Source organism: Leptopilina heterotoma, unplaced genomic scaffold (genome assembly GCF_015476425.1).
Source record: "Leptopilina heterotoma isolate Lh14 unplaced genomic scaffold, ASM1547642v1 Lhet_313, whole genome shotgun sequence".
Classification (NCBI taxonomy): Eukaryota; Metazoa; Arthropoda; class Insecta; order Hymenoptera; family Figitidae; genus Leptopilina; species Leptopilina heterotoma.
Window position 1 is genome coordinate 3,728 of NW_025111014.1, and position 136,021 is coordinate 139,748.

A 136,021-nucleotide genomic window follows, 5' to 3' on the forward strand; every position below is an offset into this window, starting at 1 on the left:
AAAATCGGAAAAAAATTCATAACTCGAATAATTTCAGACCAAATGCTTATTTCTTGGTCGGAAATTAAAGGGGGATTATTGCTCTTCAAAATGTGACAATTGAAAATATTTTTAATAAATTTTTGATAGCCAGCGTCCCCACCCGCCCGTATCAGAAAAACGAAAATTTTGAAAAAAATCGGAAAAAAATTCATAACTCGAATAATTTCAGACCAAATGCTTATTTCTTGGTCGGAAATTAAAGGGGGATTATTGCTCTTCAAAATGTGACAATTGAAAATATTTTTAATAAATTTTTGATAGCCAGCGTCCCCACCCGCCCGTATCAGAAAAACGAAAATTTTGAAAAAAATCGGAAAAAAATTCATAACTCGAATAATTTCAGACCAAATGCTTATTTCTTGGTCGGAAATTAAAGGGGGATTATTGCTCTTCAAAATGTGACAATTGAAAATATTTTAATAAATTTTTGATAGCCAGCGTCCCCACCCGCCCGTATCAGAAAAACGAAAATTTTGAAAAAAATCGGAAAAAAATTCATAACTCGAATAATTTCAGACCAAATGCTTATTTCTTGGTCGGAAATTAAAGGGGGATTATTGCTCTTCAAAATGTGACAAATTGAAAATATTTTAATAAATTTTTGATAGCCTAGCGTCCCCACCCGCCCGTATCAGAAAAACGAAAATTTTGAAAAAAATCGGAAAAAAAATTCATAACTCGAATAATTTCAGACCAAATGCTTATTTCTTGGTCGGAAATTAAAGGGGGATTATTGCTCTTCAAAATGTGACAATTGAAAATATTTTTAATAAATTTTTGATAGCCAGCGTCCCCACCCGCCCGTATCAGAAAAACGAAAATTTGAAAAAAATCGGAAAAAAATTCATAACTCGAATAATTTCAGACCAAATGCTTATTTCTTGGTCGGAAATTAAAGGGGGATTAATGGTCCTTAAAATGCGGCAAATAAGTATTTATTTAAAAAATTTTTGATAGCTAGCGTCCCCACCCGCCCGTATCAGAAAAACGAAAATTTTGAAAAAAATCGGAAAAAATTCATAACTCGAATAATTTCAGACCAAATGCTTCTTTCTTGGTCGGAAATTAAAGGGGGATTATTGCTCTTCAAAATGTGACAATTGAAAATATTTTTAATAAATTTTTGATAGCCAGCGTCCCCACCCGCCCGTATCAGAAAAACGAAAATTTTGAAAAAAATCGGAAAAAAATTCATAACTCGAATAATTTCAGACCAAATGCTTATTTCTTGGTCGGAAATTAAAGGGGGATTATTGCTCTTCAAAATGTGACAATTGAAAAGTATTTTTAATAAATTTTTGATAGCCAGCGTCCCCACCCGCCCGTATCAGAAAAACGAAAATTTTGAAAAAAATCGGAAAAAAATTCATAACTCGAATAATTTCAGACCAAATGCTTATTTCTTGGTCGGAAATTAAAGGGGGATTATTGCTCTTCAAAATGTGACAATTGAAAATATTTTTAATAAATTTTTGATAGCCAGCGTCCCCACCCGCCCGTATCAGAAAAACGAAAATTTTGAAAAAAATCGGAAAAAAATTCATAACTCGAATAATTTCAGACCAAATGCTTATTTCTTGGTCGGAAATTAAAGGGGGATTATTGCTCTTCAAAATGTGACAATTGAAAATATTTTTAATAAATTTTGATAGCCAGCGTCCCCCACCCGCCCGTATCAGAAAAACGAAAATTTTGAAAAAAATCGGAAAAAAATTCATAACTCGAATAATTTCAGACCAAATGCTTATTTCTTGGTCGGAAATTAAAGGGGGATTATTGCTCTTCAAAATGTGACAATTGAAAATATTTTTAATAAATTTTTGATAGCCAGCGTCCCCACCCGCCCGTATCAGAAAAACGAAAATTTTGAAAAAATCGGAAAAAAATTCATAACTCGAATAATTTCAGACCAAATGCTTATTTCTTGGTCGGAAATTAAAGGGGGATTATTGCTCTTCAAAATGTGACAATTGAAAATATTTTTAATAAATTTTTGATAGCCAGCGTCTACCCGCCCGTATCAGAAAAACGAAAATTTTGAAAAAAATCGGAAAAAAATTCATAACTCGAATAATTTCAGACCAATGCTTATTTCTTGGTCGGAAATTAAAGGGGGATTATTGCTCTTCAAAATGTGACAATTGAAAATATTTTTAATAAATTTTTGATAGCCAGCGTCCCCACCCGCCCGTATCAGAAAAACGAAAATTTTGAAAAAAATCGGAAAAAAATTCATAACTCGAATAATTTCAGACCAAATGCTTATTTCTTGGTCGGAAATTAAAGGGGGATTATTGCTCTTCAAAATGTGACAATTGAAAATATTTTTAATAAATTTTTGATAGCCAGCGTCCCCACCCGCCCGTATCAGAAAAACGAAAATTTTGAAAAAAATCGGAAAAAAATTCATAACTCGAATAATTTCAGACCAAATGCTTATTTCTTGGTCGGAAATTAAAGGGGGATTATTGCTCTTCAAAATGTGACAATTGAAATATTTTAATAAATTTTGATAGCCAGCGTCCCCACCCGCCCGTATCAGAAAACGAAAATTTTGAAAAAAATCGGAAAAAATTCATAACTCGAATAATTTCAGACCAATGCTTATTTCTTGGTCGGAAATTAAAGGGGGATTATTGCTCTTCAAAATGTGACAATTGAAATATTTTTAATAAATTTTTGATAGCCAGCGTCCCCACCCGCCCGTATCAGAAAAACGAAAATTTGAAAAAAATCGGAAAAAAAATTCATAACTCGAATAATTTCAGACCAAATGCTTATTTCTTGGTCGGAAATTAAAGGGGGATTACTGGTCCTTAAAATGCGGCAAATAAGTATTTATTTAAAAAATTTTTTGATAGCTAGCGTCCCCACCCGCCCGTATCAGAAAAACGAAAAATTTTGAAAAAATCGGAAAAAAATACATAACTCGAATAATTTCAGACCAAATGCTTTCTTTCTTGGTCGGAAATTAAAGGGGGATTATTGCTCTTCAAAATGTGACAATTGAAAATATTTTTAATAAATTTTTGATAGCCAGCGTCCCCACCCGCCCGTATCAGAAAAACGAAAATTTTGAAAAAAATCGGAAAAAAATTCATAACTCGAATAATTTCAGACCAAATGCTTATTTCTTGGTAGGAAATTAAAGGGGGATTATTGCTCTTCAAAATGTGACAATTGAAAATATTTTTAATAAATTTTTGATAGCCAGCGTCCCCACCCGCCCGTATCAGAAAAACGAAAATTTTGAAAAAAATCGGAAAAAAATTCATAACTCGAATAATTTCAGACCAAATGCTTATTTCTTGGTCGGAAATTAAAGGGGGATTATTGCTCTTCAAAATGTGACAATTGAAAATATTTTTAATAAATTTTTGATAGCCAGCGTCCCCACCCGCCCGTATCAGAAAAACGAAAATTTGAAAAAAATCGGAAAAAAATTCATAACTCGAATAATTTCAGACCAAATGCTTATTTCTTGGTCGGAAATTAAAGGGGGATTAATGGTCCTTAAAATGCGGCAAATAAGTATTTATTTAAAAAATTTTTGATAGCTAGCGTCCCCACCCGCCCGTATCAGAAAAACGAAAATTTTGAAAAAAATCGGAAAAAAATACATAACTCGAATAATTTCAGACCAAATGCTTCTTTCTTGGTCGGAAATTAAAGGGGGATTATTGCTCTTCAAAATGTGACAATTGAAAATATTTTTAATAAATTTTTGATAGCCAGCGCCCCCACCCGCCCGTATCAGAAAAACGAAAATTTTGAAAAAAATCGGAAAAAAATTCATAACTCGAATAATTTTAGACCAAATGCTTATTTCTTGGTCGGCAATTAAAGGGGGATTATTGCTCTTCAAAATGTGACAATTGAAAATATTTTTAATAAATTTTGGATAGCCAGCGTCCCCACCCGCCCGTATCAGAAAAACGAAAATTTTGAAAAAAATCGGAAAAAAATTTATAACTCGAATAATTTCAGACCAAATGCTTATTTCTTGGTCGGCAATTAAAGGGGGATTATTGCTCTTCAAAATGTGACAATTGAAAATATTTTTAATAAATTTTTGATAGCCAGCGTCCCCACCCGCCCGTATCAGAAAAACGAAAATTTTGAAAAAATTCGGAAAAAAATTCATAACTCGAATAATTTCAGACCAAATGCTTATTTCTTGGTCGGAAATTAAAAGGGGATTATTGCTCTTCAAAATGTGAAAATTGAAAATATTTTTAATAAATTCTTGATAGCCAGCGTCCCCACCCGCCCGTATCAGAAAAACGAAAATTTTGAAAAAAATCGGAAAAAAATTCATAACTCGAATAATTTCAGACCAAATGCTTATTTCTTGGTCGGAAATTAAAGGGGGATTAATGGTCCTTAAAATGCGGCAAATAAGTATTTATTTAAAAAATTTTTGATAGCTAGCGTCTCCACCCGCCCGTATCAGAAAAACGAAAATTTTGAAAAAAATCGGAAAAAAATTCATAACTCGAATAATTTCAGACCAAATGCTTATTTCTTGGTCGGAAATTAAAGGGGGATTAATGGTCCTTAAAATGCGGCAAATAAGTATTTATTTAAAAAATTTTTGATAGCTAGCGTCCCCACCCGCCCGTATCAGAAAAACGAAAATTTTGAAAAAAATCGGAAAAAAATTCATAACTCGAATAATTTCAGACCAAATGCTTATTTCTTGGTCGGAAATTAAAGGGGGATTATTGCTCTTCAAAATGTGACAATTGAAAATATTTTTTATAAATTTTTGATAGCCAGCGTCCCCACCCGCCCGTATCAGAAAAACGAAAATTTTGAAAAAAATCGGAAAAAAATTCATAACTCGAATAATTTCAGACCCAATGCTTATTTCTTGGTCGGAAATTAAAGAGGGATTATTGCTCTTCAAAATGTGACAATTGAAAATATTTTTAATAACTTTTTGATAGCCAGCGTCCCCACCCGCCCGTATCAGAAAAACGAAAATTTTGAAAAAAATCGGAAAAAAATTCATAACTCGAATAATTTCAGACCAAATGCTTATTTCTTGGTCGGAAATTAAAGGGGGATTATTGCTCTTCAAAATGTGACAATTGAAAATATTTTTAATAAATTTTTGATAGCCAGCGCCCCCACCCGCCCGTATCAGAAAAACGAAAATTTTGAAAAAAATCGGAAAAAAATTCATAACTCGAATAATTTCAGACCAAATGCTTATTTCTTGGTCGGCAATTAAAGGGGGATTATTGCTCTTCAAAATGTGACAATTGAAAATATTTTTAATAAATTTTTGATAGCCAGCGTCCCCACCCGCCCGTATCAGAAAAACGAAAATTTTGAAAAAATTCGGAAAAAAATTCATAACTCGAATAATTTCAGACCAAATTCTTATTTCTTGGTCGGAAATAAAAGGGGGATTATTGCTCTTCAAAATGTGGCAATTGAAAATAATTTTAATAAATTTTTGATAGCCAGCGTCCCCACCCGCCCGTATCAGAAAAACGAAAATTTTGAAAAAAATCGGAAAAAAATTCATAACTCGAATAATTTCAGACCACACCCAGAGAAATGGTATATTTGTCTCAGAACCAACTAGACTTTTTATTTGTTTGAAATAAATTTTATTTGGTTAAAATAAAATTTTATTTATCTCAAATATATGTTTTATTCGTGTCGAATAAAATTTTTATTTAAAAGAAATAAAAAGTCTAGTTGGTTCTGAGACAAATATACGTTTATTTAACTCAAATAAAATATATTTGGTTTAAATAATATTTTTCTCTGGGTGCAAATGCTTATTTCTTGGTCGGAAATTAAAGGGGGATTATTGCTCTTCAAAATGTGACAATTGAAAATATTTTTAATAAATTTTTGATAGCCAGCGCCCCCACCCGCCCGTATCAGAAAAACGAAAATTTTGAAAAAAATCGGAAAAAAATTCATAACTCGAATAATTTCAGACCAAATGCTTATTTCTTGGTCGGAAATTAAAGGGGGATTATTGCTCTTCAAAATGTGACAATTGAAAATATTTTTAATAAATTTTTGATAGCCAGCGTCCCCACCCGCCCGTATCAGAAAAACGAAAAATTTGAAAAAAATCGGAAAAAAATTCATAACTCGAATAATTTCAGACCAAATGCTTATTTCTTGGTCGGAAATTAAAGGGGGATTAATGGTCCTTAAAATGCGGCAAATAAGTATTTATTTAAAAATTTTTGATAGCTAGCGTCCCCACCCGCCCGTATCAGAAAAACGAAAATTTTGAAAAAAATCGGAAAAAAATACATAACTCGAATAATTTCAGACCAAATGCTTCTTTCTTGGTCGGAAATTAAAGGGGGATTATTGCTCTTCAAAATGTGACAATTGAAAATATTTTTAATAAATTTTTGATAGCCAGCGTCCCCACCCGCCCGTATCAGAAAAACGAAAATTTTGAAAAAATTCGGAAAAAAATTCATAACTCGAATAATTTCAGACCAAATGCTTATTTCTTGGTCGGAAATTAAAGGGGGATTATTGCTCTTCAAAATGTGACAATTGAAAATATTTTTAATAAATTTTTGATAGCCAGCGTCCCCACCCGCCCGTATCAGAAAAACGAAAATTTTGAAAAAATTCGGAAAAAAATTCATAACTCGAATAATTTCAGACCAAATGCTTATTTCTTGGTCGGAAATTAAAGGGGGATTATTGCTCTTCAAAATGTGACAATTGAAAATATTTTTAATAAATTTTTGATAGCCAGCGTCCCCACCCGCCCGTATCAGAAAAACGAAAATTTTGAAAAAATTCGGAAAAAAATTCATAACTCGAATAATTTCAGACCAAATGCTTATTTCTTGGTCGGAAATTAAAGGGGGATTATTGCTCTTCAAAATGTGACAATTGAAAATATTTTTAATAAATTTTTGATAGCCAGCGTCCCCACCCGCCCGTATCAGAAAAACGAAAATTTTGAAAAAAATCGGAAAAAAATTCATAACTCGAATAATTTCAGACCAAATGCTTATTTCTTGGTCGGAAATTAAAGGGGGATTATTGCTCTTCAAAATGTGACAATTGAAAATATTTTTAATAAATTTTTGATGGCCAGCGTCCCCACCCGCCCGTATCAGAAAAACGAAAATTTTGAAAAAAATCGGAAAAAAATTCATAACTCGAATAATTTCAGACCCAATGCTTATTTCTTGGTCGGAAATTAAAGAGGGATTATTGCTCTTCAAAATGTGACAATTGAAAATATTTTTTATAAATTTTTGATAGCCAGCGTCCCCACCCGCCCGTATCAGAAAAACGAAAATTTTGAAAAAAATCGGAAAAAAATTCATAACTCGAATAATTTCAGACTAAATGCTTATTTCTTGGTCGGAAATTAAAAGGGGATTATTGCTCTTCAAAATGTGAAAATTGAAAATATTTTTAATAAATTCTTGATAGCCAGCGTCCCCACCCGCCCGTATCAGAAAAACGAAAATTTTGAAAAAAATCGGAAAAAAATTCATAACTCGAATAATTTCAGACCAAATGCTTATTTCTTGGTCGGAAATTAAAGGGGGATTAATGGTCCTTAAAATGCGGCAAATAAGTATTTATTTAAAAAATTTTTGATAGCTAGCGTCTTCACCCGCCCGTATCAGAAAAACGAAAATTTTGAAAAAAATCGGAAAAAAATTCATAACTCGAATAATTTCAGACCAAATGCTTATTTCTTGGTCGGAAATTAAAGGGGGATTAATGGTCCTTAAAATGCGGCAAATAAGTATTTATTTAAAAAATTTTTGATAGCTAGCGTCCCCACCCGCCCGTATCAGAAAAACGAAAATTTTGAAAAAAATCGGAAAAAAATTCATAACTCGAATAATTTCAGACCAAATGCTTATTTCTTGGTCGGAAATTAAAGGGGGATTATTGCTCTTCAAAATGTGACAATTGAAAATATTTTTTATAAATTTTTGATAGCCAGCGTCCCCACCCGCCCGTATCAGAAAAACGAAAATTTTGAAAAAAATCGGAAAAAAATTCATAAATCGAATAATTTTCGACCAAATTTTTATTTCTTGGTGACAAATTAAAGGGGGATTATTGCTCTTTAATAAAATGTGACTATTGCAATTTTTTTCTATAAACTGTATTAGTTAGCGTACGTTTTTTTTGCGTTGATTGAACCGTATAGGGCCACCGCGCTACTATGTGTGTCGGCGCCTATGGATTCTTCTGATGGGTGGCGGCCGGCGGGTCGCTAGTTTCACCGAGCCCTTCTTTTGAGATTCAACATTATTCTCTTTGAGAATAATTAAATAAAAAGAATTTTATGTTAAATGACATTTATATTAAAACAAATTTTATGTCAAATGGCATTTACGTTCATCAAATTTTACGTCAAATAAATTTTATGTCAAATGAAATTTATGTCAAGTGATTATTGTGTTTAATAAAATTTATGTCGAATAAATTTTATGTCGAATGAGAATTGTGTTAAATGACTTTTGTCAAATGAACCAAATTATGTGAAATGAATTTTACGTCAAGTAAAATCTCATTTGTCAAATGAGAATCACGCTAAATGTATTTTATGTCAAATGAATTTTATGTCAAATAAAATGTATGCTAAATAAATTTTATGTTAAATCAAATTTATGTCAAATAAAATGTATGCTAAATGAATTTTATGTTAAATAATTTTTATATCAGATGAAGTTTATGTTAAATAAATTTTATGTCAAATGACATTTATGCCAAATAAATTTTATATTCAATTAAATTTATGTCAAATGAATATTATACACTGAGAAAACTGGAGAGTCAAATTCAGAGGTTCAAAAAGTGTATGTTTCCTTTGCTTATGAAGAGAGTTAAATAGTCCTTCTAAAATAAATTTTGAATTGATAATGGAAATCTACTTGTATATTCTCTCCCATTATATATGATGGTTAAAAGTTGCGCAGAAAATGTGTACGATCTGATGCGCGCGAAATTATTTTTCTGACATTTTATGTATTTAATTTAGAGGTTAGGTTGCCATATTTATTCATTTCGCGCCGGATAAGGAAGGGATTTCTCAAGATGGTTAATTTGTCCCTCTGTTATAAACTCATTTTCCCTCCAAGAGAAATGGCACGAATATCTGTCAATGGTGTATTTGAACATTTAGATTGTTATCCAATAGCTAACTCTCAAATATCAACGATTTGTCCCTCTAGATGTTTAGTCCAATACTCCAGTTTTCTCAGTGTATCAAATTATATTTGTGTCAAATGAATTTTGTCAAATGAAATTTATGTTAAATGGTTTTATGTCAAATGAAATTTTGAGAATATTTATGCGCCCCGAATGAATTAGTTCTATGGAAAAATATTTACTCTTAACATTTTTATTATCCCCTCCCCCCTCTCGCCCTTATAAAAACGTAAATTTTTTTTCTACTTAAATTGAGAAGTTTTTTTATAATACACGTCAAGTTGAAAAGCCGCCAACATTAAATTTCTTTCATTAATTAGCGAAAATTAATTTCATAATCTGATATTCCATAATATGTCAGAAACGAAACTATTTTAAAACTTGCATAATGAAGATAATTGACATTTGAAATGTTTGAATTTTACATAATAAGAAAGAACTCACTTTTATTAACCAAGAAAAATAAAAATATTGTTTTACATATAAATTTTCTTATATAAAAACTTTTCAGTATATTATTATTATTTTTGATAAAATGTGTATGTATATACAGTATGAGACGCGAGAACACTATCGCTATTGCTACATGAAGGAGTGTGTAATCGATTAAGCAAAGGGATTTAGATACTCGGTTTAATCCTTTACTTCCATATGGTGTGAGGTATATCTTTCTAATCTTAAGTCTGCGAGGGAGAATTTCAGTTTTCAAAAGTGGAATTTCATTATACTCAATTTGTTCGATAAATATAATCTATTTTAATTTTGGGAAAAAATTCATTTCCCCTCCAAAAAGTAAACTATTAATTAAAGATCAATTTTTGACAAAAAAAATGGTTTTTCTTATTTTTATTTTATTACCAGAATTTCCCCTGTGGTCTACTGACAAATTTCCTTTTTTTTCTCTAAAATGAAAATTATACTATTTTTACAAAGCAAAAATAAAAAAAAAATTTTAAATAAAAAAATTACTTCCAAAAAAAGTAAAAATTATAATTCAGAAATGCGCCGAAATTACCGACAGTTTAGATTTTACTACGAAAGTAATAAAAGTTACTTTATTCTTTCCATGCAGACACTTAATTTTTCATTAAAAGAAAATTTTTTAAATTAAAATGAAAAAAAATTAGTTGCCCTATTTTAAATATAGGGCAAAGTGAGGCATTTGCTACAGTATAAATTTTTAAAAAATTAAATTGTTACGAAGATAAAATTAAAAATCAGAGATTAATTATTTTTGTTTTCGATAAAGCGAGCCGGGAAATAAAGTTTTTTTTTATGACACTTTGCGATCAAAATGTGGAGCAAACTTTTTAACACTATTTAAAAGTTTCTAAATTAATTCACTGACCTTTTACTTTGAAAGCTGGGAAGGAATTTTTGTAGTAGTAATTGGCACCTCTTTGAATCCGTATCTGAAACAAATAATAAAAATAAATATTAATCAAACAAAAAAAATTCCCCAATTGTTTATTAATAAAAAGGAATAAAAGGGAATAAATATATTATTATTACATTTTTACTATAACTTTAAATTTAATTTTTGAACTTTATTTTAAAAATTAATTTTTTTAAATTTGTTTTAAATTAATTTTTTTAAATGTGTTAATTTAAATAAAATACATAAGTATTTGGTTCAAAAAAATAATTAAAAAAACTAATTATATTTATTTTTATACTGTAACTTAGTTTCCAAAAGTTTGTTTTCAAACAAGTGCTTTGCTATCGCGTCTAAATAAGTTCGATGAGTTAGGGGCAACCTTATTTGTATATGTATATATGTTTACTAAAACATTTGATTTGAAAGGTTAATTCCGACAAATGCTTAACCCCTTATAGTGATTATTATATCGCACCCTTGTGAACCGACAATAGAATTCACCCTAAACATTCACCGTGATGAATTCATTTAGGGCTTGATCTAAACACTGGTCAGTGATTTCACAACAGATTTATGTATATGATTAGCTATACATTAAATTCAAATGAATTTACTCCTTTCTTTTCCTGGAAAATTCCTTTAAATTTTTATTTTCACTTTTTTATTCATTTCATTTGTTATGCGAGTAACAATTTATCCCTTTAATCACTAAATTTTAATTTGTAAAAATATTTACTAATTTGAATTAGTAAATTTTACTAATAAATAGTAATTTCTACCAATAAATAGTAATTTCTACTAATAAATAGTCATTTCTGCTAATAAATAGTAATTTCTATTAATAAATGGTAATTTCTACTAATTTATTAGTAAAATTCACTAATTCAAAAGCAAAAAGTCTGTCTATTAAAATTTAATAGCATTCAATATTCAACGGTGAAAAGTATTTGCAAAATTTGTTTTTGTCCGAAAATTCTAATTTTTGATCTAATTTTCAATCGTTGTTTAGTGTAAGTGCAAACTTAAGGATAATTAGAAAACTTTCTATATTTGCTACCAACAGTGGACAATTTTAATTGAATTTCCAATAATAATTATATTGGAGTGTTTTAACTAATTTTTAATTAGAAATATAGATTTTTAATTAAATTTTATAATTTAAAATCAATTACTCTTACAAATATTTATCATAGTTCTTTTTTTAATTCATTTAACCATTACAATATAGCCTTGAAATTTTACGAATGAAATTAGAATCTTTCTTTAACCGACATTTTACTTTTTAAATCAAAATTAGTAGTTTTCTACTCTCTACTATAGTAAACATTTTTACTAATTTTAATTTAATCTCTTAATTTGAATTCGTAAAAATGTTTACTAATTTTAATTAGTGACAGAAATTTTGCTTTTAAATTAGTAAATTTTACTAATAAATAGTAATCTCTAACTAATACATTAGTAAAATTTACTAATTCAAAAACAAAAAGTCACTAATTGAAATTAAGTTAAAAATTTTACTAATTCAGATTTAGAGAGATTCTAATGTAATTTCTGCTAATTTATTAGTCAAATTTACTAATTACAAAGCAAAAAGTCAGTCACTAATTCCAATTTCGAAAGTAGTTCTAGTAGTGAAATAGTTTTACTAAATATTTGACTATCAAATTAGTAGTTTTCTTTACTATCGACTAAAATTAGTAAAATCTTTACTATTTAATTGGTAAACGAATCCCTATTGTTTAATTAGTAGAAAATTACTAATTCCGATTTAGAGAGTATAGAATAGAAAATCTCTTATCCGAAAATCTGTTATCAGAATAAAAAAATCTAGCTATCTTTTTTTTTAGTAACCAGTGGTAACTTTATTACACTGTAAAGAGTGAAACAAGTATTTTTTAATTCGTATCCCATGAGACAAAATTCGTGGCCGAGTGCCAAATAAATACCACCAACTTATCCCACTTTTATTCCATTTCATTTCCGCACTTTTATGATGTCTCTACTTTCTTAACGTGTATTTTAAATAGTACATATTATAAACGCAAAGTATTTTCACATTATAAACAATTTGCACATTATAAACAATTTATATATTAAAAACAATTTATATATTATACATACAATATATAATTCAAAAAATTTTAATAAACTTCTTAAAAACGATTCAATTATTTTTAATATCTACAATTTTAATAAAATTTCTCAAAAGAATTCAATTGTTTACAAATTTATTAAAACATTCAATTATTTTCATAAATAATAAAATTTTCATATGAATTCAGTTATTTAAAACATTTTTTTTACAAAATTCTTCGCAAGAATTCAATTATTTTTAAAAAAATAATAAAATTGTTTACGGGAATTTAATTGTTTTTAAAAATTTTAATAAAATTAAAATTAAAAATTAGAGTGATTATACATAGTGATTAAATAAGTCTCCGTACTTTCAGATAACGAAAAATAAAACTATCATGAAAATAAGTTACATTCTTTTGGTACTTTGATAATTTTCTTCAGAACGTGTCACATTTATTTTTGTTCAAAAAAAAAATAAAGAAAGGTAAAAAGCAGAAAACATGAAATATAACAAATCCTCTTAGTTTAAAAATTGCAAGAGTTCCTTTAAAGCAAGTATGTCTTATGGTATTAAATTTGATAATGTCCAATATAAGTGCCGTCGTTGCTTTTTTCACTTTTTAACTATAAATATATACGTATACACATTCTTTGTCACTTTTTATCGGGCAACTTTTTTTTTTCTTTTTCTCTGTCTTGAACTTTCATGCTTATAGAGGACAATTCATCCCAGCGTGATATTTTATCGATGAAATCTTTTCATAGCTTTAAAGTGACTTGACGAACATTGTGCAACTACTTAAAGTAAGTTTTTCTTAGTAAGAAAAAAATGAAAGAAAGATTCTTACTTATTCAAAAAAAGGAAGCAGGTATTTTGCAAGAACATGGAAAAAAATGATAAATTCCAATTTAATGTACATTTTTAAATCTGAACTAGTAAAATTCTTCTAATAACATATTTAACTTACAATTAATATAATTCTCACTAATTGTAAGTTAAATTCTACTAACAATTAGTAAAATTTCAGTGATTGCTTGTAAAATTATTACTAAATTATTTGGTGGTCGACTTTTCGTAATTTCATTAATGAATGTCTACATAAGAAAAGAGCAAAGTAATTTTTACTATTTTCAAAGTAAATCTTACACTGCCAAGAACTTTTGCGCATTTTTTGTCAATTTTGACTATTTTTGTAGTAAAAATTAGAGTAAAAAATGTAAAAGTATATTTAAAAATACGGACTTTACAGACCAAAAATGAAAAATTACGACCAATTACTGATAAAAATATAACCAGTCCCAGTCAAATAAGACAACATTTTACCTAAAACTATAAATTAAATTTTTCATAACTATAAAACATGAAGACAATTTTCAAATCCATTTGTTTACAATATTCAATTTTACGAAATTTCAATTATTCGTAAATTCTTCAATTTCTTTAATTTCTTTAATTTTTCACATAAAAACTTAAAATATAATAAAAAAAATTCAATAAAACTTTTTTAAAAAAATTAATTTCAAAATTCAATTATTTATAAAAATTCACGCCACATTGTTTTTAATATTCATTCATTATCTAAAATTTTAACTGAAATTCATTTTTAAATCAATTTTTATTAGAAAATTCTACTAGAATTTAATTATTTAATTACAAAAAAAACTAATTTATTGAATAATTGAATGTTTCTTAGAATTCAATTCACATAAAGAATTTTATCAACCAATTTTTAAATAATTGAACACTTTCGACGAATTTTAATAAAATTTTTAAGAATAATTACATTTTTCGAGCAATTTCATTAAAAGTATTAAAAATAATTGAAATTCTGCAATGAGTTTTATTTTTTATGAAAATAATTGCATCCCAAAGAAGAATTTTATTATTTTTCAACAAGATTTTTTGCGAAGAATATTATTATTCTTGAAAATAATTGAATTTCTACAAAATTTGTAACTTTTTCCAAATTTAAATTTGTTTTCGTGTTTTCAACTAAAATTCTTCTAGAAATTAAAATTTATTGAATAATTGCATATTTCTTAAAATTGAATTCTCATAAAGAATTTTATCAAAACATTTTTAAATAATTGAATTCTTTTGACGAATTTTAATAAAATTTTAAAAAAAAATTACATTTTTCGAGGAATTTGATTAAAATAAATAATTGAAAGTCTGCAATAAGTTTTATTATTTATGAAAATAATTGAATTCCTAAAAAGAATTATTTTATTATTTACGAAAATAATTGAATCCCTGTAAAAATTTTATCATTTATGAAAATAATTGAATAATTGCCAAGATTATTTATGAAAATAATTGAATTCCTAAAAAGAATTTTATTATTTATGGAAATAATTGAATGATTGCCAAGATTATTTATGAAAATAATTGAATTCCTAAAAAGAATTTTATTATTTATGAAAATAATTGAATGATTGCCAAGATTATTTATGAAAATAATTGAATTCCTAAAAAGAATTTTATTATTTATGAAAATAATTGAATCCCTATAAAAATTTTATTATTTATGAAAATAATTGAATGATTGCGAAGAAATTTATAAAAAACTTGTAAATAATTGAAATCATAAGAAATTTTTATTATTTTATGAAAATAATTAAAGGTTTGCGTATCATTGAATTGAGGAAAATTTTTATGAAAATAATTGAAATTTTGACAAGAATTTTAATTAAAATTTTTGAAAATAATTGAATTTTGGAGACGAATTTAATTATTTATAAAGATAATTGAAATTTTGACGAGAATTTAATTATTTATAAATATAATTGAAATTTTGACGAGAATTTAATTATTTATAAAAATAATTGAAATTTTGACGAGAATTTTTAAAAATTTGTGTACATAATTGAATTTTTGAGAAAAATTCTATTATTTGGTTCTTTCGAAAAAAGTGTTCTCTTCTTAAATCTAAATAAATTCCTTCACTCAGTCATGATTTTAAAAACGATTTTTTTCACAATAATTATTATGTAACACAATAATAAGTAATGGTCTCAATCGTCTATATATCAAAATAATAATGAAGGGACTATTCGTAAATTACGTATCGGCTTTTAGGGGATTGAAAGTAAACCGATTTCGTTATACGATGTGTTACAAAGGGAGATGAAAGGATCTAAAATTTTTCCCCCTTCAGACGTGTATGTGCGTGCGGGTGTCTGCGTGTTTAATTCGATAAAAAAAAAGAAAAAAAATTAACACACACACACACACTCTTACCAAAAAGAGAGAGAAAGAGAGAAAAATCCAGTAACTTTGAAAAAAAAGTACCATTTACGATTGTATTTACAAGAGATGAATATGAGAAGAAACCTAACAGAGTGGAAGGGAGATTGGTTCGTTAGTTTCAGAGGTTAGAATTGTACCTGTTTCCCATTCCGACTGATGGTACTAATTGACGCCACCCCTCTAGTCTGCACTCCACTGTTTACACACTCATTCTATTCTATTCTCCTCCTTCATCTGCTACTATAGAATCAACGGTTACAGTTCTCAAACAGAATTCGCGAAAAGTCGAGTTTTCCAAAGTTCACAGACAATTTTTCTACTTATTAATTAACAAAAGTGTCATAGAAACTTTCAAAATGTTGATTCTATGTGGGACAAAATGGTGGAGATTTTTTTTTTACTTTTGTCTATTCTTCACGTTCATCTTTAAATCTATGAAACGTTTAGAAAGTTTCATTTTTTATTTTTTATTTATATTAAATTATTTTGAAATCTATCGCGGTCTTCATGAAATTTTTTGGCTTTCAAGTTTGCCAAAAATATTATATTTTACAGTTTTGGACATTTTTTATACCCTGACTTTTCCCTGATATCCAGAAAAAATTTTGACTTTTTTCCTGACCCTAAAGAATATTCTGATTCATTCTTAAAATATGATCCTAAAGTTCTGAACGTTCAAATGAAGAAAATTGATTTTTTTCTTCTTCAAATTAAATTTTTATTACAATATTTTGTGTCACTATAATTAATTATAAAATTTCTCAATATAAAATTTTTATTTTTTAAGAAAATAATTAAATGTTTGAGTAGAATTTTATTAAAATATATTTTTATATAATTGAAATCTTTTGGAAAACTTTATTTAAATAGTAGATATTGAAAATCATTGAATTAAGGAAAATTTTTTAAAATACTTGAAATTTTGCCAAAAATTTTATTAAAATGTTCGAAAATAATTGAATTTTGGAGAACAATTTTATCACTTTATAAATAATTGAAATTTTGCCGAGAATTTTTAAAAATTTTTCAACATAATTGAATTTTTACGAAGAATTTTATTACCTTTGAAAATAATTGAATTTCAGCAATTTAAGAAAAGAAGAATTGTCAAACAAAAAATTTTCTTTTCCGACCATTAAAAACATTTTTTTTCCTTCAATCGTTGTTCATAAACATTGTGATCTTCCCTTCGACGTAAATCAGACACTAATCAGTCTAAATTTCCGTGGATTTTTCAACAAATTGGAAATCCAGAGAGTCACGTAAAATTTTATGACGACATATATAAATATTAGATTGAATATAATTCAGATAAAACAATTTCATATTCGAACGAGTTTTCCTTCAAGTTATAAAACTTTTTCCAAGGATGAAAGAAGAAGAAGAAGAAGAAGTTGAGGAATCGCATGTAAAATTTAGAGCATTTTCTATATAATAAAGCTATAAAATTTGAATGCGTTTGAAAATTAACACAATCGAAGGAAGTTATAAAGATAAATGTGCCTTTCTAAATTTGAATTCACAATTTTCCTAAGGATATCAAATTGAGACAAAAAACGTATCAAAAGTGTTGCGAGGCAACACTTTTAATACGTCTTTGTCTCAATTTGATATCCTTAGGAAAACTTTCTTAGTATAAAAATGTTTACTAATTTGAATTTATAAAAGTAATTGAATCCTTCCAAAGAATGTTATTACATATTTATGAAAATAATTAAATGTTTGCGTAGAATTTTATAAAAATTTTTGAAAATAATTGAATTGTGGAAAACAATTAAATTATTTATAAAGATAATTGAAATTTTGAGAATTTAAAAAATTTTTAAACATAATTGAATTTCTACGAAGAATTTTAATTCTTTTAAAAATAATTGAATTGTATTTAGAATTTTATGGAAATTTATGAAATTAATTGAATTCTTGTAAAGACTATTTTTTAAAAATAATATTAAAAAAGAATTTACTAAATCTGAAGAATTTTGATATTTATGGAAATAATTGAATTCTCGAGAAGAATTTTTTTACAGTTTCTAGAAATAATTGAATTCTTTCGACAAATTTTAATAAAAATTTTAAGAATAATTACATTTTTCGAGGAATTCGATTGAAATTGTATTAAAAATAATTGAAATTCTGCAATGAGTTTTACTATTTATAAAAATAATTGAATATATTGCGAAGAAATTTTTAAAAATAAATTTATAATTACGGTGACTAACTTCTCTTGATTATTTTCGAAAAATTTAAATAAAATTCTTTAAAAGAATTTAATTATTTTTAATAGAATGTAAAGAAATTTCAATTATTTCAGAAATTTTTCAATTATTTGTTTATGAAAATTCAATTATTTTGAAACAACAGAATTGAAAAATTTCAAAAATCTTATTTTTCAGAATTTTCAAAAAAACTTTGCGAAAATTCAATTTTATTAAAAAATTTGAAGTGTGTATCTTTTTTTAAATTAACTAATAAAAATTGTAATTATTAATCTTCGCACAAAGAAACACGAATACATTAGAATGTGACTTTATGGCTGCGTCTACAATAGAAAAAAATAATGTATAATTTGTAGTGTAATGTGTATTGTTTTTGGCATTGACAACTGTCAGGGGCAATTACACTAGATATATTACACAATTTTCTACACATTATTTTTTCTGTTGTAGACGCAGCCTATAAAATTCAATTATTTATCAATTATTAAATTAAAATACTTTGAAAATTCGATTTGTTAAAAAGTTTTTAATGAAATTCTTTAACAAATTTCATTATTTTCAATTGAATTTCACAAAATTTCTATTAATTCGATAATTTTTTTTAATATATTTACATACTATATTTGAATCAGTGACTGATTTTTTACTATCAAATTAATTATTTTTAACTAATTCAAATTTAGAGAACAGTATAAATATCTATAAAAATTGAAATAAAAAGCGATTTTTTCAAAACAAATTAAAATAATTAAACTTTTTTTAATTTGGTGAAAAAATTCCTGGTTTGGCATAAAATTTCTGGCTTATTTCCGATTTTTCCCGGTCAAATTAAATTCCTGGCTATTTCCCGGGTTTTCCGGATTTCTTGGTTAGTAAACACTTTGTAATAGTCATTTCTACTATAAATTAGTAAAATTAATCAACTCAAAAGCAAAAATAAGTTATAGTCACTAATTCAAATTAGTAAACAGTTTTACCAATTTAAATTCAGAGAGTGTATTTTTTATATAATAATATAATAAAAAACAATTCACTTTTTACTTTTGTTAATGACAGTTACAGAAATTTTTTTACTTTTTTTTTTGTTTTTCAGTATGAATGGTTTTAATTTATGGTTCCATGAATTCATTAATTCTTTCTGACTAGACTTCTCGGAACAAGGCGATACCCTTTTTGTGTTATGTGGCCCGTATTTACGGTTTAACGTTGAGCACAGTTTCGATTTGCATGTTAGTTTGACTGATCGAGTGGAAAGCACATTCTAAAGCTCATTCTACCCGAAGACTACTCAATTCCTAACCAATAGAGACAGAAATGGTGCATTGGCAAGCAAAAAGAATTCTTCAAGAAATAAAAATGAAATATTCTATAGCATTACTGACTCTCTCAGTAATATAATATCATCATCAAATTGGAATTTTCTCCTCATTTTATTCGAAAAATTCGTTTCGTTGCAATTTTTCAAATTCTATCATCTCTAAAAACATAATTATACGAAAATTGTTCTAAAAATCAGTCCATAAAAGAATTGGAAAAATTTTATTTGTCGACAAATCGAAAATGTAAATAATATTTATAAAGAATTGCTTACACTGTGTTTACAATGTGACAGAAATAGTCAAGTATATACGTGTTTAACCAGGTAACTTAGTAACATCAAAGTTACCTCCCTCATACACATGAACGATCGAGCTCTGACGTAAAGGATTATTTTTAGTTCAATTTGTCGCTTCAATAAAATCATAAAGCTTTTTCATGCATATACATATCTGAGAAAATTTGTTCACTTGGAAATATTATCATCTTCTATTGTATAAATTGCGTATTTATTTTATTTTATCTTTAAAGACAACTTTTACTCCCTTTAATGATTCAAAAATCCTAATGTCGGATTTTAAAATCAAAACATAACTCTCTAAAGATAAATCAGTGAAATTTGACTGATTTTCAGTGATTCTATTCAGAACTCTAAAATTAAAAAAAATTGAAAAATCTACACTCAATCAAGAAAGTTTAATTAGAAATCAGAAACAAAATTTTTATTGAATCGACTTTAAGACACAAAAACATGAAGATATCAATCACTCCGAGTCGAAGACTATAGGAGTGATCGCTTTCTTCATGTTTTATAATAATTAAAACTTGCTACTTTGTTACTGTAACTTCTTCAAAAATTATTTTCATCATTACGATTATTTATTTCTAGAATTTTCAACTAAAATTCTTTTTTAAGTGAATTTTTTAAAATAATTTTTGAGAAAGTTCTTTGTGAATTTTCAAATTCATTTGTTTATAACTTAATTTTACTAAATTTCATTTATTCTGACATTCTTCAATGAAATATATTAGAGATAAAAAACTTCAAATAATTTAAAAAAAATTCCATTAAACATATTGAGAAAAATTAATTCTATAGAATTATTAATTAAAAGTATGAAAAGTTCAAATTTTCAAAGATTTTAATTTTAAATTCATTTTTAAATCAATATTTATTAGAAAATTCTACGAGAATACAATTATTTAACTATAAACATAAATATTTTATTAAACAATTGAATGTTTCTTAAAATTGAATTTTCATAAAGAATTTCATCAACAGATTTTTAAAAAATTGAATTTTCTTGACAAATTTTAATAAAATTTTTAAGAATAATAATTGCATTTTTGGAGAAATTTGATGAAAATTGTATTTAAAATAATTGAAATTCTGCCAAGAATTTTATTAAAATTTTTGAAAATAATTGAATTTTGGAAAAAAATTGTTTATTTATAACGATAATTAAAATTTTGACGATAATTTTTGTAAAATTTTAAACATAATTGAATTTTTGCGAAGAATTATATTACTTTTGAAAATAATTGAATTCTTGGGACGAATTTTATTAAACTTTCTTTGTAAATAATTGAATTTTTTTGTGAAGTTTTATTGAAATAGTAAACAGTAAAAATAATTGAATTTTAACAAATTTTCGAAATTAATTAAATTTCTACAAAGAATTTTTTAAAAATTATTTTTAAAAAAATTGAATTGTTACGCAAAGAGTTTCATTAAAATATTTGAAAATAATTTAATTCTTTGAAGAATTTAAATTAAAAATGTATTAAAAATAATACTTCAATTCTAATAAATAAATTGTAGCAAAGATTTTTAAAATAATTGAATTTCTTTCGTAAATTTTAATAAAATTTTTAAGAATAATTACATTTTTCGAGAAATTCCATTAAAATTGTATTAAATATAATTGAAATTCAGCATTGAGTTTTATTATTTATGAAAATAATTGAATCCCTGTAAAAAATGTTATTATTTATGAAAATAATTTGTAAATAATTGAAATCCTGTGAAATTATTATTATTTATGAAAAAGAAAGTTTTTGAAAATAATTAAAATTTTGCCAAGAATTTTATGAAATTTTTTGAAAATAAATGAATTTCTGAGAAGAATTTTACTGCTTTTGAAAATAATTGAATTTCTGCAATCATTTGTAATTGCTTCAAAAATTCAATTTGTTTTAGTACAAAATTCTAAATCAAAATCTTTTGAAGTTCATCTATACTTATGAAAATTGTAAACGCAACTCTTTTAAAATTGAATTAATTTTGAAATATTTAAGTGAAATTAGATTTTAAGAATAAACACAATAACTTTAGAACAACAATTTTCCAGGATTTCGATCAAAATTCCCTGACTTTTCCAGGTTTTTTCAAGATTTATAAAATTCCCTGACATTTTCAGATTGTGTAAAGCCCAGTCCTACTAAAAATCAGGTGATTTACCAATGACAGAAATATTAAAAATTCGAAGAAATTAATTTGTAATGTCTTTTTTCAATGAATGATTGTCTGCTAGAAAACGGATGAACCTCCTACTTCTCAAAAGTCAAAATAAAATATTCTATCCTTTAAGATTGGGTAAGGCTCAGTCCCTATTATATAACTCAGGTGACTTTCCGATGACAAAAATATTTAAAATTAGAAGAAATTAATTTTTTATGTCTTTTTACCCAAATTTTGATTTTTGTGAACCTGCTACTACTTTAAAGTTACAATAAAATATTGTATCCTTCCGGATGTTGTTCAGCGACAAATTTAGAGAGGATTTAGTCAATAAAAAAAATGTAAATGCATCTAAAGAAGGAAGTAAAAATACTTCCAACAGAAAATAATTCCTGTTAATTTGAGATTACATTAAATATTTATACGAAACAAATTCATATTCATTTCTAAAAATAAACTATCAAAAATCAAGTGTAAATTTGATTAAAACATCTAATAAAACACAATACCTAATGTATACACTGTTCTATTTGCCCATTGTGAAAATAACATTTATCGCTTTCTATTGGTAAATGAATGCTTTGTGACATTTGCTAAATTACAAAAGCCTCATCAGCAAAATCATCAGAGTAATTCGACGTTGATTGTTTCGCTTGACCATTAAGTTATATTACGCTAAAATTTCTATATTATTATACACTAACAGAAATTGGGAATTTTGCCTATAATGAAATAGCTAGAGGGGGATGAGAAATACAATAAAAAGAAAAAAAAATAATAACAGTATACATATTTAAATTAAACAACATATTTCATTGTGCATATGATACTTAAGTCTAAACGAATTGAAATCAATAAGCCGATTATTGGCCGGTCGTATAAACGGAGATTACATTGCTTTGAATTGACACTCTGACGTGGCTTCATAGCGATTGAATCCCACAAACTTTCCAGACGAACGGACATCCGTCCTAGTTCCTTTTTCACTTTGACAGCAACAGAAAATACTTATAGAAGGCCACAAAATAAATCATTTAGAAAAAATAATCCCCAAGTTAAAATTTCCCTACGTGAAAATTGAAATAGGAAAAGAATTATTATATTTTTGCATAAAAGCAGATTTCGCAAATTCTCTAAATTAATTAATTTTTTTAACTTCTTGTCAATTTTTACAAATTATTAATACTGTACTAAATTGAAAATTAATCCCACCATTCAAACCTGTCACTAATTTCTAAATGTCATTATAGGCTTTTTATGAATTAAAAAAATTAATTACGACAAATATCGAAATAATTCATGGACTTTATACAGTGGCAAAGTTTTAAAAATGGAAGGTAAAATTTTGAAAGCGAAGAAGAAAACTACAATATCGATTCAGAAGTTCGGGGTAATTGGAAATATTAACACTTGAGGGCGACACGAATCAGAGCGTCCTCAATGCTTTTATAGAAATCTTTCTCTAATATCAAAAAAATTATAAAAATTTTAGTTGAAAAAGAGAGCAAATGACAAGAAAGTTTATAAAAAATATAGAAACGTTAAGAAAAATTCCATTTCGTCTAGTAAAATTATTTTTATAAATTTAAATCTTCTTTAAAATTCTTCAAAATAATTTTTTTTGTAATAAATATTTTAATTATAAAAGAAATTTCTTCGTTTTATAAATTATTTTATTTCCTAGTAAATGTTTTCACAAATTCCAAATAAAAGTATTCAGTACAAAAATGAATAAAATTTTAATGAAAGTCGAGTTATGCGTTCATAAGTTCGGAGAAAAATGGAAACAATTGATTCTAAATTCCCGCAAAGTTACAAAATTCGATTTACTTTTAAGTTGAAAAATTACTGTATTTAAAAGATTTAATTATGTTTTTTAAAAAAAGAACTGATTTACTCTATCCGTAATAAATTGTTTATATTATTTTTTATTTTTCATGTTTGAATTGTTAATTTTTTCGATATGTGAATTGTTAATTTTTTCTACATGTAAATTAGTAATAGTTTTTTTGTGCGTTAATTATTAAATTTTTTGTTTCTATGTGTAAATTATTAATAGTTTATTGCCTCTATGTGTGAATTATTAATAAATTGTTGCTTCTATGTGTGAAGTGTATATATAGATATATAGATCATATAAATGAGTCATTGCAGTGCAATCGACTTTTTGTCAAAAAATTTTATATCCTTCGTTAGCCGTGATCGTCTAGTGGTTAGGACCCTACGTTGTGGCCGTAGTAACCCAGGTTCGAATCCTGGTCACGGCAATGCTTCAAGCATTGTCACGGTGAAGGATTTTTTTTTATTTGGAAACGTTTTTATTAATTTTTTTTTCAATCTTATTTATCAAAATATTAGTTACAATTTTTATTTCTAGCCATTTTTACCAGTTTTTTTATTTATTTTAATTTTATTTGGTTAATATTAACTTTATGGCTTCTTTTTTATTTTTTAATATTAATTTTAGTCTCTTTTCTGAATATGTTTAATATTATAAAATATTATATTTCGAATATTTTAATGATATTAATTTCTTTCATTTAAGAATTGAAAATAAATTAAAACCATGAAAAAATGGGAGACTAACACTTTCTTTACTTATTTATTTATTATTATTATTATTATTATATTTACTTATTTACTTACATTTATTTTCTTTAATTTACCATTTCCTATCTACATTTAATATTAATTTTAAATTTCTTTTTTATTCTTTTACTTTTTAAAAATAAACTTATTTGTATTTTATAAAAACAAATGTTGAAGTTTTTTCCAATTTTCTCAGTAACTTATTCTCTCAAGAAAAAAAAGTCATTATTATATTCGCAGGTTAAATTACGTAAGGAATAACTAATAAATTTCAGCACATCTTAAATAAATAAGCATTAATAATGTCAGCAGATTCTTGACAGAAAGTATAAATAATGGATCATTTTTATTTATTGTCAGTGAGAGATTGAGTGCACAAGCTTCAAAAATTGGATTATCAAAAATGAAAATGTATGTGCGATTTTTAATTTTTGTGTCAGTGATGTGTTTTTTGTATCGAGGTAAACTTTTTTATTTCAATAAAAATGTTTAATTTAGTTTTTATTTCTACAACTTTCTTGACATTTATTTAAAATTAAAAAATTTTAAAAAGTATTTAAATTTAAAAAATAGTGTTTTTTTTAATAATTGTCGAAGAAAATTAACTTTCCTTTTTTTGCTATTGTATGATTCTATAGGTACAGAATCCATAAAATTAATAAAAGATGAGGGAAAAATTGATACGAATTTAAAAATATCGAATAGTCAAGAAAAAGGAAGAAGATCTACTCGTTCTTTGATAAATTTACAAAACGAAGAAGCATTAGGTAAACAATTTAAAAATTATCAACTTCAACAACGTAATTTTCTTTTCAAAACATAGATGTTTTGATTTCATAAAAGGATTTGTGGTTTTTATAAAAAGATTTTACAAAAACAATTTTTTCTCCTACTTTCAGAGCATATTAAAAGAATAGCAGAATATTTCGAAAACGACGGACCCAATAGAGATGTAATTCTAAAAGAACCTTGCAAACAAGCAAAATGTGGAGAATGTTGTAATTCACGGCAATCAAATAAACCACCACCAAGTGAACCAAAAGATAGTATTGTTGGTGCTGCAATGGGAGATAATTGGTGCCCTGCTGAACTACTCGGAATCACTCATCACGTGAAAAATTCTCCGTCCCCTAAAAATGAAATAGTTGGAAGTGCACGACAACCTTTAAATTCGAATAACTGTCCAAAACAAGTAATAACACAACCAACTGTTCCTCAACAAAGGAGTTACATTGAACCAAATCTAAATATTGAAACCATACTGCCAACAACATATTACAATCCTCAACCATTACCACCACTACCAGCACCGAGAGAAGTAAACCTTAAATATTCTTAAACAAAAAATACTTGTTTAAAATTTTAAACTGTGCTCAATAATTTCTGATTTCTCAGAAGTACTTTCTCATTATTGATAAGAATCTTTGATCCGAGTTGATTATTTTCTATAAAAACGCAATTTTTCTAAGGATATCAAATTGAGACAAAAAACGATAAAAATTGTTGCGATGCAACAGTGTTGCATCGCAACAATTTTTATCGTTTTTTGTCTCAATTTGATATCCTTAAACTGTGAAATAAACTCGGACGTTGAAGATTTACAAAAAATGTTCTTAAAAAAAAAATTCAAAAATCAAACTTTATTTTACAGATCGCTGTTCCTCAACCGATAATTTTACAAGCGCCTCAAAATCAACCAGTGGAACAATTACAGATGCCAGAAGAAAGAACCCTATTCGGCCTGCATAAACCTCACTTCGGAATTCCGTTAAATAATTTTATTCATCCTCCAATATGGTTTGGATTACCTCCACTTTTTCCAAAAAGACCATTAATAAGCCCAACTCTACCAATAGGATTGTTCGCACCTAAACTACCCTTCAAATTATTCCACAGAAAACCACATTCCTGCACCAGTATTGCTATGCCACATAGTTTGTCCACCAATGATTTGGAAGCATCTCCATCGGATTTAAATCCAATAGTTAATTTAGCATTACCTCGACAAAATGTTATGACACCAGAAATTAATTATCCTGAGGTTAATATCGAAACACCTGTGATGGCTCCAAGGATTATTAAAAAGAGACTACCTTTACTGAATTTAGGTTTGAAATCTCTTAAATTTCATCTTGGATCACATCTCAAGGATCTTTATCCAACAACATACATTTATGACGCACCCATTCATCCACCATTATTAAATACTTTTCCAATTTTCACAAAAAATCCACATTGCGATGAATCGAAAATTGAATTTGATACGTTTGATGAACTTGAAAACGCAAATCAGTCGGGATTTAATGAAACATTTAGATAAATAGGAGGCCCTAGGAACTTGTTTAAATTAAATAAATAAATAATACACGAGAAAAATAAATAATAAATAGAACGAAAATTTGTCCCTAAAGTTAGCGTCGATGCTCAGCGACGAAAACTATTATTTGGAGTTTTTAGAGATAGCAAATATCACTAATTACTCTTTCTTAATTCACTTAGAGATAACAAGAAATGCTAAGGACAATTTTTTAATTTAAAAACTTTGAAATAATTATTTTATTCTTTCGGACTTCGGAAAATTTATTAACGCTCAGCGTCGATGCTAATTTCCAGGATCTAAAAAAATTGTACTGAATCGGAGAATTCAAAACCATTTAGATTAGAAAAATTTATCTTCGAATTCAAATTTTATTGTATAATAACATCGAGTCACGTATTAAAAAACAATTTATAGTTTCAAAATTTTTAATGTCTTTTTTATTATTATTTCAGTGAGTAATTTATGAAAACATTTGTATCGAAAAACATATTTCACAATTTTTTGAAAGTTAATTTTCAATGCTTCTAAAGTTCTGAACGTTCAAGTGACCAAAATTTATTTATTTATTTATTTTCCTTTTTCCCCCAAGTCCATAGTATTTTTGAACAATCGTCATTTAAGTAACAATTTCTTAAAAATTTATGCACATGAAAATTAAATTATCTTGAAAAAAATTCCTTTCTTTGCTTTTTTGTTTTTAAAAGCACTGCGGACTTTCAGCTTCATCAATTTTGAACGTTCAAGAAAATACATTTTTTCTGTTTAAACATTTTCGAAAATTGTTACATTGATGCAAAAAAATAAATAACTTAAATATTTACTTCGTTAATTGATTTGTTTTAATTACAAAAAAATAATTTCTAATAAAATCCAAATTTAAAAATAGTATCAAAACAATAATCGTCCATTTGAACGTCAAAACTTTAGAGCCATTTTGACTCGAATGAAATAATTTAAAAAATAAATGAAAAATAATAAAAAAAATATTTTTCTAAGCAAATATTTATAATTTTTCGCAATTTTTATTATTATTATTATTATTATTATTATTATTATTATTTATTGTTTATTATTATTTAGAAGAGAAAATTTTTTTTAAAAAAATTTGTATTGTTCTTCGTATAAATAACTTTGTTTTCCATTAATCGTCAACTATTAACATTGTCACCGACGACTTAGAATTAAATTTCGATATATACTTAATAATTTATAGAAAAAATAATTTTTCAATATAAATTGTACTTTGTAATAATTTAAAATGTAAATCGAAATAATTTATAGTAATAATAATTCATAAAACATCATTAAAAGATGATCCACAAGTTCTAAACCTTCAAATGAACGAAAATTTTACCCAGTATAACAAAATTACAAATTTAGAAACTTTATAATTTATTTCTTCAATATTTGATAAATTTTAATTAGTAAAATTTTAATAATTAATTAATTTTTTAAATTAAAATAAAATTTTAATTTAAAGAAGAAATATATAAATTGTGTTTTCGCAACGCAAGTTTTTTGTTACATAAGTTTCGTTGTTCAAAAAACATTGAAATCCAAATTCATCCAAATTGAAGAAAATATCTTTTAAATTATAAGATCTGAATAAATTTCCAAAATTATAATTCAATAATCTTCATTATTATTTCGAAAAAAAACAGTAAATATGTATATAGATTATTTATTGATTACTTTATACACATAGGTATATGAATGTAATAACAATTATTAAAGTAAAAACTGTTTCATTATAAATCATCAAACAATGCTGAAAACTATTTACCCCTTTCGATTCATGAACTTTTATACAATAATTCTCATTCAACAAATCATTTATAATTATATGAATTATAATTACAAAATATAATTATATAATACATTTAAAATGTCGAAAATAAGATGAACGATGAAAACGTAAAAATGTTCTTATTGAGAAGTATGATATTTTCAATATTATTAAAGTTCTATTAAAAAAAGAATTGAAATTGACTCTTGAAATTCCCTTTTTCTTATCAAATTTATTTCAAGTCTATTTATTTCACCATTTCCTTGAAAAAATTATTACCTACGCCCCTTTCCTTTTCCCTTCTTAGCAACTGCTTGTGGCTGTGATGTTTGTTCAGTGGATGATTGTTTATTTTGTCGAGTTTTTAATTTTGGAATTGATGAGCCAATGTACAATAGAACCGAATCTCTCGTTGGAAATTCAGAATTAAATGGTGTTCCATCGTCATTTTTTAATTGTACTCGAATTCTACCACGATACAATAATTCCTTGCTACGTTCCTTTGGATGAAGTTTATTTTCAACACCAACTTTTAAACCAACTGCCAATAAAACGTCACGAATTTCCTGATGAGTTGGATTTTCGACACATTTTTCCTTTGGTAATTTTCTACCTTCTGCTCTTGTTTTTTTACTATTTAAATATAGAGGATAAATGCATATCCATCTGAAAAACGAGGAAAATAATGCATTCCATTTCCTAATTTACTAAAAGAATTCTTTTTTCGAAACAAAATATTGTACGTTCTTTATTCACTAAATTTCTAGTTCCATATGTTACTGTTGTTGTGATGCAATTTATATTACGAGTATAGTAAATTTACAAAAACAAACTGGCAAATAAACATTAATTTACTCTATTATTTGTATTATTTACACTATTTAAATATTTAACAAATTTTCCATTGCAAAATTCATTAGATAAACACTGATGACGTATACTTTTTGAGGTTATATTACTAAAAGAGTTAGAGAAATAAAACAATTGTTTTTTAAATTTTTTATGGATTAAATAATCCCTATTAACAATAATAACAATAAAAAGTAAATTTCGAATCACTTTTTTTCACTTTTTCGTTTGTTTAACCACTAAAACAAAAAGAAAATAAACTTTCATGTCAACAGAAAAATTGTCACAAGACTTTTATGAATACCGTACTTTTTCAAAACAGAAATATAACAAAAATGATAAAATTTAAAGGAAACAATTAAAATAATTTAATAAATTAATTAATACATTTAATAAATTATTATATTTTAGTGTTTTCTTTTTCATTTGTTTGAATTGACATTCTTTTGAGGTTAGGTACGAACAAGAACGTACAATATTTCGATCAATACGAGAAAAATAATCAACTTTGTCACAATATTAATATTTGCGAACCCTCAGAAAACAGTAATACTACTAACTATTGTAATTTTATTCACCTTTCTTTACTACTATGAGTTTTTGACGAATCCCATCCTAGAGAAACAGCCATGATCAACTCTCTTGTTTACAACTTCTCAAAGGAATGAATTGAATGAATAAAAAAAATCAATTTCTCACTCGCAGTAAAAAATTTTGAGACACAAATATCAAAAGATAAAAAACTTTCCGAGAGTGTTTTGAAATACAAATTTAATAAATAATACAAATTAATCATAAGGAAAATTGTTTACGACAGTAAAAAATTTAAGAATTGGGCTCGTCCGGGATTTGAACCCGGGACCTCTCGCACCCGAAGCGAGAATCATACCCCTAGACCAACGAGCCGGTTGAAAAAGTTTTCGAAACAGACCCAGAAAAGCAGAATTTTCGAAAAACGCCTATATCAACAATGTATATAATTTATTTTCTTGAAATTCGACTAACATCACTTTTAACAATTGGAAAATTACTCCAATTGTTATTTTTCTAGCGTTAAATTGAAATATAAATCGGACCAATCCTAATAAAGTATACATGGGAAAGTACCAATTGAGTATGATAGCACTTATCACAATTATGCAAAATTCACACCTTTTTCAATAAATATATTTGCAAAATAATACCAATGTGTATAAAGTAATCAAGAAAATCGACAAGAAAAAACAAAATTTACTCACCAGAATGTAGACTTAAGTTGCCGACTTTCCTTTCTTTTTTTCTGACTTTATCGCCAACTTGCAGGGAATTCCAACCTCCAAATGTAAACAATCGTCAGAATGGCGAAAATATTCCTTCTTGAACACTATTTTGCACTTCACTTTCAACACTCACATAACCTCTTTTTTTCGTCACTTTTATACTTGTACTTTTCATCAAAAATCAATCCAACTTTCTATCTTAATATCAATTTAATTTACAATAATAAAAACACGATCGGCATTTTCAAGCTGTAAAAACCTAACATCTTCTGAGTTTGATCACGTGATCAATCTGATTCTACTTTAAAGAGAAGTAATGCCCGCGAATATGCTGAATCTTTTTCTATCACATAACCTAACAATTCGCGATGCAAAAATGAAAATTAATGTTAAAAAATAAAAAGAAACGTAAAATTACTGAGAAAATATGATTAAAAATACTGGAATTATGAAACAAAATATCAATTTTTATCAATTTTCACAATTTTACCTCGTGGGGAAAAGCAATCGATGTCACGAAAATTTTGATCAAAAGATTTTCCATCTAATTTGGGGTCAATATCAAAAATAATACTGTATATTATAGATTCGAATATAGGGAATACGATGAAACAAGTATTAAAACTGGATTAATTACATAAACTAATGAAAAAATGTTAAAAAGTGGACCGACAAGAAGTAAACTACTTGCTGAGACCTAACCCTCACTGAGTTTGATCACGTGACCAATCAGAATCGACTTTCAAGAAAAGCAATTCCCGCGCAATTGTTAACTTTCATTTAACATACAAATCTAACAATTTATTATGAAAATACCGTAATTAACGATCCAAATAAACAAATTTAGTAAAATTCACTAGAAAATATGACTAAAGGTTTCAGAATTGGAAAATTAAATGTAGTTTTTAATCAATTTTTACGATTGCGTACCATGGGGGAAGCAAACGACACGCGACGCCAATTTTGATTATGACTTTATCGATTTAATTTACGATCAATATTGAAAATAATACTTTATATTATATATCTGAATGTAAAAAACACGATTTTACTATTATTAGCACTGGATTAATTAGATAAACTAATAAAAATATGATAAAAAGTTGGACGACAAAGAACTACGATCCAGACGCCATCACTGTCCTGGGCGGAAATGACTACGTGCGTCAATGGTGTTAACTTGCTTGTTACAAATTTGTCAGAATTGTCACAATTTTTTAAGTTTCCGTTAATAATAATTGCAATTTTTTAATTAAAACAGCACTTTTGGATTGTTTAGAATTGTATACTATTGAAAGCTTTATAATAAATTTGTAATAAATGTCAATTGAAACTTGATATTGACTACAGTAGTAATGGCTTAATGGCGCCAAATTTGAAATTTACATTTACAAATTCGAAAATAAAAGGTATTTTATTCAAATAAGAGTTAATAAAAAAAATAAATTAATAAACAAATAAAGATAATAAATAATAGACTAAATAATAATAATAATAATAAAAAAAATACTATATATAATTATACAAGTTAACTATATTTTTAAATAATAATTATTAATTTTTAAATATAATTCAAAAAATCAAATTAAACATATTATTTAATTAATATTTACTCCTAAATTAATTGTTAAAATTAATATTATATAATTGTAATTATAATATAAAGTTATATAATAGAATAATAATAATAATAATAAATAATTAAATTCCATTTAATTTTTATTTTTTTGCAATGAATCACATTTAAAGAATAGTTTATAAATACAAAAAATATAAATTTTCATTGAATATTATTTGGTTTATTAAAGAATCTTAATTTCAGTAAACTTTAATAATCATTTTGTTTACTGTTTTACATTAAAGTGCCGCATATTCGTTAATTTAAAACATTTACATTTCAAAAGTAAGTCCATCTGTTTCATAGGTTTTAAAAATTTTTGAAATTGCATAACAATATGCAGCTTGTCTAATATCCAAGCACAAATTAAGATCTTCAGCCTGTTTCATGATACACTAAAAGAGAAAAAGATTATTAATTTCAAAAATTTTTATTTAAAATTAATTTAAACAAACTTAAAATAAAAGAAATGAAAATAAGTAAATAAAAATAAAATACAGTTAAGTAAAACAAAACAAAAAATATAAAGAAAAACAAAATAAAATGAAGTAAAACAAAAATAAAAAAAAATGTTCAAACAAGTTTACAAAAACTAGTTATTACAAATAAATGAATAAAAATTATAGTTTACAAATATTTACTAATTACATATGCAGTAAGTTCCATTGAATGATCCAAACCACTATAAACAATATCTTTTTCAGTGGCTCCAATTATTCTTTTCTCCAGTCCTTCAGTTGGCTTAATTTTTATATCTCCTAATTTCTCCCTCAATGATTTCTCAATTGAATCTAAATTAAAAGAAAAAAACAAAATTAAATTCTCATTCCAATTGGAATTTGTTTAATTAAATCAATATTCTGCAAAATAATTTTTATAATTTTTAAATAAAATAATCCTCACCTAGAATATAGAAACTTGATTCCCGTTCATACTTGAAATGAAGTCTTCCAAATGAAACGTGACTTATATTTTTCAACCATTCGAAATATGATACTGTGACACCTCCTGCACTCATATATAAGTCTGGAATGACTAAAATATTCCTCTCTTGAAAAACTTTATCTGCAGCCGGTGTGCAAGGTCCATTTGCTCCCTCAGCGATAATCTTAAAATGAAAAGTAAATTTCTGTTTTATTTAAATTTTATTATAAATTTTATTTAAATAAATTTTAAATTTAAATTTAAGAAAATATGAAACAAATGCAAAAAAATTACAAAAAGTGACTATTTACAAATTATTTACAAAATTGCTTACATCTGGTCAATTTAATTTATAAATTTTCACCACTTTATATTAAAATTCGAAAATTATTTAAATATTATAGATTTTACTTTAGCTTGAATGTGTTCAGCGTCTTTTTTCTTGACCAATTTCTCAGCAGCAGCCGGAACAAAAATATCACATTTCTCATACATCAAATTGCCCTTCTTGTATATTTCCGCACCACCGAAATTCTCAGCATTTTTTTTTCCATTCATGTGTTTACTTAATGCCTAAACAATTTTAGACACATTCTCAACAAAATTGTAACAAGAACAAAATCATTATTTTTCAATTGCAAATAAATTGTACAAATCTACTTCTGGATCGATGCCTTTTGAATTGTAAAGCGATAAATTACGAAGAATAACTCCAATTAATATTGCTCCGGCCTTTACAAAATAGCGAGCTGCAAATTGTCCCACATTTCCAAAACCCTGTAAATAATCGAAAATTAATTAAATTAATTTACAAATTTCACTTTTTACCTTAAATATTATTTTACATATTATTTTATATTATTTATATTATTTATATTTACATTTTTAAAATGTGTAATTAAATACTTTTTTATTTTTCGAAAGAAAACGAGATGAGAATATAAAAAGAAGAAAAATTAGTTTCAAGTTTGTTTTAGGTGGAAAAATTGAACAGAACCTGAAGGATGAAGGTTTTGCCCTTAAATCCCGTGCTGAGGCCAATTTTAGACATCCACTTCTCTTCGGATATAAAATTTAGCACTGCAAAGTAAATACCGAAACCTGTCGCTTCCGTTCTTCCTTGCACTCCACCTTGATTGATTGGCTTTCCAGTACAGACAGCGCGAGCGTTTATATTGTTTGTTTCTGAAAAATGGAGCAAATAAAAATAAGTAAAATAAACCGACAAATATATATTGATTGATAAAAATTTAATTTCTAATAATTAAATAACTTTCTATTATTATTGATAATTTAATTAAGAAATTTTTGACATAAGTTTAAATTTAGATTATAATCTATAGATATAATAAAAATATAAAAATAAACCGTCAAATATACTAATTTATAAAAATTGAAATTAAAATAGTTAAATAATTTACCATAGATAATTAAGAAATAATTTAAATTAAGAAATTTTAGGCTCTAAATTCTGATTATAAAAAATAGATAATAAAAATGTAGAGAGTTAAAAATTCGGTTTCGATAATTAAATTTTTAATTAAAAATTAAAATTAATTTTACCAAAGAATTTTGCGTAGGTGTCAGCCATCCAGGACATTTCTCGAGATCCGGTATTAACATCGGGAGCCGGAACATCAATCGCTGGACCAATCATATTTTTCTTCGCCAATTCCAAAGTAAATCGCCTCGTTATTTTTTCCAATTCTTGTCTAGAATATTTTTTTGGATCAATTACAATACCAGCTTTCGCCCCTCCGAACGGAATATTGTTACACGCGCATTTGAACGTCATTAACGATGCCAAAGCTTTGACTTCATCTATCGTTACATCCGCTGCAAATCGCATACCTCCTTTCATCGGCAACCTGAAACATATTTACAAATGCTTTACAACAAATAAAATAATTGAACTGAATAATAAATTAAAAAAACTAAACTTCTGTAAAATTTCCAAAAAAACTTCTAAAAATGAAAATTAAAAATAAACAATAAATAAATAATAAAGTAAAAAACTAAAATGCTATAAAATTCAAATGAAAAATTTAATTTAATTAAAATTAAAATTGCTATAAAATAAAATAAATAATAAATTAAAAAAACGAAAATTGTGTAAAATTTCCAAAAAAATTTCTCACCAGTGTGAATTGTGATGAGCTCGAAATCCAGTAATAATCTCATACTCTCCATTATCCCTTCGAATTGGAAAATTAAGTTCAATGACTGTTTGACAATTGGACATTATATTGATAATCCCCTTGAAATGCTTTTGTCTCTCTTCGTTTGTTGTATCAGAATTTTTCGCCAGCTCTCTTAAGAAGGAATCTTCCATTTTTTCCACCGCCTTATGAAAATGATATTCAATCATATGGGAAAAATTTGGATCATTCGATTCACCGACGTCTTTTAATCGTTCCGGTATTTTATGAATACCGTATAACTTCGCACGAACGCTGAAATTCCTTCGGCGAACAATCACTGAATTTGTTAGTATTACTCGTTCCCATATTTTGAGAATTCTCATTTTTATTCACTCATTTCATTTTTTTTTTCAATTATAATCCCTATTCTTCAATAGTCACTAAAGTTTTACGCTTCCACATAGCCAAATTTAACTCAAAATAAATATAAGAATGTTTATAATAAATTTACCAAATAAATGACAGTCGTTTGTCAAAATTAAAAGTTTAAAAAAGTTAACGAAAAGTTAACATGAGTTAATAAAAAGCTTTTTAGCTTTTTGTTAACTCATGTTAACTTTTCGTTAGCGAAAAATCACGAAAAATTAACGAAAAGTCAACTAAATTTTAACGAAAAAAAAAAGATTCGCTAATATAAAAACCATCTTGTAACGTGGTAATGTTATCAATATTTATTAACATAAACTTTTGTTGTATAACAATTTCATTTACCGTATATAATACACTGTTTCTGTAAATTCGTAGAAATAAGTTACTTTCATAAATATTTGGAAATATGGATGGTTACAATTATTAGGCAGCACCGTTGTCACCAGTCAATTAAAAAAATGTACAAACATTAGGTCAACAATTACAGATAATCTTAAAATTATGTGTCAAGAATAAAAATTGAAATATAAAAATGCACTGCCTCATCTCCGTCACAAAATCACACAACAATTATTCAAGGAAAACGGCGCTGAATTAATCTTATTTTAAAGCTTAACAAACGAAAAAAAAATATATTTTTTGTAAATAAAAATAAACTGGCTCTGGGGATGCGTTGGATATTTAAAAGATTAAGTATTTGTCAGGCTATGTACTATTTTGCGTGATATAGAGCGAATATCGCCACTATAAATATATATTATGTATAATTGTCCATGTAATTTGCTAAAGAATTCTTTTTTTTTTTCTTGTAAATGTCTGGACTTTCAACAATACTGTTGTCATTTAGTTTGATTTGAACCTATTGTTTCATCGTACATCATCACGTGTAAAAAGATTCACTTGTTTTCACTTTTTTTTTCTTATTTCTTTTTTTGAAATAGTTTTAATTTTAATTAATCTAGAAAGCAAGACCTGCTTCGGAATAAGTAGTGAAAATTTTTTCAATTGAATTTATATACGCTGCTGTCCTGAGATCGAGACCTAGATCGAATCTCCTTGATGTTTTCATTATAGCCTAAATTAAAAGGAAGAAAATTATCATAAACAAGATGAATTTTTCATTATTTTTCAGAAACGAACGTAAATAATCAATAAAAATTATTTTTGACTTGAAAAATATATTGTTTTCAGGCACCAGAAAAATTATTTTTGACTTGTAGAAATTATTTCCAAAAATAAAAATACTTGAAAAGTGAATTGTTTTTAGGTACCAGTAAAATTACGAAATAACGATAGACGATAAAATATTAGTTAATAAATTTTGTTTACCCTTGCTGATCGCTCCATCGTGTAATCCAAACCGGAATGAACAATGTCTTTCTCGGAAGCACCAGAAATACGCTTTTGGAAAGACTCCGACGGAGTTACGGGAATGCGACCTCCTACACGACCAAATCTACGTTCGAGAGATTCTTGGACAGATTCTGTAATGCAAAAAAAAAAACAATTTGTTAATATTAAAGCAAAAAAATAAAAATATTTTGCTGAACTATTAATAACATATTTTACAAAATAAGATTGTAAACAAACGAACAAAATTCATGTAAACAGAAAAAGAAACAACACATAAAGATTAAAATGTCAGTGAATAAATTAAATATCTCACCGAGAAGATGATAATTAGATTCTCGTTCATATTTAAATGTGAGACGTCCGTACGAGACATGATTTAAATTTTTAAGCCATTCGAAGAATGAAACTGTGACACCACCGGCATTTATGTACAAATCTGGTATGACGAGAATATTTCTGTCGATTAAAATCTTATCAGCGGCAGGTGTCGTCGGTCCATTTGCAGCCTCGGCAATAATTTTCGCCTAGAAGATAAAAATACACGTTATACAAGAACGAATTTTACCTTTAAATTTAAAACGAGATTAATTTTGTTATGATAGTTTGCAAAAAATGATTTAAAAACAATTAATTTTAAAAAAATTAACAAAAAATATTTAAAAATAGAAAAAATATTTAACAATAGAAATAAAACTTAACGAATAACTAAAATAGAAAAAATATTTAAAATATATTCTTCTTTTTATATAAAAAAATATTTTCAAAAATATTTCCAAATAGAAATAAAATTTACCAAATAACTAGAATAGATAAGAAATAAAAATAATCATACAAAAAAGCGAAGAAAATACCTGAATTCGTCCGGCATTTTCCGTTGTAATTACTTTCTCAACAGCGGCAGGAATAAAAATATCACAAGGTTCATACATGAGATTTTCCCCTTCATAAGGTTTAGCACCTGGGAATCCGACAATTGTTCCATGCTCGTTACGATAATCCTCCAAATGCTGTGCAATAATTAAAATTTAGTTTATTAATAAACACGTAATATTGTATGGATACTGTCTGTCTCAACTCGAGGGGATTGTAAAGTTCAAAATTTTCCATTCTATTATTGTATTTTATTCGCTTATTTACTTACTTTGGGATCAATGCCTTCTGGATTGTAGATAGATCCATCATGTTCGATAATACCAGTGCAAACGGCTCCAGCTCGATGCAAATATCTCATTGAATGCAGACCAACGTTACCGAAACCTTGCAAAATGAAGGTTTTACCACCCCATCCAGGTGTCGTCCCTGCAATCATCGAAAAGGGAAGAAAAAATTATTACTTTCAGAATAATACTAAAATTCAGAGTAATACTAAAATACTCTAAAAATTGGACTAATATTTATCAAATTGAAGTTTTAAATGTTCATTAATGATATTTTGAAAATAGTAAAAAATCATTTAGTAAAATAAATAAATAAATAAATAAATTGACGAATAATCCGACAGAAAGCAGTTAAATAAACAAAAGGAATAATTATTATACTTAAATACTAATTTGAAAGAAACTGATGATCCACAAATTTTGAACGTGCAAATGAAGAAATTATTTTTCTTTAAAAATATTTTCATTTTCATAAATTACTGAATTGCAATAAAAATTAAAATCGTTGATTTAATATTTAAAAATATAGTTAATTTTTTTGATACTTGACCCAAAATTATTGTAATAAAATTTTAGTTTGAGAAAAAAAGAAATTTCGTTAATTTGAAAGTTCAGAACTTTAGGAACATAAAAATTTAAACTGTGAAAAAATTCTTAAAAAATTTTCATTAAAAGTATTTTCAAAAATTACTATTTGCAGTACAAATTAGAAAAATGTAATATTTAGAAACTATAATTTATTATTTTTACACTTGTCGCAATATTATGGAACTAAATTTGAATTTAAGGAAGAAATAAATAAATTTCGTTCATTTAAAACTCAAGAACTTTACAAACATAGAAATTGTGGAAAAATTCGTAATTGCAAAAATTACTGCACTTATGAAAAAAATTCCATGATTTAAAAAATTTACAGTTGGAAATAATATAAATAGATGGCAATTCTCTGTCATCGAGTGACATAAATATAAAAAAAAATCAATACTTAATTGATGAACAGAGACAATTAGTGTAAAATTGAAAAGTTGGAAAAGAGATTTTAATTGATGAACGTACCAATTGTTCCCATGTAATCTGCTTCATTAATAAAGTTTTCTAGACCGTGGAAAACACCGCGACCGGTTGCAGAAATACGTCCGTGAATTCCTCCCTGATTGATGGGTTTGCCAGTGACACAGGCATGAGCATTAATGTCTAAATGGCCAATAGTCTTGGCATAAGTGTCTGCAATCCAGGACATTTCACGTTCGCCAGTTCCCATATCAGGCGCAGGAACATCAACACCCGGTCCTAAAAAATAATCCAAACAATATTAAAATTTAGATAAGAATTATTCAAATTTAGATAACAAAATTAAAATCTACATAACGATATTAAAATTTAAACAATATTAAAATTTAGATAAATCAAAATAATATCCTAAATTGTAAATTGAAACAATATCAAAGTTCAAATAAATCGAAACAATATCAAAATCGAATTTTCAAATCACCACCGGATTATTATTTTGCAAATTAAAAAAAAAATCCACAAAACTTATTTCCCGTTATTAATTAAAAACAACAACAAATTTTCTTTATTTGAACAAGAAAAATATTTTTTCAAGAAAGTAAAATTTTAATTCAAAATTCAAGTGAATCGAAACAATATCAAAATTTAAATAAATTGAAGAATCGAATTCTCAAATCGTCACCGGTTTACTATTTTGCAAATAAAAAAATCTACAAAACTTATTTTCCATAATTCTTAAATGCGGAAGCAAGACGATAAATTTTCTTTTTTTTTAACAAGATAATTTCCCCAAAAAAAAAAAAAAAAAACCAGAATAATTGCGTGAATTAAACACATTGAATGAGTGTAAAAAAATTATTACCGATGAATCCCTTCTTGGCCAATTCGAGGGTAAACCTTCTGGTAATTTTTTCCAACTCGTGTTCAGAATAATTCTTTGGATTGATCTTGATGCCGGCCTTAGCACCACCGAATGGCACATCAACACAAGCGCATTTGAAGGTCATCAAGGCGGATAAGGCCTTGACCTCATCTCGACAGACGTCCATCGAAAAACGTATACCTGAAAAAAAACAAGGAAAGAATAAGAAAAAAACTATTATTTCAAATAACTATTTTAGTTGGTAGTACTAATTACTTGGAATTCATTTTCTGTCTCTGACGAGACACCTCAACAAATTCAGAGCATAGATCAAATTGTCGATCTTTGACGTCAACAACTGCTCCAAAGTAGTGACAGCTGAATGCAAAACACTTCAAGCACAGCACGTGGTTCATATTACTATTTTTATCCATATAATAAATTCTCCATTTTTTAAAATTTTTTTGTAATTTCGTGAACGAAAAATAAATTCCTTTTCTGTGTAAATTAATTTCATCAAACTTAATATGACGATTTTTGTCTTTATTCTCTATAGACGTTTGAAACTAATTTCTACAATTTCTACAATTTTTACAATTTTTAAAATTAAAAAATAAATTAAATTAAAAATTTTTTGTTCAATTTATAAATTAGTAATAATTTTTTGTATTTTCGATCCCATGAAAATTTACAACACTTTTTGTATTAATTTTAATTTTTTAATTCATTTCTTCTTTATACTCATTATTTTATATTTTGTTTCTTCACTGAAATATAAATCATAATCTTGTCTAAAATAATTGTCTCTGAAGTTAAGTAATTCGCATTTGCGCGTATTAAAGATTTAATCAATTATACAAAATTACTTGTAGACTTTAGGACCTTCACCCATTTTACAAAGTATTTTCGAAACTAAATTGTTCTCAATTTGCGATAATGTTGGAAAAAAAGAATCGTAGAGAAAATTTAGAAACGCAAAATAATTGTCCAAAAAAGAGTCAAATAAACAAAATAAAGAAAATAAACAAAGTAACAAAATAAGCAAAATTAAGAAAATGAATAAAATAAATAATCAAAATAAAGAAAATGAATCAACAAAATTAGGAAAAATAAAGAAAATAAAGCAAATAAAGAAAAAAAAATGAAGAAAATAAACAAAATGAATAAAAAAAGTAAAATAAATAAACATAATAAATAAATAAAATGAAGAAACAAAAAAAGAAAAATATAAATAAAATTCTCAGATTTCCAAATTTTTGTTAAATAATTGCGTCTACTTTTATATTCATTCGGCTTGTTTAGAAACTAAAAAGATATAATCTGAATCAAAAAGAAAAACAATTTGTAAAGAAAGTCTATTTGTCTATAAAGTGTTGATTACGCTGAGAGCTAATTAAGATATGAGTCATCAATTTTCTGAAGGATGATAGAAAAAGATCTAGTTTGAGTGCTCTGAGCTCATCATCCATCTTTTAATTCCATCAACCCCTAATTACATTAGAATGTAATTAACTCATCAATTGGCAGAGGGTTTCACTAATCCTAGGATCGTTTGGCAACATTAAAGACAGACTTTTCTAATTCCTCCCCCTAATCATCAACCTATTTAAAAATTAATATTTATATATTTTTTTCTAAATAATTTCTTCCACATTTTTTTTTCTTTTTGATATTATTATCAAAATTAAATATCTCAGTTACAATCTTTGAATGCTGCAAAGCGCAAAGTGTCATGTGAGTCACTATCCTAAAGAAATGTATCACAATTGATACAATACATCCACGTGATTGTGGAAAAAATAATTTTCTGTCTGTCTCTCTCTCTCTCTCTCTCTCTCTTCTTTTTTTTTGATTAAATAATTTTGTAGATTTATCAATTGCGATAACAAAATGTGACAAAAGTCTTTCACTCTCTTGAGTACTTGTTTACTCGATTAAAGCAGAGTCGAGGTTTGTTCGATTTACGAAGACGAGCCTCCAAGTTATTTTTAACGAAGAACTAATATGCTTTCCAAGAAGCAAATTACATCAAGGTTCTAACATTCATTGCCTTGAGATTTAAAACATTACATTGATAATTTAGAAACATCAAAATACGTATCGTAATGTGTTGATACACATTAACGAGAACAATATAGAAAGAACAATCGAGGAAAAAGTTATCAAGACCAGAAAAAAACTCCTATATAGTCAAGAATTTCAAAAAACACACTACTGTTAACAAATAACAACAATTTTTAGCGCATAATTACAAATGGAAATCATTCTAATTATTCCTCGGGAAAATTGAATTTCAAATCTTATTTGTAGTTCCAACTCCACTTTATTATTAATTTCGAGGGAAAAAATTTTAATTTGCTACAATCTAACGATAAACATAAATTATCATTTTAAAATGTAACAAATTTTTCCTTTTTTAACTCTTTACAAAGTTTTATTAATTTTTTTTTCAATTATTCAAATTTATAAATGAAAATAAAAAAAAAAATACTTTTACAAATTACATAAATAAATAAGAATTTTATTTTAGATTTATAATTTATGTACAGTAGAACCTCGGTTATCCGAGCCTCGATTATCCGAGATTCCGGATTATCCGAGGCACAAAACATGCTCGGATAATGCGGAATAACTCGGATAAAACGGATCGAGCGACTAAATTTGGAAAATAAATTTTACAAAACCACTATTTGTGATCATTGCATTTAAAATTTCGTCCATTTTTGTCATTTAATATTATTCTAACACTTTAAACACATGAAAAATAATTTAAAATTTTGAAATTTTCATTGGTTCCGTGTTATCCGAGTTTTCGATTATCCGAGGTACCTCTTCCCCACATTACCTCGGATAATCGAGGTTCTACTGTATATAGTTACAAACAAAATAAAAACTGAATTTGAAATTACGTTTCAAAAAAATTGAGAACAAAAAAAAGAGTGAAGACAAGAGAAAAAATTGGAACGATAAATTATAAAAATGACCTTAAACTTGTAATTTCTAGGGTGAAAGTGGAATCTAAAAGAAGTTACACCATCGTCATCGATCTATGTAGACCTACATTCAGGAAAAATGAAACGATCGTTTTGTTGCATAACACGAACACTGCGAAAATAGCACTCTTCAAATTCAATGACTTATTCCTCACAGACGAGAAAATTTTCTACGGATCATAAAAAACTATTTAAAAAGTCATTTTCTAGACCGCGAAACCACAAATTTACAGTGGAAATTAAAAAAAATATATCCGGAAATTATACAATAGAAAAATTAAACTGAAATAACATAAATTAAAATACTATTAGTTTTAATAATAAATTTATGATATATTTTTTTCATATCTAACTTCTACCATAAAAAAAATATTCTTTTTTACTTTTTCGGACATAATTTTTTATATTATTTCATTTTGAAAATGTTTTTTAAATAAAAAAATACTATTATTACGTTTAATTAAATTTTTCATACAATATTTTTTAAGTATTCAACTTTTACGATAGACAAAAATAAATATTCTCATTTTTTTATTATTTACTTTTTCTATTCTATAATTTTTTGCATTATTTAATTTTTAGAACAGAAAAAATTAATTACTCTAATTTTTTATAATTTACAAGTTTTGAGCTTTTAAAGAAACGAAATATTTTCTATTAAAAATGTTTTGTAAATTACCGATTGCAGTAAAAATTAAAAATTTAATTGTAACGTTTAGAAACTTTGGAATTAATTTTTTTTTGACACATGTCGCAAAATTATTGTAATAAAATTTTAATTTCAGGAAGAAACAAATAAATTTTGTTCAGAACTTTAGAACTATAATTTTTTTTAATATTATTTACTTTTTCTGTCCTATAATTTTGATGGAATTTTTTATATTATTTAATTTTTACAATAGAAAAAATCAAATATAGATATTACTTTTAATGTTCCTAAAATTCTAAACGTTCAAAGTAATGAAATTTATTTTCTTTATTTTTTAAATTCAAATTTATTTCAAAAATATTGCGACAAGTGGCAAAATAATAAATTATAGTTTCTAAATATTAAATTTTTCTAATTCTTACTGCGATTAGTAATTTTTTAAAATATTGTCAGTGAAAATTATTTCGTTCAATTGAACGTTCAAAATAGTTGAAAAACTCCTGGATTATTTAATTTCGAGTAATATATATTTTTACTAATATTTTTTCCCATTCTATACAATTTTCTGACATAATTTTCTTTTTATTCTCACTGTAATTTTGTGGGTTTTTTTTGTATCTGAAAATTAGTTTCTTTTTCTAGAAACGAAAAATTTATTTCGAATCTGTAAGATTTTTTCCCGGCTCTTTCTCTCTCACAATCTTGGAGGAATAATAAAAATTTTTCAAAGAATGATGGCCGTTCAGAAAGTACAAAAGAATCCAGCAACTTCATTATATTTTTAGGGAGAAAGTGGACACGTTTTCACAGGATAATCTGTTCCATGTGCCTTTTCTCATCTCCTCTATTGGAATCTAACCGACGAAAATTCACCTAAGCTAAACAAAAAAAAATAAAATGAGTTTTCAATTTCAATAAATAAATTTCAATTTACTTTTTTCCTTAAATAATTTTTTCACATTTCTTTACAGGTAGAAAAAGGAAAATTTTTTTTCCAAAGAATTCTTCGGATTCAAATTGAATGAATTGGAATGAATTGAATGATTTGAATGAATTGAATTAATTCAATACAGAATTAAAAAACCCGAAATAATTGAAAAAGAATTTAAAAATCCGCAAGTTAAAAATGTTGATAATAAAAAATTGAGAGAAAATGTTACACAATGAGTAATTATAGGCACTTACTAATTACTAAAACTTGGCGATAAATAAAGGTCAAAAAAATTCCTAATTATTGATGGCGAGACACAAAGAAACACTATCGCTGCTGCCTTGTTAATTCATCTTTGTTATGACCTCTGATAACATAATTTTACTTCTTAACTCCCTTGTAAAGAAATTACAGTCTTTATATCTGCAAATTCAAAGTAGAACACACGTGTGTCTATTCATATTCACGTGCTCTTATAATAATCATTGATTATGTAAAAAATCATAAAGATACAGAAAATGAATTTATTTATAAAAACAGAAAAAATGTAGAAATAAATTGTAAAAATATAATTAATAAAAATACAATAAATAAAAATATAAAAAATAAAAGTACAATAAATAAAAATATAATTGTTACGGTAAAAAAAATTAAAAAATACAATAAAAATAGAATCGAATTTACTAGAAAAATAGGAAAATATTTTCAGAGAATATAGAACTATTTAAACTTATATAATTCTTTTATATTTAAAATTTTTTTATTTACCTCAACTTTGCGGGAAATATTGTGAAAATAAAACTTGAATATTTGTATTCATAATAATGCTAAATTGACAAGTTTTCTAGATTTACGTCACCAAAAGTGGCTGTTTATCAGTCAAGTAAAGTGTAAAACGTTCTGAATAAACAAACTAGAAATAACACAGTTGTTTTTTTTTTAAATAAGGTGCGATTTTCTTCTCCATGTTAACAAAGTTATAAGGATTATTTTTAGAAACACTGTTAGAAAAAAAGTACAATAAAAAAATGTTTCGCTTTTACGAAAAAAAAAAATGCAAATTTCTACTATTTAATTGAATTTTTCATTTAAATTTGAATTGAATTCGAATAAAACTAAAATTCTATAGAAACAATAGTTTATAATTAAAATTTGCAATTATAACTTTAGTGAGAGTGTTACGTGTCGTTTTCATAACGTCATTGAAACACAAGATGAGTTCGTATAATCGCTTTAATCAAGGAAACCCGAGACTCATGAGATCATTTTAGTCAATGAATTTATAATTCCAATGAATTTCTATAATTAAGAATATTTTAGAAACTTGCTTTAACAAACGTTTAGTCTAAACTTCTTTTTTTAAATTCCATTCTATTTTTAAAATGTTCTCTTTTTTTTCGTTCTTGAATATTTCTTTTAACTTTTCAATTTTTGAAACGTTTTAGGTTTTACTCTCTGAATATTTTAAAAACTGATAAAGTTATACAAATTGTGGTTTGTAGGTTTTCATCGATAGATTTAAAAAGAAAAAAACACTTTACGTGATTGATTTAGATGTATTATGTTAAAGTGTATCAGGGGCTTCTTAAACTGAAAGAAATTAGTTTAACCCCAATTTTCGAAGGACAACCTAGTTTATTTCCTATATTTCAATAATAAAAATAATCAACAAAAGTAAATATTGACAGAAATTGAAAAATCCATTAAAACTACTTTATAGACAAATATTTGAAAAGACAATTCGAGAAAAATGTACTACTGTCTTTTGATTTCTTGAAAAGAAAAAAATTCTTTTTTTTTCACGTTCAGTATTCGAACAATGTGACTTGACATTGTTTTTTCCCCCTCGAAGAATGTGGTTGAAAATTCCAGCTATGCAAATAAAAAAAAAAGTATAAAAACAGAAAAAATACTGACCTCCCTTGCAAGGTGTTCGATGAGTTGAATGTTGAGCTCTATAGCCAGTAATCATTTCATAATCACCAGAGTCACGTCTCAATGGAAATGTTGTTTCCAAAATATGATCACAAGGCTCCATCATCATCAGGATACCCTTGACTTTTTTCTTTCTCTCCTCAAGCGTAATTCTCGATGCTTTACCAACATCCTCGACGAGCTTGTCCTCGACAATTTGACAGCCCCGATGAAAGAAATATTCCACCATATCGAAGAATTTTGGATTTTCTGCATTTGGAACTTCCTTTAAACGTTCAGGAATCTGATGATCGGCATAACCTCGACACTGAATACTTCCAGCCGCCGGTATTGCGCGTGCTAAGGCACTTTGAATGACATCCGATCCAGGAACTTGCTTTAAAGCAGCTCTAGATCTTGCTATTTTATTCAAATGAAACATTTTTTCAATGAAAACAATAGGATTGCTCGGGATCAAATTATTATTGAAAATCGAGAAAAATTTTTAATTCTCCTTTCTCCAACGGTCTCCTCGGACGACTTTTCTGTCGAAGAACACCGAAGAGAGACACACAAATTATACACCCTGTCCGGGCAGCAAACAATAAGCAAAGTGCTGATGTGTTAAAAGAGACCCGCGGAGATAAACTTCTTAAAAGTCGGTAAACATAACCTCTGCGTTCCATGGACTTACCATCAGAGTGGCACCACCTGTCAAAGACTTTCCGTCGGCAAAGTTGCGTCGACGTAGAATAATTTCTGTTGGTCCACCAATAGAATCATGGCGGGAATTTTGAAAGGACCAATTATTTAAACGGAGCTGATTAGTCAGCAACGCATGCGCAGTGAGAAATTAGCAGACGACAATCAACACGAAGCAAGAAATTCAATAATTTGTTTGAAAAAATGTTTATCTCTACGGAAAATAGTGCAAAAATAAAACTAAAATAATAAGAAAACATGATTTTAGAGAAGAATTACGAATTTTACAATATTTTGAAATAGTGTGAAAGAAAACATGGCTTTGGATCAAAAGAATAGTGATGTATTCGGTCTTGTTACTCAATTATGTGAGCATTTAATTGAAAAACAATGTTTATTAAAGGATCAACGTTATTTAACAGAAAAAAATTCTCTTTGCCTTTTAAAGAGAATGAGATCGAAAGCTTTCGAGATTCTTCTCAATAAAACTAATTACTGTAAGTTTACCTATTTTACAATTAAATAATGTTATTTTGTTCTTTGTTATTATTTTCTTCTTCTTCTTTATTATTTCTTTGAAATTTTTTGAATTCTTATTAATTTTTGTAATACTTAATTCGATATAACGATAGTTTTCTAAATATTTATTATTTTTCAGCTTTGGATAGTGACAGAAGGTACGATCCGATTGCAGAGCTTTTAAAACATTCCTTTAAACTTAAAGTTGAACTTGGTCGTCGATCACAGGCTAAAAAATTGGAGAATTTGCTCGATGAATTTCTTTTAAATACACCTGAGGAATCAAGTTCTTTTGTTCCTTCAATTTTTGTTTTTTTAAATGAATTAAAAAATTCACAAGTTGAGGACGAGGAAAGTTTGGTAAGTTGTTTATGAATTCTCGTTATCATTCATATCAATTTCGCTAATAATTTAATTTCTAATAATTAAAAATATTCAGAACATTTTCAATTGCGGCAAAGCAAATCCACTTTTACCTGAAGAAATTGGCAATGATAATGAGGTGTCATTTCAAATTTATCCCTTGGAAGCCTGCAAATTACCGAATAAATTTGAAACAGTTCTTGGAGTAAATCGAGAGAGTATTATTCGAGACAGTGCCGCAGATCCTGGAAGCAATCTTTTACTTTTAAATCAGTTTACATCAAACTGTTCGGTTGATATTCAATCGATTGGGTAAATAAAATTAATTATTTTCGTTAAATTTATCATTGTAGGTAAAAAAAAAGAAAATAATTTTTATATTTACAGTTATCAAAGTAAACGAGGATCAGTAATATCAACACCAGGATGTGTTTCAACTTTTTCTCGAGTCATGAGCTACTCGATGGGTTCACATTTTCTACCGCAGATAAATGTATAATTCAATAATTTATTTACTATTTAATTTACTATAATTTTCTATTACTATTATTTATTTGGGAGCTTTCACAAATGATGTCACGCAATTTTTGGAGATTTTCGACCCCCTCCCTCCCCCCTGTCCCGCAATTTTTGCAATTTCACATGAGAAAAATACATTGTGTCACGTTTAGTAGAGACCCCCCCTACCCCTAAAAGCGTGACATCATTTGTGAACGCTCCCTTTATTAATTTATTTTAATTTTTTATTCATTCAGGGTTGCCATAAATTAGGGAATTCAGGGAAAAGTCAGAGAAAGTAGAATCGATTAGAGAAATTAGGGAAAAATCAGAGATTTTTATTAAAAGTACTGGACAAATTTTGATTTTTAGAATTCATAAGAAAGTTCTGAAATTTCGTGTCTTTTTAAATATTTCAAAATTAGTTCAATTTTATTTTAAAAGAGTTGCGTTTATAATTTCTATAAATAAATAAACTTCAAACGATTTTAATTTCAAATTTTAAATGTATTTAATTAACAATTTTAAAGAAAATAAGTTTTTGAAAAATTTTAATAATTCAAATTCTTCTGAAATTAGTTAAACTTTTTAATATATATTTTATTAATTATTAAAGATAATTGATTTATAGAACAATTTTAGTTAAAACAACTAAAGAAAAATTGAATTTCGGAGAAGTTACAAATGATTGCCGAAATTCAATTATTTTCAAAAGTAATAAAATTCATCGCAAAAATTCAATTATGTTCAAAAAATTTTTTAAATCCTCGTTGAAATTTCAATAATTTTTATAAATTTTGATAAAATTCAACGCAATCTTTTAATTATTTTCATAAATATTAAAAATTTCACAGGAATTCAATTATTTACAAATTTTTTGCCAATTTCTACGCAATAATTAAATTATTTTCGTGAATAATAAAATTTATTTACAGGGATGCAATAATTTTTATAAATACTAAAATTCTTTTTAGGAAATCAATTATTTTCATAATTAATAAAACTCATCGAAGAATTTCAATTATTTTTAATATAGTTTTAAATGAATTCTTTAAATAAATTTAATTATTCTTAAAAATTTTATTGAAATTCATCAAAAGAATTCAATTATTTCAATAATTTAGTAAATGATAAAAAAAATTCAACTATTTTCATAAGTAATAAAATTTTTTACAGAGATTCAATTATTTTCTGAAATAATTTGTCTGGAAATCAAGGAAAAACAAAATAAAATTTTTGTGGCAACCTTGTTATTGCTTCCCCAAAGAAAAAAAAATTTATTTAATTATTTATTATTACAGGAGGATGGAGGATTTTTAGAAGGTATTCAATCAGTGGAGGGAATAGTAACAGAACCTGAATCACCATGGCCACCTCACAATGACAATCAAAGTGCTTCAGACATTTGGGAGGAACAAATATCAAATCATTCTCTCAACAATGAAGATGAAAATTCAAAAAGTTTGATTATTTGGGAGGATATTCATAAGATTCCTCCAGAGAAAAATGCTCGCACTTGGGAGAATTTGGGAATTGAAGAATCGATCAAGGAACCATCATTTCTCTCAGAATCAAATGAAGCTGTTTTGCATTTGGCTAAATTGAAACAAGCTGCTATTTTACCTCTACTTTCTGAAGAAGCTCTTCTGTCCACGCCATTAATTACCGAGATTTCATCACTAACTTTTATCAAGGATATTAAATTGTTACTCCTTGGTGTTGAATCAAATTCTTTCTGTTACGATCCTGTGGTAAGAGATTAAATCTATTTTTACACTTTACATTTTTGTATATTGTATTTTATGTTTATGTTTTGTTTATTTTTTCAGGAGGGTTTTAGTTTAAAGAAGAATTTAGCTATTTGTGGCATTAGTCCCGAGTCACTAGAAAATATTTCCTATGAAATTATTCGATGGGGTACGTGCTTTATGGCTTTAACTAATTTAGTAACGCCTGATCCGAATTCGGGGAAATTACAAGTCGGGGGCCTAATTTTCAAGGTGAATAAAAGATTATTATTCAAGGTCTATTTTAAGAAAAATATATTTTTTTAACAACATATATTTTATAATAATTACTATTTTGTCAATTTCAGGCTATGTGTGATAGTGTAAAAGAATTTCTGCTTTTTTATCAAGCAGCCGTTCTTCAAATTCCCATTACCGAAGACGAGAAAATGGGACTTTTGAATTTACTTAACTCAGCGAGACCGTTAGGGTTTTTAATTGTTGAAGTTGCTGAACTTTGTCAGTGCAATGGATTAGAGAAAACTTCATTGGGCGAAGGTTTAGGAATACTCACTCATATTTACGAACAAGTTACAAAGGTTACTAAACCAAATGTGGCCTTTATATTTTATTCTATTTTAAAATCATGCTGCGAAGTATATTTTCGGTAATTATATTTCTTATATTTGCTTCTTCTTAATTCCTACTTTTTTTCTATTTTACTGAATTTTTCCTAAATTTATAATACTAGATTCTTGAGAAAATGGATATTTGAAGGTATATGCGAAGATGTTTATGGAGAATTTATGATTAAAGTAAAACCCCATTATGTAAGATTGAAAGATCGTAAATTCTGGACCAGAGCCTTCACGATAAATAATCAATCGGTGCCGGGATTTCTTCGAAGTTTCACGGACTCGATTTTAGAATGTGGCAAAACTGTACGACTATTAAAAATTTGCGATCCAAAGGTAAATATTACCAAATTTTTATCCGAGGATAAAAAATCGAATTTAAAAAAAATTGTTTGCTGATTTTAAATTAAATCATCATTCTTAGAATGCCGTTTGTATCGTGTCATCAACTTGTCAACCGTCTGTGAGAGTTTGTCTGAGCACAAAAATGCTACAAGAGCAATTTAAATTTTGCAATACATACAGAAAACGAGGCGAGGAAGCATTAGGTTCAATTGTTTCCTTGCATTCTGCTTTTAAAGAACGGATCGAAAAGGAAAAGAGAAGAGCACAACTTGTTATGGAGGCTCAGCAAGGAACTCTTCAAAGACTAAAAAGTAATATTTATTCAAAATTCAATTTTTCTTTGTAAATAATTATAATAATTTAATAATTAATAATTCATTATTTTCGTCTTCATTTAATAACAGAGGAAAAAGAGGATCGCTTGAAAAGGATCGAAAAAGAAAAGTGCGAGTATCTCCAAAAATTAAAAAGCCAAGCAGAGGAAGCCGCTTTGCGAAAAGAAAAAGATAAGAATGCCGAATTGTTAGCAGATAAAATCTTTCTTGAAAATCTAACTAGAGAAGAGGAGGAAGCCAAAAATCTTCAAAAAGAGGAAAAGTAAGATTAAAAAGCATAAAATAATTGTTTATTCGCTATCTCTTTATTCTTATTTTAAGTTTATTTCAAATTTATTTTAAATCTATTTAAAATTTATTTTTATTTTCCAGGGCAAAAACTTTAAAATATTATAACGAGTTGGCAGTCGAAGCTAAAAAGCAACGATCCCGAACCGAATGGCGTCTAAAGAGAATGAATTTATTTGATGAAAGAGTTGAATTTGTCTTAAATTTAGAAAAAGAAATGTGCTCAACAATCGATTATATGAATTCTTCTCCGACTGTTGAAGAAGAGAAAAAGGAAGTTGAAAATTCAGAAAATATTGAAACCCCCACTGAAGGTGAAATTTTAAGCGAAGATTTGAAATCCATAGAAGAAAATGTAACAAAATTAGTGAAAGAAGAAAAAGCACAAGAAGAAGAAAAAGAAATCGAAATAGAAAAAGAAGAAACTGATGCTAATGATGATAAAAAAGAAACAAAAAAGGAAGAAGAAGAAAAAGAAGAAGTACACAAAGATGAAAATTGCAACGTTAACGAAACTGAATCGTCAATTTCGTCAGAAATTAAAAATGCAAATTTAACCCAAAATAATGAATCAATAAATACGGAAGAATGTGTAGAAAAAAAGAAAGCAATTCGACCCACGGTTCTGGATATAAAATCAAAAACTATAAATGACCGGAAAACTGACGAAATTGTCAGCCTATTAAATCCACAGCATCTCACAAATTCCGACTACACGACAAAAGAACTTACGTCAAAAATAACCGACTCCAAAGTCAAATCAAATTATTTAGAATTAAGAGAAATCACCATGTCTGAAGCTCAAAGAAATAAAGTGCGCGTAATGCAACACGAATTCGGCTTAATAACACCAAATAATAACGAAGCAATAATTGATTTCTCAGTTGAAGAGACAATAAACGCCAATTTTATTCCCTCATTAACTGAACTGCAAATCAATCGTCTGAGAAATACTCGACATCAAGTCGATAATTCGGATCTCCTACAAATAACCAAAGTACCGGAAACCACCACCGACAATATGACCGAATTTCAAAAAAATCGTTTGAGAAATACAATTCACAGAACGGAACAGGGAAATATTGAGAAGCCAAAAAAAACCGTCACCTTAACGGATCATGAGGAAGTAATTGAAGAAATCAAAGAATTAGGCTTTCAAACACCAATGTCATCGGCAACGGATTATTTCACATCTTCAATGAACAGTAGTTCGATACAAATGCAAAGTTGTGAAAATACACCCTTCTCGGAAATTGGCAGCGATATTCAAATTCCCACGGCGTCTGATGAAATTATTGAAAATTCGAAATTAACACTCGAATCGAGATTCGAACATATTCAGGGTAAAATAAAGCATCCGGATTTTATTGGCTTTAGTACGGATGCAACAACACCGACATTTGAATCATCATTGACTGTTGTTGATGTCGAAATGCTTGACGCCACTTCATTGTCGGTTTATCTTGAAAAATCTGTCGCAGTTCCACTTCAAATACAATGTAAACTTGTTAATAATGCAATGATTAAATATCTTCTTGAAGAACACAATATCATCTCACATCTACACAGTCTAAGGGATTATTTCTTTTTACTGAATGGAGAATTTGCAAAAAGTTTAACACACTCTTTGTTTACGAAATTATACGATGCCTCAAATCCATTTGAACTTTTTAATTCGGCAACATTGAAAAATATTTTGGATAGGGCAATTGTAAGCTCGTTGAGTAATACTTATGCGAATTCGGAACTTTTGAGTCTTTCGGCAACTGGATTGCCAAAAGTTCTTCAGGTATTGAATAAAAAATATTTACTTACTGAATTTTTTTGAAAAAATGAAATTAAAAATTGAAATTGTTTTTTAGGTATCAAATCCGGAGGCGTTAGATTGTCTTTTATTGAATTATAAAACTTCCTGGCCATTAAATATCATTTTTGATAATGTTGTTATGCTTCAATATACCAAGGTTTTCAAATTTTTGCTTATGGTTGGAAGAGTTCTATGGGTTTTAGAGGAGGATTTTCATATTTTAAAAACTGAAAGTCAAGCCGCTACTTCGGAACAATATCATAAGGTAATTTAATGACATCATGTCATTTAACATTATAATATCGAATTAATTTCAATATCTAGTATTTTAATGAAACTCAAAAGAATTGAATTATTTAAAAAAATGTTTAATAAAATTCATTAAAACATTCAATTATTTTCATGAATAATAACATTTTTATAGGATTTCAATTATTTTTCAGCGTCAAAAAAATTCTTGGCAGGAATTCAATAATTTTTTTAAACAATACATTTTTTCACGTAAATTTACTTATTTATAAAAATTTTTAATAAAGTTCTTTTCAAGAATTCAATTATTTTTGTAAATAATAGAAATCTTCTCAAAAAATTCAATTATTTTCTTACATAGTAAAATTCTTCGCAAGAATTCAATTAAGTATTTTCATAAATAACAAAATTCTTCTCAGAAATTCCATTATTTTTAAAAAATAATACAATTTTTTACTGGAATTTAAATATTTAAAAAATTGTTAATAAAATTCTTCTCAAGAATTTAATTATTCTCTTAAATAGTGAAATTCTAAATTCTTCGCAACAATGCAATTATCTTTGTAAATAATATAAAATTCTTCTCTGAAATTCAACTATTTTTATAGAATTTTAATAAAATTTGTAGCAAGAATTCAATTATCTTAAAAAATTTTCATAAAATTCTTTATAAAAATTCAATAAATTATTTATATTTGTATTTAAATAATTAAATTCTCCTCTTTTTGTTTTCAAAAATAATTCAATTTCAAAAGATTCTTAAATTGGAATGTTTTGAATGTTTTAATTGTTGTGAAACTATAATAACATTTTATTTTTTATTTAATAAATTATTAATTTATTATTTTCTTAAAAAATGATTAAAGTCTTGTATGATTTCATTTTTAAATTTTAACAAAAAGAATGATTGAATTTTGGGAGAATTACAGTTGCAATTTTTAGAAATAATTAAATTTGAAGAAGGTTTTACATTGAAAACCTTTGGAATAATTTAATTCCTGTGCAAAAATAAATTAGTACTTAAATATTTTTATTTAACAAAAATTATTCAAGTTTTTAATAAAATACTTAATTTAAAAATTACGAAATTTACAAAAATTTAAAACTGAAGTTATTATCATAATAAGAAAAAGAAGTAAATGATTTGGTTGAAAATTAGAAAAAAGTCAGGGAAATAAAATACAGAATCAAATTATTCTGATTTTTGTGAATTGTCTAAAACGAGCTTTTTTTGTCGTTAAATTAAAATTTTAGATATATGTAGCTACTTTTTTACTGCTTTTTTTCAATTTTAAAGCTTATTTTTAGCTACTATTTTAAAATTAATTTTCGATTAAAAATTGGGTAAATAATGGAATTTTTCTTTTCAGATTCATCTTTACAGACATTCCATGATGCAATTTATAAACGCTTTACACACTTATTTAACGTGCAGTGTTTTGCACGCGAGTTGGGCTGAATTTGAAAAAGATTTGGAGCACGCAACAACAGTTGATGAGGTTTATTCATCTCATGTTGTCTACATAAAGAAAATCCTATCGAGGCAAGTAAATTAATTCTTTTCACTATATTAAGAAAATGTTCCAATTTTTTTTTTAGAAAATATAAATTTTCAAACCAAATAATAACAAATATTATTAAATCAATACCTTCTCATTATTTTCTGACGAGAATGTAAAAAATGAAAATAAGAATTTAAATCTAGGTAAGAATACTACAAAAATTAATTAAATTTTTCTTTTTAGATGTATGTTGTACAAGAAAGATCAAAGAATGCAGGAGTGTCTGCGTAATGTCTTCATTGTTGTATTAAAGTTTCACAATCAAATTCGCTCGCAAAAATGGATTCTGAATGCAACTGGTTACGTTCATCCTAATTATTCTAAACTTGAGAATATGTACAAGTCATTTTGCAAATTAAGAACATACATGACACACGTGGCGAATAAATTGGCTAACAGTGGATATCAACCACATCTTACTCATTTTTTGCTTGCACTCAATATTAATTCTCTTTACGATATAACATAATTAAATAATGAGTAAACACATTTCGTTTTTAATTGAAACAAAATGAGTGAACATGTTTCGTTTCTAATGAAAACAAAATGAGTAAACATTAAAAAGGAAATGAGTAAATACATGTTTCGTTTTTAATTGAAACAAAATGAGTAAACATATATGTTTCGCTTTCAATTAAAAGAAAAGAAAAAATTATATGTTTCGTTTTTAATGAAGACAAAATGAAATTCAGGCTGTGTAAAATGTATATTATAAAAATATGGATAGAGACCACTGTCAGCAGTAGCATTATTATTATATAAAATTTTTATGAAACAAACATTAGTTTCTTAATGTTAACTATACACAATACAAATGAATCGCATAAATTTATCTTTAGAGAAGAAATAAAAAATGTCTTTAAATCGTTTCACCTCGAAAAGATACACTAAATACTCGTATTTTGTTAAATATTTTTATTTTAATTAATGCCCATTAATTCTTATATAACTGTAAATTAATTTATTGTCTATTAAATAATTATTCTTGATTTCACAATCATCGTTAATCAAGAAAACAAATAATTTTATGAATAAATATTTTATTTCTATATATTGTGTTTTTATTGTAAATATTTTTACTGAATTTACTTTTATTCTAAACATTTTTACTGTATTTATGTTTATTTTAAATTTTAGCGGCAATTGTAAACGCACCTAAAGCAAGTTTTCAATTTTTTTGCTTCTAATTATCAATACGCATGTGCGTTAATAATAAACCTTTTTTCGTCTGCTAAATGAATGTAAATAATAATAAATCTTAAATTGGAGCCAATTGTTGCTGTCAACTTGCCAATTCTTCACATAATCGAAATTCTTTATATAAGTTTTGTACCAAATCGCGTAATTTTGTTAATTTGGTAAAAAAAATTTAGAGGAACTATAAAATTTTAATGAGAGTGCAAAGAATTTTATAACCTCAACTATGCTCTCTGAGGTTGATGTTTTTGTCAGTAATTACACTCTAATTGATCCAGAAGTTTATCAACTCTGGGTCGATGGTTACCCATGTAAGTATCCTTAATTCTATTAATAATAAATCATACATACCTTATTTGATCATCGTTTTACCTATTATTTTAACTACAACGAAACCCATCCCACCAATTTTTTTTTTGGTAAAAACTATAAACTTCGTAGTTTTGTAAACATTGTCTTGTAATTTTACTCTTTTATCAAATATTTCGTTCAATATTTCTATTTTTACGAAAATTTGGGTAAATTTAATTAACATTTTTTTTTTAATGTATCAACAGCCAGCGATGCCGTTAATGTTTTGCAACAACGGGGAGTGTGTCAACAAACAAATGCTACAATTGAACTGCTTGCTTCCGATGTTTTGGATCATTATCGCACTTATTCACTTTTAGAGAGATTACTTCAAGCACCAACTAAACTACCGAGTGAACAACTTGCATTTCAAATTGAACCTCAAACTAGTCAAATGCTCGTGGAGATGTAAGAGAAATTCTTCTAAAATTTTTAAACTAAATCTTAAGACAAATGTAACTTTTGCAATCAATACAGAGCTCGAATCAGTGAAAGTATTTAAAAATACGGACTTTTCGGACCAAAAATTAAAAATTATGGACTAATTACTGACAAAAAATCCTATAACCAGTTCGAGTCAAATAAGAGAACATTTTACTATTTTTAGTATAAGAATATTGTTACTGTAACTTCTTCAAAATTAATTTCATTATTTCGATTCAATTCCTACTATTTTCCAGAATTTTTCACTAAAATTCTTCTTTAAAACAATTACTTTTAATAATTTTTCAAAAAGTTCTTTGAGAATTTTCAAATCGATTTGTTTACAAATCAATTCAATTTTACATTTTTTCAATTTTCCATTATTCGGAAATTCTTCAATTAAATATGCTTTTTATATTCAATTATTATCTAAAATTTTAACTGAAATTTAAATCTTTTTAAAAAATTGAATTCTGATAAAGAATTTTATCAACGAATTTTAATAAAATTTTTAAGAATATATAATTACATTTTTCGTGGAACTCGATTAAAATTGTACTAAAAATAATTGAAATTTTGCAAAGAATTTTATTAAAATTTTTGAAAATAATTAAATTTTGGAGAAGAATTTTATTATTTAAAAAGATAATTGAAATTTTGGGGAGGATTTAAAAAAAATTTTAAATATAATTCAATTTTTGAGAAGAATTTTATTACTTTTGAAAATAATTGAATTTCTAGAATCATTTGTAACTTCTTAAAAATTCATTTTTTTTTTGTGTTTCTAACTATAATTCTTCTATAAATCCATTATTTTTAATAATTAAATATGTATTTAAAAAATCAACTAATTTCAAAAGAATTATAATTGAAATTTTCCAATAAAATTTGTTCTACAGAATTTTTAATTAAAAAGTATGAAAAATTCAGATTTTTAAATATTTTAGTCTGAAACCTTTTCAAAATTCAATTATTTATAAAAATTTACTCGAGAATGTTTTTAATATTCAATTATTATCTAAAATTTTAACAAAAATTCATTTCTGCGAAGAATTTTATTACTTTTGAAAATAATTGAATTTCAAATCAATTTCAATTTCAATTTTTTAAGAATAATCACATTTTTCGAAGGATTCGATTAAAGTATTAAAAATAATTGAAAGCTTTATTATTTATGAAAATAATGAAATTATTGCGAAGAAATGTAAAAAAAAATTGGTAAATAATTGAATTCCTGTTCAATTTGTATTATTTATAAAAAATAATTAAATGTTTGCGTAGAATTCTATAAAAACTTTTTTAAATAATGGAATTCTTTCGGAAAATTTCATTAAAATAGTAGATATTGAAAATCATTGAATTAAGGAAAATTTTTGAAAATAATTGAAATTTTTCGATGAATTTTATTATAATTTTTGAAAATAATTCAATTTCTGCAATTATTTGTAATGTACACGAATTAAAATTGATTTTAATACTTTTCAGGTATTACGAATTTAACGACAGTGTGATTAGAGAACTTTTAGGGAAAAAATTAACGTCTAAAAGTAGAAAAGAAATGGATGAAGTGGCCGAGAAAACGGGTATTTCAATAAAAAGTTGTCGCCGACAATATGATAATGTAAAACGTGTCTTTAAAGCAGTCGAAGATATGTCAGGATCTCTAGTTGCGAATATTAAACAACATTTTCTCCTTCCCGACGAACTTGCGAAGTGAGCAAAATATTCTCCCTTTTTGCAAATAAAAATTTAATTTGACGAATAAATTTTTTTTCTCTTAATATAGACGATATGCAGTCGTCGTGTTTATCGCGTGTCTTCGATTCGAAATGAATAAAAGAAAATTACAATTTCTCACGTTTGCCGATGTTTATCATTGTGCCTACAGTATGATGACTTCCTGGACCTACAGAATTACCGGTTCCGAATATTTCGATACCGATTTAGACAGAGAATTCCTTTTGGAATTGCCTGAATGTCGGGTATTGTTGGAAAATGAAAAACACCATAAACAGTAAGTGTCGTCAATAGAAAAATAGTTATTTTTTTGGTTAAAAAAATTGAATAAAACAATTTCTATAAATGATTTTCAATAATTTGTCAATTTACAGTTTAGTGTGTATCAAATTAAAGCCAATTTTACTGGAACGTTCCTATCAAGAATTAGAAGCAAATTTTCGTTCTTACTCGAGAGCGATTCTCGGCATTGGATGTAATTTACATCGATCCAGAGAACTTCGATTTTTCTTTATGGAATTAATTGAACGATGCGTGGAGCCTTGGCGACAAGTTAACTGGACACACTCGGATCTACGGAATTTTTTATCAGCTTACACGCAATGTGCCCTTGACATGGATGTTTTGAGGTAAAAAGCAAAGATTTTGTTCGAAAATAAGTACAAAAAAAGTACGAAAAGAGTAAGAAAAAAGCACTAAAAAAAATAATTATTATTTTTCAGAGAAAGTGAACTTCGAGACGCATTCGATCGTTTTATGAAAGTAGTCAGCTGTTGTTTATTACGTATGTATCATGCCTGACTATCATTATCAGAAGAAATGCAAAATGAATTAAAATAACACAACATCATATTGTATGTTACAATTTATTATTTTTTTTTTTCTGTAATAATAAATAATTTACGAACAAATGCAAACACAAATTAAGTGTCTGCATTATATGCCAATTCTTCATAAAACTGATTCTTTGACACTGTCAAATCAAATGTCTAGTCGTTTTCTTCCTTAACAATTGGACAATTTTCAAAAATAGGGATTTTTAATTTGTCAAGAATTTTGCGAACCAAACGAGTGCGAGAACGAAAGAGAGAGAGAGAGAGAGAATGAAAGACAGAAAATGTAAAATCGAAATAAATAAATTATAACAATTTACATTCAATGAGATTCATTTCTTAAATCTTTTTTTTCCAGAGGAAAATATTAACATCCCATTTGCACTTCATTATAAAACTCATCAATTTTTCGTGAAACGTACAATTGGATTATCTACAGAAAACAAAAAATAACATTTAAGACGCAATTTCACGAAAAATAAATGATTTTTAAAGTTGGGAAAAAAATTGTGGCAGTGATTTTGAATACTTTCTTTGTTTATAACCGAAAATTAATATAGTTAATAAACAAAAAAAGTGCATTTGAATTTTAAAAAAAAACCAATATTGGAAGAAATATGATAAACTATTGAAATTGTAACTAATATTTCACTTTGTACTAACTTTCAATAAATAGAAAGCATAATAAGGAGGAAAGTTTCGACGATTCGAAAATAAAGGAGGAAATGTATCTAAAAATTTTGCACAATTTACTACTTAGCTACTCCAAGAACTTTCTTCACTGCAAATACTACATCATCTTTTCGACAAATTGATGTCTCTTCCAATGATTTTGCATATGGCATGGGAATATCAACACCTGTTACTCGAATTACTGGTGCGTCAAGATGATAGAACGCCTCACCTAAAAATTTTAATTGTTTTCAATGGTTTTTCCTATTAAAAAAAAGATCATCTACTCCATCTTCTAATAAATATTGCTCCACAAAATTTACCACTATTTATCTTCATTTCCATCGAATTCTTAATTTTCTAATTATGAATTTGTCAAAATCGTTTCTTTTCGCTTTTGCAGGCCTCGGAGCAAAAAACTCGCTTTAGTGGATTAAAAATAGAAAAAAAAGTCGAAAAAGTCGTTTATTTAATTCATATGCATGTCACAAGAATTTTATTTTGTATTCTTCTGATTATCCCCTTTCACTGATTTCTAAATTCAATTTTTCGAAACTTTAATAATTTTGTTAAATAAATATTATTTTATATAATTTATATAAAATAAAATGTTTGTTTTTCCATGGGAAATAAAATTAGAAAAATTTCAAATTAAAACCTTCTGAAATTTAATAATTTCTTTAAATTACAATATTATAACCCATCAAAAATTAAATTTTTTTTACAATTTTTAAATAAACTTCATTTCCAAATAAATTATTTAAAATTTTTCTTCCAATTATTTAAAAATTAAATTAAAAACAAAAAATAAATTTTCCATAATTATTGTAACTGTAACTGTTTATGGTTCTTTTCAATAAAAATTATTAAGATGAATTTCTGAAAATATTTAAACAAAAATGTTGAAAGTAACTGATTTTTAAAAAAATATAGTAAAGAAATTCTTAAAATTAATCTTTAAAATATATTTTTAAATAATTTTTAAAAGTGTATAGGTTTTTAATTTATGTAATTGAAAAATTTTCAAATAATTGAAATTTGGTAAAATCTTTTAAGAATAATTGAATTTTCGAAAAATATAAAAAGAAATAATCAAATTTTTATGAAGAATTTTAATTTTAAAAATGAACATAAATTCTCCAAAATTTTAAAAAGTCTAAAAAGTAAATTTTAAAAAATTTTAATTTATTTTGTTCGAAGATAATTATTTTCGAACAAAAATAAATTTAATAAAAATGAATTTTAAAAAATTATAATGAAACAATTATAAGACTCATTTTTTTTAAAATATTGCAATGTAATTTTACGAAAATAATTGAATTTCTTTAAAGAATTTTTGTACAATTTAAAAGAAACTAATTTTCTGTTGAATTTTAATAAAAAATGTTGAACAATGATTGTTTTTTGCAAAGTGTTAAAAATAATTCTAAAAAATTTTAATGCTATTATTTTTTGTACGTATTTGTAAAATTCAAATTTTCGGAAATATGTAATTCAAATTATTGAAAATAATTGAATTTTACAAAATTAAAAGGAAAAAATTCTATAAGTATTACCTTCTTCAAAAATATTTTAATATAATTTTTAGAGGCTAATTTTCATTAATTTTCATATAATTATAAATTTACACTTGAAGATTTTTCATTGAAATTTTTGAGAATTCAATTATTTTCAAAATTTGCAATTAAGCTCCTCAAAAGTTGTTTTTCAAAAATTGTAATAAAATACTTGATAAAATCAATTATTTTCAGTTAAATTTTATAAAATTTCAATTATTGAAAATTTTTTTAATTGTATATTTCAAAAATTTAATTAGAAAAATCATTCAACAATAATTTTTAAAAGATTTGTCTATAGTTACACTTTTTACACTATAAAAATCGAAATAAATTGCATTTTATACCAAAAAATTGTAGTTTTTGTGGCAAAACTTGGAAGAAAAGTCGAAAAAGTCGCCTTTTTTTGAAAATAGTCGAAAAAGTCATAAAATCCGAGGCCTGCTTTTGCATTTGAATTTTGTAAATAAATTAAAATTTCTAATAATTCAACTACTTAATAATTGAGCCTCCGGAAAGTATAACCACACATAAAATTCTGACGCCCATTGAATTAGCATGGCGGTCAGAATTTTATGTGTGGTTATACTTTCCGGAGGCTCAATTATAAACGATTGAATTTTATTCATAATTTCCTTCAGATAAAGAGTAAATAATTAAATAGAATAATTTAATAAAGACTTACTCTCCATAATTCTGGCTGAGATTTCAGCGCCAATACCACAATGAGGCCATCCATGCTCCACAGTGATGCAATGATTCGTTTTGGCTACAGACTTCATTATCGTATTGATATCTAAAGGCCTAAGTGAACGTAAATTAATCATTTCGCATTCAATTCCTTGTCCAGCGAGTTCCTCACTTGCTTGAAGTGCCGTTTCACAAGCTTTGGAATGTGCAACGAGTGTGATGTGCTTTCCTGGACGTTCAATTTTCGCCTTTCCAATTGGGACTAGAAAATCTTTGGACATTGCTTCGTCAGACATATTAAATTGGTAACCATACATGAGTTCATTCTCGAGTACAACAACAGGATCAGGATCGCGAATAGCCGATTTTAAAAGTCCTTTAGCATCTTCACATGAGTAAGGTGAAACGACTTTTAATCCTGGACAATGACTGTACCATGCACCGAAACATTGTGAATGTTGTGCTCCAACGCCAGCTGAAGCGCCATTAGGACCACGGAATACAATTGGTACATTAACAAGACCAGCGGACATGTACAATGTCTTTGCCGCTGAATTTATAACCTGATCAATTGCCTGCATTGAAAAATTGAAGGTCATGAATTCACAAACTGGCCGCAGTCCTGCCTGTAAAAATATAATTGTTTTTTTTATTTTACTACACTTGTAACTTGTAAATTAAATAAATAAATACCACTTGTAAATAAATGAAAATTGTGATTTAAAATTTTGTGATTTAAATTTGAATTTAACAACAGGTTTGCCACAAAAAATTTTGTTTTTTCTTGTTCTTTAAAATTTCTAATTAAATTCATTCAAATTTAAAATTTTGTAAAATTTCAAATTAAAACCGTTTGAAGTTTATTTATTTGTGAAAATTGTAAACGCAACTCTTTTAAAATTCAATTAATTTTGAAATATTTAAAATTATTCATTAAATAATTTATAATTAATAATTTTTATGATAGTTTTTCAAGATTTAAATAATTTAAAAGAAATTACTGACAGAAATAAAAAAATTGAAGGTTTTGGATTACAATTTACGATAATTTCGTAGTTTATAAGACAAACAAAAAAGACACAAAAATTCAGAATTTTCTCATGAATTTTAAAAATTAAATTTTTTCCACTACTTTCAATAAAAATACCTTATTTTACCCAGATTAATTCTACTTTCCCTGACCTGTGGCAACCCTGAACATTTAATTTATCTCTTTTTGGAATTTTACCATTGCAGCGCCGACTGCGAGACCTGCGAATCCAGATTCTGTTATGGGAGTGTCATAAATACGAGCGTCACCATATTTTTTCCAAAGACCCCTGGAAACTTTGTAGGCTCCGTCATAAAGAGCTACCTCTTCTCCAAGAAGGAATACTCGATCATCACGTGCAATTTCCTCGTCTAAGGCTGCATTTAAAGCTTCTCGAACTGTTACCTACAAAAAAAATTTGCTTTTAATACAAAAAAATATCAAAACTCTACTAAAAAAAAATTAACATTTTAATAAACAACTTATTTGACGGTTAGTTCAAAATAATTTTACATAAAATGTTATTTATTAATTTAACAGGAAATTGATAAATAACTTTTTACTATTAATTAATAGCTGTCGACAATCATTAGTAAACAAAAGAGCATAATTTAAACTCTTATTTCAGCTTCGAACTATAACTATTTGCAGCTATTGAAAACATCAAAACAGTTGCATGTTCAATTTATTTAACAATCGAATTGTCAATATAATTTTATCAATAAAGCATTTCTAAAATGTTACATTATTACGAAATAGTAGCAAAAAGACCTTGATATTAAAATTAACAATTCACAATCAACAAGTATGTATAAATTAACTGTATAAAATTGATAAAAAAACGAATGTATTATTGACCTTCGTTGTCCTTCAAAGTAGTTTTGAATTCTACAATTCTCATCGTTTTAAAATTCAAAAATACTTAATTAACGAACAATATAGTCGCTTAGTCTATTAGATAATATAATCAACAAGAAAATCTTCCTTATCTAACACAGACGTCAGAGTCAGACGTAGAACGAGATATTTAGAAAAGTGAGGTTATGTTCACCTTACAAAATATTTTCCAGACATTTTAACAATAATGCAACCAACTTTTATGAATAATTTTACCCCTATCACTCATTCATTTAGTACTACTATCAAAATAACATAAAAAATATAAACACTTTTGCTTTTTAGGATGTAAAATTAGATAAACTTACTGTCTGTGCAGCTGCACATTTCGATGTTGAGAACGATCGTCGAGCAAGAGTCCTGATTGTTGACTATAAATGAAAAAATTCGTTAATTAGGAATAATTGAAATATTTCGGAATATTCCACTTAAGGTGAATTGTTATTAAAGTTATTAAATTATTAAAATAAATGAAATAGAGATGTACCGTGAGCATGGTTTGAGTGATTGTTGATATGCACGTTTGAGGAAAAAAACAGGTTAAAACAATGTCAGGTATTTAATTAATTACTCTAAACACACAAGATCTTGATTTTGTATTTAGTTTCCAGGGTCTTTGATTCAAGAACTTCTTTTTGGCAACTAAAAAAATGTAATAACGGAGCCAAGGACACGACACTTGACACTACTTGTCTCTACGAAGTTCCGATAATCGTCAATAATAGCGCTGTCAATCATTTGATTCAAATAATAACCGCCAGACGTCCAAACTGTCAAAACAAAACAAACGTTTATTGCAAATATTTTGCAAATCTTGAAAATTTAGTGGTTTATTTAATAATAAATATCTATTTTTTACTCATTGGAAGCTGAATTTAATTTATGAGAAGTGTGGATTATAATGGGACTGGAAAATCCTCTCGTTGAGAGATAATTATATGCTGTAAGACTATATAACAAAAATTTGCAAATTTTGAGGTTAGTTGAAAAGTATTTTTTATGCAATTTTGTTTTTTGAATTTTTGATTATTTCTATATGTTTTTCGAAAATAGTTGAACTGAAAAATATTTAAAGAAACATTGACACAACAGAAACAATTTAAAATGGATGATTTTTCATTCGCTCATTTCTTTTTCTCTCTCGAAAAAATTATGTATTTTTGGGAAAAAATTGTGAGATAAATGTTTTTACATTATTTATTTAACACAAATTTATCACTTTCAGTTTTTCTTTGCACAATAATTACTGATGTTATGAAAATGATCAATTAGGACATGTCAGACATTCGTTAATTTTTTTTTGTCTTGCGGAGATTTCATTTTATATTAATTTTTTTTTTTTTAAACTAAAAAATGAATGATGCTTTCGCATTACTTTCTTGATATAGATAATTATATTATACAACAACAACAGTCTCTCTCGTGACAACAATAACAGACATTCTCGAATGATTTCAGAATGCTTTACACATCAATTAATATTTCTATTTGAGAATAGGAAAGAAAATTTAGAATTTTAGAGTCATTGTGTTTTTTTTTGACAGATTTTTATTAACGAGAGAACAACATTTGAAAGAGAAGAAAATTCTGCTAGAACAATGTCTAGAGTAAAAAGTCGGGCATTTTTTTAAATATAATATCGAATAAGAAATAATGAACGTAAATATAAGAAGAAGAATAAATCGTTTCTTTTTTTAAAGGTAGATAATTCGTTTTTTTAGTGCAGAAATGTTGTACAATCGGAGCAGAAAAATAGTATTATTGCATTAGTCGCCCTATTTTAGTCTAATCTAAATGTAGATTATAAGAGAGTTTTTTTTTGTTACTCATAGTAAGAATATAGTAATAACGATAATCATAACATTTTGTTTTTTTTTCTAAATTTACCAGCATCGTTATAGGTACGGTACAATAATTTAGCTTTTTTTTCTTGCCTTTTTTTTATAGCAGGTAATACGCTATAAATAGTACTTTAACTTTCGCATTTATCGTTTTCTTTTATATATCAAGTTTTTTCTCACATTCTAACTCGCACATTTTCATTTCGCCTTGCGCTAAAAAGAAATTCTTTTATTTTATTTCGCACATCAATATAGTCTCGTAAAATAGTACTTAGGCGTTATAGGCGCTAAAGACCAATTTTTTTTCTTTTTTATTATGCTCTGATTATTTCGAGGTGACAAAAATATATCGAGGATAGGAAACCACCTCTTTTTGAGTGTCTTTTATAACAACCTTTTTCACAGACTCATTTTCTTTTTTTGAGTCTTGATCCACATTTAATCACTGCTACGTTTACTTGAACGTTGAGGCAAAAAGAAAATGAAATTAGCAATTATAATGAAAATGAAAAGAAGCACGACACTGGATTTTATTTTTTTTTCTGATTTATCGAAATAGTGCAGAATACGAAATACGACAAAACTGTTTTTTCTATGATGATGATTATTAATAATTAATAATAATTATAAAACTATAATATTCTCGTTAAATTCGAGAATTTAAAATTATCCTAGAATTATTTTTTTATTCTATTAAAAAAATTCGATAAACTAATTCGATATATCCGTCGTACTTCGTAGAAGCATTTTATGTACATATTCGTCAAAGGTAGCAAAAATTCAGTGTCTTCAACGTTCCGGACGCCGTAGCACAACATGATTATACGAAAGGCAATTTTTTTTTTCTTTTTTTTTAAAAGGAAAAAAGATCGAGCAAAAAGAAAAATGCCACAAAGTACTTTTTTCAGCAAACTCGAGCGTGCAATTTATATCATATAAAATTTATCCTCGCTCTCGTCTCGTTTCTGCTAAATTCCAAGTACAAGTGGAGAATTAAACTTTTCTTTTAAATATATATGTATAGTATCAACAGAAGGAATTTGTTTAGATTGTTTTCGTTTTTTTGTATAGCACAGGCAACAATATCTTTGAAAAGAAATTTTTTTTCAATTTTAAAACTGAATATATAATATATACTTTAGATGACAACATTTTCAATTAAATGAGAGGAGTGAACAATGTTTCTATAGTTTCCTTTTTCAAAAAACTATTTCGATGTCTTTGAATTAATCTTTCTTTCTTAATTAATTAATTAATTTCTCTTAATTAATCTATTCCAATTTGGAGGCATTTTTCAGATTTTAAAAAATTTTTTACCCTATTAGAAATTTTTTTTCTTAAATCACTTAACTATAACGTTATTTGTCGCATAAAGTAAAGTCAAAATTCTTCGTTCGTAGTTTTTCAATTATTGTGTGTATAAATTACTTTTCAAAAAAAGTAATATTCGATTTTACTACGAAACCAATTGTCTATTACAATTCTTATTTTATAAAATTAATTCCGTATAAGTTTTAAATTCTTTTCAAAAATTTATTTTCTAAAATCAAGTGCGAAACTTTTAAATTTATTATATTTTATATAAAATTAAGTATAAAATTAATTTTATGTTTTAAAAAACTTATGTTGAAAAAGAAGAATTAGAAATTTTTATACAACTATTTCAATAAAGTGCCATGTAGAAAAAATTGAGATAACAAATTTTTAATTATTATTTACTCCTTTCATTTGAATTGTTTTAAAGTACATATATATACCTATCTACTGATCGACTAGATCAAACAAATACTAACGTACATTCACTTTAATTTTGGAAAATACACATGTATTTGGCCGTTCATAAATAATTTTATTTTTCGCAATATAAATTTATATAACACTTTTTTCCTATGGTTTTTTTCATAAAATCACAAATAAAAATATTTCAGCTCGCTCGAATGTGTGACTAAGACCGTAAAATCGAAAAAATACAGTGTGAATTTAGTAAATTTTATAATAAATTCCAATGTAATTTAATTCAATTTCAATTCAATTTTAATTTAACTTTGTTTTCATTTTTATTCAATTTTAATTTAATTTTCATTCAATTTTATTTAATTTCAATTCAGTTTGAATTCAATTTTAATTCAGTTTAAATTCAATTTTAATTCCATTTTAATTTAATTCTGAGCCAATTTTCATTCAGTTTTAATTCAGTTTGAATTCAATTTTTATTCAATTTTAATTTAATTCTAAGTCAATTTTAATTTCTTTCTTTTTTTTTTTTGGTTTCGATGGCCTTTGGTTTCAATATTTAATTTCTAAATTAATTTTGCAGTAAATTAGAGTTCAGATAAGTAAAATTAAAAGTAAACTCACATGTTTTATTCTTTTCAATTCCGTATTACTCAAAGACACCGCCAATTTTCGATTTTAAAGTCTTCATTCGATACGCGTTGACTATTCTAAACATAAAATATTCTTCAGTTTAGAACATTTTCTCATATTTTTTCTTCATAACATTTGAAAAATTTCCTAGATTAAAAAATTTTTCATAAATATTCTCCACTCAAAATTCACTGTAAAATTGTAATTATAAATTTTTTAATATTAATATTAATTAATAATAATATAATTTACATTTACTATTTAAATAATACACTTACATTTTTAAATCAAATAAAAGAGAAATAAATAGAGAAATAGAAATAAAATGAAAAATAAAATTAGAAATAAAAATAAAAATAAAAATTATCAGTTTGAAATAAACTATTTTAAGAAAAATTGTCTAATTTGAAGAATATTTAGTATATCGATTAAAGATCTCTGGAGCATTGATTGAATTTTCTTTATAGTCCAGTTTTTTTAAAATAACAAAAAAATAATTGCAATAAAATTAAAAATTAGCTAAATAATAACGAGGCAATTTTACCTTTGACGTCTTATACATTGTTTAAATTTACGAATATTAGATACTGTCGCTGACTCGAATTACAGCATATATAATTGCGCATATATGCTAAATGGGAAATTTTTAAATTTGCGACAATTTCTCTAATTAGATATATCAACGGTGTATCTGGTGTGTACAGACAATAATTGTCCATAAATGATAAATACACGTTACACTTTTAATATATATATATATACGTATGTGTGTGTATATACATACTTTTTTCTCTCTCTATTTCTTACTTATACTCTCATATATCGGTCCTTCATTTTACGGTGCATATCGTATATACAAAATTTCAGGTGAGACGTGTTTTTTTTTGCTACGTGACACGTCGTTTTTCATTTTAAAATGACATCACATTCTTCCATAACTCTCTCGATTCCTTCTTCTATTTTGTTTCTATCTTAATTTTTTTTTTATTACTATCTCAATTTTTTATTTTTTCATCTATCTTATTGCTTTCTGCTATTCTTAGTTTTTTTCCAACTATATTTGTATTCTATCGTTATTGGCATCGTGATATTAAGAGCGTTGTGGCCGATAGTAAAGATATAGACTTTTAAAGTCAAAAAATTAGAATCAAATTCTTTTTTGTTTAAAGAGAAGAAAATACTTTCAAATGTATTTATTATTAGCATTGCTCTTGAGAAATTTGATAAAAAATAAAATGATATTTAGTATTTTGAGGACTTATTTATTGAATCAATAATTGTGATTCAATTTAAAAAATTTATGTCCAACTCTGTTGGCGATAATTTGATTTTTTTGTTTAATAATAATAATAATCAATTATTAATAAGTAGTGAATGAGTGAGTTGAAGGAACATTTCTAGGCAAATATAGCTTAGAGTTTAGGAGACTACAAAATAACTAGAACCAACTGGTGGCTCCGCCGAATTTCGTAGAAAGGCCACCGATGCCCTTGCCGAACATATTTCCAACTTTTCCAACAACATTCGATGTCACATTGCTGATATTGGCAAAATTTCCATCGTCACCTGTCATTGTCTCGACGATTGTCACTTTCGTTTTTGGCCTCTCCACATCGTCGTCATTGCCATTTTCCGAAAGCCCTCTGAAAATATTCGAACAGTTTTAATTAATTAATCAAAGAAAATTGGGGGAAAAATAGTTTTCTTTCAACTGACTCTTCATTCTGAGCGCTCATGGTTAAGGCACAAGTTGCTTCCTCTGTCTGCATTCTCTGAGATATCGTCTGATATGTCTTCGAGTTAAGTTTGTTCTCTGCAATCGCCTGAAGTTCAAAGTCAGAATAAATCTTTTTCACGATATGAGCGAGGCATGTGCATTGGTACAAATGTAAACTGTGATCCAATCTCTCCGAAAGCCAGGTACAAAGCATCTCTATTTGGGCAGTATACCATTGCTGAAAAATTTCAATTTCTGTTAATTCGCCATTTTCAAAAAGTTAAATATCAAAAGTTATAACTAAATTTATAAAAATCACTGGTAAATTTTTTTTTCTTACCTCGAAAAAGGTCATAATCCACAACTCGTCGATAACCTTACCACGAATTTGGTCCACGCAGTTTCTTGCGAAATTAACATAAGCTTGGCCCATTTCTTTTCCGCTCCCTGAAACTTTCTGTAACATTGAATTTTTTCAATTAAACAATTTCAAACATTAGTCACTTTAATCTAAAGTAAATACAACTTGAGACTTTATTTACATTTCCTTAAAATAAAAAAGAAAAAAAGTAATTTTTCTATTACTGGGTTGCCACGCAATCTAAAACCTGGATATGTCAGGGAATTTTATAAACTTTGAAAAAACCTGAAAAAGTCAGGGATTTTTGATCGAAATCTTGGAAAATTGTTGTTTTCTAAAGTTATTGTGATTATTTTTAAAATCTAATTTTACTTAAATATTTCAAAATTAATTCAATTTTAAAAGAGTTGCGTTTACAAGTTTCATAAGTAGATAAACTTCAAAAGATTTTAATTGGAAATTAAATTAATTTGGTAAAATTTCAATTTTAAATGAATTTAATTAGGAATTTTAAAAAACGTAGATTTTTAAATTAGTAAATTTTTGAATATATATTTAATTGATTATTAAAAATAATGGATTTATAGAAGAATTTTAGATAAAAACACTAAAAAAAAATGAATTTTGAAGCAATAACAAATGATTGCAGAAATTCAATTATTTTCAAAAATTTTAATAAAATTCTTGGCAAAATTTTAATCCAAAATTTTCCTCAATTCGATGATTTTTAATTTCTACTACTCTAATAAAAATTCCCAAAATAATTTAATTAGATAAAAAAAATATAATAAAATTCTATTCAAACATTTCATTATTTTCAAAAATAATAAAAATTTCGCAGGAATTCAATTATTTAAAAATTATTTTCATAAATTATTCTTCAATTATTTTTATAAATAATAACGTTTTTTACAGGTATTCAATTATTTTCAAAAACTTTAATAAAATTCTTCGGAGTAAGTCAATTATTTCACAAATTTTAATAATATTTCTCTAAAGAATTCAATAATTAAAAAAAATTTAATTAACATTTTTCGAAATAATTCAATTATTTTCGAAAATATTTTGAAAAAATTCTTAATGAGAATTCAATTATTTTTAATACAATTTTAATTGAATTCCTTGAAAAGATTTTAGTACTTTCAAAAATTTAAATAAAATTCTTCAAAAAATTTCAATTATTTTCATAAACTTTAATAAAATTCTTCGGAGTAAGTCAATTATTTTTCTTCGCAAAAATTCAATTATGATCTAAAATTTACAAAAATTATCATCATAATTTCAATTATCTTTATAAAACAAAAATTTTTCTCCTAAATTCAATTATTTTTAAAAATTTTAATAAAATTCTTTGCAGAATTTTAATTATTTTTAATACAATTTTCATAAACTTTCTCGAAAAATGAAATTATTCTTAAAAATTTTATTAAAATTTGTCAGGAGAATTCAATTATTTAAAAAACTGTTGATTAAATTCTTTATGAAAATTCAATTTTAAAGAACATTCAATTATTTAATAAAATATTTATTACTGTTGTTAAATAATTGAATTCTTGTAGAATTTTCTAATAAATATTGATTCAAAAATGAATTTTAGTTAAAAATTTTGGTAATAATTAAATATTAAAAGTATTATAGCGTGGCGTGAGGTGAATTTTTAGAAATAATTGAGTTTTCAAAAAGTTTCAAATTAACATCTTTGAAAATTTGAACTTTTCATACTTTTAATTAAGAATTCTGTAGAATTAATTTTTTTCAAAAAGTTTAATGGAATTTTTGTTTAATTATTTGAAGTTTTTAATTTATAATATTTGAACAATGTCAGAATAATCGAAATTTCGTTAAATTAAATTGCAAACAAAAGAATTTGAAAATTCTCAAACAACTTTTTCAAAAATTATTAAAAAAATATTGACTTAAAGAAGAATTTTAGTTGAAAATTCTGGAAATGAATAATCGAAATGATGAATATAATTTTTGAAGAACTTACAGTAATAAAGTAGCAAGTTTTAATTTCTTCATGTTTTATATTAATATTCTTATATGTTATTGAATTTCAAATTGTTGAAAATCTGAATTTATGAAAAAATAATCATTAAATATTTATTTAAAAATGATGTTTTCGAATAATTTATCAATTAAAGAAATTCCTAAATAAATGTAATAGAACATTTTTTTGTGTTTTTAATCATTTTGCGAGTGAATCAGAATATTTTTTAGAATCAGGGAAAATTCAAAGTTTTGTCTGGAAATCAGGGAGTTATTTAATTTGGTAAAATATAAATGTATTTTTAAAATTCTGGAAAAGTCAGGAAATTTGAAAAGAGCAAAAGCGCGGCAACCCTGTTATTATTTCTCACAAATTAAAACATTGGGAGAATAAACAAATTTTTTCACGAACCGTAAAACTAAGAATAGATCCAATAAACGATCCCTCATCATATCGTGACAATTTGGATAACGTGGTTTCCAGGACGGTAACCAATTTATTAATAATTCCTTGGGACATTGAAGCTGATGTTCTTTCAATGAGATCATCGATTTTACCATGGCACTGATGCTAAAAATAAGAAATAAAATAACAATTATATAAAATATAATATATTGTCTATTTCTCATTTTAAAGAAACAAAGAAATACTCACAACGTCAACACCATCGACAGCGCAGAGTTTAAAACTTTGATTCTTCGCGTCAAGAATAACGTTCACCATGGCACACATCTCAGACGGAATAATATAATCGGTTGAAATAAATGTTACGCCTTTTTTGAGCCATTGCATAAAGGCCGTGTCTGTCCTCTGTATACAAGATTCAATCATATCACTTGCCATCAATTTTAATCGTTGCTCTAAATGACTACGAAATTCTTGATCAGGCCAATGTAAACCGCCGATAAACGATTGTAATGCATCCAATTTCCAAAAGAGATCCTCCGATGTTGCACAGCCATTCCCCTTTATTTCCCATCTCTCCTTCTCGAAACCCTTATGAATCGATTGCGCAATTGATGTTTCCATGAGATCCACGTAGCGCACCACCAATGGAGCAAATGTGTCCCGAAGATGTTGATGGAATTTTCCGTTCTTCAAATTGTCTGCACAATGGATCAGAAAAAATTTAATATTAGAAGAAAATTTCAATAATAATTAGATTTTGTTAATGATAATCAAAATCAACAAATTCTCTTTTTTAGAAATTTCAAAACAAAATAAAAAAACTTCGAAGATTTAAATAATTTAAAAAAAAATTTTAAAGATTATGATAAAATTATGATTTGAAATTAGAAAAATAAATCAATGAATATCCAAGTAAAAAATTGAACAGAACAATAGTACTTTTTTTTAGCATTTTCAACCTAAAAAAAACAATTTTCCGAAAAAATACTTCAAAAGTAGTAAAAATCAATTTTTTCAATCGGCAATTTTTTTCCAAAAGTAAATTATTCTTTAGAATTTTTCAATATAATTATTTAAAACTTTAATAATTTTTGAAGGAAAATAATATATTAGAATAATTTTAATTAGAATTCTTGAAAAAATCCAATAATATTAAAAAATAATTATTTCAATTGAGAAAATTAAATTCTTTCAAATATACAATTTATTTTAATAAAATTTGTAAAAATTGCCTATTTTTTCAATTTTTTAAAATTGTTGTCGGGAATTCAATTATTTCCAAATTATTTTAATTACATTTTTTCAAAAAACTAATTTTTTTTTAGAAATTTAAAAAAAATTTCCATTAATTTTTATTTAAGAAATTTTTGAATACTTATTTTTATTTATTTGTTCACCAGGAATTAAATTTTTAAAATACTTTCAATGTAAAATCTTTTGAAATTTAATTATTTCTCAAAATTAGAACTGTCAATTCTTTCAATAAATTCATAAAAAATTTTCTAAAATTTTAACTGAAATTCTCTTTGAAATCAATTCTTATCAAAAAGTTTCACGGTAATTCAATTAAATAATAAATAATTTTAATAGAATGATTAAGTATTTCTTAAAATTGAATTCTTCTTATAAAGAATTTTATAAACATTTTTGAAAAAATAATTGAATTTTTTATGGAATTTAATTAAAACTGTAATAAAAATACATATAATTTAAATCCTGCGAAAAATTTATATTATTTTTGAAAATAATCGAATTATTTCGAAGAATTTAATAAAATTTTGAAAATAATTGAATTCTCCCGAATATTTTTTTTTGACTATGGAAGTAATTGAATTCTTGCCAAGAATTTTATGAAAAATTTTTTACAATAATTGAATTATTTCGAAGAATTTTAAATAATTACATTTTTTCAAGGAATTAAAAAAATTTATACTGAAAATATTTGAATTCTTTTGAATTTGAATTTTATTAGAATTTTTGAAAATAATTGAATTCTGTCAAGAAATTTTATTAAAATTCTACTTATATTAATTGAATTTCTCAGAAGAATTTTATTAAAATTTTTTTATATAATTGTATTTATTTCAAGAATTTTATTAATATTTGTTAAAATAAATTTATTTTTTCCAAAAAATTCTATTAAAATTGTACTACCTACAAATAATTGTAATTCTCAGATAATTTTGTTATTTATAAAAATTCTTTTAAATTTCAATTAAAATAAATAACAGTAAATTTTTGAATATTTGTTTACCAAAAAATATTGAATTTTTGGGCAATTTAATTTTGAAATTCTAAAAAAATTACATTTTTGAAAAATTGTAGATAATTAACATTTTTTTGAATTAATTGAATTTTTGAAAATAATTTTAAAAGTTGGAAGAGTTTAATTTTTGTCAGATTTTATTGAAATAAATTTTATATTCAAAAGAATTTAATTTTATTACTTTCGAAAATTGTTTTGAGAAATATCGTATTTTTGAAGAATTCTAATTATATTTTTGAAGAAACAATAAATTTTCATTCAATTTGAAAAAGATTATTTTTGTAATCAACAACTGGTGGTAAAATTTAATTAATATTTAAAGTTAAGCTAGTTTTAATTAAAAAGAAATAAATACTAAATGAATAAAATTCGAAGACTTTAATATTTTTGGCAGAGAAATAGAAAAGGCACACACCGTCCGTTCTTAAATAGTCGTTCAAAATTTGGAAGAGCGGAAAACTATCCCACGTGTCTGGTGGCTGCTCGCTGAGGACCTTGTTCATATCCTTGGCGAAGAGGGACCAGAAGATCTCGGCGTGTTCCACCAGGAGGTCGCTAAACCAGGCGAACGCCTGCGGTGCGGTGTAGTAGGAGCGAAACGTGAAAATATTGGACGAGAAACATATACGGCGGGCAATGATTTCTTATGACACAAGGTGGTAGGGGCGCCACCCAGGCCGAGGAGTCCTCGAGTACCCAGAAGACTCTATGATTTCTAATGCTCTCTTTGTTCTAAGAAAACTTTTGTCATGATGTCAAATAAAAAGCTTATGACATTCTAAATGGCAACGTTTTTCCATTTTCTTTAAATTATTCAAATTATTCAATTTATTCAATTTATTCAGTTGATTCAAATAGTGAGGCTTCTGTTTTTTTTTCTTAAAAAACAACGATCCTCTTTTTCAAAACATTTAATTTTTAGTTTCTAATTTTTATTTCTAATTTTTAATTTCATTAATTTCAATTTTCTAATTTTTCACTAATTTTATTGTCTTTTATGTTTTATACATAATTCAAGAATGAAAAGCGAATTACTAAAATTGAATGATTGTTGTTCTATTTTTGAAAACTACAAGAATGACAAAAGTAAAAGTGAAAAAGCTAGTCTTCTGAGGAGGTGGCGGACTCTTACCTAGTCCGTATTTGTTTGCATGCTGTCCTCTCTCTCGAGAACTCCAGACAATGAACACTCAGTTCTAAAAACCTAACTAATACCTCCGAATAATGTTCCTCATTTTGCTGCAACAGGTCGACGCAAATTTCAGCCAAACGTATCAGGTCCTCGAGTTTCTTACTGGGCTGAACTTCGCCATTAAAGTCATCCTCAATTTTTGCCTCTGACGATAAACGTTCATAATTCACATGAGCTGCTGTCTCCAAACATGATTTGATCATTCCCCTGACCTCCTCCTGTGGCACTGGTGTCACAATGTCCTTCATCAAAACCCGTTCAAGCAGTGATAAAGAAGCTTTCAACGCTCCCTCAGGTCTTCCGAATGGAAAACTGTACCTGAAAAAGCGAAATATATAATTAATACAATTATTATTTTAGCCAAATAAACAAAATTCAGGCTGCGCACTTATCTACCAAATCTTCTTTCTAAATTTTGAATTTGGTCCATTCCTAAAAATTTACTGTTTCGCACTCATCTACTAAAACCTACTATTTACTACTATTTTTACATTATGCTACTATTTCAGTACTTTTGTTAGATTTCAGCCAATAAAAGCTACTATTTCTGTTTTGAGAATTTCTACTAGTTTAAATTCGCTAATATACTAGAAATCAAAAAACTACTCTCAAAAATTATAATCAAATTCTTTAAAACGAGTCAATTATTTACAAAAAAATATTTGAAATTCAATTATTTTCAATATCTCGTATTTTTCTAAAATTTAGCAAAAGAATTCAATTATTTAAAAAAATATTGATAGAATCATGCAAAATTCAATTATTTTCATAAATAATAAAATTCCATTAATTTAGAATAGCATTTTCAAAAAAAAAAATTCCGAAAAAATAAATTATTTAACAAAATTTTTATACAATTCTTCACAATAATTCATTACTTTCACTAACAATAACATTTTTCATGGAAATTCAATTTAAAAAAAAAAAGTTTTGATACAATTCTAGGCAAGAATTCAATTATTTTCATAAATAATAAAACTCATCGAAGAATTTCAATTATTTTTAATACAATTTTTAATTAATTAATCGAAAAATTCAATTATTTTCACAAATAAAATTTTCCACAAGAATTCAATTATTTAAAGTAAAATGTTCATAATATTTATTATATTTCGAAAAAATTAATTATTTAAAACAATGTTTATAAAATGTTTTATGAAGAATTCAATTATTTAAAAAAATTTTAATAAAATTCGTAGCAAAAATTTAATTATTTTCATAAATAATAAAATTCTTTTCAGGAATTCAATTATTTTTGAAAACTTTAATAAAATTTCTAGCCACTATTCAATTATTTTCAAAAATATTAGAATTTTTCACAGTAATTCAATTATTTTCAAAAATAACAAAATTTTTTACAGAAATTTAATTCTTTTTAAACATTTTAGTGAAATTTTTCACAATAATTCAATTATTTTCATAAATAATAAAATTCTCAGGAATTCAATTATTTTCAAAAATATCAAAAAAAAAAATAACAAAATTTGTCGAAAGAAATCAATTATTTAAAAAGTTCTATAAAATTCTTCGCAAAAATTAAATTATTTTGTATAAATATTTAAATTCTTTCATGAATAATAAAATTCGTTGCAGGAATTCAATTTACTAGCAGGATAAGAAAGAAGTAAATATTTTTGATGAAAATTAGGAAGAAGTCAGAAAAATAAAATATAGAATGGAATTTTTGTCAGTTTTGTGAAGTTTATAAAACGAGTTTTTTTTGTTGTCAAGGTAAATCTTTCGATAGCTGATTTTTTACTACATTTTTTTAGTCTGAAAGCTACTTTTTTAAAAATTAATTATCGAGTGTGAAATCTGCAAAATTAAATCAAAAAAGAATTTATTTCTTATTATCATATACTTATAGTTATAATAGTTGAATAGACTAACCTAAAGTTTGTAATTTGTTTCTCTAAAAGTTGACGAAGTCGTTCTTTAATTTCTTGAAATTTATCTTTTTCTTCATGTGTCACAGATCCAGCGCCATCGGGCCTGTTGCCAACAACATGACTCGCACAAAATGCAAAACTATAATGAATTAACGTTGGATCAATCATTATTCCTCGCTCCGCTCTGTCCAGAAGATCACTGAGATAACACAAATGTCGGAAACATCCACGAACACCGTATCTAGACGTAAAGAAAAAATTACAAGTCTCAAACAAAAAAAAATAACAGCAAAATTACGTAAGTAAAAAATTTTCTTTAAATTTTAAACTATTGAAAAAAACAATCCCACCTTGCACAATATTCATCAAGAACGAAAACTTGTCCGGGTGAGAACCAACCCAGACAACAATAAGGATCGTTCAGTCGATAATCCAATGTTAAACTTTGAAGAAAATTGAAAAGATTCGCGTGATCAAATTTGCATGGATCAGCACTGATAAAATCTTCCATTCCATGTTTTCTCGCCCTGTCAGCGTCACCTTGAATTTTGCTGATTGTCGAATTTTTATCAGCTATTGTCACGGGCGGCGTTGGTTTATGAGACTGGCCAGTTGCCCTGTACATTGCCATCACCCACAAATGACACTCGTTCTCATCCTCCGATGCAAAAACAATATTGTCACCTTCACGTACAGCGTTGAAGAAGTACCTGTTTTAAAGTTAACTCTTTTTGCCATCTACTCTAATATCTACGTCATTCACAATCTTATTGCAACCATTAACTGGTGTACTCATCTCTCAAAAAGCATCGACATTAAACTAATTTATAGATACTAAATAAATAATACTAAATAAATACTAAAGAAATAAAAAATACTAAAACTAGTTGTAAAAAAAAATTATATGACGCACTTTGGAAGCACTTTTTGACAACAGCAATGAAGCTTAAAGAAGACTAGGATTTGATTTTGAATATACCAGTTAGTAGTTGTATTAAAGAAGTGTATCGTGACAAATCGTTTGGAACGAGAAGACACACCTTCCACCCTGTAAATCCATGCCAGCCATAAGATTAGCAGAAACGGCTTCGATATAGTCCACTGTGTAGCCATCCAGCTGCATCATTTCCGACGGCTCGCTTTTTTTTTCTTTATACGAGCACATCGCAAACGTGTACTGCGAGACTTGGACCAGTACATAGTACCGATTCTTCCACTTTTTCCAGACGGATTTTCCCAGGGCGTAAAGGTGACCACAGTGCTTCATGTTCAACGGCTTGTCCATGCGACAGGCAATCTTTATCCTGAGATCCTGATCCGGACAATTTCTTGGGACGGTCATACGATGCCACTCTGGATTTTTACTCGACATTGGCGTTGGCTTTAGAATTACTTTTCCCAATTCCTTGTCCTCGAGTGCCAGCATTCCTGGATTCTCCGTATAAAGTCGTACCTTCACTATCGGCAATGGATGTGTTGTGGAAAAATCTCCCTGAGTGTCCCACCTGTTAATTTTTTTTTCTTTTTATTCCGTCATCAAAAAAAAGGGAAGAAGGGAAAATCGAAAATAGGAAAAAAAAGAAAAAAAGAAGGAAATGAAAAAAGAAGGGAAGGAAAAAACAGAGTTGCCACAAGTCAAGAAATTCAAAAAAAGTCAGGGAAATCAGGAAAACGTTAGGGATTTTTATTAAAAGTACTGGAAACAATTCAATTTTAAGAATTCATAAGAAAATTCTGAATTTTCGTGTCTTTTATGTTTGCCTCATAAATTTTGAAATTACCACCAATTCTAATAAGAAACCTTCAATTTTTCGTTTTTCTGACAATAATTTCTTTTTAAATAACTTAATTCTCGAAGAACTATCATAAAATTATTACTTAGAAATTATTTAATGAATAATTTTAATTAATTAAAAATTCTTGTCAAAACCTCATTTATCTTTATGAATAATAAAATTCTTTTTCAAAATTATTCTCCGAAATTATTTTCAAAAATTTTAATAAAATTTTTGGCAAAATTTCAATCTTTTTCAAAAATTTCCCTCAATTCAATGATTTTCAATATTAACTATTTTAATAAAATTTTCCAAAAGAATTCAATTATTTAAAGAAATTTTGATAAAATTCTGCGCAAACATTCAATTATTTACAAACTGGCCAAACTATCCGCGCGGGAATGTTGTATGGGGCTGCTTATTTTAAACAATTTAAAAAATTTTAAAGAAATAATTATTATAACCTAACAAAGAGATTTAACTAACTAAAATTCAAATAATTTCACTCAATGGTCTCAATTTAAATAGAATTTACATTACTAGACTTAAACTATGGCTAGAACAATTACAATTAGTATCTGGGTCATCTTTTGCATTGCTTATTTTATAAAGCCATTTTAAATTAAATACTTTTTAAAGAAATAATAATTAGTACACACTGAAAAAAGTTTTACTTGAAATAGCGATAAGTTTCTCTAGAATAACAAAAGTATTAATTGAAGCACTGAAAAATTTCGCTACTAAAGTGAAATCTGTAGTTCATCCAGCTAAATATTTTTTGCCGTGCATAACGAAAAAAGAATTAAATTAACATCAGATTTTCTACATTCAAAAAAAACGAATTCAAATAGAAATTAATCATTTTACAACTTAACCAAATTCACCCCAGAAATCACTGAATTCGATAATTTAGAAGAAAGTCAGACAAAAGCAGGGTTCCTACAGAATCTGGAAATCATGGAAATGGTATGGAATTTTTAAAAGGCTTCTGGAAATCAGGGAAATCATGGAAAAGGCCTGGAATTTTAAAAAGTTTCTAAATTTTTTCAGTCTTCCATTTTTTCTATTGAATACAAATTCAAATAATAATAAAGCTAAATGGCATAAAAGAAAAGAAAAAATGTTCAATTTTAAGAAAATAGGATTTTTGAATTTTTGATAATTTTCAATAATTTTAGATTTTTTACCAAAGAGTCGAGACAATTTAACAAGTAAAGTATTTTCCAAAAGCATAAAAATAATTAAGCTAAATCCCATAAAAGAGGGGAAAAAATGTTGAATTTTAAGAAATTCGGATTTTTGAATTTTTGATAATTTTCGATAATTTTAGATTTTTTACCAAAGAGTCGAGACAATTTAATAAGTAAAGTATTTTCCAAAAGCACAAAAATAATTAAGCTAAATCCCATAAAAGAGAAGAAAAAATGTTGAATTTTAAGAAATTCGGATTTTTGAATTCTTTCGAATTTTTGATAATTTTAGATTTTTTACCAATGAGTCAAGACAATTTAATAATTAAAGTATTTTCCAAAAGCACAAAAATAATGAAGCTAAATCCAATAAAAGAGAGGAAAAAATGTTGAATTTTAAGAAAATCGGATTTTTGAATTTTTTCGAATTTTTGATAATTTTAGATTTTTTACCAAAGAGTCGAGACAATTTAATAAGTAAAGTATTTTCCAAAAGCACAAAAATAATGAAGCTTAATCCCATAAAAGAGAAGAAAAAATGTTAAATTTTAAGAAAATCGGATTTTTGAATTTTTTCGAATTTTTGATAATTTTAGATTTTTTACCAAAGAGTCGAGACAATTTAATAAGTAAAGTATTTTCCAAAAGCACAAAAATAATAAAGCTAAATCCCATAAAAGAGAGGAAAAAATGTTGAATTTTAAGAAATTCGGATTTTTGAATTTTTTCGAATTTTCGATAATTTTAGATTTTTTACCAAAGAGTCGAGACAATTTAATAAGTAAAGTATTTTCCAAAAGCACAAAAATAATGAAGCCTAATCCCATAAAAGAGAAGAAAAAATGTTGAATTTTAAGAAATTCGGATTTTTTAATTTTTTCGAATTTTCGATAATTTTAGATTTTTTACCAAAGAGTCGAGACAATTTAATAAGTAAAGTATTTTCCAAAAGCACAAAAATAATGAAGCCTAATCCCATAAAAGAGAAGAAAAAATGTTGAATTTTAAGAAAATCGGATTTTTGAATTTTTTCGAATTTTTGATAATTTTAGATTTTTTACCAAAGAGTCGAGACAATTTAATAAGTAAAGTATTTTCCAAAAGCACAAAAATAATGAAGCTTAATCCCATAAAAGAGAAGAAAAAATGTTGAATTTTAAGAAAATCGGATTTTTAAATTTTTTCGAATTTTCGATAATTTTAGATTTTTTACCAAAGAGTCGAGACAATTTAATAAGTAAAGTATTTTCCAAAAGCACAAAAATAATGAAGCTTAATCCCATAAAAGAGAAGAAAAAATGTTGAATTTTAAGAAAATCGGATTTTTGAATTTTTTCGAATTTTCGATAATTTTAGATTTTTTACCAAAGAGTCGAGACAATTTAATAAGTAAAGTATTTTCCAAAAGCACAAAAATAATGAAGCTTAATCCCATAAAAGAGAAGAAAAAATGTTGAATTTTAAGAAAATCGGATTTTTGAATTTCTTCGAATTTTCGATAATTTTAGATTTTTTACCAAAGAGTCGAGACAATTTAATAAGTAAAGTATTTTCCAAAAGCACAAAAATAATGAAGCTTAATCCCATAAAAGAGAAGAAAAAATGTTGAATTTTAAGAAAATCGGATTTTTGAATTTTTTCGAATTTTTGATAATTTTAGATTTTTTACCAAAGAGTCGAGACAATTTAATAAGTAAAGTATTTTCCAAAAGCACAAAAATAATGAAGCCTAATCCCATAAAAGAGAAGAAAAAATGTTGAATTTTAAGAAAATCGGATTTTTGAATTTTTTCGAATTTTTGATAATTTTAGATTTTTTACCAAAGAGTCGAGACAATTTAATAAGTAAAGTATTTTCCAAAAGCATAAAAATAATGAAGCTAAATCCCATAAAAGAGGGGAAAAAATGTTAAATTTTAAGAAATTCGGATTTTTGAATTTTTGATAATTTTCGATAATTTTAGATTTTTTACCAAAGAGTCGAGACAATTTAACAAGTAAAGTATTTTCCAAAAGCACAAAAATAATTAAGCTAAATCCCATAAAAGAGAAGAAAAAATGTTGAATTTTAAGAAATTCGGATTTTTGAATTTTTTCGAATTTTCGATAATTTTGGATTTTTTACCAAAGAGTCGAGACAATTTAATAAGTAAAGTATTTTCCAAAAGCACAAAAATAATAAAGCTAAATCCCATAAAAGAGAGGAAAAAATGTTGAATTTTAAGAAATTCGGATTTTTGAATTTTTTCGAATTTTCGATAATTTTAGATTTTTTACCAAAGAGTCGAGACAATTTAATAAGTAAAATATTTTCCAAAAGCACAAAAATAATGAAGCCTAATCCCATAAAAGAGAAGAAAAAATGTTGAATTTTAAGAAATTCGGATTTTTTAATTTTTTCGAATTTTCGATAATTTTAGATTTTTTACCAAAGAGTCGAGACAATTTAATAAGTAAAGTATTTTCCAAAAGCACAAAAATAATGAAGCCTTATCCCATAAAAGAGAAGAAAAAATGTTGAATTTTAAGAAAATCGGATTTTTGAATTTTTTCGAATTTTTGATAATTTTAGATTTTTTACCAAAGAGTCGAGACAATTTAATAAGTAAAGTATTTTCCAAAAGCACAAAAATAATGAAGCTTAATCCCATAAAAGAGAAGAAAAAATGTTGAATTTTAAGAAAATCGGATTTTTGAATTTTTTCGAATTTTCGATAATTTTAGATTTTTTACCAAAGAGTCGAGACAATTTAATAAGTAAAGTATTTTCTAAAAGCACAAAAATAATGAAGCCTAATCCCATAAAAGAGAAGAAAAAATGTTGAATTTTAAGAAAATCGGATTTTTGAATTTTTTCGAATTTTTGATAATTTTAGATTTTTTGCCAAAGAGTCGAGACAATTTAATAAGTAAAGTATTTTCCAAAAGCACAAAAATAATGAAGCTTAATCCCATAAAAGAGAAGAAAAAATGTTGAATTTTAAGAAAATCGCATTTTTCAATTTTTTCGAATTTTTGATAATTTTAGATTTTTTACCAAAGAGTCGAGACAATTGAATAAGTAAAGTATTTTCCAAAAGCACAAAAATAATTAAGCTAAATCCCATAAAAGAGGGGAAAAAATGTTGAATTTTAAGAAATTCGGATTTTTGAATTTTTGATAATTTTCGATAATTTTAGATTTTTTACCAAAGAGTCGAGACAATTTAATAAGTAAAGTATTTTCCAAAAGCACAAAAATAATTAAGCTAAATCCCATAAAAGAGAAGAAAAAATGTTGAATTTTAAGAAATTCGGATTTTTGAATTCTTTCGAATTTTTGATAATTTTAGATTTTTTACCAATGAGTCAAGACAATTTAATAATTAAAGTATTTTCCAAAAGCACAAAAATAATGAAGCTAAATCCAATAAAAGAGAGGAAAAAATGTTGAATTTTAAGAAAATCGGATTTTTGAATTTTTTCGAATTTTTGATAATTTTAGATTTTTTACCAAAGAGTCGAGACAATTTAATAAGTAAAGTATTTTCCAAAAGCACAAAAATAATGAAGCTTAATCCCATAAAAGAGAAGAAAAAATGTTAAATTTTAAGAAAATCGGATTTTTGAATTTTTTCGAATTTTTGATAATTTTAGATTTTTTACCAAAGAGTCGAGACAATTTAATAAGTAAAGTATTTTCCAAAAGCACAAAAATAATAAAGCTAAATCCCATAAAAGAGAGGAAAAAATGTTGAATTTTAAGAAATTCGGATTTTTGAATTTTTTCGAATTTTCGATAATTTTAGATTTTTTACCAAAGAGTCGAGACAATTTAATAAGTAAAGTATTTTCCAAAAGCACAAAAATAATGAAGCCTAATCCCATAAAAGAGAAGAAAAAATGTTGAATTTTAAGAAATTCGGATTTTTTAATTTTTTCGAATTTTCGATAATTTTAGATTTTTTACCAAAGAGTCGAGACAATTTAATAAGTAAAGTATTTTCCAAAAGCACAAAAATAATGAAGCCTAATCCCATAAAAGAGAAGAAAAAATGTTGAATTTTAAGAAAATCGGATTTTTGAATTTTTTCGAATTTTTGATAATTTTAGATTTTTTACCAAAGAGTCGAGACAATTTAATAAGTAAAGTATTTTCCAAAAGCACAAAAATAATGAAGCTTAATCCCATAAAAGAGAAGAAAAAATGTTGAATTTTAAGAAAATCGGATTTTTAAATTTTTTCGAATTTTCGATAATTTTAGATTTTTTACCAAAGAGTCGAGACAATTTAATAAGTAAAGTATTTTCCAAAAGCACAAAAATAATGAAGCTTAATCCCATAAAAGAGAAGAAAAAATGTTGAATTTTAAGAAAATCGGATTTTTGAATTTTTTCGAATTTTCGATAATTTTAGATTTTTTACCAAAGAGTCGAGACAATTTAATAAGTAAAGTATTTTCCAAAAGCACAAAAATAATGAAGCTTAATCCCATAAAAGAGAAGAAAAAATGTTGAATTTTAAGAAAATCGGATTTTTGAATTTCTTCGAATTTTCGATAATTTTAGATTTTTTACCAAAGAGTCGAGACAATTTAATAAGTAAAGTATTTTCCAAAAGCACAAAAATAATGAAGCTTAATCCCATAAAAGAGAAGAAAAAATGTTGAATTTTAAGAAAATCGGATTTTTGAATTTTTTCGAATTTTTGATAATTTTAGATTTTTTACCAAAGAGTCGAGACAATTTAATAAGTAAAGTATTTTCCAAAAGCACAAAAATAATGAAGCCTAATCCCATAAAAGAGAAGAAAAAATGTTGAATTTTAAGAAAATCGGATTTTTGAATTTTTTCGAATTTTTGATAATTTTAGATTTTTTACCAAAGAGTCGAGACAATTTAATAAGTAAAGTATTTTCCAAAAGCATAAAAATAATGAAGCTAAATCCCATAAAAGAGGGGAAAAAATGTTAAATTTTAAGAAATTCGGATTTTTGAATTTTTGATAATTTTCGATAATTTTAGATTTTTTACCAAAGAGTCGAGACAATTTAACAAGTAAAGTATTTTCCAAAAGCACAAAAATAATTAAGCTAAATCCCATAAAAGAGAAGAAAAAATGTTGAATTTTAAGAAATTCGGATTTTTGAATTTTTTCGAATTTTCGATAATTTTGGATTTTTTACCAAAGAGTCGAGACAATTTAATAAGTAAAGTATTTTCCAAAAGCACAAAAATAATAAAGCTAAATCCCATAAAAGAGAGGAAAAAATGTTGAATTTTAAGAAATTCGGATTTTTGAATTTTTTCGAATTTTCGATAATTTTAGATTTTTTACCAAAGATTCGAGACAATTTAATAAGTAAAATATTTTCCAAAAGCACAAAAATAATGAAGCCTAATCCCATAAAAGAGAAGAAAAAATGTTGAATTTTAAGAAATTCGGATTTTTTAATTTTTTCGAATTTTCGATAATTTTAGATTTTTTACCAAAGAGTCGAGACAATTTAATAAGTAAAGTATTTTCCAAAAGCACAAAAATAATGAAGCCTTATCCCATAAAAGAGAAGAAAAAATGTTGAATTTTAAGAAAATCGGATTTTTGAATTTTTTCGAATTTTTGATAATTTTAGATTTTTTACCAAAGAGTCGAGACAATTTAATAAGTAAAGTATTTTCCAAAAGCACAAAAATAATGAAGCTTAATCCCATAAAAGAGAAGAAAAAATGTTGAATTTTAAGAAAATCGGATTTTTGAATTTTTTCGAATTTTCGATAATTTTAGATTTTTTACCAAAGAGTCGAGACAATTTAATAAGTAAAGTATTTTCTAAAAGCACAAAAATAATGAAGCCTAATCCCATAAAAGAGAAGAAAAAATGTTGAATTTTAAGAAAATCGGATTTTTGAATTTTTTCGAATTTTTGATAATTTTAGATTTTTTGCCAAAGAGTCGAGACAATTTAATAAGTAAAGTATTTTCCAAAAGCACAAAAATAATGAAGCTTAATCCCATAAAAGAGAAGAAAAAATGTTGAATTTTAAGAAAATCGCATTTTTCAATTTTTTCGAATTTTTGATAATTTTAGATTTTTTACCAAAGAGTCGAGACAATTTAATAAGTAAAGTATTTTCCAAAAGCACAAAAATAATGAAGCTAAATCCAATAAAAGAGAGGAAAAAATGTTGAATTTTAAGAAATTCGGATTTTTGAATTTTTGATTATTTTCGATAATTTTAGATTTTTTACCAAAGAGTCGAGACAATTTAATAAGTAAAGTATTTTCCACATTAAAAAGTTTGACATTAAAAAATAAAAAATGCCAATACTTAACCCACAAAATTTAATTTTTAAAACAAACAAATGAATGCAGATAATTTGCTAACGGAAAGGAAACTTACGTTTATTATAATGTATTTTTTATAAATTTCTTCGCAGAAATTCAATTATGTTAAAAAAATTTTTTAAATCTTTGCAAATATTCAATTATATTAATAAGTAATAAAATTTTCTCAGGAATTCAGTTATTTAAAACACAATTTTCATAAAATTATTCGTAAAAAATCAATTATTTAAAAAGATTCTTCGCAAGAATTTAAGTATTTTTATAAATTATAAAATTCTTCTCAGGAATTCAATTTTTTTTTAAATATTTAAATAAAATTCGTTTCTAAAATGCAATTATTTTCATAATTAATAAAACTCGTAGCGCAAGATTTCCATTTATTATTTTCATAAATATTAAAATTTTTTACAGGAATTCAATTATTTTTATAAATAATAAAAATCTTTTTAGAAATTTAATTATTTTCAGAAATAATAAAATTCATGGTATAGAATTTGAATTATTTTTAATATAAAATTGATTTAAATATGAATTACACTTAAAATTTTATATAATAATTCAATATTAAAAGCATTAAAGCGTGAATTTTTAGAAAGAATTGATTTTTGAAACGGTTTGAAATTAAAATCTTTGAAAATATGAATTTTTTCATACTTTTCATTAATAATTCTGTAGAATTAATTTTTTCTGAAAAAGTTTAATTGAATTTTTTTAAAAATTATTTCAAGTTTTTATTTTCTAATATACAATCGAAGAATTTTCGAATAATCGAAATTTCACTTAAAATTGAATTGTAAACATTTGTTTACAATTCAAATTCGAAAACTCTTATAAAGAACTGTTTCAAAAAGTATTGAAAATAATTGATTTGGAGAAGAATTTTAGTGAAAAATTCTGGAAAATAATAATTGAATTGAAATGATGAAAATAATTTTCAAGAAGTTACAATAACAATATTTTTATAATATAAAATAATGATTCTATTACTCGGTCATCTTTATTTATTATAAGTCGTTGAATTTCAAAAAGGATTGAATTTTAATGTTCTAAAAATTTTTAATTCCCACTAAAAGATAATATTTAAATATTTATTTAAAACAGAAGTTATTGATGTTTTCGAATAATTTTACAATTGAAGATATTCATAAATAAATGTAATATTCTTTAGGCTCAGGGAGAAAGTGAAAATTTTATCTGGAAATCAGGGGGAAAGTCAAGGAAAAAAATTAATTTTTTGTGGAAAAGAAAAAAACAGAGAAAAAAAGAAAGAAAAAAAGGAAACTCACATAGGCTTCGAGGCTTCGGCTTGATCAGTCTGCAGTTTTTCGCCGCCTTCCACTTCCATTGTACAATAAACAATTCGATTTTGCGCGAGACTTTTAAGGCCTTTGACTTCCATAACAATAACTTCCAATTGAAAAGTCAAGCCCACGTCCATTTTTGTGAGTTGGGGGTCGGAATCAGCGGAGTCGCCCTCCAATTTAACGAGAGAACTCTGACTGCGGGGGCGGGAGCGCTCACGCCGATGGTTGTAGCGCTTCAGCTTCTGCAGCCCGTATTTGCTGTCTATCGAACCCTTGGAGACTGGCAATGACTCCAAATTGGCCATTAGCAGGTTGATAGACGACTTGAGTTCCTCAATGTAGAGCGACTCCATTTCTTTCAAGAGAAACCTTGGCATGAGCTTACGGTTCTGAAAAACGAAATTATCAAATTAAATTTTAAATTTATATCAAAATATAATTCACTGGATTTTTTTCTAAAATAATGTTTTATTTTTTTTTTAGAAACGTTGCGAATTTGAATCTCATGGAAAAAATAAAGAGGAATAATACCTTTTCCATTTCGTTGACTCGTTGAATGCGACCGTCCAGCTCCCTCCGGATGGCAGCAGCCTGTTCGTCGGCTGAGTCCAACAAGAGGGCGTTGAACAGAAGCTGATGCTCGAACTTTTTAACGCCGAGGACCTGCTGAAACATATCGTACAGCTGTTCCTTCGACAATATCAGTTCTGAATTTAAGGACTGCTGTTGCATCCTGGAAGGCCTCTTGGTGTCCTCGTCACCTGTGCCTTTAAATATACAATCGAATTTAGCCAACCAGGACGTAAGAACAGTCTCTTTGCTCAAACCGTCGATTTCCGGGAGGCTGCGAACACGTTTTTCGATATTGTTCTTGAACACCTCGCGGAAGTCGTGCTGTGAGCATGCACCGCTCTGAACCATTCTGACCACCCTCTCGGATTTTAAAAATACATCGAAATAATTTTGAATGGCATTGTGGAAGGCTTCGTCTGCAATTATCTGCGTTTCTCCTTTCAAAAAAGCCTGAAAACAAAAATATTATATTAAAATAATAATCGACATGTTCAATCGTTGAGTGAGAATTTAGGGCTTTTTCATTCCAAATTCAGGGAAAAGTCAGGGAAAGTAGAATATTGGTCAGTGAAGTCAGGGAAAAGTTTTTCAATATCAACTATTTTAATAAAATTTTCCAAAAGAATTCAATTATTTAAAACAAATTCTGATAAAATTCTACGAAAACATTTATTTATTTTCATAAATAATAAAAATATTATAGCGATTCAATTATTTTCGTAAATAAAATTTTTTTAGGAATTCAATTATTTTCATAAATAATAAATCTCATAGCAAAATTTCAATTATTTTTAATTCAATTTTTATTGAATTCCTCGAAAAAATGTAATTATTCTTAAAAATTTGTCAAAAGAATTTTAAAAAAAATCTCAGTTAAAACTTCTAAAAAATAATAATTGAATTGAATTGATGAAAATAACTTTGAAGAAGTTACAGTAATTATATTCTTTTATAATATAAAATAATGATTTTATTACTCGGCCATGTCTTCATGTTTTGTAATAATATTCTTAAAATATATTTAATTTTAAAATGTTCAAATTTTTAATTTTTAAAAATCTTAATTCCTATGGAAAAATAATAATGATTAAAAATTTATTTAAAAAAGAAGTTATATTGTCATTTTCGAAATAATTTTACAATTAGAGAAATTCATAAATAAATGTAATAGAACATTTTTTTGAGTATCTAATAATTTTTAGAATTTTTGGGTCAGGGAAAAAGACAAAATTTTTTGTCTGGAAATCAGGGAAAAGTCAGGGAAATACAACATTAAATTTTTGTAGCAACCCTGAAATTGTTTTACATCTAAAATTCTCATGTCAAAAGTTTGGCAATTAATATATATATTTTTTAAAAAATAATAAATTTACATTAAATTTTTGTAACTAACAAGGGGCAATGAAAATTGAATGTTTTTTCTTTGTAATCAATAAAAAATTGTATTTATCAAATTTAGAATCTATGACTCCAAGGCGAAGGTTAGACACACGGAACACTTTTATAAGACGATATCGTGTGGCTTCGGAAAATTGCAACTTTCCCTTGCAGGGTTTCTCAGACCAATGATATTCTAAATATATCCGACAGTTATCAAGACCGATCAACGACATCAAAGACTTCCTAACAAATAAATAGTTTCGAATATGAAAATATGTTTTCATATCGAAAAAAATTTCCATATTCAAAATACAATTTTTACTATACAATTTCCCTACCCCAAAAAATGATGAAATTTCAGCTATTTCAAAAGAAACAATTTTTCATTCCTTTTGAGAATAAAAAAGCAGGAAATAAAATTTCCAGAAGGAAAATTAATTTAATTTTGAAAATGATGACGTTTCCTAATTCTGGAAATGTGAAAAAGATCTAATTACCTGGAAGCGGGAACACAGTGTCTCCAATTGCTGTTTCGTGATCTTCATTTGTCTCCGTGTCATGTCTGTGGGTTGTTTGGCATTGAATGGATAAGCTACACATCTCGAAATGAACACGTAAAGTTGTATTCGTGTTTTTCTCTCCTCCTCTTCTCTCTCCTGTTTGTCCTACGGCATAATAACCAAATTAGAGAACTGAGGATTTGCCCACTTGGATATTCATGTACTGTATTAAGGATTTTCTATTCTAAGACCACGGTCGTTCTTCTAATGATTTCTTTTTTGGTTGCATTCTTAAATTTTCCACTTTTCTTCATCTCTCGTTGGGAAAAAAAAATTTGCTATTAATTTCTATTGTTACAGACTTTGCACTTATCTACTAACAACTACTATTTACTACTTTTCTTTCGATTTTTTATTATATTTGAATACTTTTTTTTATTTTTACCACTACAAATTACTTTTTCTTGTTTTCTCTTGAGAATTTTCACTACTCAGTCCGCTAATAGTTGAAATAAAATTAATATTTATTTTCTACAAAATAATGGTTAATTAGCAACAATACAAATTCTTCTGAAATTAGCAAAAAAAATTTAATTTACATATCATTATATAATAATAAATAAATAAATCTTTAATTAGTAAAAATAATGAATTTATATAGAAGAATTTTAGTTAAAAACACTAAAAAAAATTGAATTTTGGAGAAGTTACAAACGATTACAGAAATTCAATTATTTTCAAAAGTAATAAAATTCATCGCGAAAATTGAATTATATTCAAAAATTTTATTAAAAATTCTCGTCAAGATTTCAATTATCTTCATAAATAGCAAAATTTTTCTTCAGAAATTCAATTATTTTCATAAATAACAATATTCATAACAAAAATTCAATTATTTTCAAAAGTAATAAAATTCTTCGCAGAAATTTAATTATTTTCACAAATTTTTGAAAATAATAAATACATAGCGAAATTCTTCTCAGAAATTCAATTATTTTTACAAATTTTTTAAAATAATAAATGCATAGTAATATTCTTCTCAGAAATTCAATTATGTTCAAAAATTAAAAAAAAATTCTTGTCAAAATTTCAATTACATATCTAGATAAATAATAATAATTACTCTCTGAAATTCAATTATTTTCAAAAATTTGAATAAAATTCTTGGTAAAATTTCAATTATTTTCAAAAATTTCCCTCCATTCAATGTTTTTTAATATCTAATATATTAAATTTTTAATGAAATTCTCTCTTATAAATTTCTTCGCAATAATTGAATTATTTTCAAAAGTAATAAAATTCTTCGCAGAAATTCAATTATTCTCAAAAATTTTATTAAAATTCTTTAAAAGAAATCAATTATTTTAACAAATAATAAAATTTTTCCTAGGAATTCAATTAGGTATTTAAAAAAAAATAATACAATTCGTTGCAAAAATTTAATTATTATCATAACTGATCAAACTCATAGAAGAATTTCAATTATTTTTAATATAATTTTAAATGAATTCTTAAAAAAAATGTATTTATTCTTAAAAATGTTATAATTCTTGACAAAATTTCAGTTATTTTCAAAAATTTCCCTCAATTAAATGATTATTAATGTTTATTATTTTAATAAAATTCTCCGAAAAAAATTAAATTATTAAAAAAAATTTTTGATAAAATTCTACTAACGCAAGAATTTAATTATTTTCATAAATAGTAAAAATTTCACAGGAAATTCAATTATTTTCAAATTTTTTATATATTTCTTTGCAAAAATTCAATTATTTTCATAAATATTAAAATTCATCGTAGAATTTCAATTATTTTTAATACAATTTTAATCAAATTCCTCGAAAAATGTGATTATTCTTAAAAATTTTATTAAAATTCGTCGAAAGAATTCAATTATTTAAAAATTTGTTGAAAAATTTCTTTATTAAAATTCAATTCTGAGAAATATTCAATTATTTAATAAATTATCTATTTTTGTATTTAAATAATTGAATCCTCGTAGAATTTCCTAATAAAAATTTATTTAAAAATGAATTTCAGTTAAAATTTTATGTAATAATTGAATATTAAAAAAATTAAGAGGCTTAATTTTTAGAAATAATTGATTTTTGAAAAATTTTCAAATTAAAATCTTAGAAAATCTGAATTTTTTAAATACTTTTAACTAACAATTCTGTATAATTAATTTTTTTTAAAAAAGTTTCATTGAATTTTTTTGAAATTATTTTAAGTTTTTATTTTCTAATATATACTTAATTGGAGAATTTCCGAATAATCAATGAAATTTCGTAAAATCGAATATTAATATTAATATTATTAAAATTTAATATAGATAATTGATTTAGAGATGGATTTTAGTTAAAAATTCTAGAAAATAATAATTGAATTGAAGTGATGAAAATAATTCTGAAGAAGTTAGAGTAAAAATATTTTTATAATGTAAAATAATGATTTTATCACTCGGTCATTTTTAATTATTACAAAACATGAAGAAATCGATCACTTCGAGTCGAAGACTCGGAGTGATCGATTTCTTCTTGTTTTATATATTTCAATAGTAATAATAAATGTTATTTAATTCAATTGTTAAATTCTATCAATTTGTTTTTACGAATGAAATATGGAAAGTTTAATATTTCAATAATTATAATAACGTTATTTAAATAAATGACTAATTGAATGAATTCGCTTTTAGGAATGACGCATAATTTATGGAAGGATTACCAGTAATTCGGCCTCGGTCTTTTCACTGGCGACCGATGGAGAGGGACTTGTGGGTCTTTGGGCGGATTTCACGTAATTAGCAGCATCCTGAGCAGCACTCATTGAAGGTGATAGGGAACTTCTGGCGCTTGATAAATTTGGCACGTCCAATCCAGCGGCAACGGCTTCTTGTTGAATTTGCGACGATGTTGGACCGCCGCTGGATCTTCCATGAGCGCCAGCAGAACCTGCATGGCCACCAAGACTCGAGCCGCCAGGCGATGCGGTGAGCCCCGAGCTAGCCGAACCAACACTTCCGGCTAGCCCGGAACCGGGGCCCATGCCTCTACTACCAGCATGGTGGCGGGAACCGTGTGAGCTACCACTTCCGCCACGGCCCCCGCCGCCACCCCCGTGGTGAAGGCTTTGGTCCTCCTCACTCTCCTCTTCTGAGGAGCTTGGATCTATCATAGTCTGGCTGCTGCTGCTGCCGTCGCCGTCGCCGGCCTCGACCTCGGAGGACCGGCTTTCCTTTTACGAGTTCCTGCCGTCTCCACGTGGTCACGGAATCACCGTGATAATTCGGTTCCTCTCTTTCTGAAAATTTTAATCATTATTTTAATTAATTCATTATTTTAATTCAATTAATTTTATTTTAATTATTTTGTAAACAATTTCTTTCAAAACATTCAATTAATTTTAAAAATTCTTCAAAACAATTCTATTATTCTCAAAAATAATAACATTCTTTGGAAGAATTCATTTATTTGCCTAAAACATAAAACTCCTCGGAGGAGTTCAATTATTTTAAATACAATTTTAATAAAATTTCTAAAAAAAAATACAATTACTTTTAAAAAATATTGATTGAATTCGATTATTTTCAACAGTTTTTATAAAATTCTTAAGAAAAATTAATTATTTTTATACGTTTTAATAACATATTTCGATTTAATTCAATTTATTTTCAAAATTTTTAAAAAAATTCTTTCAAAACATTCAATTATTTAAAAAAATTTTTCAAAACAATTCAATTATTGTAAAAATAATAACATTCTTTGGAAGAATTCATTTATTTTCATAAAACATAAAATTCCTTGGAGGAATTCAATTATTTTCAACAGTTCTTATAAAATTATTAAGAAAAATTAATTACTGTTATTATACGTTTTAATAAAACTATGAGATGAAATTCAATTTATTTTCAAAATTTTTAATAAAATTTCTAGAAAAAATACAATTATTTTTAAAAATATTAATTAAATTCGATTATTTTCAAAAGTTTTTATAAAATTCTAAAGAACAATTAATTATTTTAATACGTTTTAATAAAATTATTAGATGAAATTCAATTATTTTCAAAATTTTTAATAAAATTTTTCCAAAAAAATTGAATTATTTTCAAAAATTCTGATAAAATTCTTTGGAGGAATTCAATTATTTTCTTAGATAATAAAATACTTCACAGGAATTAAATTATTTTTAATACAACTTTTAATACAATTTTTCGAAAGAATGAAATTATTTTTAAAAATATTACAATTATTTTCAACAGGTTTTATAAAATTCTTAAGAAAAAAAAAATTCGAGTAAATTTTTCAAAAATTGTCAAATGTTTCCCGGAAATTCAATTATTCTCATAAATATTCTTTGGAAGAATTCAATTATTTTTATAAATACATAGTAAAATTCTTCGCGGAAATTCAATTATTTTCAAAACAATTTTAATAAAATTTCACTAAATAATTTAATTATTTTCAAAACTTTTGATAATATAATTCCTTCTTCTTGCAGAGGAATTCAATTGTTTTCAAATTTTTTGATAGATAGTTCGCAATAATTTAATAATTTTAAAATTCAAAACGTTTAAAAAGAAACCGTAACTTTTCCAAAATTATTTTCAAGATTTCAATTCAATTACCTATTTTCTAGAATTTGTAACTGAAATTCTTTTCTAAATCAATTATTTTTAATTTTTTTTTTTTTGAAAAAGTTCTGTCAGAATTCAATTATTCAAAGAAAAAAAGAAAGCAACAAAAATAATTCTGAATAAAATAATTTTCAATTACAAATCATAATTTAATTTTGCATCTGAAATAAATTAATTGTTGCATAGAATTTAATTGTAATTTTTCAAAATAATTTAATTCTTTCGAGGAATTTAATTAAAATTGTAAAGAAAATAATTCAATTTGTATAAAGAATTTCATCAAAACATTTTACAATAACTAAATTGTTTCGAAGAAATGTATTAACATTTTTAAAAATAATTTAATGGTTTCGAAGAAAATGTAAATTCTCTCTCGAAACTTTATTAAAATTTTTAAAAAGAATTGAACTCTATCAAGAAATTTTATTGAAATCGTTTTGAAAATAAATAATTTTAATTCTTTCGAGGAATTTAATTAAAACTGCATTGAAAATAATTGAATTCTTGCGAGGAATTTTATTAAAATTCATAGAAATAATTGAATTCCTTCAAAGAATTTTATAAAAAGTTTTTAAAATAATTGAAATCTTTCGAAGAATTAATTAAAAATTTTTGAAAATACAAAAATCTTTTCGAGGAATTCAATTCAAATTCTATTAATAAAAATAATTCAATTCTTATATAAAGGATTTTTTAAAAATATTTTCGAAAATAATTGAATTGTTTCGATAAATGTTAATTAAATTTTTTTTAATTATTGAATTCTTTAGAAAAATTTTATTAAAATTTGTGAAAATAATTGACTCACTGCGAAGAATTTTATTAAAGTTTTTGAAAATAATTGAATTCTGTCGATGAATTTTATTAAAATTTAAAAAAAAAATTGAATTTCTGTCAAGAATTTGATTATTTTTGAAAACAATTGAAATCCTATGAAAGATTTTATGATTTTTTTATAAAAATAATTCAATTCTTGCGAAGAATTTTACCTGACCTGTGGCAACCTTTTTTTAAATATAATTAATTTGATTTCATTATATTTTTTTAAAATTACTCTTTTTTATTTTTTATTTAAACTAGTTTATAAATTTTAAATTCTTCTTTCTATTTTCATTTCTTGGGGTTGATTTTTCAAATTAATTTTTCTATCAATAAGCAGAGAAAAAAAGAAAACGAACTGAAATTCAAAATTTAAGAGAAGCACTGATTTAATTTTGCTCTTATTTTTAGATTTGAAATCAAATATTTCGCCTGCATATCGGTCACGTATTAACCCTGTCTAATTCTATTTAATGCCAGTTATGAAATTAATCTATGCTCTCCTAATTACGTAATCACTAATAAATTATGAAACTGAAATACATAATCAGTTTCAGTTATTACGTATCAAATATAAATTTTATCGAAATCTTCAAACATGAGTAACATTACATTTTCAATTAAAAACGATTCATATTTATATTTTGCGCTTTCATTAGTAAAGCATTTTTATTTATTTAATTTATTTCCTTTATTTTATTTACTTCCCATATTTTATTTGTTTACCTCACTTTATTTATTTATTTTACTTTATTTACTTTACTAATTTATTTTACATTTATGAAGAAAAAAAGTTATTCAATTTTTTACAAGAAAAATTAATATATTCATTTTTTTGTTTATACTTGTAGGAAAAAAACGAAAAAAATGAATTTGAAAAATCAACAGAACAATGTTTCTAATTAATATAGAAATCAGATATCAAGTATACAAAAGGGTTTCATTGCATTGAAATTGTGTCGTTAGACGTAGAAAATAAATCAGGTAGAAACGACACGGCAGTTATCGGAGATAAACGCCTGTGACGTTCAAAGTTTAGTATCCGGTGCTAAATTAGGAAAATCAATGTTGAATTTCTCCTGACCTGTGAACAGCTAAATATGATCAATTCGCTGAGTTGACATTTTATTTTATCAGATTAACTGAAATAAGAAAATTTCAAAATGAGCAAAGAACAATATCTTCTTCACGAATTTTTTTTTAAATCTCAAACATATCATTTCGTCTCATTTATAGAGTTTCATTTTATTTATTTTTATTAATAAAATATTATATTTTATTTTACTATTATTATTTTTTTTTAAATTATTATAAATAATATTAATAAATAATAATTATTTCTACTGTTAATTGATATTGTATTTTTAAATAAGCAATATTTACAAAAAAAAAATGTGGATCTGGACAGAGAAATTCGAAATTGAGAGAAAATTGAAAACTACTTTTTTATAGTTCAGTTAAATTCGTATCCATGTTTAAAAAAAAACATTTACTCCATGTTCAGAAAAAACATTTATTCCGTGTTAAAAAAATAGCTGTCAATTTCAATTGTATCACGTTCAGGAAATTGAAATCAAACGGAAACTCTAGATGTGACTATCAGCGGAAGGCTCACGAATGAAATTTACGTATTTCATCACATATTCCATGTCAAGTGTCAATTTTCTTGAAAAATTTCAAATACTATGTATTTAGTCGATTAATTAATTTACGATTTTAACTTTTTTAATCTGATACTTTAATGATAATAAAAAAGAAATAATTTTTCTCAGTAAAAGAGTAAAAATGGAAAAATTGTGTTAATTTAATTTTTCATTTTTGTATTTTAAAAAAATATTTTATTTATTTTTCATTAAAAGAAAATTATTAACTAATGAAATATAATAAAGAAAAAAGAAATAAAAAAATCGTAAGAGAATGAAATCATAAATTATTTCGAAATTTAAAATTCTCAAATGTAATTGTTAATTTTTTGCATGACTAATTCTTTTTGCAAAATATTGTGAAGTAAATAATCCTTTTGTTGTATATACATAAATTATTCTTAAGTGAGTTAGCCGACTTAGAATTAATATACAAAGTCCAAATTATCCCACTTGACAGTAATTCCTATTGTCGCTATTGTACAAATATAGTTGCAGTAAAATACGTAATGTAAAATCTGCTTAATTCCAACGAATCAAGTTGTCCAATTTTGTTTTTCAAAGAAAAAAAAATATTTGCCCCAGTTTCATTTTTTAAATTTAAAAGTATTTATTTAACAGAAAGTGGAACATGTAGAAACTTTTACATCAATTTAGCAATTTATCTTCCTTCATTAGCATAGTTTTACGTAAATTTAAATAGACAATCTGTTCTTAATTGTCAAAACAAAAAAAAAATTTGTTTACGTCAGATAACGAAGGGAAATTTAAAAAAAATTAAATTATTTGTAAATATATTACATATATTAAATGTATTAAAATATTGTTTTAATAGAAAGAAAAAATTGAAATTGTTTTCCTTAATTTTAATTGAAAAAAACAATTCCAATTTTTTTCAATTAAAATTACAGAAAACAATTCCAATTTTTTTTTTTTAGAAAAATTAGAAACTTAAAAAAAATTTTAATTAGTTACTTACAATTGATTAATTATAAAAGAAGAGTGTGATTAATAAAATGTTTGTACCTTTTTGCAGATTTTATTTTCGAAAAATGTTTGGAGTTTGGTGGAAAGATTTGGAGGGAACCAATTTTATTGAGGAGCACGTGACCACTATCAACGTTCGACTTGAAAAGAGTAAAAGTAAAAAAATTGAACCACCCGCATTTACAACATTTTTCCACGTGAAGCGTTCCTGCGTGTAGGAAACTAACTGAACGAAATAAAAGGAAAGACGTGCGTGGCCGTCACAGTGCAAATATATCGATTATCACTGGGTTGTCCTTCTTGCTCCCCCAGGGCCCACTTGCTATTTCAGGGGAAAAAAAGGTATCTGACACATACACCATAATATAAAATACTATCCACTTGAAAACTATATACGTTTCCCTATATTATTTTTACAATTATCAAGAAGGAATAAGAAACGTTTGACTATAATATTAGGGAGGATCTGTTATCGTTACTCAATTATTTCCTATAAATCATGTGAGAAAAAAAAATTTCTTAACAGATGTAATCGTTTACTATTTATTGACAATTTATTTCAAATTTTGATATTTATCAACTTTTTTTATTAAAATCGATTTTAAATTTTCTTTAATGACATTTTATTTATTTTATTTTTATCTTTTTTTTTCTTTCCCTTTTTTTTATTTTTTCTCTTCTTTTGTTTCCTTCTTTTTATTTTATCTCTATTTTGTATCCTTTTTTTTAAAAAAAGAAAATTTCCATCTGCTTTTATATATAAATATCAAATATTTTCGCATGCGTGGGAAGAAATTATTTCGTATGAATGAAAGAAAAATAGAAAACTGATTTTCAAATACCATGTTCATATGGGTATGTTATATTAATATCAAAGAGACCCCGTCAAACCAAAATCCAAAGTTGAACCACAAAGTCACGTCTAAAGATCAACTATATATATAGTTCAACTTTGAATTTTGCGTTAAACCGCACATTCGATTTTAATTATAAATCACGGATATCAGATTTGGAATTTAGTTTCGCAGATTTTTCTGAAATAAATTTTTGTCCTAACGAAAAAAATGAATTATATAATTAATAATCGAGATATTCTGTTCTCACGTCAAGTTTGGGCTTTTTGATTCCAAATTGTTTTACAACTAAAATTCTCATGTCAAAACTAAGGAAATTTCATCCAAAATAGTAAAAAAATATCAAATTCAAAATTTTAAATATAGTCTACAAATTTTCTTTCTCAAATTAAAAAGAATCCATAAGTAGAACTAGAGTGGCAATTTCATTTAAATATTTAAATTTATTTCTAAATTTTTGATAAGACATGATTTGAAAAAGAATTTTAGTAACAATTTTAGAAAATATTTGAAGAATTGAAAGAATTATAGTTTTAATCTTTAGAATATTTATTAAACAAAAATTAATTAACTTTGAAAAATTGTATTTACAATTTCTGAAAAAATGAGGTTTTTAAATAATCGTAATTAAATTTTTTTTAAAATAGTTGAATTACCGGAAATAATTTTAAAAAAATTGAAATAAAATTTAAATTGCATAGAATTTTATTTTTTCTCTTTAAAAAATTATTTTGAAATATTATTGTATTTTTTGAAGGATCGTAACTAAAAAATTTGGAAAATAACTAAATTTAAAAAAAAAATTTGTATTTTAAATTTAAATAATTCAATTATCGTTAAATTAAAAAAAAAATCAATTTAAAAAAGAATATCAGTTAAAATTTTGAAAAATAATTGAATATTATTTAACAAAATTTTATTGAAGTTTGCAATAATTTAATGTAAACATTGTAAAAAAATTAGGTTTTTGAAAAATTGTAAATTTTTTTGAAGATAATAATTGAATTCACAAAAATAATTTTAAAAATTGAAATAATTAAAAGTTTTGGCATTTTCATTGAAATAAATTTTATATTTGAAAGAATTTAATTTTATTACTAAATTTTAATTTTCATTGTTTAAAGGAAAATTATTGCTCCGAATAGTCTTTTTTACAAATCAAAAAAAGGTTCGAAAATTTTTTTTTTAATAAATAATAATTTTTCCTACAAATAAAAAAAATGGTTCGAATATTTCTTTTAATAAAAAATAGTTTGAATAGTTTTCCTACAAATTAAAAAAATGTCACGAATAATTGTTTAACAAATAAAAAATAGTTCGAATAATTTTTTCTACAAATAAAAAAATGACCCAAATAGTTTCTTCCACAAATAAAAAAAAAATTAAAATCTATTGTCCCGAATAAAAATATTTATTTGACAGTAGTCTAGTAACCGATTTCGTGAGTTTTAACCGAGAAATTCTGACTCATCAAACCCCAATTCTCTTTTCCCCTCCAATTTTACTAAAGTTATTTTCTTTTTTAAAAAACCCAACCCTCAATTTTTATTTCACCCCTTATATTTTTCAATGTTCTATTTTTCAAAGTTTGTTTGACTTTTACAGATGTTATATTCTCAGATCTTGTATTTATACTTTGAACGAGTATCTTTATCTTCGAATCAACAAATAAATATAGAGTGACTTTTTTTTCAAAAACAAGAAGATAAGAATAAATATTAAACAATATTTAGGTTTTATATAGTTTTAAATGAATTTTAGAAATTTTATTTCACCAGATATTTTCTTTTTTCTTTTGCAGGGCTTATTAAATTTAAAAATATCAACCAAAGGACACTCGTGAGGGTCTATTAATGTTTCACCTGACGGAATAAATTAGTGATAATTTTACACGTCCACTGACTACATTTTTTTTTCTTCAACTCTACGTCTGACCAATGGCAAGTTTTTCTACTGAAGAGCATAATATGATTCTTTCGAGGAAGAAAATTAATACAAACTCGCAAACAATTTTCTCAGCAATTATGTTTTTAGTATTTTTCTATTTTTAATTTTGCAAAAACAATTTTTTTCGATAAATATAAAAAAAAGGATAAATTCTTTTTTTTTTTACTAAAAAATCAAAATAAGTTTATTATGTTGTGATTAAAAATTAATATAAACTCTCAAAAATTTTCTCAGCAATTATGTTTTAGTTTTCTTTACTTTTAATCTTGATAAAAAAATTTTTTTTCGATTAATTATTTTTTTGATTAAAAATTTAAATTCATACAAACTCGCAACAATTTTTATCACCAACTTTTAGTTTTTTTTTCAATTAAGATAAAAGAATTTTTCGTTATAAATTATTTTTTTGATGGATCTGATGAAATTAAATAATTCGAATTTTTTGAAAATAGTGATCATTAAATGAAGAAATTGAATTTATTGCCAGTATTTATCGAATACTGTTTATTATCAAGCGTATCATTGAATTGCGTGGAATTAAATTAACTGACATTGCAAAATACTTGATTTGTGATTATGCAACACCCGCATGGTTCCTATAAGAATTGATTCACACTTTCGTAATGTGTTTTTTATCCAAATCTACTTAACGATAATTAATTTTAATGTTCACAAGGACTCGTCAATTTAGCCCAGTTTTTTCCTCTCTCCTTGAAATTAAATTCGACTTTCTTTCATATATATAGAAAATTAATAAATATTAATAATACATTATCAGTAAATTAATGTACATAATTAATTAATAGAGCGACACATAAATATTTTCTTAAAAAATCCTGTGATCCAATTTTCACTGTGAATTTAATTTTCATATAACGAATTTCTATATTTAATCCAAGTTTATAAAAAAGTAGAAAATTAATAATTTATTCACCAAATCGAACTTTTTTTTTAGTAATTGAATTTTTATCCCCAAGAGAAAATTAATAATTTAAAAAAAAATAATCGATTGTTCTTTACAAAAAGAAAAAATAATACAAGCAAATCGATTTGAAATGAGCTATTTGAAAAGGTCGGTCAATAAAATGAGACGACTAAATGTCTCATTCTCTGATAAATGAATATAGTATTTGAAAAGATTGGAAAAAAAGTAATATAAAAGTAGCAGAGCAAATGATGGATTGAAATTATACTCGTTTTACACCGTGAGCCTAGAAAATTATTTTATTTAACTATTATTCTAATCGAAGCTAAAATTGAATAGCGACCTTTTTTTCCCCCCTTCCGCCTATTTTCCCTATATATATTTATATCAGATATTCAATCTAACTTTTTATTTGAAACGCAACTCTATTCCTAGCGCAATAGACGCGATATGTATAAAGGTAGACAGATTACTATACAGAATTTGCTTTAATCAATATCAAGGAGTTGATTGACCCTTCAATCGTTATTTTATAACAAAGAAATTTAATAATCTCATAAAAATAGAATTTTCACTGTGCCCTAAAATTAAAAGCAACTGAAAACGAGATTTTAATTGCTAATTTATTCATTAATTTCTTCCCGTCAAAAACATGCAATTCTATAAATAAAGCACAAAAAAAACAAGGGATGGAAAATATGAATAGTTGAAAATTTTTTGTTACATTTTTGAAAATTTCATTATCGTTCAATTTGATTATTATCTTTTTTTTTAATTTTTTGTGACTAATTAATTTTTTTTACTATTTAAATTGAACTACTACAAAAATAATAGGTAATAATAAATAATAATAATAAAACAAAATAAAAAATACCTATTAATGAGGGAAATAATTATTTAAGTTAATTAAATTGTATTTGTTTCGAAAAACAATTACTGCGATTCGAGAAAAATTTATTAACAATCACAAATAAAGAAACATTAAAAATTATTTGGTTGAAGTAAATATTTCTTTTTTAATCGAAATACATTTTTTCAAGTGTTTTTCTCTTTTTTTCTTGACTACGATTTTTTTAAAATTAAACTCTTAAGTAATTAATTTTGATTTCAAATGATTTCATTTCGTGTTTTAATTTTAATTTTTTCAAAATACTTTCAACCCCAAAAATTAATTACTTGTAGTTTTGTAATTCCGTCCACATTGTATACAAATTTCTCCATCCGGGAAATGAAAATTTCGTGATTAATAAAATTTAATTGTAATAATTTTAATTTAATTTTAATTTTAATAATTAATAAATTACGAGCTATTTTACTATTTTTTTTTAGTAATTATTAACTATATTATAATTTTTAATAATTATTAACTATTTTGTTCTTTTTAATAGCTATTAACTATTTTGTTTGATATTTATTAACTATTTTATTTATTATTTTATAATAATGAATAATAATTATTTTAACTTGAAAAGTTATAATTAAAATAAATGAAAAATAAAACAATATTAATATTTGTTTTCTTTTTTGCAGATAAAATTGTGAATTTCGAAAGGTTCACCGTAAATAAAATTTATAAAGCAGTTCAACAACAACAAAATTCCACAAATTGGTTGGAACTCTACAATTTCTAGCAAAAATTAACAAATAATAATTCTACAACAAAATTGGATTGATTTTAAAAGTAAGTTTCTTTTTCTGACTTTAGAAATTTTTTATTTTTTATATTACAAAAAAATCAAGAAATAAAAATTCCTTGATTAATAAAATTTAATTGTAATAATTTTCATTTAAGTTTAATTATAATCGTAATAATTAATAATTATTATTGTAACGTGAAAAATATAATTAAATTAAGTAAAAAAATATTAATATTTGTTTTCTGTTTGCAGATAAAACTATGAATTTGAAAAGGTTCATCGTAAATAAAACTTTTAGAGTATTTCAAGAACAACAACAATAACAAAATTCTACAAATTGGTTGGCGCTCTACAATTTCCAACAAAAATTAACAAATAATAATTCAACTATAAATTGGATTGATTTTAAAAGTAAATATCTTTTTCTTACTTTCAAAAATTTTCATTTTTTTATTAAAAAGAAAAAAATTTGGAAAAACTTCAGTGAAATGAATCACTGTTTTTAATTATTTACATTATTTATTTTTGATAAATGGAAAATTTCATTTTTTAATTACAATCAAAATTTATTTGTTCTTAAGAAAATCAATTGTAATTTCTAAAATTAAATTGAATTCAATTTTATTTATTTATTTAGGAAGAATTTATTTATTTATTATTTTTAAATTTTCTCTGTCAACAAAATTAGTTCTGCATTTAAAATCTAATTAATTAAAAAAATTATTGTGTTTTAATTGTAATAGCTAAGTTAATTTAAAAAACTGTTGAGTTTTAAATCTAATAGTAAATTTAAAAAACTGTTGAGTTTTAAATGTAATAGTGAATTTAAAATATTGTTAAGTTTTAAATATAATAGTGAATTTAAAAAATTGTTGACTTTTAAATTTAATATTTAATTAAAAAAACCGCTGCCAAGTTGTATATTTTTTTGTATAATTTTGGTGCTCATTTCATGAACACTTTACTTCCTCATAGAGATAAAAATAATAGAAATATATGAATAACTTTTATAGATATGGTAAAAGTGATTGAATTTTGGGTCAATCAATTTATTTTTAAATACCCTACAAGATAGTTACAATAATTTAATAGTTAAACAAAAATTATCAAATAAAAAAGTTGAGAAAATGTCATTTTCCACAATTTTTGGTTTTTAAAATACCAATAATTTCGAAATTTATTATCGAATTAGGTTCAAAAATAGGTCAATCGAAGCGTTTTTTGAAGCTCTACAAGTCGGTAACGATAATTTTAAGATTACTTCTACATTTTTCAACAAAATTTTCAAAAAAGTCTTATTTTTCAAAATTTTGAATTTTTAAAAGTTTAATATCTCCGGTTAATATGGACGAAAAATGTTCAATTAGGGCTCAAAAGATGCGTCTAAAAAAACTCTACAAAATTATGGAAAAACATTTATAGGTGTCCAAACATTTTTTTAAAGTTATGGGCAAAAAACGTTTTTTTGCAAAATTAAAAATCCAAAAAAAATTTAGTTAAACTTTATTAATCTATCTCAAAGTACTCTCACTTTATGTCCGCAGGTGAGATCTACAATTTAAAAAAAAATTCAACCCAAAAGCTCTTCATGATTTCGAGATATTTATGAAAATGTGATGTTTACACACACACACACACACACACACACATACGGAATGACATTTTTTAAAAATGTCATTTTTGAACTCCTGAGGTCAAATAACATAAAGATATGTCAAAAAATCGAACTCGAAAAATTTCGGTATTACAATACTTCCTCTATGAGGAAGTAAAATTGTTGTATTTTAAAACTAATAGTTAATTTAAAAATCTGTTGAGTTTTAAATAGAAAAGTAAATTTAAAAAATTGTTGACTCTTAAATCCAATAGTTAATTTAAAAATTTGTTGAGTTTTAAATCTATAAATTAATTGAAAAAATTTTTGAGTTTTAAATCTAATAATTAATTTTAAAAATTTTGAAAACAGAAGAAAAATGTTTATCTTCAATGAAAAAAAAAACATTCTTGAAAAACAAGTTTAAAATTAGTATGAAATATTAATTGAACTTCTTTCCAAAAGAAAATAAATCTATTTGCAAAAAATATTAAATAAAATATTGAAATTCTTTTTTAATTCCTGTTGTCAATCAAGAAATTCTTTAAAGAAACCGCATATTGCAACGAAAAATAATTTAGGACACGGAATAATTTTTAATAAAAATAATAAAATTTAACCTACAATTGAAATTATTTGATCGTAATTTAGTTTAAATTCTGTTTATTTAATTTAATTCAATTTCATTGTATTCAATTCAGCTGAATTTATTTTTGAAAAACTAAAATTGATTTTCCGAAGAACATTCAATTTGAACAGTAATTAAAAACTGTATTTTCCGCATATGATTTAATTCTGAAGAATATATAGTTCAAATAATAAAAAAATAATATTTTGAAAATTTAATATAATATTAATTTTCTTTTCTTACTTGAAGAAAAAAATAATTCTAGAGAGAACGAAATTTGGTGGAAAGTGGGTCTTCGATTTTATCCTTATAGAGCTGGAAAATTCGCCGAAGGCTATGCGCTTAGAAATGATAGCACTGCGAGTATATGCGGAAAATTTGAAAGAAAAATGACTTTGTTTTTTCCTCTCATGGGGAAAAATGAGAATTTTTTTTTGTATTTTTCGAAATATATTTTTAGATTCTCTCTCCTTTTCTTTTATTGTTCAGAGCAGAGGAATAATAATCGTCGCAATCGCGTCGTGGAGAATTCTTCTCGTAGCACGTTTATTGATCACGAGTTTGAAGCCTCGCCATTGCCCTAGCTACTATCCGCACATGTTTTCGCCCTGGGTGTGGTATAAACTTTGTGATGCAATGAAATCCGTGGTAAAAAATTGTCCAAAAAATTTACTGGTAACAAACTTGTAGCACACACACTTTTTTTGGAAGGGAGGGAGAAATTTTCTTTTTTCAAAAGAGAAAAAAGGAAATACACTTGGCACAATGATAAGAAACACTGACCTCCTCAGTCTCGATGACAATTCGTTGAAATCAGTATGTGGCAGCTCATGTTCCAGTTTTCTTTTTTGTTTTAGGCTGCGCTGTTCGATTTTCGGATTCTTCTTCTTGGCGGAAAAATGAAAGAGGAAAAATGAAATCAACAATAAACACGAACCGCCCTTCCGGTATTCACCTGGAGTAGTGTAGTATTTGACCTGGCGGTGGATGAACGAGAGGAGGCGGTGGTTGACGACTGAACTACACGGCCGGCGCAGAGGGTGAAAAATTGTGTGAGAGGGATGAATATGAAGGAAGGGGCTCACTATCGAAGAGCGGAAAAATAAAGAGAAGTAGTTACAAAGGGTAGTGACGAGCCTCGGATAATCCGCGGGGCTTGTAGCTCGACTGGCTCACTAGTGGTGTATAATACTGCTGCTACTGCTGCTGCTGCTGCTGCTGAGGGCTAGACAAGGGAGGGTGGAAGTGCAGAATTCAAACTGGTGGGAGAAAATTCTACCTGTATACTATAACACTATGCACTTCTCCATCGCAGGGGTGGATTTGTCCTCCAAGGAAAATGACATTTACTATCAGGACTCCAAGGAAAATCTTTGCTGACGTCTATTCATTCAGGGTTGATCAATTTATTCTCTCTGATAGAGAAAAAAAAAATTCCATGATTTGATTTTTTTCCAGAACGAAAAATAAGAGAATGACTCTTTTTTTCAGAGTGTGAGGAAAAAGAGAATGACTATTCTTTTTCAATTATAGAAAGAAAAGAATGAATTTCTTTATACCAAAATGGAAAAAAGGAAAATGAATCTTTTATCACTCAAAAAGAAAGAAAAAAAGAATCTTTTGTCAGTTAAAAATAAGAAAACTAATATTTTTTTGATCAAGAAAAAAATGAATCTAGAGAAAAAGAAAACGAATCTATTTTTAGTCAAAATAGAAAATTAATCTTTTTTTCTCGTGAGAAAAAAAAGACGAATTTTTTGCCAGTCAAAAAAAAAGAAGACGAATATTGTTCTTCAATCAAAACAAACAAGACGAAATTTTTTTGAGAATCAAAATAATAAAACGAATCTTTTTTCCAGTCAAGAAAGCAGAGAATTACTATTTTTTTCAATTAAAAACAGAGAAGAATGAATTTTTTCCAATAGAAAAACAAAGAAAATGAATTATTTTTCAGTGAAAAAATAAAGAAAACAAATCTTGTTTCTAGTAAAAAAAAATGATTTGTTTTCAATAGACAAAAAAAGAAAATGAATCATTTTTCAGTGAAAAAATAAAGAAAACGAATCTTCTTGTCAAAAAAAAAAAATGATTATTTTTTTCAACAGACGAAAAAAGAAAAAATTAATGGTTTTCAGTAAAAAAAAAAAGGGGGAAATGAATGTTTCCGGTCAAAAAATGAAAATCTTTTTTCAGTAAAAAAAGGAAACGAATATTTTTTCAGTCAAAAAAAAGGAATAAATCTTTTTCAGTCAAAGTAGATAACGAAGCGTTTTCTATTTAAAAAAAAAAAATGATTTTTTTCTCGTAAAAAAAGAAAGCGAATCATTTTTTGCAGTCGAACAAAAAATTAAATCGTTTTTCTAGTAAAAAATAGGAAATGAATCTTTTTCTACGCAAAAAAAAAAATAAATAAAATCTTTTGTCATCAGTCAAAAAAAGAAAATTGAATCTCTCCTTTTTTATGTACAACAAAAATTGTCTTTTATCACTGAAATCAAATTTATAGAAAAAATTCTATCTCGAGTCGGATTAAAAGAGACTTTTACTACTGATATTATGATGACAAGATCTTAAAATGCGCCGTGACGATTTCGGTCGTAAAAAAACACTATGGCTTCTTGTTTAAATGTATATATTACGTCATGTTTTTTATGCCAAAAAGAGATTTTTAATTGCGCCTTGTATTCAAATATTTATTAAATGGCATAAATTAAAAGAAAATTAAAACTCTCACTCGAATTCTCTTTTAAAAAAAATATGAGACAAACATTAGAATTGTAAATTTAAAAATTGTAAAAAATAAATTGAAAATTTTTAAAAAAAATCTTAATTCTTTATTAAATTAAAATAAACAAATAGAAGGAAATGAAATTAATTAATGAATTAATAATTAATGAAAAAAATTTCAAATTGCATTAAATTTTATCAATTTTGCTTTTTTATTACTCGACATTTTCTCACTTTGAAATGTTTTATTTGAAAAAATATTTCAACCGTAATATTTTAATCCCACCTACAGAATTTTTTTTTTTCAAATTCTTAGCTTTCTGTCATTTTTGCCATTAATCGTGTGATATACATTTCAATAAACATGAATGCAATTTTTTATGGAGTTATTTTTGGAAATGTCATTCCTTTAAAAAATGGCATTTTCCTGGAAAAAAGGTTTAATCTCAAAAAAATTGCTCATTAAAAAAAAACTGTTTTAATTTCTAAAAAACTATTTCATTAAAAAAAACCATTTTAACTTAAAAAAATATATTTAATTTAAAAAAAGACTTTTTAATTTTAAAAAACTATTTAATGTTATGAAAAAACCTTTCCAATTTAAAAAAAAACTATTTAATTTTAAAAAACCTTTTCGATTTAAAATTTAATTTAAAAAAACCTTTTTAATTTGAAAAAAAATTTCAATTTAAAAAAAACCTTTATAAAATAGGTCTTAAAATTTTTTTACTGCACAAATGACATCACGGAGTTAATGGTTTATAGTTAACAAGTACACTTGAAGGAATAAATTATTAGTATTCACAAAAGTCATGTGCTCAAAAATAAAGAGAAGAGATTCTTTTGAGATTTTTTTTTTTATATTCCGCACTGAAGTTTAACTATAGATTTTGTATCATTGTCAATAAAATTAAACGATAGCTTCTTTCGAAGTTGTCTGCCTTGAGAAATTGCATTCAATTAGACCTTTTTTTTAAACTCGAATAACCGGTAAGACAAATATAATTAAATAATTCTTACACTCTAATGGATATGTAAAATAAACGAGGCTCTGCACAAGTATTTAAAGTGAAATTTGTCTAATTTTCATTTAGTTTCGTTCAATCCTCACAACCGTAAACATGAGATTCTTCATCTCTTTCTTTGTACTTCTCCTCTGCGTTGTTTATTCCCATCAATTGTGGAAATTCGGTAATAAAACTCTCACTATACGAAAACAAAAATTTTAGATAATCAATTCAAAAAAAAACAAACTAAAATATAAAATAAAAATTTTTTTTTCAATAATTATTGATGTAAATTTTTTGTTAATTAGTATTTAATAGCATCAATTTTGTAATTAATTTCTTTATTTTTTTTCTTTAATTATTTTATTTAAATAATTTTTTTATTTTATTTTTTATTTATTTTGATTAAATAATTTTTTTATTTTATATTTATTTTATTTATTCCTATCTGTCCTATTAAGGTAAAAAGGAAAAAAAATAAATTTTTTAAACTCGATTTTTGTTTTATTCTAATTTTTAAGTAAAAATTGTGAATAAATAAAGTAAATAATAAAATAATGAATTATTTGAATAATTAAATAATAAATAATTTTTTTTAAATTAATAAAATTATTTGTGAATGGATAAAATTGAAATTTTCGTTTTTTGAGAAGTGATATTTATAATCAATTAATTTTTCTTTAGATGAAAGTTGCAAAGAAGGGCATCCTGCATTAAAAAGTCAAGACGATACAGCCTGTGGTGTAATGTCATGTAAGGACGATGGATCTTCATTCGGAAAAGGGTAAGTTCTTCAAGTAAATTTTTATATTTAAAAAATAGTAATTAATTATTTTAAAAAATGTTTAAAATAAATAAAAATTAAATTTTTCTCTATTGATTTTAAAAAATGTTTAAATTATATAAAAATTGAATTTCCCTCTATTGATTTAAAAAAATTTGTACATTATATAAAAATTAAATTTCCCTCTATTGGTTTTTAGAAATTTTTAAATTATATAAAAATTAAATTTCCCTCTGTTGAATTTAATAAAAATTTTTTCATTGCTTAATTAAATTTAGATGTGGAACGTATACTTGTGCAAATCCAAAGGGATACAAAGAGTCAGATACTAAAAAACCATATCCTGAATGCTGTGGAGGACCAATTTGTTAATAATTTTTTACTCGACACTGCGAGCAGATAATTACAGAATATTATGAAAGGACAAAATTTTCTACAAATGTGATAACGACTATATAATAAGAGAAAATAATAATATATAGATTTTACAATTTTTATGCTTAGGGAAAAAAAGGAAAAATTATATTTGAATTTAGAAATTTTTCTCCTATCGGATAAGATCTAGTTCCGTTATATATTTGCACAATAATTAAAAAAACATTTCATTAAATTCATATTAACTACTGAAAATTACTGTAAATTCCGATAAAAATAAATGTTCCTGTAAATATTTATTTCATTCGTTTTTATCAAAATCGACCATCTCTATCGTTTAAAGTTGTTAATATTAATTGCATAATATCATATAATTTTTTTTTATCTTTTACTGAATGATAATATAAACTCTTTGTTTTTCATAAAGTAAATTCCGATTTTTGATTTTCTTTGTGGTTTAATTTTAATTCTCGATAATTTTGATGTATTGTAATGTAAACTTCATATTTGTTATTATTTTTGTTTTATTGTTCTTATTATGTTTTATTGTTCTTACTATGTTTTTCTGTTATTATTATTATGTTTTATTGTTATTTTTAGTATATAATACTTTTCATCTCTCATCAGTAATTATTCATTTTTATTGACGACATTATCAAATGTTATTTGACCCAAAAAGCTTACAATTTTCATCTAAAATGGAAAAATAATTCCACAACTGATATAAATCAGCGTCATAATCGGTTTACTTTGAAATCGTTTTTCTACCCTAGGTTTTTTTTTATATGTGTCATCCCTTCTTTCGATTCGTTTCTCGAATACTGCGGGGGAGATGAAAAAATAGGCCACTTAAAGGCAAACTTTTGGACGAATACATATATAATATAGAAAACAACTTTGATAACTTTCTTTACTAAAATGTATTTTATTTTCAATTCTTGTTTATATTAACAAAAAAATTATTCATTCATGCTTTTTGTCTTTGGACCTATTTTCTTTTAATTTTCATACGGAATTTAAAAAGTTTTTGTTTAAATTACTACTCAAAATTTCTATGTAAAATGAAAGATAGATGAAAATAATAATAAAGAAGAAAATAAAAATGAAGTAGTAATAATAATAAAATTTGTCACTTAAAAGCAAGAAGAATAGTAGTTTTTAAAGTAGTAAAGCTAATTTTGTTGAGAATTTTAATTTTTTGGCGGTATTCCCGTACATAAAGTTCTGTCACAACAATCTGGATATTCCTTTTTTGGATCTCCTTTTATGACTCCAATTATTCGCACACAATCATCTACTGGACATCTGAAAGTAAAAAAAAATTTAATATTATCTATTATTATTAAATATTTACTATTTCAAATTTACAATTTAGTATTTAAAATTTGAAAATTAATTGAAGGTTTTTTTTATCGTCAAGTCGTAAAATTACCTTGAAGAAAAATTATCAGGTAATTGCTAGCATTCAGTTATTATTTAATTATTATATTATGCACTGTATTAAACTAATTATAATTATTACTATTTAGCAAAATAACGCACAAAAGTTTAATGAAAACTTTTCTCCTATCTCAGCAATTATAATTGCTATAATATTGAATTCAAGAAACTTTATTATTTTGTGAATATGTTGTTCATTTTATAACAGTAAATAGCGTTTTATATCGAAATACAAACTTTTTAATTATCCTCAATATTGATAATTAATAACAGAATTTGATTAAAACCGATTATTACACATCAATTAATATATAATTAATCTTCAAATTTTCCATTATTATTATTATTTAATAATGGAAAATTACACGATTAATTAGATATTATAATCTAAATTATTTACACTAATGACTGCGTGGGAATTAATCAATTCCCACAGTGAAAATTTAATTATTTATTTATTTAGAAATAGAAAAAATAGTTTTTGAGAAATTAATTTAAATTAAGCAATAAGGTAGTGTAAAGTTAATTCAAATGTCATGTTCGTTTTGGATTTAAAAATTTATTTCCAACTCACCCCACAGTCTCCACAGTATGAGCAGGCAAACAAGTCACTTCTATACATTGATTCACATATTTTTCACGCTCCCTGGGCAATCCAATTGGACAATTTACTAAAAAGGAGAGAAAAAAATGTTTTCATTAACAAAAGTGAATTATATTTTCAAATTGCAATGAGAAATAATACACGGAAATAATATTCGAGGAATTAAAAACAAAGAAGATTGATTTAACACTCACTTACTTGAAAATTGTCATTTTCTCGAATGTTTATGTCGAGAAAAATAACATTTCGGTTAAATAATAATAAAAAACTAAAAAATGATAAAAGAAAATAAAAATAATAAAAATAAAAAATATTAAAAATAATAAAAAATAAAATAAAAATAATAAAAAAATATTAAAAATAATAAAAATAGTAAAAAATATTCATAAACTTCTACATAGATTGAAATTAAATTTTAGTAACTACTTACTAAATTTTGCAACTTGCTCGGAAAAAGTAATATAAATGAAAAGAACTGAAAGAAGTACTAAAAGCTTCATCTTGCACTTTTTCACAATGTTCAATGGCGAGAATTGATTCGAGAATCTTCCTATATACAACACACGTCTTACGTATTAAAATACAACAAAAAAAGTCTTTGTGATCGTTGTTTCCTCGTAAAAACGGGGAAAAACAGTCTTCACGCGTTATGCAAACAAAGTAGCCAGATTATTATGTTGATAAAGAATAAAATAAACATCAAGGTTTATTTGCTTACTTTAAAAACTTTCAAAAAAAGCATAAAATGTTTCACACCTTTTAATAACTTTTCTTTTTCTTTTTTTGTATTTCCAAAATGATCAAAATTTCCAACAATCGAAAATTCCTTACAATCATTCTTTATATGTAAAATATTCCTCTTTATCAAAATTTCAATAAAATAATGATTCACATGTTTTGAATGTTTAAATAAATGAAATAGTTTTCGTTAAAAATATTTTCGAAAATTACCGATTGCAATAAAAATTGAAAACTTTAATTTCACATTTAGAAAAATAATTATTTATTTTAATCTTTTCATGCGCTTTTAATAATAAATTTGAATTTAAAGAAGAAATAAATAAATTTCGTTCAACTTTTAACTTGAATAAAAAACAAAACTTATTTTTTTAATTTTTAAATAGTAAAAAAACAGACATTTTTTTTACAAAAATTGTGATTATAAAATAAAAATTATGTATTTATTTCAAAAAAAAATTATAATTTCGTTAAGGAACATGTTCGATTAACAAATAGGAATTATGGAAATTATTTTTCTTTTTTCCAAAAGAAACTTAAAATTTTGTAAAAAAATGATACATAAATTTTATTTTCCTTCATTTAAAAAAAAAACGCTTGGAATTTTGTTAAAAAATTATTGTAATTGAGAAACAGAAGTGGTGCAAACCTTTTTTTTTACAAAAGAGAAAGAAAGAATTTTGTTCCAAAATAATTGTAAATAAAAATAGAAATTATGCACAATTTTTTCTTCTCTTTCTAAAAGAAACTCCTAATTTTGTAAAGAAAATTGTAATTGAGAAACAGAAATGATACAAATCATTTCCTTTTTTTTAAAAAAAAACGAATTTTGTTCCAAAATAATTGTGAATAAAATTAGAAATCATGCAAAAATTTTTTCTTTTTTTTTAATTTTGTGAAGAAAATTGTAATTGAGAAACAAAAAATATGCAACATTAGTATATTTTCCATTTCTTAATCTTAATTCGATTCGTCAATTACAATTTTTGTTATACAAAATTCTAACTTTCTTAACGGAAAAAAAGGATGAAAATTTGCATAATTTCTCTTCCTTAATGACAAATTGTTAATAATTTTTCAAGTTTTCCTTAATTTACTGAATTATTCTATAAATGTCTCTAATTTGTACCTCATTTTAAAATTTAAATCGTCAACGCAACAAAAATTAATTACTTTAATTAATTAATTCAATTAATTTCAGTTAATTTGATTAATTTAATTTATTTAATTAATTTTAGATAATTTAACTAATTTCACTTATTTAATTAATTTTACTTAATTTAATTAATTTAATTCATTTAATTACTTTCAGTTATTTCAACTAATTTAATTTAATTAAGTTCAGTTAATTTAACTATTTTAATTTCATTAAGTTCAGTTAATTTAATTAATTTATTTAATTAATTTCAGTTAATTTAATAATTATTAATTTCCTGAATTACTGAATTTTTATTTATTATCCGATATTTGTTAAATTCATAATAAAATAAAGAGATCCCGCTAATTAATAACTTGCAGCTATCTAAAAATCTATAAAACGTTCGAAAAAAAACCTGTTTAATAAAAATCCACTTGAATAAAAATTCTAGTGTTTGTCGAAAGCTTTTGTTTTATCTTTTCTTTTATCTTTCCGATTTTACTCGAGATGGATTTTTCCAAACATTGGAGATCCATTGTATAAATTGGAAACAAATGAATTCTGTGGAATAATATTCAAACTTTTGAAATTGTCGCCAAAAAAAAACGGTACATATACCTATTCACTAAAATAAAAATAAATTTTCAAAGATAAAAAATTTGAAATTGAAAGAATAAAGAAGTAATGAATGCGATTTTTGAAAAAATGTTCAAATGCTATTAAAAGGATTCTTGACCTGGAGAGCCCAGGAATAATCCGCCACTGTGGTTTTTCTAGCAATGAGCAAGAGAAAGAAAGAGAAATAGGGTTGAAATAAGAGGGTGAAAAAAAATTAGTGGTAGGGGAAGAAGGAAAGATATGGTATATACAATATAAAATACATATATGTATATATGTTGTTGAGTAAGCAGAAGGACGAGAATGTACATGCACATAGCGGCATCGATCGGGTGCGCGGCTGCTGCCATAGCAGCTGACCGTTCTGCACAATTTTCTTAAAAATTTATATATATAAAGCATGAAAATATATTTAAAATTACGGTCATCGAATTCTCAATTCCAACACGTCGATCTTTTATATTAAAACGTTTTAACATCTTTCTCTCTTTCCCTCCCCCCCTCTCTCTCTCTCTCTCTTTCTCTTTCGTCTGTACACCCTTCAAACTTCCAGAAACGACGTTACCAAAGTAACGAGATAGCTTTTATCCACCCTTATCATCCATTTCTCCCACACAGTTGGATTCGACATTTCCAACAAAAGGGAAAAATAAAGAAAAAATAAAATAAATTTTTTTTCCAGTATTTTATCGATCCTTTAAATTAATATCTCTCCTTTTCGTCCCTCCACTTTCTTTCTCTTGTTCTCTCTGCATCGCTATTATTGATTTTCATTAATCGAAAAAGTAAAAAAATAAAAAAATAACGGTAAAATACCTTGTATAGAAGGAAATCCATTTATTGACATTCCATTTTTTCTTCCGTTATTTTCTCGCTCTTAATGAAGTTTGTTCTTGATTCGAAATAGAACGATGCATTTTAATTTTCTTCCTCGAGGGCGGATGCATGTTTCATTTCCCTCTCTCGTGTGTGTATACATTGATTTTTCACTATTTAGGGAAACTCAATAATTATCGCTCATTTCTCTAAATATCGGCAAATCCATAATAGCTGAAAAAAAAAACAAATGTATTTTCTATCGAAAAAGTGACCTTTTTTTCTCAAAGAAAATTTTCTCCACGAAAATTAAAATCTTATATTTAACGGTCAAAGACTCGAAAAATTTTCTTTCTTTCTTTAGACTCAAAACTTTCTTTAGGAGAGACTTTAACTACATTTTTAATTATACCAAGAAAATGATTTAAATCAGGGTGGTCACAAGTTTCAGTTTATCAATTTCCCTGATAATTTACTGAAACTCAAAATATTTTCCCCGATGACAAAATTCTTTCTACAGGAAAATAAAATACGGGAAATAAGTAAAATTAATGAAATTTAATAATTTCTAAAAATTATAATTATAACCCTTCCTGAATTAAATTATTTTCTACAATTTTCAACTAAACTTCACCTCTAAAACAATTATTTCAAATAATTTTCCAAAAAAGTTCTTCGAGAATTTAAATATTTAAATAAAAAAATTCAATTTTTTATAATAATTGTAACTTTCCATGTTTTTTTTTAATTTATTAAGGTATAATATTTTCAAAATATTATAATAAAGAAATTCTTAAAATTAATTTTTTAAAAAATATTTCTAAATAATTTTCGAAAGATAATAATAAATTTCAATTATTTACAATATTGAAAAATTTCAAAATATTTGAAAGGTAAAATCTTTTAAAAGTAAGTGAATTTTTGAAAAATATAAATAAAAATAAGTTTTGAAGAATTTTAATTATAAATATGATCATGATTTTTCCAAAATTGTAATAAGTCTAGAAATTAATAAATTTTCATAAATTTTTATTTACTTTGTTCGAAGATAATTGAATCTTAATAAATTATAAAAACACAATTCAAAGAATAAGCTTTTAAAAATATTTTAATGTAATTTCTCGAAAATAATTGAATTTTGTTGCAATATTTGGAAAAAAAGTCGAAAAAGTTGTAATTTTTGAAAATAAGTCGAAAAAAATCTCAATTTTCTAAATTTCCCTGACCAAAAAATTTTTTTTCTCTCATTTCCCTGTCAGAAAATATTATGACCCTTTTTGGATTTATATTTTTATTAAATATTGATAGTTTTTAAAATCCATCCGTAATTTTGTAGAAAATATATTTTTGTATTTCCAAAAAAATTTCCGAACGAAAAAATTCATTTTTACAATGTTTGAAGCATTTAAAAAAAAAAATTGTTTTTAGGTTGAAAATGCCTAAAAAAATCCAGTAATAAATTTTTAAATGTGGAACTTGTTCATTTTTCTAACTAATTTCAAATCATAATTTTTTTAAATGAAAAATATAAAATATAAAAAAATTACAATAATTATTATGATTAAAAATTAGAGAAATAAACAAGTGAATTTCCATATAAAAAAAATTGAATAACAATGGTATTTTTTTCAATTTCCAATTTAAAAACAATTTTTTTTCCAAAAAATGCTTCAAAAATGATAAAAATCAATTTTTTCATTCGTTATTTTTTTATAGACACAAAAACATATTTTCTACAAAATTACGCACGGATTTTAAAATCTATGAATTTTTACGAAAAATATAAATTCAAAAAGTGTCAGAATACATTCTCTACCCGATTTTATTTTCTGATCATTGATTTGCTCTTTAAAAATTACTATAAAAATAATTTTATTACAAGATTTAAATCATTTTCTTGATATATATAAAATTTTTTGTTTCCCAAGTAAAAATCAAATTACGTAATTCGTATAATGAAAGTAAAATGAGTAAAATCGTTATTGAAATATGAGTCATAAACACGATGTGGAGAAATTTTTTTTTTGAAATTTTCAAGGATTATTGGCACGATAATAATATATAGACACAAAATATACTTTTTGTTATTTTGTGATCCATGATAATCAGTCTATTCATTTTCAAAACTGACGCGTCTTTCAAATGTCTCCGCAGGTTTTCGGAAAATATTTGTGACCTAGCCCGAGGGCACTGCGATGTCAAAGAATCAGCATTTGCCAGGAATTCTGGCTCTGTGCCAAACGGTGGAAAAATCAATCCCTTAGTCTTGGTAATATGAAACCGGAGCCTGGAATAAGAGACGACTAATAAGTTAAATGCAGTCAAGAATTTTTATTTCATTTCGAGAAAATTAGCAATTATTTTCAGGTCAACGGATAATTAATTTTCAATTTACTTTATAATTACATGAAAACCTCTGTAATAAGTCCAATTTAGAAAATCCCCGTTCTTTTACCTTTCGTTTTCTTTTCTTCAAAATTGGAAAAATTATTGTTATTATTGACAGATGAGAAAATCAATTTTTAGGTTATAATTGGAAAAATTCTGTTCTATTTTGAATTTTATTGATTTTTCGTTTCAGATAATACTGTATTTTCAATACAGAAGTTCATAGAGATTGATAAAAGTTTTCCAAAGGTTTAGTTTGTGTAAAATTGATGCGTTATTTTCTATTTTATCAAAATACTACCCGGAAGTTCAAAAGTTTATCACGTTACAAATTTTTCTTTGTCAACTGATTTATCCAAACTTTCCAAAATTGTCGCTAGGCAAAAGTAGTAATTCAAAAATACGAATTTATCCAATACTGCCTTATTTTTTAACTCCTTTTTGTGTATTTGCTTCTTTTAAAAAAAAAATCAACCGTAATGAGAGGAACTGATGAAAACACGTTTCTTCATCTTCTTAAGTTCTCAAAATAATAATTTGTCGCCATCTGTCGTGAAGTACAGGAAGGTTGTCTTCAAATATTAAAGGGACAATGATGGGTCGATGAGTCAATATTTGTTTGGTGGTAAAAAGTTATGACTGTTTTACGAGAGTGGGTTCGGTAGAACAGGTAATGGCAGTGGGAGATTGTTGCACCTGTCACCTGTCTCCTACGGATTGTGCCTCCTGTGGAAAGTAATTCAGTGTTTGCGCGGGCAACGAAATGACGTGTTCGTAGTGGAGAGAATTTCTTAACAGAAAACAGGATGAGAAAACAGTCCTGCGCATTCCAAGAAACAGTATGATTATCGTTGTCAACCAGGGTTGTTATAACTTTCAACCACGAGGCACTGAAAAGGGATAATAAAAATCCAATTAGAAATTTTCAAGTATGAGAATAATTTTACAATTTTTTTCTCGTGTTACTTCGCATGAAGACCACATGGTCGATGTATCAACATTAACATCAAAACACCTGCGATGATATAAACGTGTATTTTGTTTTTCGTTATATTTGGAAAAAAAGTTAATCAACGAAGGCAAATCAATGTCGATATATTCGTCATGTACAAATATTTAAAATTTCGTAGTTTACTCTTCAAAATATTTGTCATCAGTTTGATCGTTCTTACTTTCTACGCCTACTACTGGAAGACAATCGATCAAGTAGTGCACCAAAATGCATTTTTTCACAGTAATCGTGAGTATTTTCTTTTTAATTTCGATATTTTTTAAATGCTAACCATATTTCTACAATATTGTAACAATTATTTAAAATTGTTTCATTGACACTTTGATTTAAATTTATTTTTCTAACATAACCTCCAAACGAAAATTTGGCAATAATCGCAAATTTGCAAGATTTTATTAGGATTTGTATCATTTGTATTAAACATTTTAGTAAAATTATTGACAAAGTTTGCTTCATCAACAGTTAATTGATTTCTATTTCTTAATTTCGATATATTTGAAAGAACACATTTAAAAAATAAATTTGGTTATAATGTGAAATTTATTCTTTTAAATCACATTTAAATACACAAATAATACTTTTGTTAATTCATTAGCTATACTTAAGTAATAATGATAAGTAATGGGACACTTAAAATCTATTTAGATAATGAAAAAAATGCCTGCTTATTATCTAGACGGGAAGTTAAAGCAAATAGAAAAAGAATTAAAAAAATAGTTCAACAACTTTTCCGCAAGTAATAATTAAGGGACTTTGATTTTCTCAGTAGTAATATCCTTAATTGCGGTATACAAAGAGTAGTTTTTTTTAGCAAAATAAAGTCTGGAAATACGAGAAAATTGCGAAATGTTGGATTGATTTACTGAAAAAAGGTTTGAAAAAAAACTGAAAAATAAGTAAAACATTATTGAAATTCAATGAAACAAAAGAGAAACAATCGATAATAAAGTCGTTGCTGCTTTTTGTCACGAATTCAAGAATTTGGTTTTTGTTAAATTTAAAATCAATTAGAAATAAATGATTTAATTATAAATAAATAGAAAATGTGAATTTCATTCGTAGATTAAATTCGTCACAATATTCATGACGTTAAGAAATATCTATTCAATGATTATAAAATTTATGATTTATGATAAATTGAATAGAAAAAATCGAAAAGTATTTGTCACGCTCAACCTTGATAATTATATTAACCTATTAAATTCATTTTATGGTATTTTTTACTTTGAGAATAATAGATTTATATTAAATAGTTCCGTTTGTGAAAATGAAAAAAAAGTTTATACAATTTTATTTCAAAGAATTCCACCGATATTTAATTATCGTCGTAATTGATAATTTTTTTTTTCGAAGTCGTTTGGAAAATTTAAAAGCAAAAACAATTTTATTGACTATTAAAAATGACTTAATCTAAACATTTTTCTTTATCAAAAGTAAAAAAGTAGACAAATTTTTTTTCAAATTTACATTTAAAAAAAATTGTCTAGGAATATTTTTTCAATAAAAAATAATTTTTCCCCAAGATGAGAATATGCCTTTTTTGTAAAACGTTTTGGCATATTCTTTTTTAGGTCCATTCTCATCTTCGGATGCATCGCACGAATATAACCGGAACGATTCACAAAATTTGGCAACATTTAAAAATACCATTATAGAAACATCGGCTCTAAGTTCAAATGTGTCGCACAATCCAACAAATTTATCAACCGCTATTGTAATGGTCTCAACGTCCTCCAATTCACAAATTTCGTCTTCCTCGAATATATCAAAACTCCCAGAAAATGTCAAGTCAAAAATAATGCGAGAATTAATCAAAACAACAATTACAACGACAAGTAATTCGTCAATAAATTCAAATTTAATACGTGCCATGTATAAATCAGGTCATTCAATATCAATTCCCGAACAATGTCCTGAATTTGGTGAGAAAATGAATTTAGCAATAATAATAATGTCAGCGCCAAGAAATAATAAATCACGAACGGCAATAAGACAAACGTGGGGACATTATGGTCAGAGAAATGACATTAGCATACTTTTCATTATCGGCACAACTTTCAATAAGGAGATCGAAGAAAGTCTTCATCGCGAGCAAACTATGTATGGCGATATTATTCGCGGCAATTTCATTGATTCATATTCAAATTTAACATTCAAGACAATTTCAATTTTAGAATGGATTAATCTTTATTGTCGTAAGGTGAATTTTATTCTAAAGACTGATGACGATATGTTTATTAATGTCCCGCGTTTATTATTATTTTTAACGAAACATCAACGTGAGAAAAATATTATATTTGGCCGCTTAGCAAAAAATTGGAAGCCAATACGTAATAAAAAAAATAAATATTACGTCTCAATGGAACAATATAAATTGCCCGTTTTTCCCGATTTCACCACTGGTCCAGCGTATTTATTTTCAAAAGATATTGTACCAAATCTTTACGAGGGAGCTTTAAATCAAACATTTCTTCCTCTCGAGGATGTATTTATCACTGGAATTGTTGCTCAATCACTTGGAATCAAACGTGTACAAGCACAGGGATTTTTAAATACACGAATTTCCTATGCCCCATGTAATGTACAAAAGGGCATTAGCATTCATAAGGTCCGTTATGGCGAGCAATTTGATCTTTGGAAAAAATTATTGGACGGCAAGAGTAATTGTAAATTATAACCACTGAGAAGGGTTCGCTCCATGGACCCAAATTTGAACATCATTAGTTTTCTATCACTCGACATGAAAAGCATTCTCAGTTGATACAAACATTGTCATTGTGTTTATCGCAATGCATTCTAAAAAAAAAAAAAATAATAATCAAACTGAAAATGTTTTTCTCCAAAAAAATACAATTTCAACATATATTTCTATTTAACTAGATTAGAAATTTTTTGACGATAGTTAAAATACTTGAAAATATTTGGAAAGAAAAATAATTTCCCTTTGCACTTGAGCAAACAAAAAAAAGAACATTGCCTTTAGATAATAAATTTACTATCACGTATTTCAACTTTAATATTCTTTAATAATTAATAGAAAACTAGTTTATAAATTTGACAATCTTTCCCTTTACTTCAAAATAATATTTCATTTATATTTACATCTCATTAGAGTATTATTTTCGTTACATATCAACACAGACAGTGTTATTGTTTAAAACGCACAGACTATTATTCATTCAAAGCCATGACAATTTTAATTGATTGAGTTAATTTAATCATCATTCTAATTAGTTTGATTCATAATTTTTATTTATTGACAAATTAGTTTGATTAATTTATTTATTAACTAATTAATCCAATTAAAAAAGCGTATATAGTGAAAAGTAATTATAATGTAGGAAAAAAGAAGCAAAATTGTCAAAAAAAAAAAAGATAAAAGAAATTTTTAAGAAATAAACTGACTGGAGAAGTCTGACAATTCTTTTCCTATTTAGACATGATAAAAAACAAATTATCAGACTGTTATGTTACCGTGATTACGGTTGAGTGCCTCGATAGAAAAAAAACCATATTGTAATGAATTAGTAGAAAATAAGTGACCTGTACTTAATTTAGTCACGCTTTTTAACTCCATAATGTCGAAAAATGATTCTTTTCATTTATTATTATTAATATTGATAATAAACTAATTACTATTAATAATTTAATTAAAGGAGATAATTAATAGTAATTAATTGATATTGATATAATACAATTTGTTGAAATTCTACATTATGAAAGTTGAAATGATCTTTGATGTTAACGAGTTAAAATACGAATTAAATGTTGAACGTAACATTTCTTTTAATACGACGCTTTAATGTACTTAATTTTATTATTGATTTCAATTTAAATGTTAAAATTGGATTTCAATATTTTAAAAATTATTATGTACTTGAATATTTATTTTTTATTTTATTTTACTTTTCATGTGCTTTCGCATCTATAACAGCTTTCAGAAAGAAATATTCTTTCGAATAGAACTAGTGATTATATAAACAAATAGACATGAAGTTTCGAACGTTCCGAAAGTAAAAAATTTTATTTTCTCTTATTTATTATTTGTATTATTTTTATTTTATTTATCAATTATTATTATTTTAAATTTATATATCAATTTTATTGTTTTAATTTTGTTTATCAATTTATGTTTTAATTTTGTTTATCAATTTACATTTTAATTTTTTTTTTTTATAAATTTTTATTTTAATTTAAATTTTTAAATTTTTGTTATTTTAATTATCATTCACAAGTTTTGAACGTTGCAATGAATGGAATTTTATACGAATTAAAATATTTTTCAAAAACTATTGCACTGAAGAATGCAAAAACAAAATTGAAAATTTAGAATTTTTGTAATTTATTTTTTATAATTCTTTTCGAAATATTTCTGAAATAAGATTTGAACTTGAAGGTGAAATAAACAAATTTCATTTCGTTTCGAAGGAAAGTGTTTTGCCAATATAAATATTTTCTTAAATTACTGATTCAAAAAAGTAAAAATATAACTAAAAATTCAAAATCTTTATTGTAATTTATTATTTTAATATTTTATGCATTATTTTTGGAATAAGATTTAAATTTCAAGGAGAAATATAGTTAAATAAATTTTGTTCATTTAAAAGAAAGAATTTGTTTGCCAATATAAATATTTTCAAAAATTAGCTACTGACTGAAAGAACCAAAAATAAAATCGAAAATTGAGAATCTTTATAATTTTCAATATAATATAGTTACAATAATTTTTTTACAAAATTTATGTATGAGATAAAATAATGTTCCAAAAGTTCTCAACCGAAATGAATTTTTTTCTTCTTCAAATTAAAATTTCATTATACAATAATTTTTCGTCAAATATAAAAAAAATTGTGAACTTTCTTAATATTCAATTTTGTTTTTTAATTTTTATCACAATCAGTAATTGACGAAAATATTTTTAGTGAAACTTAAAAAATAATTAAACGAGAATTTTTAATTTTCTTTCTTATCAATTTGCAAGATAAAATTTTTGTTTACAAAAATTGTCTATTTTTCCGAACGTTCGAAACTTTATTAACAAATTAAAATGAATGAGAAGACAAAAAATTTGTGAATCAGGTGGCATAATATTATAGATAAACAAAATATTGATATTTCAATGTTATGATATATTACAAGATAAGAATTTCTCCTATAAATAATGAAATTGTAAAAAAAATTTTTTGATAATATTCGAATATTTCCCTAAATTCTCAGACTTGAAAAATATAATTGTCGTTTATTTTATAAAAATAATTGTTATTTATGGGACCAAATATATTTTTTGAGTCTGACGATTTTACGAAATATACGCGCGCTTCAAATTCTTACTATGAGAGAAAATTACTTCTTCTTGATTTATTTTTTTATGCGAATGAAGTTAAGTTTCAATTGTACATATCAACTAAATTTTTTAATGAAATATTTTAATCAAAAATTGTATATTTCTATTAAATTGCGATAAAAATTGAAAACAATCTCGATTTTTGATGAGAATAAATGTTTTGTCAAATTTTCAATTATAAAAATTCAATTTTTCCTTTTTTTTTTGGAAAAATTATCAATTTAATTGATTAATCTTCGAAACTGCCTATTGCTTTTTAACTTCTCTATAATATAACTCGGAAAAAATTTTTTTTTTCAACAAAATATAATCACATAATTATTATCTAGTCAGTGCCTAGATAATTGTTACTCAAATTATCTTGTAAATCTTTGTATATCGCTCAATTGTACCTCCTATGAAAGAGAAAGAATAGTCGATACTTGAGTCGAATAATTATTGTGATTAAGTTTTTAAGATCGACGTTTATTAAAAATGGAAATATACTTTAAAAGAGTTGCGGTGCCATAAAATACGTAATAACATTTAAATGTGCGATATATTTTTTTTTTCGTTTAGTTTTTAAGAAATTTGTGTGTCCCTATTTTTCATGCTTCGAAATAATTATAATGCTAAATATTAATATTACGTATATAATATACATTGTTGACTTTTTCCAACACGATAAAAAGAGAACTTTTTAGAATGAATATTATAAGCAGACTCAAAATGTAGAAAAGTAAGTTTTAAAAGAGAAATTAAGTTTTTACGCGATGTTTACAATATTTTTGCTCAAATTTTAGTGCTATGTTGTATGTTTAATTTTAATTGTACATTTTAATCAAAGGATCACGCTGATCGATTTTCTTTTGTGTTGATGAAATTTGGATGAAAAAAGTAGAAGAAAATTTAAATTGTAAATTCTAACGAAGTTGATTAAATGTTTTTAATTACTCGAATATTTTATAACAATATTTTATACGCACGCATTAGAATGTAATCCTTTTTTAATTATACACTTTCTTCGGAATTTACTCATTTTAATTTACAAATAGTGATAAATTATAGAAAAATGTTTCTTTTGTGTCATATTGCGTGATCCTTCGAAACTTAATTATCTCGTTTAATAGAATAAAATTTTTTAAGGAATTAAATTATTTAAAAACTCAATAAATGTATAATTTACTACGATTCATTATAATTGAGTGCGAATTTAAAGAAAAAAATTGAGTGCAAATGCCTTAGGTAAAATTGAAAACATAAAAAATAATCTCATTTTCCGGTGGAAAATGGATTTGTGTAAATATTGTAATATTTAAGCGCATGAGTCATTATTGCATTGTAAATGAAATTTTATTTGAGAAAAGAAATTTGCAAATAATGTTATATTAGGTATTTAGCTTTAATTTACAGTATTTTATTGCATAATATACGTAATTTACTTATTAAAAAAAGAAAATCGTTGACGATACAATAAATTATGATAATGATTGTTTATGACAATGACCATTGTCTTATGATTTATTTTTGTATTCGTCGATTTCTGGTTTTCAACCTAAGCTCAGACGACTGAAAATAATTTTGTTTTTTTTAAGTGTTCAAAGAGAATATTTGTAGAAAAAAAATATTGCGCTTGGAGCTGTGGTTGATTGAAATCTGCACACAATTTATTTGTTTGTAATTTTTAAATTGCATAATATACATATTATACATTACAAAACTTGATGAAATTATTCATTTCTTTTCAATTCTACAAATTTAAATATTAATTTAAAAATAAATCTACTATTTATTTTTTTATTTTCTTTTATTTATTTTTACTTTAATTAAAAAAATCGACAATTTCGATTTATTATTCTTTTTTAATGAAATAAGTTTTTAATTTAAAAACCGTTATTAATTTGCCTTTTATAATATTTTCTTCAGCCTGTATAATTAAATTATTGCGAGTAAAATTTTTCAGTATACGAGAATATTATTTTGTTTGAAAAAAAAAATGTTTACGAAATAATGAGTAATTATTTAATAGGCAAAAAAAAGAGGAATATTACAAATATGAACTGGAAAAATATTAACGCCTCCAAATGTTTTATACTCGCAATCTTTTAATGAATATAATTCACTTTGTGAATTAGGTAGATTAAAAGGCGTCTTCCACAAATTACCGGGACGAATTTATTTATGGTGGATATTATGAAATTCTCGTGAAGCATTTCTGTAATTACAAAGTGGAACGTCCAAACATTTAATCCGATGATGATTTCCCTTCACGTTTATTTTTTTTATTTTTTTTACCTGTAATAATAATTTTTTTGTAATATTCCTACTGTTATTCGGACAAAAATGTGAAAATGTAGAAAAAAAATATTCTATTGGCGCGAATATTTTATTTCTAGAATATGAAAAAAAGTGTCTCGTCGGAAAAATTATTATTATAAGGAAATTATTTTCTATTTATCAAGAAAATGTTTTAAAAAATAATATTCTGAACGTGTCAAGAAGATAAATTTAAAAGAATATTTTATTAGTATTTACAATTTCCTTACGTTTTCTTTTTACAAAAAAATTTTTAGTTGCAGAAAAATAAAAATTAATCGTGATGTACAATCAATTCTTTTATTTCGTCAACTTATCTGTTTTTATTTTTCTTTTTTATTTTCTAAATATTGAAAAATGTCATGAAAGTAAATTTTTATTTCTCGAAACAGATTTTTTTTCTTTTTATTTATTTTATTTATTTTTTAATAGATAGATTTTTATTTTTTCTTGCACTTTTTTCTGAAAAAAATTTATATTATAAAAAAATATTTTATTTAATTTTTTTTTTTAAATAAAGAAAAAGGAAAATTTTGTGAATTATTTTATTTATTAATTTACTTTTTTTTGAAAAGAAAGAAAGAGGGAAATTTTTGAATTATGTAGATTTGAAGAATAATTAATCATACTTATGTCAATAATACCTAATTAGCATTAAATTAAATCGAGTAGCAATAAATATGAATATGATTTAATTTATTTAGATTGCAATTAATAAAAGAAAGATAAATAATTGAAATGTTGCTCTTTGAAAGGGAACACTTCATTAAGTGTGACCAAACGACTCATAAACAATATAATTAACATATTATGAGAATTCCGTAACATAAAGTTCTTCAATACTACCGTTAGGAAAACGGTTTTTAATCGAAGACTGTGTATAGAAAGAAATCAAAAAAAAAAAAAATAATTCTTTCGTTACCATTTTGTAATCATTAAAATTCCATTAAAATTTCTCCACATATTTTCGAACGGATTTCGGAGAAAAGCAAATTTCACATGGAATTTTTTACAAAGAAGAAGAAAATTAAAATTAAGAATTTATTTTTATTTATTAATTTTTTTTTATTTTATTTTTTTTTGTGTTTTTATTAATTAATTAATTTTTTAGTTCTTTGTTTTTTAAAAATTTTTTTCTATTTTTTTGCCTTTTTTATTTTTATTTATTTTTTTTTTAAAGAAATTTAAATTAAATTGAAGAACAAAATTCTTTTTTATTTTCTCATTTGAATCTTTGAAAAACGAAGCAATGAACTTGGCGGAATGTGAACACAAGTTCAACGAAATTATTGATTAAATATTAATGTCAGTGATTGAATAATTATAATTTTTAGTATTATATTTCAAAATATACACTCGTACCGGAAATATAACTAAAGTTACAAGCCAGTTTCATTTCTCATTCTTGGATCGCAAAAAAATATAAAAGCCGGAATCTATAAAGTTGTTTTAATTATGACTCTTTTTTTTATTTCAATGTTAAAAATATCAAATTGCAAGTTAACTTTATAATCTTAATCTGTAATTTATACAAAGTATTCTCCTGATAATCTCTTCAGGGAAGAAAGAATTTCTTGTAAATGCAGATGTTCTTAATAACTTAATCCTTAGAAGGAAATGGCAAATAAGAAATAAGGAAATTGTTTTTTTTTCTTTCTTTCTTTTGAAATTTATTCTTCTTTAGTGTATAAAAATCATGAATAAAAATATAAAAACTCCTTTTTGTTCTTTTTTTCTTTTTTCCTTTTTTTAAACTTCAATATTTGACCTCTGATCTTTAGTCGAACAAAAAATAATTCAATGAATACCCAATTAACATCAGACCTTTTTAGTCATTTATTTTTGTTCTCTATTTTTGACTTTCAATTTTTGAAATTAAAAGTAAAAAAACCCCAAGTTTTTTTTTTGTTGAAATATTGATTCATTTAAAAATGGTTCTCTTTAATTTTTTTTCAGAGAGTCTTTTTTTTGTTAATGATTCTGCATATGATAAAATGGATAAAATGTTGAGGCATTTTAAGGAGGGAAAAAAATTTTTGATTTACTGTGAACTGTTTTTTTTTTTGTTCTCGTTCGCGGTTTTCGATTTCTCCTTGGCGAGTTTTAAGACGCCCTTGAACGATCATTTTATGAGACGCACGTAATTACTATCATTATTTCGTTTCAAACTGCAAAGATAGATCATTAAATACGTCTAACAAAAAAATATAGATTATGAAATAGAAGATTCACTTTTTAATCTAGTGATTTTTTAAAAATATTTTCCCCCTGGTTCTTTTTATTTATTTTATTATTATTATTATTATTTTTTTTTTTTGAAAATCTATTTCGCAAATCAAGACTCCGAAAAATGTTGCTTCATTTCTGAAGTACTTTGGAAATATACAAGAATTAATTTATGCATATTATATGAATACATATAGTCAGAAAATGATTCTTCGAGACAACTTTCACTAGGATCTACAAATTCGTTTCGTAATTATGTATGAGCTTCGAGGAAAAAAAGGTGAGCCACAAAATTGATTTTTTTTTTGTTTATTAATTTGAATTAAAAGTTTACGGAAGTAAATTTAATTTCGAAATTTGTTCATTTCAATGTATAATTGAAAAAAAAATTGCATATATAAACAATTATTTGCTGGTAAACAATTTTTATTAAATAATTTAATAAATAATTTCAATAAAAACTAATTTTAATAATAAGTCATTAAAATAAATAATGAAAATATTTTTGCACACAGAATTTTGAAAATATTTTTGTGCAAGTAATATTGAAATTATTTTTGTACCAATAATTTTGAAAATAGTTTTGTACAAATAATTTTGAAAATAGTTTTGTACAAATAATTTTGAAAATAGTTTTGTACAATAATTTTGAAAATAGTTTTGTACAAATAATTTTGAAAATATTTTTCTACAAATTAATATTGAAGATATTTTTCTGAAAATTAATATTGAAAATATTATTGTTTACAAATTTTATTTAAAAAGAAAATATTAAAAATATTGTATTATTTTTTCAGAAATTGTGAATCGAATCAAATCTGGAAATGATGTTTTCTCAAAACCTTGACGAATTTTTTATGCGAATAAAAGGAATTAATATTGGGAACACCATTATAGCAATGTGGATTTTTGTTTGTGATTGCCTTTGATGAGAAAGGCCTTGATGATGGAACTTTTTCTCAATTGATATGCGGCTCTTTTTCTTCATCAGTTATAGGTAAGGAATATAATCACAACGATTGTCTCCAATCAGAACAATTTATTTCTTCCAAGTAAACCTTTTAATGTGGAAGAAAAAAGTAAAATAAATCGTTTATTATTTTTTTTCTCTATTTTAATATTTATTTTCATTTATTTTATTATTTTTAAAATTATTTTCAATTATTTGTATTATTTTTAATTATTTTTATTATTTTATTATTCTTCAAGAATTTTTTTTTTTATTATTATTTTAAATCATTTTTACAATTTTCAATTATTTTCTAAAACTATATTTACTATTTTTAATTGAAAATAACTATTTAAAAAGAACATATTCGATAAAAGGGGAAATGTTACTTCGAAATTAATTGATCTAATTTGAAAAGAATGCATAATGAGCAAAAGATTACCAATCTCTAAGAAATAAGCAATAAATTCAATAGTAAAGTGTTGTCTTCTAATTGCAGTTAAAAGTAAAATTTGCAATTCATTTGTTAAGCAGAAGCTGAATCAAGATTTTTATGACCATTCGAAATGATTAGGATTTTTCAAATGAAAAGGAAGAAGAAAAAAAAACATATTTGAATTAACTTTGTATTTTTCTACGTGTATTGTTTAGCTTTGACAAGGTTTGCCTAATGAGAAAAGATTTCACGTTGAAGATAGAAAGTTATGCTAAAATGTCCATGTAATTTAATCATTTCGTCAACAAATTTCAATTTAAACACTAAACAATTAAAAAAAAATTCAATTTGTAATTTTAAATTGAGAAATTAATTTTTTCACATTAAAAAAAAAGATACGAAAATTTATTTACGATTTTCCAATTGTCGTGAGTGGAAAAAGCAGTGAAAAAAAAATTTTTTTTAACTATTTTTTAAAATCTCATTTTATTATTATTTTTGAGGAATTTTAGGTCAGATTATAAAGGACATATTTTATCACAAAGGTTTGTGAAGCGTGGAAAGAAACTTGTCTTTTACATTTTTGATAAGAATTAAATTATAGAGACTTGTTTTTATAATTTATTTTATTATCATTTTTTTATCATTTTTCTCTAATAATAAAATAAATGTTATGTTGTAGATAGTGCGTGAGAATAAAATCTATTTCGAATCGATAAATTATCATCAAACAAATAATAGATACATAATTATCTTTTACTGTCTTTCTTCAATTGTCTTTTTTCTATTTCTTTTCTAATTCTCAATTTTTATTGAGACAATTAATTCTCAATTTTTTAATTCTCGAAAAAAATTTTTTTGTATGCAAATTTATTGAATAGTAAAAGTGAGAATTTATCACTCAATATGCTTATTTATTTATAAATACATATATAAAACTATAATATAAATTTAATAGAGAAAATAAATAGAAAAAATAAATAAAATTGAGTAGAAAAAATAAATAGAAATGGATTACAATAAGAAAAAGAAAATTTCGAAAAATGTAATAATTAAGAGAAAAAAAAATTTCGCTTCTAAATGAGCTTTCTCCTTGACTTTCCAATATTGGGCTCATCTTCATTTTTTTCTTGCAATCGTATACTTTAATAAAATCGCTAATTTTAAATGAACAAAAAAAAAATAATGAAAATTAATTCTGTGCATTTTTTTCGCAGAGACGAGACAACGAATTGGTTTCGAATTTTCAAGGCTCGCAGCGAGCGGAAGGAAAAAAGAAAATAATGAACTGGCTAAATTTAAAATTTAGGAGCTGATCTTTCAATGTCCCGAACCGATAAACGAAGTCTTGTGTCTCGAGCAATATTCTCGGCCCATATATTATGCAGGCATTTCAGCTCTCGTCCACATTTATAAACGACCGGTTCATCTTCTCGTTTTCTCTTTCTTCTGCACGCACGCAAAGAAGAAGAAGATTCGCTGAAAAATTGTGTATATTCAAAAAAAAGAGCAAAGGAAAGAAAAGCAAAAGAAGAGGAAGGAAAGGAGAAAAGAGCAAAAAAGGAGAAAAGGAGGAAAGGACAAAAAATTTTTTCATAATGAGAAGCTTTTATAATGCGCGTTGTAAATAGAGAAACGTGTTGTAAATTTAATTTTTTTTCTCTATGTACCTATAGAAGAAATTGTTATTTTATGATTATAATTTATAAAGTGTATTATTATTATTAGAGAGGTAGTAAAAAATTACTAGTGAAATAATAATAAAAAGAGATTTAAAATTCTACGTTTATTATTAGAGATGCGTCATTAGAGGAGAGGGATTCTAGAAGTTTTATCGTGATGTTCTTCACCTGATTGGTTTTGTCGACAATTAGATTCTAATAAACTCTTTGTATATTGTGAATAAGCATTTCAAAACGACTGCTTAATCAGTTATTACAACGCTAGAATTATTTAACACTTGTATATATTAAAGAGATGACGATTTTCTCTATAAAGAGAAGTTGATTGGGAAAGAAAGATTTTCCTTTTAATATTCCGTCTCGTTAATTGTTTATTGTCAGCTAGTTTATATTTAGGAACTGAAAAAATTGGAAAACGAGAATTAAATGTCATTGAAATGCCAATTTTATGAATTTTATTGTATTTTATTTTTATTTTATTGTACTTTATTTTATTTATTGCATTTTGTAATTTTGTTTTACAAAAATTAAATGAAAAAATGAAAAGAATAATGTTATTAATTATTATATATGATTAATAGATTAAATAATGGATTATAATCATTAATTCGATTATAAATTCGAAATTGTCACAAATTCGATTATAAAAATTTGAAATTGTCATAAATTCGAGTATAAAAATTTGAAATTATCATAAATTCAATTATAAATTTGAAATTGTCATAAATTTGATTATAAATTCGAAATTGTTATGAATTCGGTTATAAATTCGATAAAAAAATCGAAATTATTAAAAATTCTATGATTATTATAAATAATAGTTGAAATAATTATAAAAATAAATAATAATTAATAATAAAATAATAATTCCATTATTATTGTTATAGAATAATTAGAATATTAAATTTAAATATAATTAATTATTATTCACGATTTACATTCTTCGGTATTAAACGAAATGCCTGTTTATTTTTATTTATTTATTTATTTAAAAAATAAAGACTCAAAGGCTTAAATTACATATTATTATCTACGATGATGGATTTTGCTTAATTACAAGGTTTTAAATTTAAAAAATCAATTTAATGTAGAAGATCGGTAATTATAATTATTATTTTTAATTATTCGACAGAAAGTTTACTTTAAAAATATTTTTAAAATATTTTTTTAATTTGATTTTCAAATAAATATTCACAAATATAAAAAAAATGTTTACATTAGATTTTTGTAAAAAAAAAAGAAACTTGCAATTAATTTAAGTTTAGATATTTATTTATTGTTTATTATTATATTTATTTATTGTTTTTCATTTATTTTTTATTACCGCTATAAAAAAATATATTTCTGTAAATAAAATTCTGTAAATTTAAAATTAATAAATTTTAATATTTACTCTTTATCATTTATTTTAGTTCGCAATTAGTATTTTAGAAATTGAAAAAATTATTCTTATCGTCTTTAATAAAAGAGTAATTTACTTTTTTCTTTGGTTAATTAGTATTTTCGTTAATTAAACGAATTAGGATTTAGATATAATAATTATAACATATTTGTCAAAAGTAATTATTGAAA

General features: G+C 25.1%; 9 protein-coding genes, 2 long non-coding RNA genes and 2 other non-coding genes across 17 annotated transcripts; 7 read left to right on the forward strand and 6 right to left on the reverse strand.

Annotated features, from left to right (window-relative positions):
- Positions 1 to 24,118: 24,118 nt before the first annotated feature.
- Positions 24,119 to 24,190, forward strand: Trnah-gug. The gene has a single exon. It is a non-coding gene; the product is annotated as a tRNA-His (tRNA).
- A 647-nt stretch (positions 24,191 to 24,837) lies between these two features.
- Positions 24,838 to 27,255, forward strand: LOC122504740. The gene is made up of 4 exons (XM_043615960.1): positions 24,838 to 24,973; positions 25,151 to 25,279; positions 25,412 to 25,830; positions 26,164 to 27,255. The coding sequence occupies exons 1-4, from the start codon at positions 24,916 to 24,918 to the stop codon at positions 26,830 to 26,832; spliced, it is 1,275 nt and encodes a 424-aa protein (XP_043471895.1). The 5' UTR covers positions 24,838 to 24,915; the 3' UTR covers positions 26,833 to 27,255.
- A 1,242-nt stretch (positions 27,256 to 28,497) lies between these two features.
- LOC122504741 (signal recognition particle 19 kDa protein) lies at positions 28,498 to 30,236 on the reverse strand. The gene is made up of 2 exons (XM_043615961.1): positions 30,046 to 30,236; positions 28,498 to 29,284 (listed from the first exon to the last, which is right to left on the reverse strand). Exons 1-2 carry the CDS (start codon positions 30,096 to 30,098, stop codon positions 28,894 to 28,896), a joined length of 444 nt encoding a protein of 147 aa, XP_043471896.1. The 5' UTR covers positions 30,099 to 30,236; the 3' UTR covers positions 28,498 to 28,893.
- Positions 30,237 to 30,301: 65 nt separating this feature from the next.
- Trnap-cgg lies at positions 30,302 to 30,373 on the reverse strand. Its single transcript has one exon. It is a non-coding gene; the product is annotated as a tRNA-Pro (tRNA).
- A 2,151-nt stretch (positions 30,374 to 32,524) lies between these two features.
- LOC122504744 (glutamate dehydrogenase, mitochondrial-like) lies at positions 32,525 to 36,069 on the reverse strand. Of its 2 annotated transcripts, none has more exons than XM_043615964.1 (8): positions 35,407 to 35,990; positions 34,832 to 35,136; positions 34,266 to 34,453; positions 33,929 to 34,045; positions 33,680 to 33,841; positions 33,248 to 33,452; positions 32,993 to 33,135; positions 32,525 to 32,739 (listed from the first exon to the last, which is right to left on the reverse strand). In XM_043615964.1, exons 1-8 carry the CDS (start codon positions 35,790 to 35,792, stop codon positions 32,617 to 32,619), a joined length of 1,629 nt encoding a protein of 542 aa, XP_043471899.1. In that variant the 5' UTR covers positions 35,793 to 35,990; the 3' UTR covers positions 32,525 to 32,616. The 2 variants fall into 2 exon arrangements, with proteins under 2 accessions (XP_043471899.1, XP_043471900.1); XM_043615965.1 differs by having other exon boundaries at positions 32,576 to 32,739; positions 32,986 to 33,135; positions 35,407 to 36,069.
- Positions 36,070 to 36,117: 48 nt separating this feature from the next.
- On the reverse strand, positions 36,118 to 47,341 carry LOC122504743 (glutamate dehydrogenase, mitochondrial). The gene is made up of 8 exons (XM_043615963.1): positions 46,712 to 47,341; positions 40,222 to 40,422; positions 39,405 to 39,638; positions 38,333 to 38,490; positions 38,043 to 38,198; positions 37,505 to 37,715; positions 37,168 to 37,322; positions 36,118 to 36,913 (listed from the first exon to the last, which is right to left on the reverse strand). The coding sequence occupies exons 1-8, from the start codon at positions 47,148 to 47,150 to the stop codon at positions 36,797 to 36,799; spliced, it is 1,671 nt and encodes a 556-aa protein (XP_043471898.1). The 5' UTR covers positions 47,151 to 47,341; the 3' UTR covers positions 36,118 to 36,796.
- A 220-nt stretch (positions 47,342 to 47,561) lies between these two features.
- On the forward strand, positions 47,562 to 56,789 carry LOC122504742 (gamma-tubulin complex component 6). The gene is made up of 14 exons (XM_043615962.1): positions 47,562 to 47,907; positions 48,069 to 48,289; positions 48,369 to 48,604; positions 48,680 to 48,785; positions 50,092 to 50,541; positions 50,620 to 50,790; positions 50,886 to 51,184; positions 51,269 to 51,488; positions 51,577 to 51,808; positions 51,902 to 52,094; positions 52,205 to 53,909; positions 53,983 to 54,192; positions 55,547 to 55,719; positions 55,922 to 56,789. The coding sequence occupies exons 1-14, from the start codon at positions 47,727 to 47,729 to the stop codon at positions 56,205 to 56,207; spliced, it is 4,683 nt and encodes a 1,560-aa protein (XP_043471897.1). The 5' UTR covers positions 47,562 to 47,726; the 3' UTR covers positions 56,208 to 56,789.
- Positions 56,790 to 56,962: 173 nt separating this feature from the next.
- Positions 56,963 to 60,600, forward strand: LOC122504746 (acidic fibroblast growth factor intracellular-binding protein). The gene is made up of 6 exons (XM_043615971.1): positions 56,963 to 57,246; positions 57,493 to 57,694; positions 59,195 to 59,422; positions 59,496 to 59,723; positions 59,821 to 60,075; positions 60,169 to 60,600. The coding sequence occupies exons 1-6, from the start codon at positions 57,162 to 57,164 to the stop codon at positions 60,245 to 60,247; spliced, it is 1,077 nt and encodes a 358-aa protein (XP_043471906.1). The 5' UTR covers positions 56,963 to 57,161; the 3' UTR covers positions 60,248 to 60,600.
- On the reverse strand, positions 60,299 to 65,813 carry LOC122504747 (pyruvate dehydrogenase E1 component subunit beta, mitochondrial). Its single transcript, XM_043615972.1, has 5 exons — positions 65,612 to 65,813; positions 65,433 to 65,495; positions 64,426 to 64,632; positions 63,193 to 63,823; positions 60,299 to 61,183 (listed from the first exon to the last, which is right to left on the reverse strand). The coding sequence occupies exons 1-5, from the start codon at positions 65,618 to 65,620 to the stop codon at positions 61,032 to 61,034; spliced, it is 1,062 nt and encodes a 353-aa protein (XP_043471907.1). The 5' UTR covers positions 65,621 to 65,813; the 3' UTR covers positions 60,299 to 61,031.
- Positions 65,814 to 65,869: 56 nt separating this feature from the next.
- On the forward strand, positions 65,870 to 95,033 carry LOC122504748. Its single transcript, XR_006301861.1, has 3 exons — positions 65,870 to 66,102; positions 79,242 to 79,453; positions 94,899 to 95,033. It is a non-coding gene; the product is annotated as an uncharacterized LOC122504748 (long non-coding RNA).
- LOC122504745 (calcium-dependent secretion activator) lies at positions 69,662 to 109,465 on the reverse strand. Of its 4 annotated transcripts, XM_043615968.1 has the most exons (16): positions 108,826 to 109,465; positions 108,654 to 108,754; positions 94,928 to 95,503; positions 92,201 to 92,368; positions 90,282 to 90,773; positions 89,733 to 90,139; positions 80,196 to 80,660; positions 79,506 to 79,865; positions 79,157 to 79,396; positions 77,287 to 77,584; positions 76,490 to 76,646; positions 74,055 to 74,506; positions 73,812 to 73,970; positions 71,390 to 71,506; positions 71,049 to 71,287; positions 69,662 to 70,975 (listed from the first exon to the last, which is right to left on the reverse strand). In XM_043615968.1, the coding sequence occupies exons 3-16, from the start codon at positions 95,375 to 95,377 to the stop codon at positions 70,771 to 70,773; spliced, it is 4,209 nt and encodes a 1,402-aa protein (XP_043471903.1). In that variant the 5' UTR covers positions 95,378 to 95,503; positions 108,654 to 108,754; positions 108,826 to 109,465; the 3' UTR covers positions 69,662 to 70,770. The 4 variants fall into 4 exon arrangements, with proteins under 4 accessions (XP_043471903.1, XP_043471905.1, XP_043471901.1 ...); XM_043615970.1 differs by having other exon boundaries at positions 77,290 to 77,584; positions 108,654 to 109,465; XM_043615966.1 differs by having other exon boundaries at positions 108,654 to 109,465.
- Positions 109,466 to 121,107: 11,642 nt separating this feature from the next.
- On the forward strand, positions 121,108 to 125,349 carry LOC122504755 (beta-1,3-galactosyltransferase 5-like). Its single transcript, XM_043615990.1, has 2 exons — positions 121,108 to 121,745; positions 123,089 to 125,349. Exons 1-2 carry the CDS (start codon positions 121,610 to 121,612, stop codon positions 124,192 to 124,194), a joined length of 1,242 nt encoding a protein of 413 aa, XP_043471925.1. The 5' UTR covers positions 121,108 to 121,609; the 3' UTR covers positions 124,195 to 125,349.
- Positions 125,350 to 130,317: 4,968 nt separating this feature from the next.
- LOC122504752 lies at positions 130,318 to 134,886 on the forward strand. The gene is made up of 3 exons (XR_006301862.1): positions 130,318 to 131,662; positions 132,180 to 132,379; positions 133,985 to 134,886. It is a non-coding gene; the product is annotated as an uncharacterized LOC122504752 (long non-coding RNA).
- Positions 134,887 to 136,021: the final 1,135 nt, after the last annotated feature.

What these genes read in the sequence shown, in the direction of transcription:
- LOC122504740 (XM_043615960.1), top strand. Translation starts at nt 24,916, where the DNA reads ATGAAAATGTATGTGCGATTTTTAATTTTTGTGTCAGTGATGTGTTTT. An exon ending in GATGTGTTTTTTGTATCGAG is followed by an intron (nt 24,974 to 25,150) that starts GTAAACTTTTTT and finishes ATGATTCTATAG; the next exon opens with GTACAGAATCCATAAAATTA. An exon ending in ACAAAACGAAGAAGCATTAG is followed by an intron (nt 25,280 to 25,411) that starts GTAAACAATTTA and finishes TCCTACTTTCAG; the next exon opens with AGCATATTAAAAGAATAGCA.
- LOC122504741 (XM_043615961.1), bottom strand. Translation starts at nt 30,098, where the DNA reads ATGGCTGTTTCTCTAGGATGGGATTCGTCAAAAACTCATAGTAGTAAA. An exon ending in ACTCATAGTAGTAAAGAAAG is followed by an intron (nt 29,285 to 30,045) that starts GTGAATAAAATT and finishes CTCGTTTTTCAG; the next exon opens with ATGGATATGCATTTATCCTC.
- LOC122504744 (XM_043615964.1), bottom strand. Translation starts at nt 35,792, where the DNA reads ATGAGAATTCTCAAAATATGGGAACGAGTAATACTAACAAATTCAGTG. An exon ending in ATCAAGTTTCTATATTCTAG is followed by an intron (nt 33,136 to 33,247) that starts GTGAGGATTATT and finishes CTTTTAATTTAG; the next exon opens with ATTCAATTGAGAAATCATTG. An exon ending in CAATGGAACTTACTGCATAT is followed by an intron (nt 32,740 to 32,992) that starts GTAATTAGTAAA and finishes TTTCTCTTTTAG; the next exon opens with TGTATCATGAAACAGGCTGA.
- LOC122504743 (XM_043615963.1), bottom strand. Translation starts at nt 47,150, where the DNA reads ATGTTTCATTTGAATAAAATAGCAAGATCTAGAGCTGCTTTAAAGCAA. An exon ending in ATCTAATTATCATCTTCTCG is followed by an intron (nt 37,323 to 37,504) that starts GTGAGATATTTA and finishes TTTGCATTACAG; the next exon opens with AATCTGTCCAAGAATCTCTC. An exon ending in CGATGGAGCGATCAGCAAGG is followed by an intron (nt 36,914 to 37,167) that starts GTAAACAAAATT and finishes CTTTTAATTTAG; the next exon opens with GCTATAATGAAAACATCAAG.
- LOC122504742 (XM_043615962.1), top strand. Translation starts at nt 47,727, where the DNA reads ATGGCTTTGGATCAAAAGAATAGTGATGTATTCGGTCTTGTTACTCAA. An exon ending in TTGAGGACGAGGAAAGTTTG is followed by an intron (nt 48,290 to 48,368) that starts GTAAGTTGTTTA and finishes AAAAATATTCAG; the next exon opens with AACATTTTCAATTGCGGCAA. An exon ending in AACTCTTCAAAGACTAAAAA is followed by an intron (nt 51,809 to 51,901) that starts GTAATATTTATT and finishes ATTTAATAACAG; the next exon opens with AGGAAAAAGAGGATCGCTTG.
- LOC122504746 (XM_043615971.1), top strand. Translation starts at nt 57,162, where the DNA reads ATGCTCTCTGAGGTTGATGTTTTTGTCAGTAATTACACTCTAATTGAT. An exon ending in CTGGGTCGATGGTTACCCAT is followed by an intron (nt 57,247 to 57,492) that starts GTAAGTATCCTT and finishes ATGTATCAACAG; the next exon opens with CCAGCGATGCCGTTAATGTT. An exon ending in AGTCAAATGCTCGTGGAGAT is followed by an intron (nt 57,695 to 59,194) that starts GTAAGAGAAATT and finishes AATACTTTTCAG; the next exon opens with GTATTACGAATTTAACGACA.
- LOC122504747 (XM_043615972.1), bottom strand. An exon ending in AATGTGCAGCTGCACAGACA is followed by an intron (nt 64,633 to 65,432) that starts GTAAGTTTATCT and finishes TTTTTTTTGTAG; the next exon opens with GTAACAGTTCGAGAAGCTTT. An exon ending in CTCAGCCAGAATTATGGAGA is followed by an intron (nt 61,184 to 63,192) that starts GTAAGTCTTTAT and finishes TAAAATTTTTAG; the next exon opens with GTGAGGCGTTCTATCATCTT.
- LOC122504745 (XM_043615968.1), bottom strand. Translation starts at nt 95,377, where the DNA reads ATGATAGATCCAAGCTCCTCAGAAGAGGAGAGTGAGGAGGACCAAAGC. An exon ending in AGGAACATTATTCGGAGGTA is followed by an intron (nt 76,647 to 77,286) that starts TTAGTTAGGTTT and finishes ACCGCACCGCAG; the next exon opens with GCGTTCGCCTGGTTTAGCGA. An exon ending in GGATTATGACCTTTTTCGAG is followed by an intron (nt 71,288 to 71,389) that starts GTAAGAAAAAAA and finishes GAAATTTTTCAG; the next exon opens with CAATGGTATACTGCCCAAAT.
- LOC122504755 (XM_043615990.1), top strand. Translation starts at nt 121,610, where the DNA reads ATGTACAAATATTTAAAATTTCGTAGTTTACTCTTCAAAATATTTGTC. An exon ending in TGCATTTTTTCACAGTAATC is followed by an intron (nt 121,746 to 123,088) that starts GTGAGTATTTTC and finishes ATTCTTTTTTAG; the next exon opens with GTCCATTCTCATCTTCGGAT.